The following is a 138,759-nucleotide window of genomic DNA, read 5'->3' as shown; positions in this document are numbered from 1 at the left end:
ATTCAAACCCAGCTGGGCAAACAGCCTTTCGTCTCCCTTCCACAGGCATCGTATGAGTCAGCCGGCAGCCGAGGATTGTGACGGTGATGGCAGGACACAGTGGTCAGCTCCGTGGTTCAGCTCCAGCTTGGCCGTTGCCCTTCTAGGTGATGCTGGGCAAAGCGCTTGAGCCCTGCGGTTCCAATGACCTCGTCCGTAACATGAGGAGGACAGCGGGGTGGCTGTGAGCCCTGAGTGAGCTCACGAACCCGACATGCGTAGCTTGCCTGGTCCGGTGCTGGCGGCCCTCAGTCACAGGTGCCCACGGAGCACTTGGAATGTGAGTTCTTCAAATTGAGACGTAAGTGTGGTTTCACATAGGATTTTGAAGGTTTAATACAAAACCAGGTAAAATAACTCACTGTTAATTTCTTAGAGTGATGACGTGTTGAAATGATGATATTTTGCATCTATTGGGTTATATAAAATATGCATTCCAAATGGGCACTGATTTGAGTCTCGGATGCTCTACTTCCAATCCAGATCTCATCTAAGGCCTGGGAAAGCAGTGGAAGATGGCCCAAGTCCTTGGGCCCCTGCACCCACATGGGAGACCCAGAAGAAGCTCCTGGCTCCTGGCTTCCGATTGGTGCAGCTCCAGCCATTGCAACCATTTGAGGAGTGAACCATCAGATGGAAGACCTCTCTCTCTCTCTCTCTCTCTCTCTCTCTCTCTCTCTCTGCCTCTTGTAACTTTGCCTTTCAAACAAATAAATACATCTTTAAAAAAGAGAGAGAGATAATTTCAGGGGTGGGTGTTCTGTGCAACCGTTGAGACACCACTTGGGACATCTGCACCCCAGATCGGAGCCTGGTTTGAGCCCTGGTTCTCCTTCCCATCCCAGCTGTCAGCTAACATGCACTCTGGGAGGCACAAGGCGCTGGCTCTAGTGGCTGAGTCCCTGCCGGCATGTGGGAGGTTGGATTGAGTTCCAGGCTCCTGGTTTAACCTGGCCAAGCTATGGCTGCTATGAGCAGGTAGGGAAATAAACCAGAAGGTCTTGTCTCTGCCATTGATATAAAGTGAAAATGGATAAAAATGTAAAAACATACAAGATAAAAGTTGACATGTGGGCATTTGTCCTAGTCGTTCAGGTACCACGGAGCTGCCTGCGTCCCATATTACAGCGCCTGGATTTGGGCACCAGTTCTGCTCCTGCTTCCTGCTTGTTGCTAACGCAATCCCTGGCTGTTGGCTCAATTTCTTGGGGCCCACCACCCACACGGGAAATCCAGGACGAATCCCCAGCTCCTGTCTTTGCCCTCAGCCCAGCCCCCACCATCATGGAATTAGGAGTTATAAACAAAATAAATAAATTTATAACAAGACAATGTTGGGGACCGATGTTGTGGCATAGTGGGTAAAGCTGCTGCCTGCAGTACCAGCACCCCACATGGGTACCGGTTCAAGTCCTGGCCGCTCCACTTCCGATCCAACTTCCTGCTAATGGCCTGGGAAAGCAATGGAAGAGGGCCCAAGTCCTCGGGCCCCAGAAGAAGCTTCTGTCTCCTGGCTTGGGATCGGCTCAGCTCTGGCCATTGCGGCTATTTGGAGAGTGAACCAGCGGATAGAAGACCTCTCTCTGTTTCTCTCTCTCATCTCTCTCTCTGCCTCTGCCTTTCCATCTCTGTAACTTTCAAATACGTAAATACACGTTTAAAAAAAATGAAAAAAGAAACTAGGTTCTAAAAAAAAACAAAAAAGTGTATTTTTAAAAAATGGTAACTGTTTTTGTATCAGAGAAAATTAAATTCCATATATTTTTGGTAATATTCATTTTCTGTGAATTTTGTAAAGACTTCTTGAATTATTATAGCTAATTCCCTGTAGGGTTTGTATTAGCTTTTTAAAGCACAGCTACTGGACAGCTTGAAACTCCATCTGTGGCTTGCACCCTGGGCTTATTGGACAGCGGCTGCCTGGAGCGAGGCCTGGCATGGGGCGACGGCCGAGACCGGCAGCTGCCATCGGTGTGGAGCCCCTGGCGTGCGGTGAGCCCTTGGCAAAGGGCAGCCCTGGGTCCTGAGGTCTCCTGGCCACTCCCCTCCACTCCCTACAGGCCTGGTTCACTGTACTCGCCCACGAGAGCCCTTGCTCTTGCCCTTCCCCTCCCTGTCCCCGGAGACCTCTGGCACTTCCCCACTGTACCCCGACAGATGCAGTATGGGCCCCGGCTGTCCCCTCAGCCTGGCAGGTGCTGGCGAGGAGACCCCAGCCCCAGCGGGGCGTGAGGTCCCATCCACTGCTCAGGAGTCTGCCGTGTGCACCCCAGGCTGCAAGTCGTCCATGCGTCAGGTGGTGGAGGGGGGGCAGTTTTGTCCAGGAAAACGTCTCGCCAGCTACTTGGGTAGAAGAAGGGCAGGGGCCAAGGGCCTGGGGAGGGGAGATGGTTGAACACACAGGAACTGAACAGTTTCACAGAACTGTTCAGGGCAGCCAGAACGGGAACTCGGGGACCCCCAAAGAGAGGAGAAGGCGGGAGAAGATGGTAGAGGTGAAGGCTGGGAAGACCAACGGGCAGGGCCTGAGCCTCGGTGGGGCTGGGGGCCAGGAGAAAACCCGTGGTAATGGCGGGGCCTGGGATGGCTGTTTTATTGTAATAAAACACACATGAGCCAGCGCCGCGGCTCACTAGGCTAATCCTCCGCCTTGCGGCGCCGGCACACCGGGTTCTAGTCCCGGTCAGGGCGCAGGATTCTGTCCCGGTTGCCCCTCTTCCAGGCCAGCTCTCTGCTGTGGCCAGGGAGTGCAGTGGAGGATGGCCCAGGTGCTTGGACCCTGCACCCCATGGGAGACCAGGAGAAGCACCTGGCTCCTGCCTTTGGATCAGCGCGGTGCACCGGCCGCAGCGCGCCAGCCATTGGAGGGTGAACCAACAGCAAAAGGAAGACTTTTCTCTCTGTCTCTCTCTCTCACTGTCCACTCTGCCTGTCAAAAAAAAAAAAAAAAGAAAAGAAAGAAAAAACCCACATGAAATTTACTGTCTGCATCATTTTTAAATGTTTATGTTCATCTACTTGAAAAGCAGGAAGAGAGAGAGAGAGTGTCTTCCATCCATTGGTCCACTCCCCAGAGGCCAGACATGAGCTTGAAGTCAGGAGCCTGGAGCTCCATCAGGAGCTGGATCAAAGCAGAGCCAGGACTGCACCAGGCGTCCTTAGCGGCAGCTTAACCCACACAGTCCGACGGTGTTAAGCGCAGCCGTCACCACCATCCACCCCCAGACACCATCTTCCTGGCTTCTCAAACCAAAGCTGTCCGCATCAAAGGCTGGCTCCCCCTCGCCCCCTGCCCAGCCCCTGGCCACCCCGTCCCGGCACTTCTCAGAAGTGGAAGCCTCCAGCGTTTGTCCTTCCTTGCCCGGCCTGTTTTGCTGAATCGGATGCCCGCAAGGTTTGTCCGTGTTGTAGCAGGTGTCGGGATTTCCTTCCTGTCTGAGACAAGGAGGTCTCATTGTATGTGCCGTTGTGGTTTGGCTGCTGGGCGCTGCGCTGCTAAGAGCATAGAACAAAAGCCTTTTCAGGGCCCTGCTTCTGGGTCATTTAGGTACCCCTGGAAGAGGCGTGTCTGCGTTGGAGGTAGCTCTGTTTTGGATTTTGTGAGCAGCTTCCAGATTTTTCCACGGGACCGTGTTACTTTTCCTGCCAGCAGTGCACAGGGTTCCAGTTTCTCCACATCCTTCCCAACCCTGATTTTCTGTTTATTTTGTTCTGTGGCTTAGCCAAGGTTCTCCAAAGAAACAGACTCAGTAGGCTCTCCATAGTGTGCGGGCGGTGATGGTGGTGATGGTGGTGATGGTGGTGGTGGTGGTGGTGGTGGTGGTGGAGAGAATGGGGCTTTATTATAAAGAATTATAAAAGGGAGGTGTTTGGGGGCCAGCACGGTGGCATAGTGTATAAAGCTGTTGCCTACAGTGCCACCATCCCATATGGGCACCAGTTCGAGTCCCAGCTGCTCCACTTCTGATCCAGCTCTCTTCTATGGCCTGAGAAAACAGTGGAAGATGGCTCAAGGGCTTGGGCTCTTGCACCCAAGTGGGAGACTCAGAAGAGGCTTCTGGCTCCTGGCTTCAGATTGGCCCAGCTCTGACCATTGCAGCCAACTGGGGAGTGAACCAGTGGATAGAAGACCTCTCTCTCTCTCTCATTCTGCCTCTGCCTTTCAAATAAACAAATAAATAAATCTTTGGGGCCGGCGCTGTGGCAAAGTGGCTTAACACCCGGCCTGAAGCGCTGGCATCCCATATGGGCACAGGTTCGAGACCTGGCTGCTCTGCTTCCAATCCAGCTCTCTGCTGTGGCCTGGGAAAGCAGTAGAAGATGGCCCAAGTGCTTGGGCCCCTGCACCTGTGTGGGAGACCTTCAGGAAGCTCCTGGCTCCTGGCTTTGGGTTAGCGCAGCTCTGACCATTGTAGCCAACTGGGGAATGAATCAGCAGATGGAAGACCTCTCTCTCTCTCTTGCTCTTGCTCTCTCTCTCTTTGCCTCTCCTCTCTCTGTGTAACTCTGACTTTCAAATAAATAAATAAATCTTTTAAAAATAAATCTTAAGAAAAAAATCAAGGGGAGGTGTTTGGTGCAGAAGGCTTCACCTGGGATGCCGCACCCCTATCAGCGCCCCTGGTTCTGAGTCTGGGCTCCGTTCTTATTCCCCGCTTCCTGCTGAGGTGCACCCTGGGAGGAGCAGGGCATGGCTGCAGGGGCTGGGTGCCTGCCACCCACTGGGGAGACCTGGCTGATAAGGGCATCTGGGGGAACGAACCAGTGGATAGACCATCTCTCTCACTCTCTGTCTCTCAAATTAGAAAGAAAGAAAATTTTAAAAAGATGTGAGGTATGGCACTGGCTTAACAATTATGTTACAAAGAACAGCAGCAAAGAGACCCGGAGGAAGCTCCTGGCTCCTGGCTTTGGAGTGGTGCAGCTCTGTCTGTTGCAGTCATCTGGGGAGTGAACCAGCAGATGGAGGACCCCCCCCCCCCTGCCTCTGGCTCTCTGTGCCTTTCAAATATATAAATAAATATTTTTTTAAAAAAAAAGAAGGAAAAAAGATATTTATTTATTTGTAAGGCACAGTTAGAGAGAAAGAGAGAGAGAGAGAGAGAGATCTTCCATCTGCTGATTTACTCCCCAGATGGCCACACCTACTGTGTCACAACGCCAGTCGCTCTTGTCTTCTTCTTCTTCTTCTTCTTCTTCTTCTTCTTTTTTTTTTTTTTTTTGACAGGCAGAGTGGAGAGTGAGAGAAAGAGAGAGACAGAGAGAAAGGTCTTCCTTTTCCATTGGTTCACCCCACAATGGCCGCCGCGGCCGGTGTGCTGCGGTCAGCGCATCACGCTGATCTGAAGGCAGGAACCAGGTGCTTCTCCTGGTCTCCCATGGGGTGCAGGGCCCAAGCACTTGGGCCATCCTCCACTGCACTCCTGGGCCACAGCAGAGAGCTGGCCTGGAAGAGGGGCAACCGGGACAGAATCCGGTGCCGGTGCCGCAGGCGGAGGATTTGCTCTTGTCTTCTAACATTAAAAAATATCTATTTTTAAAATTTGTGAGTGTGTGTGTATGTGTGTGTGTGTGAGAGAGAGAGAGAGAGAGAGAGAGAGAGAGAGAGAGAGAATGTTCCTACCTGTCCCCAGATGCCCACAGTGGCCGGGCTAAGCCAGGTAGAAGCAGGGAGCCAGGCACCCAGTCCAGGTCTCTCGCATGGGTGGAGCCGGGGACGGAGCCCAGCCACTCTTTGGTGAGGGATGTGGGTATCTAAAGCTGCATCTTAACTATTGGCCAAACGCCTGCCCCTGACACTTGTTTTGTCTCTATTTCTGGACTCCTTGATTTGTCAAAAGTCATCAATGAGTGGACAGAAATGAGTATTCATAAAGGAGAAATGGTTAGGGGGTCATGGATCATCATTCAGTGAACTCCCATGGGGCTGGTGCTGTGGCCTAGTGTGACACCAGGATCCCTAGTGTGACACCAGGATTCCTAGTGTGACACCAGGTACCAGTTCAAGTCCCGGCTGCTCTACTTCCGATCCAGCTCCCTGCTAGTGTGCCTGGGAAAGCAGCCGAAGATGGCCCAAGTGCTTGGGCCTCTGCACTCACATGGGGGACCCGGAAGAAGCTCCTGGCTTCAGCCTGGCCCAGCTCCGGCTGTTGTGGCCATCTGGGGAGTGAGCCAGCAGATGGAAGCTGTCTCTCTGTGTCTCTCCCTCTTTCTCTGTAATTGGCAAATCAATGAATCTTTAAAACAAGGGGAACACTCATTTAATCCCACGCAGCTTGGGCTGGGGCACGATGTTCCTGGCGTGGAGATCTGTGTGACATTTTGGGCGTGGTGTCAGGAGGGTCCCTTTTCATTCTCTCTCGAGCGGGACGCCCAGCCAGAAGGTGTGACTCCTGCCCTCTGGCTGTCTCTCAAGACCCTCCTGGTCATGCGGGATCCCTGGAGCTGCCGTGTGAATCCTGGGACAGTTTTCTTTGTGAGGAGGAGCAGGTGGGGGTGGGGGCTGCATGGGGCAGGCAGGGGGGCTCAGGAGGGCAGCAGTGGGGGTCTGGGGCCAGGGGAGGGCGGCTGGGCGGCGGGGGTGGGGGGTCTCCCTGCCGGCGGGGTGGGGGCGGGAGGAGCTTCTGTTTAGAACGCCGTGGTCATCCCCGCAGCTGGGCAGGTGGCCCAGCCTGGGCAGTTGTCACTCTCAGGCCCCGTGTCCCTGCCTGGCCTCACCCAACGGGCAGACCAGCGTGAAGACCAGGCCTGGGGGAAGGGCAGCCGGGCTCTGGCTGTGGGAGGGACGGTGTCCCAGCCTGGGGCCCTGCCTGCTGCCCCTCCCTGGGGAGACACTGCCCCCTTCTGGCTCTTTGTCAACCGACTCCTCCCACCTGCGACAGGCATTCCGGAGAAGGAAACCATGAATGGGACGAGGCTTCCTGTCCCTGCTAACATCCCTGTCTTGTATTTTTTTGTCTGTTTGTTTTCGAGAGGCAGAGAGAGAGAGAGAGAGAGAGAGCACCAGCAGGCACCCATCTGCTGGTTTTGGGGCCAGACTGAAGCCAGACTGGCCTGTTGCTTGTAGCTCAATCCAGGTCTCCAGTGTGGGTGGCAGGAATCCAGTTATTTTCGTCTCCCAGAGTCCACATTAGCAGGGAGCTGAAGCAGGGAATTGAACCCAGGTCTGATGTGGCCAAACTGCTAGGCCAAACACCTGTCCCACGAGTGGATATATTTTCATTTTTCTTTTCCTTTTTTTTTTTTTAGATTTATTTATTTATTTATTTGAGGGGTAGAATTATAGACAGAGAGAGGGAGAGACAGAGAGAGAGGTCTTCCATCTGCTGATTCACTCCCCGATGGCTGCAACAGCCAGAGATGTGCCGATCCAAAGCCAGGATCCAGGAGCTTCTTCCAGGTCTCCCGGGTGCCCAAGCACTTGGGCCATCTTCTACTGCTTTCCCCGGCCATAGCAGAGAGCTGGATTGGAAGAGGAGCAGCCGGGCTAGAACTGGCACCCATACGGGATGCCGGAGTCACAGGCGGAAGATTAACCTACTGCGCCGGCCCCTATATTTTCATTTTTCCAAAGATTTATTTATTTATTTGAAAGGCTGAGTTACACACACACACACACTCAGAGCTCCCAAGATCTTCCATCCATTGGTTCACTCCCCAAAATGGCTGCAATGGCTGGGACTGGGTCAAACCGAAGCCAGGAACCAGGAGCTTCTTTCGGGTCTCCTACATGGATGGCAGGGGCCCAAGTACTTGGGTCATCTTCTACTGCTTTCCCAGGCCATTCGCAGGGAGTTGGCTGAGAAGTGGAGCAGCCGGGACAGGAATGGGCACCCATATAGGATGTTGGCATTGCACATGGTGGCTTTACTTGCTACACCACAATGCTGGGCCACATATATTTCTTAAATGTTTATTTTTTAAAATCATTTTCATCTGGCCGGCGCCGTGGCTCACTAGGCTAATCCTCTGCCTTGCGGCGCCGGCACACTGGATTCTAGTCCCGGTCGGGGCGCCGGATTCTGTCCCGGTTGCCCCTCTTCCAGGCCAGCTCTCTGCTGTGGCCAGGCAGTGCAGTGGAGGATGGCCCAAGTACTTGGGCCCTGCACCCCATGGGAGACCAGGAGAAGCACCTGGCTCCTGCCATCGGATCAGCGCGATGCGCCAGCCACAGTGCGCTGGCCACGGCGGCCATTGGAGGGTGAACCAATGGCAAAGGAAGACCTTTCTCTCTGTCTCTCTCTCTCACTGTCCACTCTGCCTGACAAAAAATTTTTAAAGATCATTTTCATCTACTTGAAAGGCAGAACACACACACACACGTACACACTCATATGTTCCCCAAATTGCCACAGCAACAGGGTTGGGTCAGAAGCCAGGGGCCAGGAGCAAGGAATTCTATCTGGGTCTCCCATGTGGGAGGCAGGGGCCTGAGCAGGGAGCTGGATAGTAAGCGGAGCAGCCAGGACTCAGCTGGTGCTCCAGTAGCGGGGGCAGCATTACCAGGACAAGAGAACCTGCTGGGCCACATCTCCAGGGTAGCTCTTTTTTTTTTTTTTTTTTATGATTTATGTATTTGAAAGTCAGAGTTACACAGAGAGGAGAGGCAGAGAGAGAGAAAGAGAGAGAGAGCGAGTGAGAGAGAGAGGTCTTCCATCCGCTGGTTCATTCTCCAGATAGCCACAACGGCTGGAGCTGTGCCGATCCAAAGCCAGGAGCCAGGAGTTTCTTCCAGCAAGGGCTTGGGCCATCTTCCACTGCTTTCCCAGGCCACAGGAGAGAGCTGGATTGGAAGAGGGAGGAGCCGGGACTCGAACTGGTGCCCATATGGGATGCTGGCATTGTCGGTGGCGTCTTTACCCGCTACGCAACAGTGCCAGCCCCCAAGAGTAGCTCTCAAGTAGTCTCAACAACAACAGAAAAGGAGGTGTTGGATGTGATCATTAACTTGATTGTGGTAATTATGTCACAATGTATAATGCATGTATCAAACCGTCACATGGTGTAGACTTCAATAAAGCTGGAAAAAAAAAAAAAAAAACCCACCCCAGTCTTTTGCCCTCCTGCCACTGGGGTCTTCCCAGGACCATCACTGTTGTAATTCTGAGGGAGCTTTGCCGGTTGGTTCTGGGCAGGGCTCGCTGTGGGCTCCCACTCCCCCAGGACTGTCACTGTGGCTGGTGAGGGAGCATGAAGGGTTAAGCTGCCACTTGCAACACAGACACCACACACCCCTTATGGGAGCACAGGTTCGAGTCCCGGCTGCTGCGCTTCTGATCCAGCTCCCTGCTAACACACCTGGGAAAGCAGTGGAAGATGGCCCAAGTCACCCTGGCCCAGCCTCAGCCATTGTGACCATCTGGGGAGTGAACCAGCAGATGGAAGATCTCTCCGCCTCTCCCTGTCTCTCTCTCTGACTTCCAAATAAATAATGTATCTTTAAAAATAAAGTCATTTGTAAAATCAGGGAGAAAGAGAGAGAAGCTCTCATCCATTGGTTCATTCCCCAAATACCTGCAGTGGCTGGGGCTGGGCCAAGCTGCAGGCAGGAGCTGGGAACTCCATCCAGGTCTCCCACGTGGTGATTTGTTATCTCTCTCTCTCTGAACTGTGGACAGTTTCCAGCCTGGCCTCTGTGAGTCATGAGCCTGAGGGGCTGGGGTTTGGGGTGGGCAGGTGGCGTGGCTCCTTGCCTGCCCACACCCCGCCCCTATAGAAGGCCAGTGGAGCATGCTGAGTTAGTCCCGGTGGGAGCCTACAGCACCAGGCCCTCAAGCCCCAGGCAGGTTTTTGAGCTTGGGTTTGATGAGGAAGAGGTGGCGGAAAGCGAGTGCCCAGGGGGAGGTTGGCCTTAAGGCTTGGAGGGGCACCTGTGCAAGGGCTCTCTGTGTGCCCCCCACCCCCGTACGGGGCTGCATCCCTCTGAAGGGGGGGGGGGTTGTCTCAGGATCTCCCAGCAGACGAGGAAGGCTGAAAATTTCTTCCTTTTCCCTCCTCCCTCCCTCCCTTCCTTTCTTCCTAAGATTTATTTATTTATTTGAGAGTTACAGCAAGAGAGAGAGAGAGGAGAGATCTTCCATCTGCTGCTCTAACTGCCCGCAACACCTCCATCCGGCTCTCCAGGGTGGGTGCAGGGGCCCAGGCACTTGGGCCATGGCCTGCTGGTTTCCCATGCATGTTAGCAGGGAGCTGGATTAAAAGTGGAGCAGCTGTCAGCCGGCACCGCGGCTCACTAGGCTAATCCTCCGCCTTGCAGCACTGGCACACCGGGTTCTAGTCCTGGTCGGGGCACCGGATTCTGTCCCGGTTGCCCCTCTTCCAGGCCAGCTCTCTGCTGTGGCCCGGGAGTGCAGTGGAGGATGGCCCAAGTACTTGGGCCCTGCACCCCATGGGAGACCAGGAGAAGCACCTGGCTCCTGCCATCGGATTAGCGCGGTGCGCCGGCCGCGGCGGCCATTGGAGGGTGAACCAACAGCAAAGGAAGACCTTTCTCTCTGTCTCTCTCTCACTGTCCACTCTGCCTGTTTAAAAAAAAAAAAAAGTGGAGCAGCTGTGTCGCCACAAGCAGTGTCTTTATCCCCTGGGCCACAGCATCTGTTCCCTCCCCCCACCCTGCCCCCACCCCCAGCCAAGAGTTTCTTTGCCACCAGCTCTTGCACCCGGAGAGAGGGAAGGTGAGCGCAGTATTTGCAGGTGTTATGGGTGTGTGTGGGGGCAGGAGGTTCTAGCTTCCAGCACCCACGTGAGGGAAAGGCATTGCAGGGTGTGGCTGGCCTCCTGGGAGAGGAAGGGCAGGGGACGGTCACCCTGAGACTTTACTTCTGAGGCCCCTCCCTTGTCGCAGCAGCAAGCACTCGGCACGCCAGTACTGACTGGGGTACTGATTTCTGAGCCCCCAGCAGGCACCCTGGGGAGACTCAGCTGTTCAGCTCCCCTCCCCACGCGCCAGTCTGGGAGGGCACTGGCTGACCACACTGACTGGCGTCCTGCCTGAGACTCTGGGATCTGTGAGGACAGTGCTCTGCCCTTGTCTGGGGAGGCCCAGGACCCTGCAGGCTCTGCCGGGGTGGGTGGGGTTCCCGGGCGCCCCTGAGACACCGGTCACCCCGTGCTGCTGCTCACCATCCACCCCACGCTGCCCCCTTCCCTGGCTTGAGACCCCCTGATCTGTCGCTGTTCCCTTCCCAGGAAGCTCCCCTCCCACTCCACACAGCAGGCTGACTCCAACATCCGGGTCCTGGGTCCCCACCCCAGCCAACCGTGGCACACGTCTGACCTCCGGCCAGACACCTCAAAGATTACCCTGACCCAGTCGTGGGCTGGCTGAGCAGAGGGCCAGCTCCCCCTCCCACCCCAGCCGTGGCTGTCAGATGTCCTCCTGGAGGCAGGGGGCATCCTCCTGGGGTCCCTGGGGAACCCTTGAACGTGCCTCTTTCCCCTGGATTTTGACCCGGGACTTCCGAAGCTGCTCAGACCCAAGCTTAGCCGTACTGACTCAGGTTCACTTCTTTGCTCCTCTGTGGGGTCCACGTGGGGCCTGGGTGGGGCTTACCAGAGGGTCCTTCATGGGAGAACTTCTATACCCATGGAGCTGGGTGTGCTAGCACCCAGCACACACCCGGAAGTGCTCCCAACCACGTCCTAAGTGAAGCTGAGGCTATCTGCCCACGCCGCTCTCCCATCCCATCCTAAACCCACCTGCTATTCAGAGGCCACGCGGGAGCCCCCAGCCTCCCGCCAGCTCAAGTGTGTACAAGAAGGCAGTGGTCACCTTAGAGACTGCAAGCATTGAGACAGGCACAAAGACCAGATACGGATTTTGGATCTGAACCACAGCGTCAGTCCCATTCAGCCTCAGTTTTCTGGGGGATCTTGGAGGATCTTGGGGATCCCAGGGATCCTGGAGGAGGTGCCCTGAGCACTTCTCGGCTCACCACCCTCTGCACACATCTTCTCCGATCCTGGATTCCAAGCCTGGTTCAGCCCCAGGGCCTTTGCACATCTCCTGTTCTTTCTGCTCAGCACACCCTCCCCCTGGACAAGGGCTGGGGGGGTGGGTTCGGCTCCTTTGTTCTTTGGTTTGCAACTCAAAGGTCACCTCCTGGGGCCCTCATTGGTCCTCCAGCCTGGAGCAGCCTTTAGGGTCCATTCCCAGCTCGATTTTCCCCCTGGAGCCAACAGTTTGGGGTCCTCCACTTGCACAGGCCCCCATCCCGGGGCTCAGGACTGAATTCTGAAACATCCTCTCAGAAAGTGTTAGGTAGGAAGTCAGTTCTGAGCGTATGTGCGTGTGACATAAAGGCCTAAAGAGAAGACGTCTACGTCCAGCACATGCATCTGCTGACAATGTTTCAGGGGCAGCCCGGTATTCACATCCTGCCCTGCCCCCTTCTACCTGATCACCTGCCAGGTGGGGGGTCCCCGCCCCTTCTGCCTGACAAATCTTCCACAATCTCCCAGGTGCAGCCCAGTATCTGCATCTCAAACACCCTGCTCCCGATGCCCATTCTCCAGGGGGTCCTGCTCACCCTTCCTCTGAACCCAGGATGGCGCCAGCTAGGCTTCCTCCTGTCTGATACCTTCAGGGGAAAACTCAGGAGCTTCTTAATATTTACAGCCATAAAATCCTTTGTTTCAGGAGATGTGTGAAGACAGAGACCCATCTCCTTAAAAACCCCCGGCCTCAACCGGACTGCGCGCTCAGCCCTCTGCCTCTCTGCTGAGCCGCCCGCCTGGTCTGGCCAGGTGTACTCTCTCCACTCAACCATGTAACCTTGCTCCTTCCTCCCCCCACCCCCCGAGTCCGAGCAACTGCACTCTTTCCCAGGTCCTGTCTAGAGAGGTGCTCATCCATCCTGATGGATGCCCCTTCCCTAATTTTATTTTTTTATTTTTGACAGGCAGAGTGGACAGTGAGAGAGAGAGACAGAGAGAAAGATCTTCCTTTGCCGTTGGTTCACCTTCCAATGGCCGCCACGGTGCATTGCGCTGATCTGAAGGCAGGAGCCAGGTGCTTCTCCTGGTCTCCCATGTGGGTGCAGGGCCCAAGCACTTCAGCCATCCTCCACTGCACTCCTGGGCCACAGCAGAGAGCTGGCCTGGAAGAGGGGCAACCGGGACAGAATCCGGCGCCCCGACTGGGACTAGAACCCAGTGTGCCAGCACCACAAGGTGGAGGATTAGCCTAGTGAGCCACGGCGCCGGCCGTCCCTTCCCTAATAAACCTTGCTATTTTACCTCCCACTACTCTGTCTCACGCCTGAATTCTTTCTTGCACGAAGACAAGAACCCTGCAATTTCTCCGGTAACAAAAGGACGTCCCTGCCCCACACGGGCCCGCAGAATCCAAATCCACAGGGACCCAGAGCCGCGTTCGGTACACGGTGTGCCTGCCCCTGGCAGGGATACAGACCCAGCATTCTTCCCGCCAGTCCCCTGGCTGCCCCAGCTCCTGGGGTCTGGGTGCCAGGAGGCGGCCTTGCCAGGGAGTCGTGCCCACGGCTGCCGGCGCCTGGCGGGAGGGGACGCGCCACCTGCAGGAGCTCTGCTGAGTGGCTGCTCTCTGGAGCCCACCAAATGGGTACACACAAGCTCAGTGTGAATTGCTCCGCAGGGAGCCCGTAGACCTCATCCCTTTGAAGACTCCAAGGCCAAGTTTCTGTCACCAGCCTGAGCAGAGGGCACACAGGCCCTGGCTCCCCGCGGCCGCTGATCACGGAACTCGCTGCAGGTGGCGTCAGAGGCGGCAGACCAGGGGGCGCACCTGTTAGCTAAGGAGACTCCGGCCCGAACGACTGGAGAGGCAGACCTGCTTCCAGCAGAAAGGGCCGCTGCTGGCAATGAGCTCTTCGGCACAGGCTGGGTGTGGGAGCCCTGATTCCAAGGACGTGGCTTTTATTTGACCAAGCAAGGGGCGGGCTCGGGAGACTTTGTGCGACATCTCGTGACACTGGAAAAAATCACTCACCTGGAACCAGAGGTCAGGCTTGTGTTCTGGCAGAAACAAGAACTTGCTCATCCTGCACGGGGTGGGGGTGGGGGTGGGGGTGGGGGGTGGGGGTGGGTGGGAGGGGGGCAGGTGACTATGAGGCCGCAACTCTCACGAGGAAGGGAAAAAAAAAAAAATCCAGACTTGTGGTCTCACAGAGGGCCAGGGTGAGCTGTCCCCAGGGCCTGGGGGGAGGGGAGCGGAGCGCGTCACCCCCAAGGGCGAAGGAAGCAAGAGAGGAGGTGAGGAACAGGCTTGAGGGCTGGAGACACAGTGAATGCAGGGGCGGCTGACCCGGGCGCCCGACCCGGGCGCCCGCATCACTTCCCACCCCTGCTGCTTCTGCAGTTCCAGGGCTCGCTTACTGCTCCCTGCTCCACGCCCCTCTCTGCCTCCTACGCCTAAGAGAAAGCAGAGGCCTCGGGCTTGGCCTTCCTGGGAGAGACACCTGCTCTGGTGTCACCTCCCAGCCTCTCCTGCCCCGGCTGCCAGCGGCTCCCCCCGCCTAGCTCAGCCGCCTCGGCTGTCGTGGCCGCCGACTGCCTCTTGGTCCGTGGCACGTTTGGTGCTCCTTTTCTTGAACTCCTCACAGCCTCCCTGTGGTGGGCCGGCCCCTGCCAGCGTCTCCCCAGGGACATTCTGCGCCTTCTGTGCCAGCATCTTCTGTGCCAGTGGCAGAGTGGCTCCTCTGCCACTCCCTCCCCTGTGGTCCCCTCACAGCCCTCGCGCTCTCTCTCTCTCTCTCTCTCTCTCTGTCTCTCTCAGAGCCATGTATGCCGAGACCCTTTGCAGTAAGCGGCACAGTGAGGAATGCAAGACCATCGTGTCTGAGCTGAGCACACCATGTGGCGGAAGTCCCTGGGGGGCGGGACTCAGCATTGGTGTTGTGGCGTGGCTGGGCCACGGCCTCTGATGCCCGCATCTCTCTCTCTCTCTCTCTCTTTTTTTTTTTTTTTTTTTTTTTGACAGGCAGAGTGGACAGTGTGAGAGAGAGACAGAGAGAAAGGTCTTCCTTTGCCGTTGGTTCACCCTCCAATGGCCGCCGCGGCCGGCGCGCTGTGGCCAGCACACTGCGCTGGTCCGAAGGCAGGAGCCAGGTGCTTCTCCTGGTCTCCCATGGGGTGCAGGGCCCAAGCACTTGGGCCATCCTCCACTGCACTCCCTGGCCACAGCAGAGAGCTGGCCTGGAAGAGGGGCAACCGGGACAGAATCCGGCTCCCCGACCGGGACTAGAACCCGGTGTGCCAGTGTCACAAGGTGGAAGATTAACCTAGTGAGCCGCAGTGCCAGCTGCCCGCATCTCTTATGAGCTCCGATTTGAGACCCGGCTGCTCCACTTCCCATCCAGCTCCCTGCTAATGCACCTGGGAAAGCAGCAGAAGATACCTCAAGTGCTTGAGCCCCTGCCACCCACATGGGAGACCCAGATGGAGCTCCAGGTTCCCTGGCTTCCAACCAGGTCATTTAGGGAGTGAACCAGCAGATAAAAGATCTCTCTCTCTCTCTCTCTGTCCCTATCTCTCTGTAACTCCACATTTTTTTTTTCAAGATTTATTTATTTATTTTAAAGCAGAATTACACACAGAGAGAAGGAAAGGCAGAGAGAGAGAGGTCTTCCATCTGCTGGATCGCTCCTCAGTTGGCAGCAAAGGCCAGAGCTGGGCTGATTTGGAGCCAGGAGCCTCTTCCGGGTCTCCCATGCAGGTGCAGGGGCCCAAGGACTTGGGCCGTCTTCTACTGCTTTCCCAGGCCATAGCAGAGAGCTGGATCAGAAGTGGAGCAGCTGGGATTTGAACCAGCACCTATATGGGATGCCGGCATTGCAGACTTTGGCCATACCCACTATGCCACAGTGCCCCCTCTGTAACTCCACTTTTCAAATAAATAGATACATCTTAAAACAAAACAAAACAAAAAGATAAAGTACTTGGATTTCACAGACCAGGGTTTGGGGTGAGTTGGAGCCCTATCCTGTGCCCCGAGGCTCTCAGCACGGGGGGGGGGGGGGGGGGGATGGGGGGGTTGGATAAGAATAGTGCTGGCTTCACAGGCTTGTTAGGAGGATCCGGCGGGGTCATTCCAGAGCGAGCACCTGGTGCAGGCAGCTGTCAACACGGGGCCTGCCCCTGTTCTGATGTGCAGGGGAGAGATACAGTGGAATGAGATTAACCGGAGAACTGGCCTTTGGGACTCCCAAGGGCAGTGGGTGACCTGCTGGGGTCTGGTGCCAAGGGCCTTGCTAACCCAGGAGTGCAGATGGGGCGGGGCTGAGGGTCGAGAAGTCTGGATGACCTTGGGAGCACCTGACGGCCAGGCGGGCGGGCTAGCCGGCCAGCCAGTGGCCACAATGCCCTCTGTGCATGGCCCAGGCGTTCCTGAGGCAGAGGGGGAGGGGCAGAGGGATCACAGTGTTAACGAGCTTGGAGCCCGGAAGGAAAAGGTGACCTTCGGGGCTGTGCCCTGGGGGAGGGGATCCAACCGCCAGGGGAACGCACACCAGCCCTGGTTGCTATGTACCCGTAATTACAGGCTCCAGGAAACTGGTTGTGGCTGGAGCCGGGAGCCGGGAGCTGCTGTTAAGTTGTCAGGAATTTTGCAAGCCTCTGGTTAAACACAGCCATTATGAGAGGATGACTTACACGAGGGTACTTTAAAAGGTTGGGGGTGGGGGGAGTGGAATTCAAGGCTTATTTCGGTGCAGAATAATTTGACATTGGGGTCTTCCAGAACTTTGTGGCGGGATGGGTGTTTGACACAGTGGCTAATACGCTGGTGAAGATGCCCGTATCCCATGCTGGAGTAGCTGGGTTTGATACCCGTGACCAGTTCCTGGCTCCAGCAGGCCCAGGGAGGCAGCGATGATGGCCGAAGTACTCGGGTCCCTGCCTCCCATGTGGGCGACCTGGATGGAGTCCCTGGTTCCCAGCTCTGTCCCCGATCCAGCCCCATCGTGGCAGGCATCTGGGGAGTGAATTAGCAGATGAGAGCTCTCACTCTCTATCTTCTTCTCTTTTTGCCTCTCAAATAAGTAATAAAAATTTAAAAATTTTTAAAGAGAAAAATCTCATGGAAAACCTATGCACAGCCCGACGCAGCGGCTCACTAGGCTAATCCTCCGCCTGTGGTGCCAGCACACCGGGTTCTAGTCCCCGTCAGGGCACCGGATTCTGTCCCAGTTGCCCCTCTTCCAGGTCAGCTCTCTGCTGTGGCCCAGGAGTGCAGTGGAGGATGGCCCAAGTGCTTGGGTCCTGCACCCGCATGGGAGACCAGGAGAGGCACCTGGCTCCTGCCTTCGGATCAGCGCGGTGCGCCGGCCGCAGCACGGTAGCCACGGCGGCCATTGGAGGGTGAACCAACGGCAAAGGAAGACCTTTCTCTCTGTCTCTCTCTCTCTGACTGTCCACTCTGCCTGTCAAAAAAATAAAAAATACAAATAATTAAAAAAGGAAAACCTATGCACAAATTTCAAAATTTTGTTGCACCAAAATAAAATTTTTGGGTCTCCATTTTTCTGTGAACTCTCTCTCTCTCTCTCTCTCTGCCTCTGCCTCTCTATAACTCTGCCTTTCAAATAAAAACAAACAAAAAGAATCAGTTAATGCTGCAAATCAATACACAAAACACACACATGCACCCCCCCACGCACACACACACACGCACACACACACTTGCGTAGGTACAAGCGCTCGTTGTTAAATATTCAGCAGCACTTGGTTGGGTAAACTGACTCTAGCAAGCTTGTCTTTAGCCATTTCTCATGAGTTCCAGTTTCCCCCACCTGCTCCATGGCCCAGTCCAGCCTTGGGTGTCCCCAGTCCAACATCTGGGAAAGCTGCCTCGGAGGGGGGGTCCCAATGTCCCACCAGAGGTGATCATGGCTGATCACTCACCACCTGCTGAGTTCTGGTCTGAAGAAGTGCTCCTCATGCCCTCACAACGTCACCACGGGGTCCCCTGCCTGTTTGCTGATGAACAAGCGCCCTGCAGTGAAGTTGGGCAGCCCTGCCTGCTGGGACAAGGCTGGCACCCTCCCTGCACCACCAGCCCCAGGAGAGGCTGCTAATCTGATAAGGGAGTCAGATTAAGTGGCCACTGGTAGCCATCGTGCCAATGCCGCAGCTGTTGGGTTTTATTGTCTTGGTCACGTGGGCTCACAGAGCCCAACCCAGGTCTTTAGGGGCCTTTCATGGGTGTGTGAGACTGTTCTATGGAGTTAATGATCCACTGTTTCCGTTGATGTAGTGTTTTAGGTCAATCAATTATTAATTAGGAATTGAGATCCCACTATGTAACCAACTCAGCTCAGGACCTGGCCACCATCCCTGAAGACCAAAGCCGAGAGACTTTTATTTTTTTTTTTTTTAATTTTTATCTTTATTATCTGAAAGGCACACAGAGAGAAAGAGATCTTCCATCTGCTGGTTCACTCCCCAGATGTCCACAATAACTGGCGTGGGGCAGAAGCCAGGGGCCTGGAACTCCACTCGGGTCTCCCATGCCGGGGGCAGAAGGGGATTTAACTCACTGTAGGTCCTTGTCTCACACAAAAACGAACATTCTCAGGGCAGGCATTTATAAGGTACATGACCAGTGAGAGAGAAAATGGCCAAGAGAGCGAGCGAGCGCGCACACCCCAGAGAGCACCCCAGGTCTGCAGTGAAAGACAGCTCTCCTCCCCCAGCTGCTGGGGAGGTAGGAGGTGGCACCTCTGCATTACAAGTGAAGCCACCTGGTGATCTTATGACAATCCCCCACAAATTCCACGTGGAGCATAATACCCGTATTTTCAAAGCGTGTCCCCTCAGGTCCCGGATGTAGCAGGTGCACCCTGGGAAAGGGGGAGTTTTGATTGACCGAAGTAGGAGGATAGAATTACGTTTGGGGCTTTCAGAGGCCTCCAGCTCACGCAGACCCATCTAGCGACCTGGTTTCTGCAAATTCACAAGCACCTGGTGCCGCCCAGAGTGCAAATGAGGGGGAAGCTGTACCCAGGACCTGCGCCCAGGCCCTCTGCCGTTGGATGCAGGCGTTCTAAGCAGTGTCGCAAAACCACCCCAACTGCTGTACTAAGTGCTTGTCCGCATCCAGGAAGTCTAAGTTGCTTGTTGGGGCAGCCAGTGATTGGTGCAATGGTTAAGATGCCCCCCGGGACTCCTGCAGCCTGTATCGGTGTGCCTGGGGTTGAGTCTCAGCTTTGTTCCAGATTCTAGCTTCCTGCTGATGTACACCCCGGGAGACACTGGTGATGGCTTGGGTGCTTGAGTGTCTGCCACCCACACAGAAGACCCGGCTTGAACTCTAGGCTCTTGACTTCGCCATGACCCAGGCCTAGCTGTTGCACATATTTGAGGGAGTGACCCAGCGTCTGGAAAAGTTCTGTCTGTGTTTCTGCCTTTTAAATAAGTAAAAATCAGGGCAGGCATTGCGGTACAGCCGATGAAACTGCTGCTTGGGATGCCCATGTTCCGTATCAAAGTAGCCAGGATTAGGGCCCACGATTTGGTGTAGTGGGTTAGGCTGCTGCCTGCAAAGCCAGCACCCCATATGGGCACTGGTTCGAGTCCCAGCTGCTCTGCTTCTAATCCAGCTCCCTGCTAATGCATCTGAAAGGGCAGAAGAAGATAAGATGGCCCAAGTCCTTGGGCCCCTGCGCCTATGTGGGAGACCTGGAAGAAGCTCCTAGCTCCTGCCTTTGGCCTGGCCCTGCCCTGGCTGTTGTGGTCATTTGGGGAGTAAACCAGTGGATAGAAGACCTGTCTTTCTTTCTCCCTCTCCCTCTCTTCCTCCTGACCTCTGCCCTACAAATAAATAAATCTTTTTTTTTTTTTAAATATGTGGGATTGAATCTCCTATCTGCGTCCAGTCCAGCATTTTGCTGGAAAAATGAGGAAAAGTCTTGCAACAGGCAAAAGAGAATAGATAGCAAGCAAATGGAAAGGAATGCGATCCACTGGCCCCCAGGGAAATGCAATCTAAAACCACACTGGGATACCACTGTACCCACCAGCAGGACTGAAACTGAAAAGAATGACAACGTCATCTGTTACTGAAGCCATAGTGGAACTGGAAGTCTCACACAGTGCACGTAGACTTATCAATAGACAATCACGTTGGGAGACTGGAATCTTTTTTTTTTTTTTTTTTTTTTTTTGACAGGCAGACTGGACAGTGAGAGAGAGAGACAGAGAGAAAGATCTTCCTTTACCATTAGTTCACCCTCCAACGGCCGCTGCGGCTGGAGGGCTGCGGCCGGTGCACTGAGCTGATCTGAAGCCAGGAGCCGGGAGCCAGGTGCCTCTCCTGGTCTCCCATGGGGTACAGGGCCCATGGACCTGGGCCATCCTCCACTGCACTCCCGGGCCATAGCAGAGAGCTGGACTGGAAGAGGGGCAACCGGGACAGAATCCGGGCCCCCAACCGGGACTACTGTGGCGGCCATTGGAGTGTGAACCAATGGCAAAGGAAGACCTTTCTCTCTGTCTCTCTCTCTCTCACTGTCCACTCTGCCTGTAAAAGAGAGAGAGAGAGAGAGAGAGAGAGAGAGAGAGAGAGAGAAAGAGAGGCTAGGCTAGGCCCAAGCCAGGAGCCAGGAAGAGGATCTAGGTCTCCCATGCTTCCAAGTAGACATCAGAGATCCAAGTACTTGAGCCACCAACTGCCACCTCCTAGGGTCTGAATTAGCAGAATCTGGAGCTAGAGCCAGGAGTTGAATGTAGACATTTGGATGTGGGACAAGGTGTCCTAACCAACGTCTTAGCTACTGGGTCAAGGGCCCACCCCTACTCACAGATGTTTGTTGTAAGGACTGAGGGGGGGGGGGTCAGTGTTAGGGCATAGTGGAGGGTAAGTTGCCCCCTGCAGCCCTGGCATCCTATATGGCTGCTGGTTCAGGTTCTGGCTGCTGCGTTTCCCATCCAGCTCCCTGCCAATGCACCTGGGAAAGCAGTGGAGGATGACCCAAGTGCTTGGGCCCCTAGATCTATGTGGGGGATCTGGATGAAGCTCCTGGCTCCCACTTTGGCCTACCCTAGCTCTGGCTGTTGCAGTCATTTGGGTATTGAACCAGCTGATGGAAGATTCTCAGTCTCTCTCTGAAACTCTGTTTTTCAAATAAAGAAAATAATTTTAAAAAATAAAGACCTGTTCAATGGTGTCCTCCAGTTATTAATCAGAAAATTGAGCAAAAAAATTTTTAAAGATTTATTTATTTATTTTAAGGTAGTGTTATAGAGAGGGAGAGATAGAGGTAGAGGTAGAGGTAGAGATAGAGGTAGAGGTAGAGATAGAGAGAGAGAGAGAGACCTCTCATCTGCTGGTTCACTCCCTAAACGGCCACAGTGCCCATAGCTGGGCTGATCCAAAGCTAGGAGCCAGGAGCTTCCTCCAAATCTCCAATGTGGGTGCAGGGGCCCAAGGACTTGGCCCATCTTCTGCTGCTTTCCCAGGCCACAGCAGAGAGCTGGATCAGAAGTGGAGCAGCCGGAATTCGAACTGGCGCCCGTGTAAGATGCTGGCACTGCAGGCGGTGGCTTTACTTGATACCCCACAGCACCTCCCCTGCACCGTTTTATAACAGGACCTGGAGTATCCTTGGATTTGGGTATCCATGGGAAGCCCTGGGTATGACTCCCTATCTGGTCTCTAGGGATGATGGGATAGAATAAAATGCTGGAAGTAGACATGTCCATGACCACATTGGGAGACTGCACTTTTTAATTTATTTTTATTTTATTTTATTTTATTTTGACAGGCAGAGTTAGACAGTGAGAAAGAGAGAGACAGAGAGAAAGGTCTTCCTTTTCCATTGGTTCACCCTCCAAATGGATGCTATGGCTGGCGCGCTGCGCCAATCCGAAGCCAGGAGCCAGGTGCCTCCTCCTGGTCTCCCATGTGGGTGCAGGGCCCAAGCACCTGGGCCATCCTCCACTGCACTCCCAGGCCACAGCAGAGAGCTGGACTGGAAGAGGGGCAACCAGGACAGAATCCGGCGCCCCGACCGGGACTAGAACCCGGGGTGCCGGCGCCACAGGTGGAGGATGAGCCTAGTGAGCTGCGGCACCGGCCGAGACTGCACATTTTAAAAATTATTTGTTATGGGCTGGTGCCGTGGCTCACTAGGCTAATCCTCCACCTAGCAGCACCGGCACACTGGGTTCTAGTCCCGGTCGGGGTGCCGGATTCTGTCCCGGTTGCCCCTCTTCCAGGCCAGCTCTCTGCTGTGGCCAGGGAGTGCAGTGGAGGATGGTCCAAGTGCTTGGGTCCTGCACCCCATGGGAGACCAGGATAAGTACCTGGCTCCTGCCATCGGATCAGCGCGGTGCGCCAGCCACAGTGCGCCGGCCACGGCGGCCATTGGAGGGTGAACCAACGGCAAAAGGAAGACCTTTCTCTCTGTCTCTCTCTCTCTCTCTCTCTCTTTCTCACTATCCACTCTGCCTGTCAAAAAAAAAAAAAGTTATTTGTTACTTTTCATTTTATTGGAAAGACACACACAAAGAGTGATCTTCCCTCAATTTTTTCATTCCCCAGGTGCCCACAACATCCAAGGTCAGGCCAGGCCAAAGTCGAGAGCCTAGCTTTCCATCTGGGTCTCTCACATGGGTGACTGGGACCCAAGTACTTGAACCCATCACCTGCTGCCTCCCACGGTGCACGTCAGCAGGAAGCCGGATGGGACGTGGAGTAGCCAGGACTCAAGCCAGGTACTCTGAATGGGTTTCCGGCATCTCAAGTGGCGACTTAGCAACTGCACCTGAGACCCTCCGCACTTGGGGTATGGTAACAGCGCCCTCAGAACTTGAGACCAAGCCTGTGGAAGTTCATGAGAATTTATGAGCGCACGGGTTTGAAGAACTGATTGAAAAGAGGGACTCAAAGGGCGGCAGCGGAGCTCTGCAGCTTTCGCTTCGGGAGCTACCTTCTTGTTTTCCTACTTTTTGTGTATTTTGCTTTTAAAGATTTATTTTATTTGTGGAGTGACAGAGAGACAGAGAGACAGGTGGTTCACTCCCCAAATGACTGCAGCAGCAGGGGCTGGGCCATTCAGAGGCCACGAGCCCGGCACTGCATCTGGGTCTCCCACATGGCTGGCAGGAGTCTTGGGCCATCTGCTGCTGCTTGCCCAGGTGCATTAGCAGGGAGCTGGAGGGGCATGGAGCAGCCGGGACTCGGAACTGATACTCTGATAAGAGATGCCGGCGGCCCAGGCAGCAGCTTAACCTGCTACGCCAGAACACTGGGCTCTGCCCTCTTGTTTTCAGGAACACCTGGAACTTACAAGTTCGACCCCGTGTTGGACCGCAGGTGCCAAAGAAGACACATCACAGAGACCGACCAAGACTCTGCCTTGGCCTCGACTCTGGCAGGGCTACTCTGGGTCCTCGACTTCGCTATACCTGACCTTGAACTTCCCTTTCTGGCCTCACAGAGTCCCGGGTGGGTGAGAATCTTGCCGAGTCAGGTGAGTGAAACTCCCCCCGTCTCCGCGTCCTGTCTTCCGCTCAGCCGAAGCCCCTGTATCCAGGAAAGCTCTGTTCCAGGAGCTTTCTGATCGCTGCTCCTTGTTTATTTATTTATATTTTTTAAAAGATTTATTTATTTATTTAAAAGGCAGAGTTATAGAGAGGCAGAGGCAGAGAGAGGTCTTCCATCCACTGGTTCACTCCCCACATGACTGCAACTGCCAGAGCTATGCTGATCTGAAGCCAGGAGCCAGGAGCTGCTTCCAGGTCTCCCACGCAGGTGCAGGGGCCCAAGGACTCGGGCCATCTTCTACTGCTTTCCCAGGCCATAGCAGAGAGCTGGATCAGAAATGAAGCAGCGAGGACTAGAACCGGTGCCCATGTGGGATGCTGGCACTGCAGGAGGTGGCTTTCCCTGCTATGCTGCAGTGCCGGCCCCTACTCCTTATTTATTAGTTTCCGCTGGCCCTTGCTGGAATTGGAGTTCAATTCAGTCTCTCTCTCCCCAGTTGTAAGACCCCGTGAGCAGTGTCTTTATACCTATTGCCAGGAGCCACCATGATCACAACCCTCTAGGCTGGTGCTGGCTGTAGCGGGTTAAGTCACCACTTGGGATGCCAGCATCCCATACTGGCATCCATCCCAGGCTGGTTTGGTCATCTGGCAAGTGAACCAGTGAATAGGAAGATGTTTCTCTGTCATTCCTCCTTTAAATTTGTAAGTAATATTTTATTTTTATGATTTACTTATTTTATTATTTGAAAAGCAATGTTCAGAGTGAGGAGAGAGAGAGAGAGAGATGTTCCATCCACTGCTTCACTCCCCCATATGACAGGGGCCTGGAACCCCACCCAGGTCTCCCATGTGGGTGGCAGGGACACAGGTACTCAGGCCATCTTCTGCTGCTTTCCCAGGTGCATTAACAGGGAGCTGGATCTTTCCCAAGTACATTAGCATGGAACTGGATCAGAAGTGGAGCAGCAGGGACTAGAATCAGCACTTATGTGATGCCGGCGTCTGCAGGTGGCAGACTCAAACTACTGTGCCGCAAAGCCACCCCCCACCACCCTGCCTTTGCATTTTAAAAAAGGCTGCCTTCCCTTCTTCAACAAGTGCCTTGAATGATTTTTCCTCAACAAGACCTAGTGCAATACAATATAAAAGCACTATCAAAAAGGGAGTCCCTAAACCCTATATGTTTGCAATTTAAAGATATGTTCCTGGGGCCGGCGCTGTGGCATAGCAGGTAAAGCCGCTGTCTGCAGTGCCAGCATCCCATATGGAAGCTGTTCAAGTCCCGGCTTCTCCACTTCCGATCCAGCTCTCTGCTATGGCCTGGGAAAGCAGTAGAAGATGGCCCAAGTCCTTGGGCCCCTGCACTCATATGGGAGATCTGGAAGAAGCTCCTGGCTCCTAGCTTCGGATTGGCCCAGCTTTGGCTGTTTTGGTCATTTGGGGAGTGAACCAGCAGATGGAAGACTTCACTCTCTCTCTGTGTCTCCTTCTTTCTGTGTGTAACTCTGACTTTCAAATAAAAACAAAAAAAAATCTAAAAAAAATTTTAAAAATATTTATTATTTTAAAAAGAACTACAGTTTGCAAAATTAAAAAAATCATGGAAAAGTTGCATTGTTTACATTCTTAAAAAGATTTACTTATTTGAAAGTTAGAGAGAGAGAGAGAGAGAGAGAGAGAAAGTTCTCTTGCATCTGTTGGTTCACTCCCCAAATGGCTGCTATGGTTGGGGCTAGGCCAAGCTAGGAGCCTGGAGCCCCATCTGGGTCCCCTACATGGATAGCAGGGTTCCAGTTACTTGGGACATCTTCCACTGTTTTCCTAGGTGCATCAGTGAGGAGCTGGATCGGAAGTGAAACAGCCGGGACTCGAACTGGAACTCACATGGGATGCCGGCATTGGCATTGCAGGTGGTGGCTTTTAACCCACTGTGCCACAACACCAGACCTATTGTTTCCATTTCTGCAAATCTCTTACTAGCTGACAATACAAGTAGCAGGATTCTTTTTTAAGAAATATATTTATTTATTTGAAAGGTAGAGTTACAGAGAGAAGGGAGAGACAGAGAGAGATCTTCCATCTGCTGGTTCACTCCCCAAATGGCTACAACAGCCCAGATTGGGCCAGGCCAAAGCCAGGAGCCAGGAGCTTCATGTGGGTCTCCCATGTGAGCAGCAGGGACCCAAGCACTTGGGCTATCTTCTTCTGCTTTCCCAGGTGCATTAGGAGGGAGCGGGATCAGAAGTGGAGCAGCTGGGACTCGAACCAGCACCATATGGGCTACCTATGTTGTAAGCGGAGGGTTAACCTGCTATGACACAGCACCGACCCCAAGCGGGATTCTCATATCTGCTTCTGCACACAGTCTGCAGATATGAAGGTGCTTAATTCCATGGAAAATGGAATAAAAAGGTAAGTTTACTATGGCCAAAAAGTATTGAAATCCACGCATAGCTTTTGCATCACACGTTTTTGGGGGAGCTTTTTGAAGACCCCTGGTACACTCTGGGCGGGTGCTAACTTCCCCACCCCCGCCTTTGCACTGCCCGTACCAACCGTAGCCCAGCGAGAAGGGAAACGACAGCTCAGCATTGGTGCGACAGCGGCTCTGATTCCAGGATACCGAAGCTCTCACGATCCCACTCCACCAGCGGCTGAGACCCGGTGCCCTCGGTGGAAGCACCCGTCCGGACCTCCGCCCAACTTCTCTTGCTCCTGTCTTCTGTCCTCCTGAGCTGGCTGCAGCACCTGGGGGCTCCCTCTGGCCGGCAGCCCCCGCTGTTGGGAGTGACTGCTCCCGGCAGGTGCAATTCTGGGTGGCAACCACTGGGGTTTGGTGTGGGCCCCTCACCCTCCTTTCCGGTTTTTCCTTTCCTCCTCCGTGTTTCCCCCAGGGATGGAGGTGGTGTGAGAGAGGGGCCTTAAATAGGACAGGCAGGGGGTAAATTGTGCCCCTGGAGGGCTCTGAAATTTTTAATCAAATTTTACAATTTTATTTTCACTTGTATTTGAAAAGCAGAAAGACAGAGAGAGACATACACACACAGAATGACAGATGGAGGAGATCTTGCATTTGCTGGTTTACTCCCTAAATGCCTGCAACAGCTGGGGCTGGGCCAGGCTTAGAAGCCAAGGAGCTTGGCACTCCACTGGGCGGCAGTGGGCCACCATCTCCCGAGGGCCACAATCTGCTGCCTTTCCAGGCAGATTGGCAGGAAGCTGGATCCGAAGTGGACCAGCTCTGATACGGGGTGTGAGCTCCCCAAGCAGTGGCTCAAGCAGCTGTGCTAAATGCCCACCCCTTTTCTTTTCTTTTCTTTTCTTTTCTTTTCTTTTCTTTTCTTTTCTTTTCTTTTCTTTTTAAAATTTATTTAACAGAGTTAGTGAGAAAGAGAGACAGAGAGAAAGGTCTTCCTTCTGTTGGTTCACCCCCCAAATGGCCACCGATCCAAAGCCAGGAGCCAGGTGCTTCTCCTGGTCTCCCATGGGGTGCAGGGCCCAAGCACTTGGGCCATCCTCCACTGCCCTCCTGGGCCACAGCAGAGAGCTGGCCTGGAAGAGGAGCAACTGGGACTAGAACCCGGCGCCCATATGGGATGCCAGCACCGCAGGTGGAGGATTAACCAAGTGAGCCACAGTGCCGGCCCCAGCTCTTTCTTTTCTTAAAAAATTTGTTTTGGGGGGCCAGTGCTGTGGCATAGCAGGTAAAGTCACTGCCTGCAGTGCTGGCATCCATATCGGGCACTGGTTTGAGTCCTGGCTGTTCCACTTCTGATCCAGCTCTCTGCTATGGCCTGGGAAATCAGTAGAAGATGGCCCAACTCCTTGGGACCCCTGCACCCATGTGGGAGACCCAGAGGAAGCTCCTGGCTCCTGGCTCCTGGCTTTGGATTCATGCAGCTTCAGCCGTTGCAGCCAATTTGGGAGTGACCAATGGATGGAAGACCTCTCTCACTGCTTCTCCTTCTCTCTGTGTGACTTTCAAATAAATAAATCTTAACTTTTTTTTTTTCCATTTTATTTGAAGGACAGAGTGACCAAGTCAGAGGGAGACAGATGAAGAGAGCTCTTTCAACTGTTGATTCCCTTCCCCAAATGCCTACCACAGCCAGAGCTGGACCAGGCTGAAACCGGAAGCCTGGAACTCAGTCCAAATCTCGCATGTGGGTGGCAGGGACCCAAGTCCTTGAGCCATCATCTGCTCCCTTCTAGAGTGTGAAGGAGCAGGAAGCTGGATTGGAAGTGCAGGAGCTAGGACCTGAACCAGGCCCTCTGATATGGAACGTGGGTGTCCCCAGCAGGGACTAGCAGCTATGCCAAACGCCCACCCGCACAGAACACTTTCCCATATCAGTAAATATACAGAAGCTCTATCTCAATATAGCCGACAATGGATGTTTGGGTCGTTCTCAATGTTTATCTATTACAAGCAAAGCCTCAGTAAACACCTTGTACCTCTCTTTCTGCACAATTAGGTGCGTATTTCTGTGGTGTTGGTCCCTCAAAGTGAAAGGCCTGAGGCTGCCTCCAACAGTGCATGGATGCCTCAGCATCTCCCTGCAGGGACCAGACTCACCCAACTGTTCCTCAACCACACCCACTGGATTTTAGAATGACCCGATCACACCTCCAGCCCTTCCACATCCCCCATCGGATCCAGGCCCTCTCAGGAAGGGAGTGGACCCTCTTGTCCACCCCAGGACATGCCTGGTGTGTGACCGAGGCTCAGCGAGCTGGTGTGGAGTGCCAGGAATGATGCGACAATATTGCCACTGCCAGCAGCAGGGCCCCCGTGTGTGCACCAGGCTCCGTTCCAAGCATTTTATCGGCATGGGCTTAATCCTCAGAACTACCCTAGGAGTAGACACCGTTATTATCCATGCCCACTTTGCAGAGGCAGAAAGTAAGGCTCAGAGAGTGACAAGCCCAGGCCACGAGATCCTTATGCACACAATGACTTCCACAGACTGGGAGAAACCTCCGTGCCCTGGGAACCGGCTGCCAGTGCGCTCGTGTTGCACATGGTTGTTTTCATGGCTTTGCCGTTTCTCCCCGCCTTGCCTCTAGTTCCCTGGCTTTATTAGGAATTTTCAGGATTAACATAAGCTGCATGAGGAAAATTTCTTAAAAAAAAAAAAAAAGATTTATTGGGGCCAGCACTGTGGCGTAGCGGGTAAAGTTGCCGCCTGCAGTGCCGGCATCCCATATGGGGTGCCGGTTTGGGTCCCAGCTGCTTCACTTCCAATCCAGCTCTCTGCTATGGCCTGGGAAAGCGGTGAGGATGGCCCAAGTCCTTGGGTCCCTTGCACCCATGTGGGAGACCTAGAAGAAGCTCCTGGCTCTTGGCTTCAGATTGGCGCAGGGAGTGAACCAGCAGATGGAAGACCCCCCCCCCCCCGCCTTTCCTTCTCTGTGTAACTGTACTGATCCAAAGCCAGGAGCCAGGAGCTTCTTCCAGGTCTCCTACATGGGTGCAGGGCCCCAAAGACTTGGGCCATCCTCACTGCTTTCCCAGGCACATTTGCAGGGAGCTGGATCAGAAGTGGGGCAGCCAGTACTCGAACTGGCATCCTATAGGATGCTGCTACTGCCGGACAGGGCTTTAACCTGCTGAGCCACAGCGCCGGCCCCGGGGAAAATTTCATACAAATTTGCTTCTGAATCCCCTCGTTGTCAACCTGACAAGGTTAGAATCAGACTGGTATTGTGCTTTTACTGGGGGCTTAGGGGTTGAGTGCCTCACATGCTGTCTCCCCCACCCCTGCCCGGGGGAGGCTTGGGACATCAGTACTTGGACTGGCCATGGTCTTCATCAGCTTGGGATGCTTTAGCAGAAATGTCATAGACCGGGTGGTTTAAGCAACCACTCAGAAACTGCTTCCCTTACAGGGCTGGAGTCTGTGGGGTCCGAGGGCAAGGTGCCAGTGAACTTGGTTCCTGGGGAGGGCCTCGTGGTGGAGAGACAAATCGTCTCTCTCAGGTCTCTTCTTTTAAAATCTATTCATTTGTATATATTCGAAAGGCAGAGCGAGAGTGAGATATGTATCTCTCATTGACGGGTTCCCTGTCCAAATGCCTGCACCCAGGCCAAAGCCGGGAACTCCATCTGGATCTCCCACGTGGGTGGCAGGGACCCAAGTCCTGAGCCATCACCTGCTGCCTCCCAGCATTAGCAGGACGCTGGACCGGAAGTGGGGGTGGGGCTTGATCTCGTGCCCTCTGATATGGGAGGCTTAACCCACGCCTGGCGCCTCACCTCTCTTCTCATATGGGGGCCAACCCCACCTCGAGGGCTCCTCCTTCTGCCCTAAATACCGCCCACGGACCCGCCTCCAAAAACCACCAGATCAGGGGCCAGGGCTTCAACATGCGGATTTGGGGTGCACACCCATTCGGTTCAGAGCAGCCACCACCCGCGAGTGCAGTCTGGCTGTGGGGGGGGCACCTCGTGAGAGGAAGGGACAGTGGCAGGGCCTCCTCCCGGGAATGTGGGGTTCTTGGGGAGAGGAAATAGTGGAAGAGAGGGGTGGTGGGGGAGGAGAAGGCCATGGAATGTTCCTAGTAGTTCTGATTGTGTTGCCCCAGGCAGTAGGGAGCTACTACAGGTGCAGAGCGACTGCCCAGGGCACTGCCCAGGGCCTGTGTGCCCGGCGTCAGCGGGCGGGGGAGGGGAGGTGCGCGGGCTGCTGGCCGGGAAATCACTTTGGAGGTGACCATAAATAGCTCTGTTGTCATCACATCCCCCACGGCCCTCTCCTCCTCCTCTGTTCCCACTTCTAATCATGGCATTGCCGAGGGATGGGCGCCTGCGTCATCGACCCCTCCCCTCGCCCCGCCCCGTGCCCGGGCGGCTGAGCTCCTGAAGATTCCATCCCCTCCACGCCCCTCTCTGAAGTTCTGCCCCTCGGGAGGGTCCCGGGAGGCCAGCGCAGGGCCAATCCCATGCCGCGTGTCCCCACATCCCCTCTGCGCTGTCGCCTGGCTGAAGCTCCGCCTGGCAGGTCTCTCCCCTCCCAGCCTGCTGTCTGCGTGTCCCCACGGAGAACTTACTAGACTCGGCGCCGAGCAGATCGGGACTCTGGGCGGCGCTGCCTCTTGCCACGACTCTGAGACTGGGGTCCCCCATGGAGAGGAACTGGGGAGCCCACACGGGCAGCGGCAGAGCCTGCTGCAACCGCAAAACTGAATCTGCCTCTTCGAACCCGAAGGGTCCTCAGCCCCATTCTCCAAGTGTAGTGGTGTGGACCCTGAATTCCAGGGATACCTGGCTGGCCTGAGAGCCAAATGCCAGATGCTTCCACCGTCTCTGTTAGTGTTTTATCCGGCGACCCAGTGTAGGGGTCGATCTGGAACAGGCTGGCCCCCTGGAGGGTTTTGAAGGAGGCACCGGGCTTGGGGGGGGGGGGTGCTGGCACAGCTTGCCGCATCCCAGGGTTCTGCAGGGCTGGTGCTGGGGAGGGAACCGTCAACATCAATAGTTCAAGGTGGCTTTCCTGGCGCAGCTCCACCTGGCAACGCTGACCACGGAGCCGCGGAGGGGGACAGCTGGGCTCCTGGGCCCGGACGCCTGCTCGCGGTTGCAGGGAACTGGTGATTGGGAAAGTGAGAGTGGCGGAAGGGGGCAGGAGGTCAGCGATTTCCAAGGAAAACCCAGCCCTGCTCTGGTATCTCATTTCAAGAAAAATGGGCGAAGAGAGAGACTTTGTTTGTGGCAAAACCAATCCCCACGGTCCTTTGCACGCAAATAGACAAAAATGGACCCGTGGATCCGTGGCCGTGCTGCGCGCTGCCCTGTGGAATGCAGGGAACACCTGCAGTGGCCATGGGCACCGAGTGCGCCCCCGGCCCTGGATTTCCGTAATCTCCTAGCAGCCCTGTTATTGCTCCAATTCCCGTTGGTCCACTCGGTTCAGGCTCCCCGAGGTGGATTCCAGGGTGAGCCTGCCGGGAGCCTGGGTGCCGGCGCTCCGAACGCAAGGACGCAGACCCCACGCTGGGCTGCTGCGCCTCGGGTCCAGGGCCTTGCTCAGGTTTGCCACTGGGTTTGGATGGATGGGTGGGCAGCCGACGCCTGGTTGATACAGGGCATCCCGGAGCGGCTGGCCTCTCGCAGGCCGGGGCCGGCCTCACACTCTCTCGGAGGAGAGCAGGCCGCGGTGCGCTAGGAGGCACCGGCCCGGCGGCGGCGGCGGCGGCGGCGGCGGCGGCGGGGCCGGGTTCCCGCGAGGCCCTCAGTGGGGTCGGGCGCGCCAGGCTCCGCCCCTGCCCCGCCGAGGCCCAATGGGGCGGCGGGCGCCGGCAGCCCCGCCCCGGCGGTGTGCGGCGGACCGCGGCGGCAGCGGGAGGCTCGGTGCGCGCTTGGAGCTCGCCGGTTCCCACCGTGCGCTCGCCTGCTCGGGATGGCCGGCTACCTGCGGGTCGTGCGCTCGCTCTGCAGAGCCCAGGGCTCCGGGCCGACCTGGGCGCCGGCGGCCCTGGCGACCCCCACCTTGCAAGAGCAGCCACGGCGCCACTGTGAGTGCCGCGCGGGGGGTCCGGGCGGGCGCGCGCCTGGAGTCGCGACGTGGCGACTGGGCCGGAGGCGGGGGCTGGGGAGCGCGGCACGCGAGCCCGGGGGCGGCGGCGGGGCTGGGGTGAGCGGAAGCCTGGGGGGCAGCCTCGCTGAACGCGCCCCACGCCGGGCGCTTCCGGGCCGCCCCGGGAGCAGGGGGTGGCGAATTGAAGGACAGGGGCAACTGGTGGCCCGGGTGTTTGCTGGCCCAGCAGAGGCGCGGGCTCGGGGCTGCCCTGCGCCCGCGGGGATTCCGGGAGTGGGGTCTCTGGAGTGTCCCGGGCTCGCCCGGCGGGAGGCGCGCAGCCGAGGGGGCCGGAGCGCCCCGCTGGCTCCCGGGGCAAGAGGAGGGTCGCGGCGCGGCCTCGCATAGACAAAGGCGGGCGCGGGAGGCGTCGACTTCCCCTTCCTTTTCTGGCGCGCTCTGAGCCCTCCTCGCCGCCACCAGGCCCACGTCAGCTATTTTTGGAGCCCTTGCTCGACAGCTGGAGGAGAGAGCTTTGCGTTTTCCCCTTTGTTTGGCCGCCACCCCCTTTTCGCCTCGCTGGCTGCACTGGCGGCTCTATCCAGAGCTGTTGCCGCCGGCTCTAGCCCGCCCCCGCCCCCGCCCCCCGCCCCCCGCCCCGGCCCCTGCCCCGGCCCCGCCGCGGAGACCTGGCAGCCCGCGCGCCAATGCTATTTTCTCCAGTGGTTCCCACAGTCTCTGGGGGAATTTTAGGTCCCTGTTGGGCGGGAAGACGTGGTCGGGGCATCCCCAGTGGGACGTAGGCCGAGCTCCCCTTCCCAGGGCGAGTTGCCCTTCTGCGTGTGGGCATCCAGCTGCTCCTGGCCCGGGCTGCCCAATGCCAGGCACAAAAGGCGGGGGACACTGTGGGACTCTTGGCACCCGTCTGATGCCTGTTGCTGGGGAAACTCCCATTCAGACCCTGGCAGGAGTCCTTGGGGTGCGCCCTGGGGGGTGGGCAAGGGAGAGGGGGTAGGGCCCAGGCCTGGCCTGGCTCCGGTAGGGGTAATCTTTAACAACCAAGCGTGGGAGCAGCTGACCAGAGCAGTGGGTGGAGAGGAGGGGAGGGGCTTGGCCCCCAGCCCGGCGCCCCCCTCCCTCCACACCCCTGCCTGCCAAGGAGAAAGGGTGATTTCTGCTTTTGTACTCCTGGGATCTGCCTCAAAGGAAACCGGGCCTTCAAGATCCCAGCATGTTCAGCAAAGTATGAGAGAGGCTAGTTACTGCCTCCAGCTCTCCCTGTTCACAAGAGAAAAAGGAAAGCGAACAGAAAACAAGAAAGCAGAGCCCCTTTGGGGCCTGAGCTTGGATGCCCTGGAAGACAGCAGTCCCTGCGTGAGCTGGTTTATTAATGGAGAGAATGCCCGGTGTTGGAGCTGGACACGGGGCCATACAGTCGACAGCCCTGCCAGCACGTCACCCAGCAACACTGCTGGAAACAGAGTTCTTGGCATTCCCCCCATGACAAGGACAAAATACTTTTTGGCTAAAATAGCCTTGCATCTCTGCTGCCTGGTGATTCCCGCCTGCGCCTCCAACTGCAGCCCCGCAGGCCTGTAGCGACTGCTGCTGGCGGATCTGCCGAGTTGCATCCTGGAGGAGGGAGGGCGCGGGAATGGCTCCTCTAGCCTGCCTGTCTTCCACGGCCAGCCCAGCTCTGCATTTCTTTGCCAGCCTGGCCCCTTAAGTTTTCAGATCTTGGTAGCTTGCTTGTGTGCTGCGCTCTCCAAGTTCAAAGTTTTGCAGACTCACCAGGAGAAAGTTTTTATCTGTTCCCTGCTGAGTCTTGTTCAAGCCTGTCAGATAAGACACCCCCCACCCCACCCTTGCTTTCCCCAGAGCTGTTCTGGGTGCCTCTGTTTGGGTTCAGTTGGTATTGAAGGCAGATCTCTCTGGAAAGCCTGGGGCTGCTCCCCAATCTCTCTGAGGTTGAGGCCTCTTAGGCCAAGTCGGTTCAGGGCAGCAGGTGCTGCTAGCAGCTCTCTGGTGTGCCCTGAGGATTATTCTCTATAAAGCCACCTTACAAGTGCTAGCAGAGGGCCAGGGCTTTGAGGCAGCTGTTTTAGGATGCTCGCGTCCTACGTTGGAGAGCCTGGGTTCCAGTCCCAGCGCCACACTCTGATTCCAGCTTTCTGCCAGCGCACACCCTGAGAGGCAGTGGCGATGGCTCAAGGTGTTGGGTCCCTGCCCACCGTGTGGGAGACCCAGATTGAGTTCCAGGCTCCTGGCTTTAGCCTGGCCCAGCCCTGGCTGTTGTGGGTATTTGAGGGGTGAACCAGCAGATGTGAGCTCTCCGGGGCAGGTGCGTGTGGCCTGGCTGGGACGCGCCCTGTGCCTCTGGTGCAGTATGCCAGTAAGAACACACCGCCAGAGAGTGGGCCAGGAGGGCAGCCCTGACCGCAGACCCATTTGTCCTTCATACGACCTTTATCCATGCCTGAAACAAACCCTGTGCTCCTACAGTGTGCCAAACACCTTGCAGGGTGTGAGGACTGAGCTGGGGCCAGGCCAGCAAAGATTCCTGACCTTAGGGCTCTGACATCCCAGTGCAGGAGGGACAGATGATAAGCAGGAGGTGGTACTGGGCTCTGTGGGCTGGGAGCGGGAGAAGGAACCAGCAGGGAAGGGGTGTGAGTGAGTGCTGGGACAGGGCTGTCAGCCAGCCAGGGCCCCAGGGGATGAACTGTTGGGGGGCAGAGGCAAGGGAAGAGGGACCTACAGGTTTTCAAGGTGTGCACCGTGGAGAGTGACGGGAGAGGGGGTGAGCGGGTGCGGCTCCGAGGCCGTGTTTGGGCACCTGGAGCGCCTGGCCTCACCCTGAGTGGAAGGGGCAGTGCTGGGTTGTGAGATGACTGCTGGGATCCTGTCACTTGTTCCCAAGGGCACCCTGACCTCAGGGACCTGGGGAAGAGGGTGGCTCTAGCCTGGGTGGTGGCGCTCCGGGTCCTGAGCCCTGGTTGGGTTCGAAGTGTTTTGCAGCAAGAGCCAGTAGGGTTTTTTGATGGCTTGGATGTGGGTGTGGGAGAAAGGGGGGACCAAGGGTGCTGCCAAGGAGCATCCTGGAGTCGCTAACAGCACTGCTGCCCCGAGAACTGGGGGCTTCCTCGCCGGGCCGTGCTGGCCGGGCAGGCCCTCTGCGGAGAGCAGCGGGGCAGGCACGCGGCTTCTGCTTAGACCACTGCCTCCCTCTGGGAGCCGCGTGCAGATCCTGAAAGCAGGGGTGGGCTCAGAACCCTTCCTCAGAGTGGGGGCGGGGAGGCGCTGCCCGGCGGCCCTCCTGGGCTGCACTGATTCTGTCCCACCCTCTGGCCAGGAGGGCTGTGCTGGTCATCTCCGTAGACGCGTGGTGGCCGCTGCTCCCGCATCTCAGGTTGCTTGTCCCCACTTGTCTCCCTGGAGAGGGGCAGGTGGTGGCTGCCCCATACAGGAACAACGGGCAAGGCTCTCATACTCTGGGTCAGTCCAGGGGGCACACGGTGGGTGGGCGTGAAGGAGGAGGTGCCCCCAACCCCCCGGGGAGGGGGTGGTGGTTATACGGGCAGCTTCTTCTTTAAGAAGCAGTACAGCCGGAGTCTTATGTTCCTGCTTTCTTTCTTGTTTGGCTCGTTGATTTTTTTTTTTTTTTTTTTTTTGGTAACCTAAAAAGGTAACCTACAATTGACCCAGTAGTGCTAAGCACTGGTGGGCAGCCATGGCTCCCTCCCTCTCATCTTGCAGAGGGGAGCCCCTGAGGCTGTTAACCGCAGCTTCCTCCTCCCTGGGAACACCCCTCCCCCCATCGCCTTCACCTACTCTGGGCGCCCCGTGAGTAGAATCCTCTGGTGTTTGTCGGTTCATCCTCTGATGGGCACACAGGTAGCTTCCAACCTGTGGGCTGTCACGAAGCCCGCCGCCTGTGGACAGCGGGATAGATCCCCGAAGTGGCTCTGCCGGCCCGCTGGGCGTTTTCTGTATTTACTTGTTCCCACCAGCAGAGTCCCAGTTTCTCCACATCCTTGCTGGCACTTGCTGGCTTCTGATTCTTTTTCTTTTCCTTTTTTTTTTTTTTATAAACAGTGCCATTCGAAATGAGTGTGAGGACAAGGCGAGGAGGAATCTCATTTTTGCTTTTGATTTGCGTTTCCCTAATGAGGAGCAGTGTTGTGCATCTTTTCATGGCTTTCTTAGCCCTTTGGAGAGGCGTCGATTCAAGTGTTTCGCTCGTTTATTGGGTGTATTGAGGTTTTTTTTTTTTTTTTTTTTTTTAATCTAATTTTTAAACTTTGGTCATCAGTGAAGATTTTTTTTTTAAGTGACTACCTGGGCCCCACCAAATGAGCCTGCAGTTGGCTGGGCTCCCATGGCTGTGAGCTTTTCTGCTTTGGGTGCTTTGCTGGGATTGGGGGGTGGGCGCAGCACCCTGGCTTGGACCCCTGGGCTTTCCCTTCCACACTCACTCCCCCATGGTGCTTGACACCTGGCTGTTGAGTAAATAAGTAGGCCCTGTGATCTTGACCTTGAAACTCCCCAGAGAAGAGGTGTGGTGTCCCCAGTCTACAGGTGGCTGTGCCTGGCTCAAGGGACCGATGGGGTGCCCAGGTGGAGGCTGGAACCTGTGGAACCAGCCCCGGCCGGTCTCTCCTTAGGCTTCCTGATGAGGCTGATTCTGGCCTTGATTCGATTCCTAGATGCACCTGAAAAGCAGAAAGCCAGCTCCGCAGCTCAAGGTCAAGGCCAGAAAAATTTGCAATTTGGGGAAGGGTGGAGGTCCAGCAGTGTCCACCTTTTGTTCCCCAGGGGATGGGACATTTCCAGTCCGGGTCTGCTCTGACCCAGGGCTTCCCGGGGCTGCACTGGAGCCGGGGACCTGTGTGCTTCGGGTCCTGCCTCCGACATCGCCATCGCCCTGGGTCTCATTTTCCTTCCTGAGTGATCTCCACACTCCTGATGGATTAAAAAAAGAAATCTGTTTGCCTTTGTGTGGGAAGTAGTTTTGCTACACGTGATTTAATGTTTGTCTTAGCGGTCAGAGATGTCCCTGTGAGTCATGGCTTGGGGTGTCGTAGGAAGATGACATGTTTGAGATATGTTAGGCTTTGGTTGCTTTTTGTTTTTAGTGTGCCTAGGAGATCATGCCGAGTTTCTGTCTCTCGCTGTCAGGTGCTCAGTTGTCACTTCCTGTGACTGTTTTCTCTCTCTTTGTTTCCAAGATTTATTTGTTTATTTGAAAGGCAGAGTTACAGAGAAGAAGGGAAAGAGAGAGATGAGACAGAGAGGTCTTCCCTCTGCTGGTTCATTTCCCCAACCAGCCACAACGGCTGGGGCTGGGCCAGGCTGAATCAGGAGCCAGGAGCTTCTTCCTGGTCTCCCATGAGGGTGCAGGGGCCCAAGCTCGCGGGCCATCTTCCGATGCTTCCTCATCAGCAGGGAGCTGGATTGGAAGTGGAGCAGCCGGGGTGGGGGTCTTGAATAGGTGCAGGTGTTACCTGCTCCACCACAGCACCGACCCCCGACTCGGTTTTCAAGTGGGCATCTTGCCTGTCTCTGATGTGCTGCGTATTGGGGTGGGAAGACGCGTAGCCACACCTGTGAGGACCCGGCGTAGCCTGAGCGCGCAGGGGCTCTGAGAGCCAGAGGAGTGCCCTGGCCTTCCTGTCCCGGCTGCACTACCGGCTGGTGAGGGTCGCGATGGCCCAGGCTCTGTTTTATTTCCTACCTTCCGTGCTGCTGTGTCTCAGGTTTGGGTACTCGGGGTCCACCTGCTGCAGGCCAGGGTCCAGCAACCTTGTCCCACGCAACCTGCACACTGATTAACTAGACCTTGAGCTTTCTTTGGAGTTCACGTCCCAGAACCTTGGTTTTCCCCATGCACTGAGACTTTTCCCTAAAGAACTCCCTCTTCCGTTTCCCATCACTGTCTCCCTGGACCCTGGTTAGCCACTGGTCCAGTCCTCTGATGCTTCTTCGGGGTGGGAGGGCTGACCTTCCCGAGCCAGTGTGGCCTGGGGACTCCGACCCCCCACCCACAGGGGCCGTCTCCTGGCCTTCATGGCTGAGGTCCGGGTCAACCTGGCTCTGCTGATTTCAAGGGGGGGGGGGGTAAAACCGAGCCTCAGTTTTCCTACCTTTAAAATGGGGATGATGATCCCTCCCTTGGGGGTAGTTCTGGGAATTCAGTGGAATCGCAGGTGATGGGTGCTCAGGCACATAGCGGGCCCTCGCTCTGGTTGGGGCTCTCGGGTTGCAAGCAACAAAGTTTGTGACTGGAGGACCTTGGAAGGATTTTGTTGGAAAGGCAAAAGGTCACTCAGAGTCCCGGGGGACACGAGAGAGTTGAGTCTGGGACAGCTGGCTGGCAGGAGCCCGTGGGCAAGGCGGCCCCAGCTGCTGTCACTCATCTCTGTGCTGCTCTTTGCCTTCAGATTCCAGGCGAGAGGATCAGATGGGTGAGGCTGGCCTCAGCCCCCTGGCCAGGGGTGGGATGTGCCTCCTCCTGGCTGGGCCTACCTGGCCATACCCACAGGGCCCCGGGCAGGCAGGACACCGCTTCTGTGGAAGGCAGAGGGGACGCCGAGCAGCCGGAGCCCTGGCTGTCCTCCACTCCCTCCCTGGTGAGCGGTGGGGCTGGCCGGGAGGCTGATGGCGCTGGCTGTGCCTGGTTCTAGATGCCGACAAGAGGATCAAGGTGTCGAAGCCGGTGGTGGAGATGGACGGGGATGAGATGACGCGGATCATCTGGCAGTTCATCAAGGAGAAGGTAGAGCCCCCTCCCGTGGCAGCTGGCGCTCAGCCCCACAGGGTCCCAGGGTCACCTGTCACCCTGGCACGCCTGTCTCTCCTCTTCCGTCCAACCTTGGTTCACGCCTGCACTGGTAGGGGTGAAGTCCTCGGGCCAGAGCCTGCTCGCTTTCCTGGACGTGGGCAGTTGCAAAGCTCAGCCTGAGTCACAACATCTCGCTCCCTCTGCATCTGCTGTGTTTCCTCGAGAACACACGAAAGGGACTGGGGCTGGTGTGCAGAGAGGTCCCCCGGGGTGGCTGCGTGGCCTTTCCCGAGTAGCCGTGGCGTGGGTGTGCCCAAGGGAGTGTGCTGTCCACGTGAAGCCACCGCCCTGCGTTGTGTGTGCCTCCAGCAGGGAAAGGTTGGGATTGGCCACTTCCACCTGTGAAGGTCTCAGCACAGTTGGAGGACAAAGCGGGAGCCCATTGTATAGAGAAATCTGGGTGGTCTTGGAGTTGCTGGGCCGCGGCCTGCTCTGCCTACCCCTCCCCAGAGCCCCGGCCTCCTGTGGGCCTTGGCCAGGTCGCACTGACGAAGGACTGACCCTAACCCTGCGGGGCGCCCCCTCCGCCGGCTTCCCTGCCCCTGCCCCGGCTGCCGAGCCCTGCCATGGTCTAGAGACTTCTGCTCAGTCACCGCCTTCTGGGCCGGCTGGCGCCTCACTCTGGCTCCGTCCCCAGCTCATCCTGCCCCACGTGGACGTCCAGCTCAAGTATTTTGACCTCGGGCTCCCGAACCGTGACAAGACGGATGACCAGGTCACCATTGACTCCGCCTTGGCCACCCAGAAGTACAGCGTGGCTGTCAAGTGTGCCACCATCACCCCCGACGAGGCCCGCGTGGAAGGTGCGAGGTGTGGGGGCAGCACTGGGGAGGCGTACGGGCACTGCCGGCTCCCCACGTCGGGGTGGGAGGCGGTTTGGTTGTCCTGTGGCTCATCTTGGGACCGAGAGGTAGGGAGTGCTTGGAGCTGGGGCTTTCCTGGGGCTGGCAGCACGTGGGGCTGGGGTGGTGGGGACAGGCAGGGGACCCCCGTCTCCCCGGGAGGGCCTGAAGGTCAGTGGGACTCTGAGGTTTCTGGAGGAGAGACTGGCAGAGGCGTGGTAAGGGGTTGGCCTTCGGGTTCGTGTCTGGAAGCAGCCGAGCTCCACGTGCCCTGGCTCTGGGCCACTGCTCCGTGGCTGTGGCAGGTGTTACACGGAGGGACGGCGAGGACAGTGCTGGCCGATACTTGAGGCTGTTTTGCAGGCAGTTTCCGGAGAGAGCTGGGAGTCAGGAGCCCCCAGGAATCTGGGGACTTGCAGGGGCCCTCCCATCAGACTCACACTTGGGTGTCCCCGCCCCGTGCTCCCCCCCCAGCCTGACTGCCTGTCCTTGCCTCTCAAGGGTGCCAAGAAATGGCCTCAGTGATAGTTCAAGAAAGGGTGGTGTAGGGTGGGCACTGTGGCTCGGTGGGCATATCCCAGGGACTGGCGTTGTGGTGTAGCAGCTGACATCCCATATGGGTGTGGGTTCGAGTCCCGGCTGCTCCACTTCCAATCCAGCTCCCTACTAATGTGCCTGGGAAAGCAGTGAGAAGATGGCCCAAGTGCTTGGGCCCCCGTAGCCCAGCCCCATGGGAGACCCAGAAGAAGCTCCTGGCTCCTGGCTTTGGCTTGGCCTAGTCCTGGCCATTTGGGAGAGTGAACCAGTGGATGGAAGATCTCTCTCTCTCTCTGTAACTCTGCCTTTCAAATAAACAAATAAATATTTAAAAAAAATACACATATCCCATATCAAAGTGCCATGTGAGTCCTGGCTGTTCCGCTTCTGGTCCAGCTCCCTGCTGATGCATCCTGGGAGGCAGCAGATGAGGGCCCAAGTGCCCAGGCCCCTTCTACCCAAGGGGAACCCAGATGGAGTTCCTAGCTCCTGGCTTTGGCCTTTCCCAAGCAGCTGGGGAGTAAACCTGTGGATGGAAGATCTCTCGTTCTGTTTCTGTCTCTCTTGCTCTACATTTCAAGTAAATGGGGAAAAAAATAGAAATAAAGGGTGGTTTCGGAGCTTCCGGGTTCTCTCTCCCTGTCCCTGCAGCTGGGCTGGCTGGAAGGATGCAAGCTCTCTAGGGCCCTGGTTCGACCTGGCCATGCAGGATTGTGGTCGTGTGGCACTGGGCTCTTTTGGGGGTGTTTGAGTCCTCTTGAACTCTGGAAACTTATGGATCCCCACCATAAGGGCAGTGGTCATGTGATCACCCCTGAGCCAATCACTGAGAGCAGGGTGGGGTGAGGGCTCTGATTGGCTAAACTGGGATACACACAGCCAATCACAGTGACTTGGGCAGTGGCAGTGCCGATGGCCGCGCTGGGGCTCTGGCGGGAGGCAGTGTGCAGTCGGGGTTTAGAGACAAGCCTTACTTCCACATAGTACACAGGAATGAAAATGGCCTTGGGCGCGCACCACGGGCCAGGTACAGAAATCATTTAGCCCTCACGATGAGCCAGGAGGCTGGGTGTTATCCACCCTTTGACTTCACAGCTCAGGCCGAGCCTCTTGTATAAGCCTCACCGACTGGGCAGCGGGTTGAGCCACTGAGCTTGCTGGCAGCCCGCGTCAGAGCAGTGGTTCAATCCCGGCTGCTCTGCTTCTGACCCAGCTCCCTGCATGTGCACCTGAAAGGCGTGGGTGAGGGACCAAGTGCTTGGGGTCCCTGCCGCTTGCTTGAGACAGCCCCAGATGGAGTCTGCACTCCTGCTTTGTAGCTGTTTGGGGAGTGGCCCAGCGGATGGAAGCTCTCTCTGTCTCTGTCTCGCCAGTAAATAGATAAATCTTAAAAAAAAAAAAAAAAAAAAAATAGTGATCGGCGGAGTCCAGAGCCCACGCATTTGCACTCCGGGTGCTGCTGTACCCCCCACACCCCGATGACTTTCAGGGCCCCTGCCTGGCCGCGTGTTCGCCTGAGCATTCTGGTTGGCAGCTGGGGGCTGGAGAGAGCCCACTTCCTCTCCGTCCTCACAGAGTTCAAGCTGAAGAAGATGTGGAAGAGTCCCAATGGGACCATCCGGAACATCCTCGGGGGCACCGTCTTCCGCGAGCCCATCATCTGCAAAAACATCCCCCGCCTCGTCCCCGGCTGGACCAAGCCCATCACCATTGGCAGGCACGCCCACGGCGACCAGGTAGGGCGGGCCTGGAGACGGAGCCTGCCACCTGGGTGCCCCCCTGCCCGCTGCCACCAGAGCCCCGGGCCTGAGCCACCTCCTGTCCCTGCAGTACAAAGCCACAGACTTCGTGGTGGACCGGGCGGGCACCTTCAAGTTGGTCTTCAGCCCGAAGGATGGCAGCAGCGCCAAGGAGTGGGAGGTGTACAACTTCCCTGGAGGCGGCGTGGGCATGGGCATGTACAACACCGACGAGGTGCGTCCCGTTCGGGGTTCTGGGCTCCCACTCCAGCCTCCAGTCTCAGGCCGGGAAGCGGCAGGAATGGCTGCTGGCGGCTCCAGGCTCCGCCCTGCCAGCCTTGCGGGTCACATGATCACCTCTGAGCCAATCACTGAGAGCAGGGTGGGGGTGGGGGCCTCTGATTGGCTAAACCGGGATACACACAGCCAATCCTAGAAGAAGGAAGAATTAGCCCCACCCAGCCGCTTGGTCTAGGAATTGGGGATGGGGCAGTGGCTTTGCAAAGCGACATTGGGTGGGAGGTGCAGTCCCGGAAATGGCAGCTGCTCTCGTCGTGTCGCTAGGGCTAGTAGTGTGGTGGAGGCCGGGATGCTGTTCCTGGAGGTCTGGGCCTGCTGGCCCGGGAGCCACGGCCGAGCTGGCAGTCCCCAGGCCGGGGACCCAGCCAGGCCTTCTCTCCCCTGCAGTCCATCTCAGGTTTCGCGCACAGCTGCTTCCAGTACGCCATCCAGAAGAAGTGGCCGCTGTACATGAGCACCAAGAACACCATCCTGAAGGCCTACGACGGGCGCTTCAAGGACATCTTCCAGGAGATCTTTGACAAGTAACAGCCTCCCGGGGACCCCGCTGCCTTCTGTGTTGCCTTAATATGGAGGCGGGGGTGGGGGAGTGTGGTCCCAGGACCTCTGGCTCAGCCCTGGCGCTCAGGGAGAGGCACCCAGGCCTGCCAGCCTCCCGCCTTGCCCCCGCAACGCACCCTTGCTCTCCCAGGCACTATAAAACTGACTTCGACAAGAACAAGATCTGGTACGAACACCGGCTCATTGACGACATGGTGGCTCAGGTCCTCAAGTCTTCCGGCGGATTCGTGTGGGCCTGCAAGAACTACGATGGCGATGTGCAGTCGGACATCCTGGCGCAGGGTGCGCTGGCCGGGCCCTGCTCCCTGACGGGGGACGGGGCGGCACGGGCTGGGTGGGTGGGCTCTGCAGTCCCCTTAGGTAGAACGGAGAGACTGTAGTGGCGTGGGACTCGCTGCAGCCCCCCTGTGGACAGCAGGGCCAGGTGCTCCCTTGGCATCCACGGGAGAGAGGATCACAAACGAGGCTTGTACTGGTGCATCGCCAAGGCTGCCCTTACAGGGAGTCACGTCCCAAAGACCTGGGGTCCTTCCTGTCTGTGGTGGGCGGGGCCAGGGGACCCAGGCGGGACGGGATCAGGCAGGACCGCCTTCCTCTTCCCATCACGGGGAGGACTTTTTGTACAGCAAACATTAGCAAACTCCCCATATTCAGCTGCGCACCCCCATCAGAGTGCCTGGGCTCCACCCCAGCTTTGCCCCTGGCCCCCAGCCATTATGGGCATTTGGGGACTGAACCAATAGATGGGAATGCTCTCTTCCTCTCAAGTAGAGAATAAGAGTGTAAAAAAAAGGGGGGGGGGCAAGAGCAGGGAAGATGGTGAGAGGGGCCCCCGTGCAAGGCCCGGACAGGGAGGAGCAGCTGGGAGTGGGGAGGTGGGCGAGGCTTAGCCTGTGCAGAGGAGGCAGGGGGCTCAGCGCGTTGTGACGCGTCGGGCTTTGCTGGGCAAAGTTCGCCAGAGCAGTGCCCCTGGGCCGTGCAGGGACCAGTGAGGCTGGAGTTGGCCTCGAGTCCGTGGGCAGTGGTGAGGGTAAAGGCCCCCCGCTCCGGAGGGGCACTGCCCCAGCGGAAGTGGAGCAGCCGCTTCCCTTTGGAGCCGTCACCACTCTTGCCTTGGCAGAGGTGGGGGGTGCATCTGAAGCCCCCCCCCGAGTCCTTGACGCCAGAACAGGTCACCCAGGTGGACCTCGGCCTTTGGGAACATTTGGAAGTAGATCTGAAAGCTTGAAAGGCGCTGAAAAAGCCCAGCAGAGAGAGCGGTGATTGGGAAAGCACTCACAGTGGGGTTCTCTGCTTGGATGAGCGTTCTGGCCCTGAGCCAGGCGGGGTGGGCAGCCTCGGGGGACGCGGCCTGGAGGCAGGATGCTGATGGGTGTTGACATGCTCACGAGTGGCCCCTGGAGACCCACAAGGGGTGAGGGGCTGGGCTGTCCGCACAGTTACAGCCAGGGAGGGCGGGTGGAGACAGCTGCAGACTGCCCAGGGGGCAGGGCTGAGGCGCTGACACTGAGTGGAGGGTCTTTCTGCCCTCCAGGCTTTGGCTCTCTGGGCCTGATGACCTCTGTGCTGGTCTGCCCGGATGGGAAGACCATCGAGGCCGAGGCTGCCCACGGCACGGTCACCCGTCACTACCGGGAGCACCAGAAGGTGAGTTAGGGCCAGGTGTATGTGTGCTGCCCGTCTCCGCCAGGGGCCCACACCTGCTGATGGCTCCAAGGGCCGGGGCGAGGGGAGGAGGGCTGAGCCTCGCTTCCTCATCGCCTGCGACCCCTGCGCACAGGGCCGGCCTACCAGTACCAACCCTATCGCCAGCATCTTTGCCTGGACTCGGGGCCTGGAGCACCGGGGGAAGCTGGATGGTAACCAGGACCTCATCAGGTGTGTGCAGAGGGCGGGGCCTCAGCTGCTCCCCCCCACCCCCCGCTAATTCGCCTCCGGGTGGGCTCTGGATCTTGGCCGGGGGTGGGGGCCCAGCCAGGGCCTCATTCTGCCTGTGCCCTGCAGGTTTGCCCAGACCCTGGAGAAGGTGTGCGTGGAGACGGTAGAGAGCGGTGCCATGACGAAGGACCTGGCCGGCTGCATCCACGGCCTTAGCAAGTAGGAGATGGGGTTGGGGGTGGATGGGGGCCAGTGGGTGGCAATGGAGGGGCCCCCTGCAGCTCCCCTGTGGGCTGGCTGGGGCGGGTCCGCAGCCATGAGGGGCGGCTCCTGCCCAGCCCCTGTCCCGGCCCCGCCCGCCCCACCTGCCCCGGTCTCCCCGCGCCGGCCTGGAGCGCCTGTGCCCAGCTCCCTGTGCCTTGGAGCCGCGCAGGCCTGACGAGGGCGCTGTTCTCTCGGCAGCGTGAAGCTGAACGAGCACTTCCTGAACACCACGGATTTTCTGGACACCATCAAGAGCAACCTGGACAGAGCCCTGGGCAAGCAGTAGGGGCGCCCCCGGGGGGACGCTCTTCTAACGGGCGTGCGTGTGCGTCTCCCTCACGGCCACGTGCGCGGGAGCAGCGTGTCTTACCTCAGCCAGCCGTCTTTGGCACACTGTAATTTATATCACCCTGGGGACACTTGGTGCCACATTTAGCTACTAAAGCGCTCTTCGTAAAGCCGTCTGCGTGTGTGTCCCTGCTGGTGGCGGTGGCCCTCCTCCCGGCACCGGGGGCGGGGCGGCGATCTGACCTGTGCCATTCCCTGGCACCACCGTGGCGTTCCTCTGCCCGTTGTCGGGGTCAGGGTCTGCTGTTTTTCTGGGTCACTTGTGTTTTGGTTTTACCCTAAACAGCTCCAGGCCTTTCTTTGCTTTCTCTCTACCAAGCACGGGGTTTAGAAGGGGTGTGTGTGTGTGTGTGAGTGGGGCTCCCTCGTGGTCTTGCTCGGTGGTTCCCACACTTGGGCCCGTTTCGGCCACATGAAGGCAAAACTGAAAAGTCAGGTTGTAGAGCGTTGCTCTAACACTACTTCTGCGTCCAACGCCATCCTCTACGCAGCGACTGAATTTCTACTCCGAATCTAAATGACCTGGGGGAGCGTTGTGTAACCCTTAGAAAACGGTTCATTTTCTCATTTACTTTATTTGAAAAGCAGAGGCAGACAATGCCCAGCTGCTGGGTCAGTGCCCAAATGTGCAACAGCCAGGGCTGGGCCAGGCCAAAGCCAGGGGCCTAGGACTCAGTCCAGGTCTCCCACGTGCGCCGCAGAGCCATCGCCACCGCCTCCCTGGTGCACGTCAGCAGAGTGCTGGATCACAAGCAGAAGCTGCGGCTCCAGCCCGGGCCCCGTGATACGGCACACGGGCGTCCTGAGTGGCGTCTTAAGCGGTGGGCCGAACACCTGCCGCATCCGTCTCTGATAAACGAGGTCGGCCCTCTGGGTCTGCAAGCTTTGCCTCCGTGGACTCCACCAGCTGCAGACTGCGACTGACTGCAGCCCAGCCAGGGCAGGCATGTGAAGACAGCACGTGGGACAGCTGCATCCCACATCAAAGGGCTCCGCTTCCTGCTGCTGCGCGGTCTGGAAGGTGGCAGGTGCCGGCTCACACACTTGGGCCCCTGCCACCCACGTGGGAGACCCACATGGAGTTGTTGGCTCCTGGCTTTGACCCGGCCTCGTCCAGGCTGCTGTGGGCATTTGAGGAATGAACCAGAAGATGGAAAGTTTGTCTCTACCTTTCAAATAAAAGAACCGCCCGCCCCCAACTGTGTATGCACTTAACATGGACAGACTTTTTCCTGTCTTTCTTCCCTAAATAATATAACTGCTTGTTAGCACTCACACTGTGCGAGGTGTTACTGAGGTTTGTAGGTGATTCGATGCACACGAGAAGATGTGTGTAGGTGATGCAGGGACACTGCCGGAACGCTGGAGGGAAGAGAGCTCAAAGGTGAGTTTGTTCTGGTGCAAAAAAATTTTAAATCCACGCAGAAAGTTCATGGAAAAAAACTGCATGTGGATTTCAAATATTTTATATTTTTTATACCAAAACAAACTTACCTTTCAGTTCCATTTATCCATGAACTTTTTTAAAAAAGAAAGATGTATTTATTTGAAAGGCAGAGTCACAGAGGAAGGGAGAGACCGAGAGGTCCTCCGTCTGCTGGTTCGCTACCCAGATGCACTGCAGTGGCTGGGGCCGGGGCGGGGCCAGGCTGAAACCAGAGCCAGGAGCCGCCTCCAGGTCTCCCACATGGGTGCAGGGGCCCAAACACTTGGGCCGTCCTCTGCTGCTTTCCCAGGTACATTAGCAATGAGCTGGATCAGAAGTAGAACAGGGGCCGGCACTGTGGCATAGCAGGTAAAGCCAACACCTGCAGTGCTGGCATCCCATATAGGCACTGGTTCAAGTCCCAGCTGCTCCACTTCCGATCCAGCTCTCTGCTGTGGCCTGAGAAAGCAGCAGAAGATGGCTCAAGTCCTTGGGCCCCTGCACTCACATGGGAGACCCAGAAGGAGCTCCTGGCTCCTGGCTTCGGATCAGCCCAGCTCTGACCATTGAGGCCATTTAGGGAGTGAACCAGTGAATGGAAGACCTCTCTCTCTGCCTCTCTGTAACTCTACCTTTCAAATAAATTAATAAATCTTTAACCAAAACAAACAAAAAAAAAAAAGTAGAACAGCCAGGACTTGAACTGGTACCCTCATGGGATGCTGGTGCTGCAGGCGGTAGCTTAAGCCAGCACGCCCTGCCGCCGGCCCCTATCCATGACCTTCCTGAAGTGCCCTCCTCTGAAAATGACAGCACCACTGAGCATCCGCGGACTTTGGGATCCAGGGTACGACTGTACCAGCGTCTTCAGTACGAGGGGCTTCAAACAGTCCGTGGAAAAATGTGTGTCAGGACAACAGCGTTGTCCAATTTCCAAATGTTTCTGCAGCAAAATGAGCTTCCCTTTTAATTCTGCTTTTCCCATGACCTAGTTGAAGCGCCCTCATTTCCATGGGGCTCTTAATTGGTTGGCTCCTGAACCCCAGTGGCTGGGAACCACTGCCATCCACGCTCTGTGGCTTGGAGGTGGGCCGGCCCCGCCCCGCCCCCGCCCTCCCTGCCCCCACCACGGGCAAGGGCCCTGGCTCCTGGTGGAGAGCAGCCCAGCTCCTGCAAGGAAGCCCGAGGCTGCAGGCCTCTGCTTTTCCTTTTTAAAGATTTATTCTATTTACTTGAAAGGCAGAGTTAGAGAGCGAGCACGCACTTCCATTTGCTGGCTCACTCCCCAAGGGCTAGGCGGGCCAGAGCTAGGAGCCCAGAACCACAACCAGTTGGGCCAGGTGGGCGGCAGGGGTCAAGTACCTGGGTCAGGCCAAAACAGTCCCTGAGGCCCAGGCTGGTGTCCGCCGTGGGGTCCCTCTGCACGTGGTGGGGCCATGGCCCACACCCCTCCCCCCGGGCTTGGAGCTGGAGGTCCTAGCCCAGAGGACGGCCCCCTCCCCACCAGTGCCAGTGCAAGGGCCCTGCTGGGGGCCCCTCCCAGGGGAGTGGGGCGTGGCTGGTGAGGGGGGCAGGTTCCCAAGAGCTGTGGAAAGAACTCTGCAGTCGCCTTGCTAAAGAATATCCATTTATTTATAATTATTGCTAAGTAAACTCTCTGAAACAGGAACATAGAAACACAGTAGGGCTCTGCACACGTGAGTGTCTAAACGGTTGGTTTGTACACACGGCAAAATAAGTTAGAGTGGGTTCGCCAGGAGCTGCCCGGTCACCCGAGTCGTCCGGAGGGGGCTGGGAAGGGGTGGGGGGAGTGTTGCCGAGGCCGCCGCGGTGGGTGCGCGGGGGTCGTGCGCATCCTCCTCCTAGTTTTTCCCGGGGAAGGGGCGTTCAAGTATCCCATCTTGCAGAGGGCGGTGCCGCTGGGGGCGGGGCGGGGGCGGGGGAGGAGACCCCGGCCTGGGGCGAGTCCAAGACCAAGGCCACTGCGCTGGCAGCAGGAGGAGGAGGAAGAGGAGGAGGAGGTACAGGGTTCTTTTTTGGTACCAGGGGGAAAGATGTGGGAAGAGGTAGTTTGCAGGGGATGGTGCCTTCTGCCCAGCAGGAGAAGTGTCTTCTGCAGCGACAGGCTCACTGCCACCTGACGGTCCGCATGGCGGGCACCTGGGAGGCCACCCTTGGGCCACCTTGTCCACCCCTCCGTCCTGATCGCGGTCGCCCTGAGGCCCGGCCGTGGGGGTCGCTGCCTTGCAGACGGGTTCCCCCCACGCCGGCTGCTTTCCCCTCCTGGTTTCTGGCTGAAGCTGCCGGCTCCACCTGTGCCTGCCGGGGCCGGCCCTGCCCGTCTCTCCCCACCAAGGCCTCAGGAGGTGAGAGGTGGAGGCCGTGGGCCCGGGCGTTCCTGAATGTGCTAGCTCAGTGCCCCGAGCCACAGGCCCGGGGCTGGGGCCAGGAACCGTGGGCTGAGCTGGGCGAGGGGCTGGGCGGGAGGGCAGGCCCCGCTGAGCGCGAGCCCTGTCCAGCCAGGCTGCCGCAGGGTCGGGGGGCGCACAGCACGCGCGGCACACGAGAAAGCTCACGTCTGGAAAAGGAACGGCGTCTCCATCCGACAAGGTAACAGGCGACACGGAGTTGGAAAGAAAAAATAATAAATTACCTTCAAAACACCCCCGTGTGCGCGCCAAGATTTGTTTGCCCGTGCAGTCTTCATCTTCGGTTTCACTCTGGTGCTCGGTGGGGAGCCCGCGCCTCCCGTCCTGCAGCGCGTCCTTGCTCAGCAGAACGATTCCAGCCCCCCCCACCCTGCCCTGGTGCCGGGGCCGCCATCTCCAGGTGTCCTGCCTGGGTCATGCTGGGGGCAGGACGGGTGGGGGACCCTGGGGAGCCCATGTTGGGGGCTGGGGGCCGGGGGCCTTCCGGGGGCGGGCCCTGGTTGTGCTCCCGCTTCTGGGCACTCCTGGCTGCAGCACCAGGGAGCCCCAGGAGGTAGAAGGCAGGGGGCCCTGCCTGGCTGGCGGCGACTCTCGGGCCTGGTGGGCTGGGGGTGGGCTGTGCAGAGCAGCAGGCGCTCAGCGGTCCCTGGAGGCAGCGGCTGGTCAGAGGGGACCAAGGCCTGCAGGGTCAGGAGCCCTGAAGAGCAATGCCGGGCCTGGGGAGGCCGCTGGGCCCGGGCCTTGTGCTTCCTCGGCCTTCCTGCACTCCTCCCACGGCAGCAGGCCGACGAGACCCAGGCCTGGGCCTCCTGCGCTACGCTTCCCTGGCCACAACGCCAGGGGCCGGCGCCTGGCTCTGACCAGGCCAGTAGTACTGAATCCATTTGGTCTACAGGTCCCTAGTGGTGCAAACGCCTGGGGCGGGGGGTGGGGTGGGGCCGGTGGGGCAGTAGTTTGCTTCTCAGCTGCGGGGTGGGGTGGGGGGGCGGCCGCAGCCCCGCCCCTCCTCGCTATAGCACGTTGTAGTAGGCCATCTCTTTCATGGCCTGCTCCGTGAGCACGCTGGCCTCGGCGCCGCCGTCCACGCCCGCGTAGGGGTAAGCATTGTCCTCGAAGTCCTCCAGCTCCTGCTGGCCGTCCAGCTCCGAGGGCTCGGGGCCTGTCAGCTCCATCATGGGGTCTGCAAGAGAGGGGCGTGTCTGTCACCGGGCCGGCCTTGCCCGCTCGCTGCCGGGAGCATCCCCCAGTTAGGATAACCAAAGATGTCTGCGGGGGCCGGTGCTCTGGCACAGTGGGTTAGGCCACGCCTGCGTCCCATGTGGGCTCCGGTTCAGGTCCCCGCTGCCGCACCTCTGAGCCCAGCCTGATGCGCCTGGGAAAGCAGCAGTGATGGCTCGAGTAGTTGGGCCCCTGCACCCCTGTGCGAGGCCCACATGGAGTTCCTGGCTCCAGGCTTTGGCCTGGCCCAGCCATGGTGGTTGTAGGTATTTGGGGAGTGAACCAGCGGATGGAAGATTCCCTCTGTCTCTGTCTCCCTATCTATTGCTCTGCCTTCCAAATAAGTAAATCCTAGAAATAAAGTGAAATCTTTGTCATTAAAAAACACATATCTGTAGACATGTCCAGATGTCCGCTGACAGCAGACCCCCCCCCCGCCCCGCCCCGCTGACACCGCTTGGGTAGGGGTAATCCCATTCCTTGCCAACAGGGGTTCAGAAACATGACCCTCCCACGAGATGTGAATAAGGAAGCATAGTGCCTGGCTGGGCACCGGCAGCCATCTTGTGGCCAGGAGGAGAATCCCAGCCGATGCTGTGGCAGGGGCACAGGGAACCTGACCCCGGTGTCATCAACAAGGAGCTGAATCAGCCAGCTCTGAAGGCCACCTGGACTTTAAGTCAGCTCTTTAACCCGCTCCCTTCTTATTGAAGCCAGGCTGAGTGGGCGTGTTACACCCCACACACTGCTCCCAATCCTGGAGCCACAGCCTTGCATGGTACGGCTGGCCGTAGGAACAGGCTAAAAACAGCACCCTGGGAAATCGGCACCTCCACGCCCCAGACGTCCCCACATTACCAAACCGCTGCCCTGTCCAGCGGGCCCCCAGGAACAGTCTGTGCTTCTAGTTACGGGGATGTGCGCCCACCTCCCCAGATCCTGGCCCCTCAGGTTTCTGGGTAGATTCACCCAGGATGCATGGGAGCCATGGCAGGTGCACAGCAGCCCCGGGCCTCTGGGGCCAGGCTCGGCCGCCATCTGTCACCCACCGGAGTCGGGAGGAAGTTCGGACGCCCCTGGATCCCAACCCCACAGGGAAGGCGCCCGCCCCCGCACTGTGCCTGGGTCGGGGTCTGCAGGCCCCTCTGATGGCCCCAGTTACTTCCCAGAGGCCTGGTCAGCCAGCCACAGGGCAGGGCTCTGGAGTGGCAGCCCTGAAAGCAGTTCGCACGGAACCACCCGGCCACTTCCCGGGTCAATGACATTTGAGCTGCTGCTGTCCCTGGAAAAAACAGGCTCAGGTGACTCCCGCAGCTGCCCTGAGAACACGGCCCCGGCGGGGCTGGACGGAAGGTTCTCAGTGAGGTCCTGAGCCCCAGCTGGCTGGGGAGGGCCAATCCCCTGACTGCCCCCACCCCCGACCTGCTGAACCCCAGGCTCTGGGGGAGGGTCCTGTGGTTTAACAAGCCCCTCCCCACCCAGGTGATCCCCCGGACCTGCCCTGGGGATCTGTGAATGGCAGATTCCGGCCTGCAGGGCAGGGCTGTGGGCTGAGAGCCTGTGTCCGGCAAGGTGCAGGTGCCGCCCAGGCCGCTGGCCTCATTTGGCTGGCACAAGGCCCCAGGGCTCTCCTGGCCGCAGCCGGCACCTGCGGAAGCTGCTGTGACAGACAACTGAGAGTCAACAGCCCAAGCGAGACACCAGGTCGGGCACTGGGCGGCGGCTCGCAGGGCCCCCTCTGCAGACTCGCGCCCGCCACGGCTGTCCCGCAGCGCCCGGCCGGCTTCCAGGGAATCATCACACGCAGCCATCTCACCGGGAGAGCGCAGAGACCCAGGCCCGGTTAGTTTGCCCTGGGAGGACTGGAAGAAGCTCCGAGCTGTGTCGGGAGCCTTCCTGAAGTGCCCGGCTCCCTCTCCCCTGCTCAAAGACCCTCTCTGTGTGGGACTGGAAAGCCTGGCAACCCTGCTGGGGCCCAGAAGTGCTGTCACTCAGGAGCAGCTAGTGCTGAGAGTAGGGGATGATTTCTAGCCAGTGGCCTTTGAAAGTCTAACTCAATCCAGATTGGTGTGGGATCCTCTCTGGAAATTTCTCCCGGATCCTAACGGTGGGACCATGTGGCCCTCTCCTGAGTGTGTGGGTTGCAGTCTCTTGGGCAGCCCCTGTGAAGAGTGACCGGTTGGGTTTCACTCTTTGCGTTGGCTGCCAGGAAGCTCATCGCTCTCCTCTGCATATCCACAGGCTCTCCCCCAGTGTACCTAGAGTTGTGACCCGCCCTGGCTCTTCCTTATCTTTCCAGCTGCCATTTCTCCTCGTTACTTAATTCCCCATGCACTTATGCTAACGGCTGTCTCGTGGTGATGAGATCAACTGTCCGTCACCTCCTAAGCGTTGTGATCCTGTGTGCAGTGCCAGTGTCTCTGCCCTCCAGTGGCTGCGTCTGTGTGGAATGGGGATGGTCTCCCAGCCAACCTCGCTGTGCGGATCTCGGGAGATAATAAAGGCCTGGCACACGGCACTCAGCGAAGGTCACTCATTGCCTTTATTAGCGTTTACGTGAGCGCATTTAAGTCCTTTGAAGGAGACATAAGTGCCCATCACCACGGCCACGATGACTCTCCAGGGTTCCCCCTCTGCAGACCTGAGCCCTCTCCAGGGGCGTCACGGCCTTGGCCAGTGCCCCCGCCGCCCTCACGGAAGCTCCTGTGTGCGCCACGCCGGCATCGCTCCCGCTCTGTCTGCTGCGCACAGCCCACCCACCTTGGCTGTCCAGGCCGATGTCCATGACGCCGTGCTTGACCTTCATGTGCCGGCTCAGGTTGCCCTTGAGGTTGAACTTGCTGGAGCAGTAGGGGCACTTGAAGGGCTTGCTGCCCGCGTGCAGGTGCATGTGGCCCAGCAGGTTGTACATGCGGTTGAAGGACTTCCCGCACACCTAGGACACACCCATGCGCCCCGTCAGCCGGGGGAGCCCGCTGCACAGCGCCAGCCTGCTCCCACCTCCACGGCTGGGCCAGAACTCCCGCCCCGTGCCCCCGGAGGCCGAGAAGCAAGCCAGAGCTTCCGGTCACTTCCAGGGGCTCTGCCGCGCCCTCCCCCCCCCGACTGAGCTGGCACCCTCAAGGCACCCAGTACCGAGCCTGGGCCTTTCTCGTGGCCACACCTTGACCTGCGTGCGGCTCACAAGAAACACGACTGCCCAGCTCCTAGGCTCCGGGCCGCACCTGCCCGTCTCAACCCTGAGCCCCAGCAAGGCCTCGGGCAGCCAGGCCGCGACCCCCCCGCCCCGCCCCGCGCCCCAGGCGGTACCTTGCACTTGAATGGCTTCACGGGCGAGTGTACAATCATGTGGGTCTTGAGGGTCTGCTTCTGCACGAAGGTCTTGAAGCAGATGTGGCACTGGTAGGGCCGGACGCTGGTGTGGATCAGCATGTGTCGCTTCATGTTCGCCTGCAGGGTGAACTCCCGGCCACACACCTCGCACTTGAACTCCTTCACGCCCTGGGGTGGGGGAAGGGCAGCGGTCAGGGCCACACAACGTCCGGGCACAGCGTCCGGGCGGAACCCAGTGGGGCAGGTGTCAGAGCTGTGGCATCACACAGGCCCCGCCTCTGGGGGTATCCAACCAGGTACCGCCTCTTACTCCAGGAAGTCCTCCAGTGATGGCAGAAATCATGTCTTCCTGTTGCTATCCGGTGTGCACTGAGGCCAATGTGTGTGCATTCATTCAATCAGTCATTCATTCCTTCACTCAGCAACACTTCCCAGGCACCCGCTACAGGCCAGTACCACGCTGGGTCTGTGATCAGGATCCGAGGTCGGGGGCCCGTCCTTCTCCTCGGTGCTAACTCTTGGGGTCTCCGTGAATATGATCATGGCTGTGGCCCCCCGAGGAAAATGGCTGACGCTCACCAGCCCTGTGAGAGGGTGTTTTCCAAGAGCCGCCTGCACTTGTTGGACCACACGCGGTTTCTCAGTGGGGCCCAGGAGGGACCCTGGGACACGGATTCCCCCCAGGCCTCCCTGGCAGCTCTTGTCTCAGCCCCGGGAGACAGGTCGGGGGCGCCCTGGTCGTCTCCGGTCTGGAGCTGACTTCTGGAGTGGTTCAGGGTGCTGGGTGCACAGGGGGTCCCAGGTGTTGCCCGTGGAGGCAACTCAGGCTACCAGGTTTGTAAATCACTTAGGAGGGACCCGGATGGACAGCCGCGTGCTGGGCTGGTGCAAAGTTTCCTCTTGGAATTCCCCACTTCCCTGTGTGTGTCACGGCTGACGCGTGGGGCGGAGCCTGCAGAGGTGCAGCCCAGGGACGCGCCGCAGGGGCGTGTGGCCAGCAGGGGGCCCTGCTTATAAACCCATTCATGCCACATTCTAGAACCCTTTGCACTCTCTACAGCAAATACTCTTCCTTCCATTTCCTTCCCGTTTACAACTAAATACACTCAGCCTCTGCCTACAGGGAGGTCGCCCACTTGGATCCACCGCCTCCGCGGCCCTGGCCTCTGTCCAAAAAGCAGGAGGCCAGACTCCCTCGGCAGTGCTCAAATTCGGTCTTGTGGGGCCCTGCAGGGTTCGAGTCCCAGCTGCTCCACTTCCCATCCAGCTCTCTGCTATGGCCTGGGAAAGCAGCAGAGGACAACCCAAGTCCTTGGGCCCCTGCACCCGCATGGGAGACCCAGAGAAAGCTCCTGGCTTTGGATTGGCACAGCTCCAGCCGCTGCGGCCATTTGGGGAGTGAACCAGCAGGTAAAAGACCTGTCTCTCTCTCTTTGTAATTCTGCCCTTCAAATAAATAAATATTTTTTTAAAGTTTCATTCCATTTAAATAAGAAAGGTTTTCTGGTGAAGAATATGAATTGCAACTCTATTTCTTCCTAGATCTCGTCCAAAACAAATACACAAGTATAAAGGTAAGAGGGGTGTCTGTCTGTCCAGCCCCTGCATGACGTCATCCAGGGGTGGGGGGGCGGGAAGTGAGGAGGACAAGGGCTCCGGGGCGGGGGCCAGGGGGCGGGGCCATGGGCTGGGGGCGGGGCCGGGGCCATGGGCCGGGGGCGGGGCCATGGGCCGGGGGCGGGGCGGGGCGGCCTTACCTTGTGGGTGAGCGAGTGCTGCTTCAGGTGGTGGATCTGGCTGAACTCCATGCCGCACTCGGTGCACACGAAGGGCCGCACGTTCTGGTGCTTGAGCATGTGGTTCTGCAGCTGGCTGCGGTAGTGGAAGGACTTGTCGCACTCCAGGCACTGGTAGAGGGTGGGGCCCTGGTGGGAGGCCAGGTGGCGCTTGAGCTGCGTCAGGGTGGAGAAGTCCAGGCCGCACTCGACGCACACGTGGCAGCGGCCGCTCTCGTGCTTCACCTCGTGGGCCTTGAGCTCGCTGGGGTAGGCGAAGCCGCGGCCGCAGAAGTGGCAGCTGTAGGGCTTGACCTCCGAGTGCAGCAGCATGTGGCGCTTCAGGTGGCTGGTCTGCGTGAAGGCCTTGTGGCACACCTGGCACTTGTGGGGCCGCGTGCCCTGGTGCGTGAGCAGGTGCGTCTGCAGGTGGCTGGGCTGCTTGAAGAGCTTGCTGCAGTGCGGGCACGAGTGCGGCTTGATGCCGTTGTGGCCCAGGATGTGCGTCACCAGGTTGTACTTGGACGTGTAGGACTTCTCGCACATGCGGCACTGCCAGCGCTTCTGCCGGTCACCCGCCTCCACCAGGTACGAGTCGTCGATCTGCACGTTGATGTCCAGCCGGTCCAGCTGCGCCTTCTTGTGCCGCTCCGCCGTGGAGCCGGCCGCGTCCGCCTCGAACTCGCCCGCCTCCTGCCACACAAAGCCCTGCTCCGGCTTCACGGGCTCCGGTGACGCCAGGGCGGGCGGCTCGGGGTCACTCAGGGGGGCCAGGTGTGCCGGTGGCTCGAAGCCACACTCGGCGGGCAAGGCCTCCGGCCCGGGCAGCGCCAGGCTGGGCTCGGGGAAGCCGTCCCGGGCCGGCTCCGGGAAGTGAGGCTCGTAGGGGGCCACGTCCAGCTCGGGCCTGGGGGTCCGCGGCAGGTGCCGGAGCGTCCGGGGCTTGCGGCTGAAGGCGCTGAGGTCGATCATCTTGACGGCACTGCTCTGCACCAGGGTCTCGCAGCCGCCACCTGCTGCCTCGGCAGGGGCCTCGGCCGGGCCTGCATCCTTGTCCCCAGGCACAGAGACCTCGTACACCTCCTGCTCCTCCTCCTCCTCCACCTTCTCGAACTTGACCTTGGGCACCAGCCGCACCGGGGGCCGCGTCTTCCGCCGGGTGTGCTTCTCGCAGGCCGCCTCCACCTCCAGCACCTCCTCCTCGGCTGGTTCCTCCAGGGCCCGCCCGTTGCAGGCCAGCTGGTAGACCTCGGGGCCCGGCGGCCCCGGCTCGCCCAGGGCCGTCCCCGGCAGCTCAGGGCCCAGGTCCTGGTAGAAGGCCTGGGCGCTTATGGTGGCTCCGAAGAGCTCATTTTCCGAGACCAGGCCCAGCACGGCGGCCTGTGCCAAGGACAGCACCACCACAGCGTCCGTCTGTGTCCCTGAGTCCATGAAGCCCTCCATCCCGCGGCGGCCGGCTAGGCGGGCATGGCTGTGGAAGGGAGAGAAACGTGAGTGTCCGCGGCTCAGGGCAGCACAGACACAGCTCAGGGCCGCAGCTACCGCTGGGTGTGTCTGGCCCTGACGTCTGTCTCCTGCTTTGGAGACAGCACACACTAGTAATTAATTATGGAGTGCAATGATACCCTCTGTGTATCAATCCATCTCCTCCATCTCCCTGTGGCACCCTGGGTGAGCCCTGCCCGCCCCCGGCCGGCCTCAGTCTTCCCATCTGTAAAACGGGGTGGTTGGATTTTCTCAAACCGTGCCCTGCAGGTCCTTGCATACTTCCTCAAAAATCTGACTGGAACTGAAGACTATTCTCAGAACGGACTTTCCAAATTCCCCTTCTCCAATGCAGTGCGTGCTGCACGCCCACACACTGCACGCCCCGCTGGCTTGGCTGCCAGGGTGATTAATTGTGCACAGACTCTGAGACTGCCTGGTGGGTGCGGTGCCAGACAGCTCTTTCTCTCTCTCTCTCTCTTTTTCTTTTTTTTTATTGGGCTGGTGCTGTGGTGCAGCCGCCTGCAGTGCTGGCATCCCATGTGGGCACTGGTTCCTGTCCTGGCTGCTCCACTTCCGATCCAGCTCCCTGCTAAGGCACCTTCGAAAGCAGTGGAAGATGGCCCTCCATCCATACGAGAGACCTGGATAAAGTTCCTTGCTCCTGGCTTCTGCCTGTCCCAGCCCTGGCCATTGTAGTCATTTGGGGAGCGAATCAGGGGATGGAAGATCTCTCTCTCTGTCTCTCATTCTCTCTGTAACTCTGCCTTTAAAATAAATAAGTAAATTTTTAAAAATGTATTTATTTATTTGAAAGGCAGAGGGAGAGACAGAGACATATGTTGGTTCACTCCCCCAAATGGCCACCATGGCCAGGGCTAAAGCCAGGAACTTCTTCCGGCTCCTCTTGTGGGTGCAGGGACCCAAGCACTTGAGCCATCTTCTGCGGCTTTCCCAGATACGTTAGCAGGGAGCTGGGCCGGGAAGCGGAGCAGAACAGCTGGAACATGAACCAGTGCCATAAGGGATGCCGGCACCGTGGCTGGTGGCCAGCTGTCACCATTTGTAATGGCGTGGCTGTAGGAATGAAGGAACTTTAAAGAGGTTGTGCAAAGTGGAATTAAAAGCTAAGTTTGTTTATCTTGGTGTTAGAAACAAAAATCTATAGGGGGCTGGCACTGTGGTGAGTAGATTAAGCCTTTGCCTGCAGCGCCGGCATCCCATATGGGTGTAATTCTGCCTCTCAAATAAATCAATCTTTTAAAAAAAAATAAATCTAGGTGAGGTTTTTCACAATATGCATTTTCCATGAACTTTCTGAAGGCCCCCATAGACAAGGCACCGGCAGCCTGGACACCCAGCGCCTCCGACATCACTACGACCCCCTGCGTCCCTTGATTCTAAAGGTTCCATACATAAATACGTGAATGGATACGGGTACAAGTATGGCTTTTATCTGGCTTCCACGCTGGGGTTCCCCGGCAGACCTGGTGTGAGACAAGGGCACCCTGACCGCCTCCCACGACGGCGCCCATGGTTGGCCCTGAACGCCAAAACCAGCTGCGGGGCTCGAGGTCAAGGTTTCGGTTTTAATATGTTCTTCTGTTGGACCCCTGGGCGCCCACATGCCCAGGTGCCCATGGCTGCAGTGCTTCCTCCCTCCCCAGGGGCCCTGCCCCCTCCTCTGGACAACCAGGAGGTCCTCAAGGTCCCCCTCCCCCGGCCCAGACTCTCCAGGCTCCCCCAGGACTGTGCAGCGCCCAGCTGCGCCCGTGGGGGCCTGGCGCTGCCTCTGGGCCTCGGAAGCTCCTGCCTGTCCCCCTGGCCCTGGCTCAGTGCCCAGCCCGTCAGAGGAAGGGGCTGGCATTCCTGGGGCGACTCCTGCCTGTCCCTCGGGCTCTCCTCCCAGGCCAGGGCCAGGGCCTGCTGGACGTTCCTCAGGAAATGGCCTGGCCTGGTTCCGCCCTCCCCCAGCGCCCAGTGGAGCTTCCCTTTCCTGAGGCTAAAAATACCCCAGACAGGAATTCGGCCTCCTTGAAGCGGACAGTACAGATTAAATTATTAAGCCGGGAGTGAGCTCTCGTGGATGGGAGCAATAGGAGGAAACCTGCGGTGGGGGCTGGGGACTCAGCGTGCCCCTGGGAAGCCTGGGGGTGGGGGCTGTTTCAGAACCTGCCCCCTCCCCACACACAAGCATCAGTCACTGCCACGTCATTCAGATGCACCCAGGAGCCTGGCCCCTGGCCTGGAGCCTTGGCTTGATCACTGAGAAGGGATTAAGTCAAGTCACGTCACAGTCCCATGTGCCCCCTAAAGGGACGATGGGTGAGAGACAAACCCCACAGGCCCAGGAGGCCTCAGGCCAGGGTGCAGCCGACTCCTGCAGGGTGCACAGCTGGGAGATTTCCCCAACCTCGGGCCCCACTTCGTGCGACGCTTCTGCGAGTCTAAGGCTGGCCGCCTGGGACTGATAACTCATCCGTTCACCTGTGCAGCCAAGATTTGCCAAATGCGGGGGCTGGAGGCACCAGGTGAGGGGTGAGGCCCGGTCCCAACCTTCTGGGCCTGGCCCAGCCACGCTGGGAGCCTCCCCTCCCCCGCCTCCCCCAAGCTGGCCCCCGCCGCCTCCTGCTTCGGCAGCCCCCATGTCTGCGGGCTGGCAGTGGGCTGATCCACTCAGCGGTTTTTCCCCCGGACTTTCCCAAGGCAGGGCCCGCGGGAGCAAGTGCTGACAAGCAGGGGTACAGCGAGGGCACGGCCCACGCCTCCGTGTCCTCTTCTTGCGTGGGGATGAGGTGCCCATCCCAGGCCCCGCCTCCTCTCGGAACAGGTGCAGAGATGCAAACAGGCCAAGCAACACCTGCCCGGGGAGCAGGTGCATGGGTCCGTGGGCCCTGACTGTCCACTCATGGTCACCAGCTACAGACCACACCTGCCAGGCGTGGGCGGGTGGTTTGATGTGAGAGTCCCAAAGCCCTGGGCTCCTGTGGCCACAGAGGGGTGCAAACAACGAAACACAAATACGGAGGCGGAGCCATGGCTCTCGTGTGGGACAGGTCCCAGGTGAGCCGGATCATCCCCAGATCAACCCCATGGGGTGTGTGTATGTTGTGAGTGCGCGACAGTCTGTTCCCCCATTTCTCAGCCTTGCTCGGCGTGGGGGAGGGGGCGTGAGCTGGGTCTGCACCCAGGCCTCTTGGGCCTCACCTGGGCCCAGGGCCAGCTCTGAGGGTGACCAGAGCCCCTCCTGGGGTATCCACTTCTGCCAGAAGCCTTCTCCCGCCCACTGGGTGGGACTTGCCTGGACAGAACGAAGGCCACCGGGCAGGGCCGATCAGTGGGGCTCCTGGGGCTCCTGGGGCAGGCTGTGTGGGTACGAAGAGGCTCACTGGCCCGCTGCCTGCTCGTCATCTGAGTCGGGGCCGGGGACTCTGACCCTGTCCACTCCCCTCCACCCCACCCTTGGCTTTCTGATTCACTTCTCCCAGGCCTGGGCCTGCTCCTTCCCACAGGCCACGCCCTCTGCTTTATGCCCTGCAGGCCAGGTGCATGGCACCTGTCTGCCAGGGTCCCCTCCCCACCCCACCGTAGAGCCCTCTGTCCCTGTTGGGGTGAGGGGGCACCCCCATTCTCAGGCTTCTCCCCTCCACTCGTGCAGAGGACTTAACAAAAGCTCTGGGCTCTCGCAGGGCCTGGCTCAGGAGACTAGGGGTGGCCAGAGGGGCTGCAGTGTGGCCTCCTCCCAGGGCACCCCCGGTCCCCAGAGCGGGCAGAAGGCAAGGACGAGAGAAACGGAGCAGCTGCCAGACTGTAGTTGTGCTGGGAGTGGGGGAGGGGAGGCAGGGAGGGAGAGAAAGAGAGAGAGAGGGAGGAATGGAGACACAAGGAAGAGGAGGAGCCTGGGGGAGGGTGAGAAAGAGGCTGTGCAGGCCTAGACACAAAGCAGGGGAGGAGGAGGGGCAGGGACCCTGCCCTGTTTCCCAGGGTGCAGCGCTTCCCCACCACCTCCCAGCCTGAGGGCCAGGCCAGGCCAGGCCAGCTCCTAAGCAGGGCGGGAATGAAGTCTCATCCCCAGGCCAGGCCAGCAGGAGTCCTTCCCCACCCAAGCAGGGACCCAGGCCCCCAGGCCCCCAGCGTCTCTCACTGCTGCTCCGTCTACTGCCAGGCGACTGGGCCAGTCACCAGGTCCTTCAGGGTCTCTGCTCATCTCTAAGATGGGCACGGCGGCGGGGGAGGCTGTCTACAGTGCGGGTTCGAGTCCCGGGTGCTCCACTTCCGATCCAGCTCCCTGCTGATGCGCCTGGGAAAGCAAGTGCTTGGGCCCCTGCACCCACATGGGAGACCCGGAAGAAGCTCCTGGCTTCAGTCCTGGCTGCTGCAGCCATTAGGGGAGCAACAAGCAGATGGAAGATCTCCCTCTCTCTCTGCATCTTCCCTCCTCTCTGTAACTCTGCCTTGCAATAACTAACTAAATACATATATATTTTTTAAAGACGGGCACTGGGTAGACAGGGAACCCCGAGGGCAGGTTCATCCTTGGTCTACCTGTCTGTCACACAGGGTCCCCTCCCCAAGATGTGATGGCATGTCCTGTCAAATCCACACTGCTCTCAGATCTTTTCCTCTCGGGACAGCCCCTTCCCACACCCCTCCTCTGAGGGCAGGGGAGATGTGGGCGGGATCAGGGTGGCCAGTGACCCCTGGGGCAGAGCACAGAGGAGGAAGGCACCCAAGGCCTGGTTTTGCTTAAGCCACAGGACCTGCTGACCATCTGAGTCCCATCTCCACACTCTGCGGCTCCTGCCAGCCCAGGCGTGCACATCACCTGTGACCAACTCGATGGCCATTCCTGAGGGCCTAGTAGGTCCTCACTCCCCGGTACAACCTCAGCAAGGACCAGTGCTTATGCTGTGAGCACAGCTCTGCCCCTTGGTCTCCAATGGCCACTGAATCACTGACCCAACACCCACGCACTGAGTGCCTAGCAGGTGTCAGCTGCTGTCCTTGGTGGCGGGGACACAGCAGGGAGCTGCCCCAGCAGTTGAAGCGCCGAGATCTTGGGAGAGAGCAGGTGCCGTGCCAGGGTCCACTGGAGGGGAGAGTCTTGCTCCCCCTTTCTCAGCACCTGCCCCTCACTGGGCCCTCTGCCCCAGGGGAGGGGAGGGGCAAGGAAGTGGCAGGCAGGTATGCAGCTACAGACAGCCTCCTGGGACTTCACCTCCTGGCGAAACAGCCCTGTTCGCATCCCCTTCCTTCCTCCTGCTCTGCACACAGCCCCAGGAAGGAAGAGGAAGTGAAAGCCGGGGCTTGTGCAAGGCTCAGGGATCCCGGCTGCAGTCTCACTTCTGCCCAGCCCACAAGGCCTTGACTCAGCAGCGAGCGGCCAGCAGGTGCTGGGGCGGCTGGGGGGCGGGGAGAGCATGGGGAAGTGTGCGCCCCTTCCTTCTGGGATCCTCTCTCTGCCTCAGCTTCCCCTTTCCTCTGCGGACAGACGGGCAGAGCCCTGCGTCTAGGGTCAGAGCAGCGGGGTCACTGACCCAGAGACCACCAAGGCTAGGACATGAGTCTCCAGCCCAGAAGCCGGCCCTTGGCCACGTGGCCTGCGGCCTCAGTGTGTGTCCCCAGTCAGGCTCTACCACGCTGATGTGTCTACCCCAGGGTCTTTGCACAGGCTGTCTCCTCTGCACTGGCTGAAGTTCCCCTCAGCCTTTAGGATTCAGGGCGGGCACTGGCCCTGGGGAAGGGTTCTGGGGGCAGGACAAGGGCCTGAGAACGTCACTTTGCCGTGTCACCGTGGCTAAACCTGGTTGGGAGGTCAGACGCGAGGGCAGACGCTGCCATCCAAGTATCCTGCAGGTGTGATGAGTGTTCGCAAGTGGTCGGCTGAGAGCCAGCACGGAGCTTCCCGAGGACACGCAGGCCTCAGGTCTCCGAGCCCACCTCTCTTTGGAAGAAATCTGCTCAGATGCAACCACGCTGACTCAGAACTGGGTCTGTCCCCGGTCATCTTCCCCAGCAAATGGCCCAGCCCCAGGGGACAATGGCAGCGGGGGCACAGAGAGAGCCTGGGAAGGGAGTGTCCTGCAAGACCACAGCGGAGGGAAAGAAGTCAACAGTCAGGCCCAAGAACGAAAGAATGAACGGGACCTGCGGCTACGTTCTGGGTGGCCGTGCTGCCTCCAAGCTGAAGTCCCCGGGCCCTGGAGCTGGCCTGACAGCCCCACACCTGCTGGGCAGGCACATTCCTACAGCAGAGGAGGGCCGCCAGGTGCTCCCACGTCTCTGGTTGTCCCCCTTGTCCCCCCATGCCTTGGCCACCTCGGCTGTGCAACCTCAAGGCAGGTCTTGGAATCTTCACCGGCAAGGCTGGAAGAAACTAAGGGACACTCCAGGCAAGCCAGGCCCTACCCCACCATGGAGACTAGACTGACACAGCGCCCCTCCCCGACAGGGGACCTCTGCCTGGGCCCCTGCCTTCCAAGGTCTGGGGGCATGGTGGGAGCAAGCATTTCCCCCATTCCACCCCGCTGCAGGAGTGTCTTTAGCTCTCACGAGTTCTGCCACGTGGCTGGCTCTGGCCCTCAAAGGCTCCAACAGTCGGTCAAGGGACAGAGAACCGAAACAAGCCTCGTGCTGGTACCCGTCAGCCACCACAGCCCGCCCGCCACAGAACCCCAGTCACTTCCCGACGTCTCGCAACCCAGGCCAAACCCCACCGAGGACCCATGAAACTGGCCTGTCTGGTTCCTGCCTTGTGCTTGAAAGTCACAGTTTCTATCTCTCTCTCTCTCTCTCTCTCTCTCTCTCACACACACACACACACACAGATCTTCCATCCTCTGGTTCACTCTCCAGATGGCTGCAACAACCAGGGCTGGGCCAGACCGAAGCCAGGAGCCAGGAACTCCATCCGGGCCTCCCACGCAGGTGGCAGGGACCCAAAGACCTGAGCCGCCTCCCACGGCTCTCCCAGGGGCATTAGCAGGGAACTGGATCGGAAGTGGAGCAGCTGGGACTCGAACCAGCGCTCTGACACTGCTGCATCCTGAAGTCTGCCCCCATTCATTTTCCCGTCAGAGACCTTGTCTGCACTCTGCCTCCTCATGTATGCTGTTCCCAGTGCCTGGAATGTGCTTCCTCACTCCTCATCCTCCCCTGACCCCCAAACCAGGCTGGGTCCCCGTGTCCTCAGCAGCTCCTTGGTGGACTTGAGCATCATTGTTAAGCTGTGTTAACAACTCAATCACTTACAAGTAGCTGGCATCTCAGCTCCATTCCAGACCCCTTCCCACCCCGAGGGCTGAGCCCTGGCTGCCCCCTCTGCACCCCTAGCCCGGGACACACACAGGATGCAGCTGCCCTTCTGAGACCACCATGTTCAAGTGACAAACAAGCCGACTTTGAAACCAAGCCGCGTGCTGAGCCCAGCTCTGGATGGGAACCCGGGTGTGTGTGGGGGTCTGGACTGCCTGTGCCTGGCTGGGCTTCTGGTCCAGTGCCTGACCGCCCTCCAATTCCAGAAGAAAACAGCACCTCCGCCTCCTCCAACAGGCACACTCTGCTGGACCCGAACACGGCCGGCTTGAGGCAACGGGGGAAAACACTCCCAGAACCGTGGCTCCCAGGTTCAAGGCACAAAGACAAGAGTCGTGTGAGCGCCATTTTTGTCACACGGAGGCGGAAACTGAGGCAGGCTCGGGCAGGCAGGGAGGAGCAGGCGCCCGCTCTCCCCGCCCGTGGGGCGCTCGGCAGGGCTGGGCTTCCTGCGCCAAGTCTTCCTCTCTGGCCAGCCTCGGTGTCCTCACACACAGCCTGATCCAGACCTGGGGGCCCCAGTGGGCCCCCTCCCCCCTCCTCAGCCGGCTCTGCGCCTTCTCCATTCCCTCTTCCTCTCCCTCCGTTCCTCCTCTCTTCCGTTTCCGTGGCAACCCCACCCTGCGCTCCGCCACTTGGTCCTGCGTTCCCATCTCATCTCTCTCTTTCCTTTCATCCCCCGCTCATGGCGGCGCTGGGGCCACATCCCCTCTGTCCTTAGCGTCTGGTCTCTCGCTCCCTTTTACTCTCCTTTTATCTCCCTCAGTGTTCTTGGAGTCATCTCAGGGCGGCATTTATTTATCTCTTGCTCAAAAATAAAGAAAAAAGGAAGGAGAGAGAGAGAGAGTGAGCAGTGGTCCCGGCGGCTCTCTGAGGGCTGCGCTCTCTCCCCGCCTCACCTGTGGAGGGAAGGTGGGCAGCAGGCGAGGCCCCAGGGGAGGAGAAGCCCAGGGAGCCGGGCCTGCTGCGGACCAAGCAGGGTCAGCACCTGGAACCTGGGGCGACCCAGGCCCAGAACCCCTCGACGAGGGCGCTGCCCAGGGACCTCCACCCCCGCCCGCGGTCTCCCCTCCCCCCAGGCCGAGGCACCAAGCAGATGCTCAATGCACGCGGCTGCCCTGCATCCCAAACAGGGCGGGGCTTCCGGACCCGCTCATGCCTGCGCTCCTGCCGCCTCTTAGAGGCCGCAGGCAGGGACTCGTCCACCCCCACACACCCCACTTCCTGGGCGTCAGGGAGAACCCACTGCGGTCCACGCACACCGCGGTCCTCTCAGCAGCCCTGTCCTGAGCTCCCACGAGGGCAGGTCAACAAGTCCGTGGAAAGCGGAACCACAAGACGCTTCTTCGGGTGCGCGACATTCGGAGATACGCGCAGTTCCGGTGTAACACAGGAAGTCCCGCGCGGAACCGCCGGGACACGCGGGCCAGGCTGTCCGGGGAGAAGGCTGTTTAACAGTCACCGAGGCTCAGGGAAGGCGCCGTGCCCTGCCTACAAGGCACAGCAGACCGCGTCTCTCCTCCTGTGCTCCCAGGAAGGGCCGGGTCTCCGCCATCCCGGCTTCTCCGCGGCAGTGGTGCGCGTGGAGTGATGGGAAATGAGGGGGCCAGCCAAAGTTCCGGAAGAGAGATCGGCCCCAGAAGAAAAGAGCAAGCCGATTACAGCGTGGCCCCTGCGTCTCGAAGGCACAGAGAGAGCAAGGCCCCAGGTCTCCAGGAGGCCCCAGGCGGCTCCAGGCTACGTGAGCCTCTGGTCCTGGGCTCCACAGGCCCAGCGAGAGTGGCTGCCCGGCCTGTGCCCATGGCAAGGCCCTGCCGCGGGATGCAGCAAGTCCTGGGGTCTGTGACCCACAGAGGTGACAATGACGGGTCAGCGGCGCTCATCCCCTCCCAGGCTGGCCCCAGGAGGAAGTGAGGGCAAGCGGAAGGAGCCCAGGAAGTCGGCCTTCCCTCTGCAGACGGCGGAAGGCAGCCCAGCCCTGTGTCCCACCCCCAGCTCTGCACACTTGGACAAGTTCCTTAGCCTCCTTGGGACTTGGGCTCCTTGTCTATAACGGGGACAGTGACGACAGAGAGCCCTTCCGGCAGGCCAGGCCTTGTTGCCTGGTATGATCATGTGACAAGACCCATTTCACAGAGGAGGAGAGCAAGGCTCAGAAGAGCTGAGAGACAGCCAAGGTCACCGGTCTCATCAGAGGTGGAGATTAGGCCCACCTTCAGTGCCTGTGCTTTGAGAACCAGAGATAAGGGAAATAAATGTCTGGGAACCAGGCCAGTGCGTGTCGGGACTCAGTGGGAGCCACAGCTACTGGCCTCGGGGGCCTCAGAGTTTGGTGAGAGACGAGACAGGTGCAAAACAGACAGGAGACGGGCACTTCTGTGTTGTCCCTCCACAGCCCCCAACTTAAGGAATCAGGAATGTTTTCCATGGAAACTGGCACTCTGGGAGCTGTCAGCCCCTGGCTGGGCCGAGGGGTCTGGGGAGGTCTCGAGGTGGCGGAGCCAATCAGGCAGGCGGATCCGGCGAGCGATGCCGAGGGGCTTGCCCAGACGGTGGGCATGGGGGAGGAGCACGAGAACAGAAGAGCAGGGGGCAGGGGAGTTGCACACCTGTAGGGGGCAGGCGAGCGAGGTCTGGCCCCGAGCCCTTTCCTCCCTCCCAGCCAGCCAGCCACGTGGCTCCTCTGTGGCCTTCGGCCCGGCAGAGCCCCTGGCAGTGCTGCCTCCGAAGCTGGCGGCGCAGTCCCCGTTTATTTTGCAGTCACCCACGCACCCGACTCGAGCCCGGACTCGTGCCAGGAGAGGAGTGGAGAATGGCGCTCTCATTCACGTAATGCCTCTCTGGCTCTCCGAGGGGAGGGACGGCTGGCGGAACATTTTGGCTGGCAGTGCACGAGTGCGCGCGCACACACACACACACACACACAGGCGGCCGTGCACACAGGATGTCACCATCGCCTGGCAAGGAGGACCTACACGCAGTGAGCGCAGGGGCAGGACCTGCAGACGGGGTGGAAACTGCGCATCCACACACGACTCTCGGTGTAGCTGGGAAGGGCAGATGCGTGCCTGAGATACGAGGTTCGGACAAGGCAGGAGCCGCAGACAGGGGCAGCCCAGCCAGGCGCCTGGGGTCTGTTATCAGGGACCTGCAAAGGAGGAGGGGGGGTGGGCATTTGAGGAGAGGCAGATCCCTGGACGGCAGAGGGGAGGGCACCCAAGGTGGCTGCGGCTGTATCCTCTTCAATCTGGGTCCCAAGGGCCGGCGGGTAGGGGGCCTTCATGCAACCCAAGGGTTAAAAGGTGACCCTCGCACAGCAAGCCAGTGCCGGGGGCTTCTCCCTGTGGTGGGTCCCTGGAGGCAGCGGGTTGCTTCCTGACTGCCCAGGTGACTTCTCAGAGCCTCAGTTTTTCACCTGTAACGTAGGGACATCAGCCCCCTCTGCCCCGGAACGCTGGAGAAGATGAAAGACGGCAACGAGACGGACACCCCTGGCACGCGGGCTGGCGGGTGGTAAATGGCCATGGCCAGCCTTCACCGTGGCAGCCCACGTGTGTCTTCTGTGTTGGGCACGTTCTGATGGCTACTAAACATCTCTGAACCCCGAGAAGGAGCCGGGAGAGGATGCGCCCGTGAAAAAGGCACCAAATGAGGCCCAGGGAGGGAGTGAGATGCTAATAGCCTCCACTTCCAGTTTTTTTGCCCGTGGGACTGGCAGGGTCCCTTGTGCCCCAGGAGCCAGAGGGGACCCTAGTGAGCCGGAACCCCTTATCATAGACGCCGACTCTTTTTCCAAATCCCCCAACTCAACGAGGCAGAGCAAAGGATCCACTGCTGCCTGAATTTCCAAGCCCACTTCCCCTCCTCTCCCGTCTGCGTCTGAGCCCTGCTGTGCTGTGGGGCGGGATCGCCCAGATCCCCTGGGCCAAGGAAACGCAAGCTCTTCCGTGACTCAGAGCGAGCGTCGGCCTCTGGCCGGGCGCAGCACTTCTCACGCATGACATCACCGAGCCTCCTGCCAGGCTCCGTGTGGGTTCTTCTCCCAGGGCAAAATCCGTGTCAGCGGGCTGGCCGGCAACCCTGCGTTATGGTGCCAACCTGGGCCACCTCTGAGCTCCTTATCTCACTCCTGTGGCTGGCACAAGTCCTATCACCCCGTTTTACAACTATGGAAACTGAGGTACAGAAACCTCGCGAACTGCATCAGAGCATTGGTCTTCAAAGCCAGAGAGTTGAGGGGGCCTCCGGCTGCCTGCATAGTGGGGAAGGCATTTGGTGCAATGGGTAAAGCCACCGCTTGGCATTCCCGTATCCCAGTTTGGAGGGCCTGGTTTGAGTCCTGGCTCCTCTGCCCTATTTAAAAAAAAAAAAAAAGATTTATTTATTTGAAAAGCAGCATTATAGAGAAGGAGAGACAGAAAGAGAGAGAATCTCATCTGCTGCCTCACTCCCCAGTTGGCTACACTGGTAGGCTAGGCCAGGCTGAAGCCAGGAGTTAGGAGCTTCCTCTGAGTCTCCCACGTGGGTGGCAGGGGCCCAAGCACTTGGACCATCTTCTGCTGCCTTCCCAGGCGCATCAGCAGGGAGCTGGATCAGAAGTGGAGCAGCCGGGACTTGGACCAGCGCCCATATGGGATGCCGGTGCTGCAGGCAGCTGCTTTACCCACTATCCACAGCACCGGCCCCTCCTCTGCTTCTGACCGGGCTTCCTGCTAACGCACACCCTGGGCGGCAGGCGGCGATTGGATCGCTGCCGTCCATCGGGGAGGCCTGGCCCAGCCGCGCTCTTGTTAGCATCTGGGGCAGGGAACCAGGGATAGATCTCTGCCTCAGATGAATGATGAGTAAGGGAAGGCTGCTTAGCCACCGGGCAGTGCTGAGACATCAGGTGGACTGACCAGGCTGGGGGTGCTGAGCCATCGCCGAGGTGCGCTGTGCAGGCAGGCCTGTGATGGCCGGCTCACACATCTGCCGAGGTTCTGGGCACGCCCCATGCCCTTTCTACAGGAGCCCTGGAACCAACAGCCCAGGCCATGCCTCGCCTCTGCTGCTTCTCAGAGGTGTGTGATGGCTTCTCCTGGCTTACCAGGCAAAGCCTGCACAGCGGACAGCAGAGCCTGGCCGCTCCCGTGACTGCACTCCAATTGCCTGGGCGCGCACAGCCAGTTCCTGGAGGAGCCCACCCCGCAATGCCAGTCCTGGGACCCCGGAAACACATCTGTCTCTAAAGCCGGCTCCCAGACACAGACTTGCGGCCCTTCCCCCACTCCTATCCCCAGCCAGGGCAGAGAGAGACAGAAGGGTGTGCCTTCATGGGGTGGAAGGCGCTGTCCTCGCCCAAACTGGAAAAACCTGCTGGCCAGCCAGGGCAGTGAAGGCCCTGCCCACGGGGGCTGCGGCTGCTATGGGTGGGGGCTGCCCCAGCCTTCCCCACCCCTTTCCTGGAGCACCCCTACCCACCGCTCACTGCCACGGGGTGGGGGGTGGGGGGGCGGGGCTCAGGCATCTTCCTAGCCCTCTTGGGCCCCAGGCTCCCCTCCTGGGAAGTCTCCGTCACCCAGCACACCTGCACTTGCCACGGCCAGGGCTCCAAGGGAGTCTCCTGACAGCCCACCCTCCCCGGGGTTCAGCATCCCACCGTCCCTGGTGGCCCCAGAGAGACCTGTGCACGTGTCCCCCTCCTCCAGCTAGGGGTCTGGCCTTGGTCATTTCCTGCTCTTGTGTGCTTTCACAGCTGGCCCTGACTTGGGGGCGAGGTGGGGAGTGACAGCCCACCAGCTTGGATGTCTTGCAGGAGGCTTAATGATTGCACAGTGCTGGGCTGTATCCATTCTGATTTCCACAAACACTGATGGGGGCTGGCACCGTGGCACAGCAGGTTCAAGTCCCGGCTGCTCCACTTCCCATCCAGCTCCCTGCTACTGTGCCTACGAAAGCAGCAGATGGCTCAAGTGGCCACACCCCTTCTTCCAGGAACTCAGTATGGTCCCTGCCCTCAAGGAGCCTCGGGGAAGAGAGGGTGAGACCTTAGAGAGCTGGTGGCTGGCACACCATCAAGTCTAGGAAGACGTGTTTGACTCGGGGTTGGAAATGTTCAAAGGGGCGCCTGAGCAGGGTTCTGTAGTATGTGCAGGAGTTCGGTGGGCTCCAAGGCAGGGAGCAGGAAACCACGGCTGTGTGAGGCAGTGTGAGGGTTTGAGCAGAAGCCCACACAGGCACCGACACACCTGGAGGCATTCGGGGCAACTCCGGTCCCCAGTGGGGGTGGCCCTGCCCGCTGCCCCCACCACACAAGACAGGAGCCGCCATGCACGAGAAACAGCAGGGGCTAGGCAGGCAGGTGCACGCGCTGGTGGACAGGCCGTCAGCCCCCAGAGGAAGCTCCCCTCCTGGGCTTTAAAGAACCAAGAGGCTTCCTGAGAAAGAGCCGAACTGTTCTGATGGATAATTCTGGAGAACCTAAGCGGGCGCGCCCGGCCGCTCCCAGGCGAGCACTGCAGATCTGAGGTTCAGGGCCCCTCCACGAAGGAGGAGAGTATGCGGCCCGAGCCCTGCCCAGGGAGACCCTGCAGGGCTCCTCTTCCTGGGCTCCAGGCTGAGCTGAGGCCGGGCCCACACCGGACAGGCGGCGGCTTCACACTGCACCAGGGGAGGGGCTTGGAGGAGCCATAGCCACCTCTGACCTCTGACCTTTACCCTCCCATCGAGCCCCACCCCGGGCCAGGCCGACTTGGTGTGTGATCCCACACCCACCGGCCAGCTCCAGGCCTGCAGTCACCTCCCGTCCTCCCCTCCCCCCAGGCGCTCCCACGGAAACAGAAGCACTATTGACAAGGAGGAAGAAAAACGGAATGAAAAAGAGGGAGAGGCAAAAGGCAAGGGACTGAATAGAAGAAAAGGGGAAAGAGAGAGAGAGGGAGAGGGAGGAGAGCGTCCCCAAGGAGGCAAGCTGGGAATGAAAGGGAGAGGGGAGGGGGGAGGGGAGAGAGGCACAAAGCGGGGGGCCAGGAGCCATCAGAGAACCTCCCGGGTTCCTCTGCACAGGGGCCAATCACGCGACAGCTTGGGCCCTTTCTTGCCTCCTTTAGGGGGTAGGGGGGAGGCTGGGAAGGGCACCCCCAAGAGAAGAGCTTCCACCCAGGGCGCCGCCCCAGGCCAGAAGCCATGGCCTTTATTTTGGGGTCAGCAGCCAACTCCAAGTGGCTGCCTCCCACATGGCCCTGGGTGAGGCTCCCCTGCCCCTGGCCGTGATGCCTTCTGGGTGGGCCCCCAGGGCTGCTGCAGGAGCCCAGGGTCCCCGGGCACGAGGGCCTTCGGGGCCACTGTCCTGGCTTGGAGGCGCGCCCAGGGCTCCCGCCGTGTCCATGTGTGGGATGAGTGCCCAGCTCCAAGGCAGCCCGGCCACCCAGGCTCAGGAGGGCGTGGCGGCTCCTGCGCAGCATCCTCTGAGGACGGCGCTTCCCGTGTGGTCAAGACCCAAAGGCTACAGGAAATGGAACTGCACCAGCCTGGCCTTGGGCTGCCAGTCCTCCGCTTCTACCGGCCCCCACACACCACGCCGTCCAGGCCAGGGCCAGGTCGGAGCTCAGCCTCACTCGGCCTCCCAGAAGGTCCCTCGGATCCCAGGTGAACGGCCAGGTCCCCCTTTCCCGCCTTGCCTTCGTGGGGTTCCTGAGTGTGGATAAGGGGCGCGCCACGGCAAAGCCGACACGGGGGTCACCTTTCCACACAGGCTTCCTTCTGCCTCTGCTCAGCTGCCAGCTGGGGAGTGAAACGCCCGGGAGGCCGCGTGGAGGAAGACGGATGGGTTTATTGATTGATGGATTGTGCGAGTCTCAGCCTCACTCCCCGACCGCCAGTGAGTCTTGCACTGAGCTCGGCGGTGTGGGCAGGGACCTGGGGAGTGACAGGGACAAATCGGGGGCTCGAATGTGCTCCAGGCTGATCGAGTGCGTGTGTGCATGTGTGGTGTGAGCACTGCGTGTGTGTGTGTGTGTAGTGTGTGGGTAGTATGTATGGTGTGTGGTGTGTGCGCGCTCAGGGCACAGTGGATTGGGGGAGAAAGCCCTGCCTTTGTTATCTGCATCTGGGAGACTGTGATTAAGTCAGAACAGGCCCCATACGGGCCTCCAGGTCCAACCAGCAGGCTCAAGACAAGGCCCCAGAGAATACAGGGGAGCAGGCGTACCCCCGAGCCGCTTAAGAAACGCAAATCATCGCAAATCCTACTATGCGCCAGGCAGCTCCTGCGGCCGCCCAGGGAGACAGCAAGCAGTGAGCACGACCCAGCCCCTGGCCCTGTCCCTGCAATGCAGTAGGAGCCACAAGCGAGGAACCCGGCAATTAAAGGGCAGCGTGAGGAGGGCTGGGGGGGGGGTCCCCCGGGCGGGGCAGCCTGCAGGGCGTGGGGCTGCGGGCTTTCACAGAGGAGCAGCGTTGCGTTATAGTAAATTCTAAGAGAGAGAGCCAGCCTTGTGGCGCAGTGGGTTAATCCCCCTCTTGTCGGCACCCCACATTAGAGCACGGGTTACAGTGCCAGCCGCTGCTCTGTTTCTGATCCAGCTCCCTGCTAATGAGCCCTGGGGAAGCAGCAGAGGGCGGCCCCAGTGCTCGGGCCCCTGCACCCACGTGGGAATCCCCAGCGGAGCTCCTGGCTCCTGGCTTTGGCCTGGTCCAGCCTGGCTGTTGTGGCCAGTTGGGGAGTGAATCAGTGAATGCCAAATTGCTCGCTCTCTCTCTCCTCCTCTGTCATTCTGCCTTTCAAATAAAATAAATACATAAATAATTTGGAAACAGAATGAAATATAAAGGTGAACTAAATTTTCATTCATTTTGAAAGCTTTGGAGAATGTTGATAGTCCAGTGTCTAGCAAAAAAAAAAAAATGGAATTGATTGATGCATACATAGATAAGCCACGACCTCCTGTTGGTGCGCAGGGAGGGGTCAGAAATAGGCTCAAAGCGACCCCGGCGTGACTACAGACAACTGTTAGCTCTTTAAAAATAAGTGATTGTAGCTCAGTGCCGGGCTCAACAGGGAACATCAGTTATATTCGTGGACCTCACCCAAAATGGCGATTTAATATTAATAAGGGCAACGACAGGGCGGTGGAGTGAGAAACTCCCGCCTGCAGGACACGGAGGGACGGATGTGTCCAGAGTGGGTAAATCAAGAACACAGCGGCGAGAAGCAGATTCTCTCGAAACAGGCAGGTAGCAGAAAGGCAGGCAGAGCTGGGGCTGGCACTGGGGGAGAGGGGCGGGCTCGAAAGATGCATGTGTATTATTGTCATTAAAAAAAAAAAAAAAAAAAACTGACGCTGAGCAAACAAGCAAAACAGGCTTGGTGAGAGTCTGTGCTGAAGCTAAAGGGATCACCGTGAACTCCTTGGGGCACCACGCCAGGAAGACAGAAGGGGTGGCACGCTTAGAATTTATGAGTAGAAATTCCCTCAAGAAGGAAGAGAAGGCAGGGAGCTCCTACCCCAGGGAACGTGACGACAGACTGGAAACGAGCACCCTGGGGCAAAGTGCACGGGCCAGGCCCAGGGCTTCACCCACAAGACCCGGGCACAGGGAGCCCAGGGAGGCCCCTCAGGTAGGGGCCTGTGCAATGTCGGGGAAGGGGTTACTTATGAACCCAGCTGCCCTCCTTGGCCGTGACAGCAGCACTGCACGCAGGGGAGGCCCCCTAGTCACAGGAAGCTCTGGGTTGCTCCCTCCCAAGCCCCAGCCACGCTGTGTGGTCACTCAGCTGTGCGGTCGCCACGCCCCGTGTCTCCATGCTCTGGCACTCCCATGCACGCGTGCATGCGCACGCACACACACACATTCTCTCTTCACCTACATCCTGCATCTCTGGCAACCTCAAACCCCACATAGAGCAGAGCCGGCAGAGCACCCTGCCCCCAGGGCTCAGGAAGCCGTAATTTCATCCGATGTGGTCGACTTGCCAAATGTGGGTCCCAAGCACTTTTCCCTTCAGGGGACGGAGCCCTTCCCTGGGGCCTGCAGACTGTCCCAACAAGTGTGGACGCTGGCTTCTCACCCACCTGCAGAGGGGGAGCTGCCAATGAGAGGGGGGCAGGGAGGCAGATGGGTGCCACTCACTCCCAGGGTGAAAGGCAGCCAGGGGCAGGGTGGGACGGTGGCGCTGTAACACCAGGGGACCTCAGCGCTGTAACTAAAGCCTGGAACCAGGATGCGTGGTCAGCAGGGCGGTCGCACAACACCCAAACTCTCGGCACCGAGGTCGGGGAGGTGTGCACTGTGGGACCATCACGTGACTGACCCCATCCTGGGGCGATTCTGCCCCAGCAGCGTCCTGCCATGGGCCCCAGGGCCGGGCTCTTCCAGCCAGCCAGCCAGCAGGTTCTCTAAATAAATATCCACCAGTGTCACTGGGGCCACTTCCTGTCCACCTTCGAGGCCAATGTCACACCACCCCCCCACACACTCAGGGGACTGTCCCAGTCTACAGAAACCCAACAACCACACGTAATGCACTCAGCTTTCTGGACCAGGAAGCAAGCCACGGGAAGGGTCTCCGGAGGACAATAGGGGAACCCTGGTTAGGGCCGAAGAGGGGAGACTGCCACTGATCGGTGGCCTCGTGGCTGCACGGGGGACGTCCTTGCTCCTCAAGGCACCTGCTGACGCACTGAGGGGCGGAGCATCCGCGGCTCACTTTCAGATGACGCAGCAAAGATGCCTCAGAGAGCAAGAGGAAGCAAAGGTGGCCGAGTGGTAACCATGGGGGAGTGCGGGCGAGGGGGCTCACCTCTTTAGATTTGGACACTTCATAAAAAAAGTCACAAGGAACCAAGGCACGCAGGCTGGGGGCTGGGCCAGGCCCGCTGCCGGGTGCATGTGGGCAGGGCGCACGGGGAGCCCAGCACGTGGACTGCACCCAGGGTAAACAGCCCAGGGCTACATCGCACTGGCCGTGGGCAGCAGCTGCCCCAGGGCAGGGAACTCACCATCTGGGCCCAGCATGGTGCCTGGTGCTCAGCGGGGTGCCCTGCGCTTGGTCCATCGGGCCAGCAGGAAGGTCAGGCCAGCGGGGGCAGACACCACACCCTCTCTCACCTCTGCATCTTCCTGGAGCCTTGCGATGGGGGAGAGGGGTCCTCTCCTCCCTCAAGCCTGTCTCCTATAGCCCAGAAGCACAGGGCCCACGTTTTGTTATTTTTATTTATTTGAAAAACAAAGCAAGATAGATAGATAGATAGATAGATAGATAACCTTCCATCTACTGCTTTACTGTCAACAGCCAGGGCTAGGCCAGGCACCATCGGGGTCCCCCATGGGTGGCAGCAGCCCACCCTCTCCTGTCTTCCCTGGCGCATCTGATATGGAATGTGGGTTTCCCAAGCAGGTGCTGTGCCATGCACCTGCCCCAGGGTCCACACCCGCCCTCCCCCGCCCCCCTCCGGAGGCCCTGACTTCTCCGAGGGCAGTCTCCAGTCACCCCACTCGCCTGCAGTGCGGAGCCATCCCCCCCGCAGCGCCCAGCTCAGCGGTTCTTTGGTCCCAGCTGGGTGATGAAGGCTGAACAGGGGGTGCCCAGGCCTCAGGGTCCCCTCCTGACCAGGTCCCCTCTAGCTGACTGTGCAGGAGCCCACCTCTGCTGAGTGCTTCCTGGGTTCCTTCTGCCCAGGGGCCCGGGACCGACTGAGCAAGGCAGGCGCCCTTCAAGCAGAGAGAAACCCCAGGGCACCCGGGCTGTGGGCAGACCAGCAGTTCCCGCAGGACTCCAGGCACTGTGGGCCCCCAAGGGCAAACACTGTAAGGCCGGGTCCACCCTCAGGGACTCTGAAAGCCTTTTAGGTGGTTTGAAAGTGCACCAGAGGGGCCGGTGTCACAGCTCAGTGAGTTAAGCCTGTGACACCAGCTCCAGTCTCAGGGGCTCCACTTCCAATCCAGCTCCCTGTTAATGCGTCTGGCAAGGCAGCAGGGGATGGCCCAAGTGCTTGGGGTCCCTGCCACCCATATGGGAGACCCACATGGAGCTCCAGGCTCCTGGCTTTGGCCTGACCCACCCTTGGCCATTGCAGCCATCTGGGGAGTGAACCAGAGGGTGGAAGATCTGTTCTCTCTCTCTCTCTCTCTAACTCTGCCTTTCGAATAAATAAATCTTAAAAAAAAGAAAAGAAAAAAGAAAGTGTATCAGACTCCAGAGCCCCCACGCAAGGGGCCAGGTCCTTTTGGCTGAGGAGGCTTTGACTTGGCCCCGCTCCTGCCCCTGCCCCTCGAGCCCCCTTCCTCCCAGGGGGCCCCTCCACCTCTCCGCCTTCCCAGAGCTGCCGGGTGTGGCTTGAGTGTCTCATGGGCAGCTGGGCCCCTCCAGGGGGGTAGATGGGGGGACCAGTTCAGAGAGAGCAGGGGGCTCTGGGCAAGGCAGTGCCGAGGGTCTCCCTGGACTGGCCATGTCCAGGATGCGGGACAGCCTCAGTGAGCTCGGGGTGGGGGCAGGGGGCTCGTGTTTCCCGTGGAGGAGGACCTGCAAGATGATCCTTGAAGATCCTCCTGCACCGAGCAGAGAGGAAGACACGGAGGCCAGGACCCTCCTGGGCTGCTCTCTTCACCCTTTCACACGCCCTGCCCCCCTTCCTCCCCTAGCTCAAGGCAGCAAGGGCCAGGTCTGTCACCAGGGCTCGGGGTGGGCGGGCAGTGATGACAGCTGGCAATGAGAGTGATTCCAGGCTCCCAGTGGGCAGAGACCATCTGGACAGAGCCGGAGCCGCTAAAGGGCCGTCCCTGTCCCCTCCTCCCCTCCCCCACAGTGGGGAGGACGTGGCTCCTCTGGAAGCCTATGGTGCACAGGCCTTGTGGGAAACACTGTGGGGCAAATCAGCAAAGGGTTTGCACCCAGGTCAAAGCAAGGGAGCAAGGGAGGGAGAAAGGGGAGGGGGTGGCTGGGTGGGGGAGGGGAGAGGGAGGGAGTTCCCAGGCAAAGAAAGGGAAAACCAGGTAGAGGGAAGCGGAAGCTAATTTTTGCTTCCACGTGGAGGTCTCTCCAGCCACGCGGAAGCCTAGAGTTGCCGCCTTGGCAGCATCATCAAGTTGGGAAACACGGACCTCCGGGCTGCTCCGGGGACCCCCGGGGGACTCAGAAGGGCGGTTCTCGGCTTCAGGCCGTCTTGAAATTCTTACTAATTTTCTAATGCGGGGCCTATGCTTTTATTGTGCACCTGTCCCTACAAATTACACGGCTGGGCCTGGCTGACCTTTGCAGAGGACATTTGTGCTAGGGAGGCGGGAGCAGGGCGGCAGGGGGCCGGCTCCGGCGGCTGCTCCGTGTTTGCTATCTAAACACACGTCTTCCCCGCCGTGTTGACTCAGCCTCGGTGCTGGGAGGTACAGGGCTTCCCACCCCAGCTGGAGGGCTCGGCCTGATGATGCCGAGCTGGGTGCACACTGGGAAGCACCAGCGGCGAGCGGCTGCCGGCCACAAGGCACAAAGGGGTCCGGACCCGGTCCCCAGCTCAGCAAGAGGCATGAGTGACGTCGAGGACCCAAAACCACAGCCCAGGAGCCGGCCTGACACGGTGATGGTGAGCTCGCCGCAGAGGCAGAAGCAAGCATGGAGCCAGCCCACATCTGGGAGCCCACGGGAGGGAGAGGTCACTTCTCGGGGCAGCGATGCCAAGCCACGCAGGAAGCCACGAGCCGGTGCACTCGACCACAGCCTCGTGTCTCAGCCCCTACACCCCCCCACCAGGCCTCACGTGGGGTCACCGAGTCCCCACGTGTCCCACTGGTCTCCTCGGCCACAGGCCAGCCTCTCCCACTTCCCCTTCACAGTTCTCTGTCTGCTCCTTCACTCAAGGGCCAAGAGGCAGGCCAGGGACCCAGAAACCCAGTACCGGCCTCTTCCCCCTGCCAGACCTTCCCTCCTAGGAGAGGAGTGCCCCGATCACCAGCAGGGAAAGCCAAAGCCGGCACCCTGCCACCAGGCCTCCTTCTCCGGCAGCCAGGGGCCCTGCCAGCATCGCTTTCAAGGGCTTGCAATTCAAACGATCCGGCTCGCTCAGGCCCAACCAGGGCTGACTTGGCAGAGGCCTGTCCTGCCACAGGTGCCAGGTGTGCACTGGAGACGCACCTGCAGGCAAAACCCGAGGGAGCTAGAAGCTGGGGGGCCCCACCCGGGCGCCAGAACAAAGCCAGTTCAGAAGCTGTGAGGGCGTCCGGGAGGGCAGGCGGGCCTCTTAAAAGGACAAGCAGGGGTGAGGCCCGGCCAGGCCTTGGGCTTCCCTCACTGCCAGGGACAGCCCTCCTGGGGCCCAGCTAATCAGCAGGAAACCAGTGGCTGTTTCCCGACAAATGCTGCTGCCGCCACCATGGGCACACACACGGACGAGCACACCCAGGGAGCTTGGAACAGGGACGGCAGCTGGGCACCTCCTGGGGCCCCACAATGCAATCCATGTTTTCAAATGCAGATGAACACCCAGCACCCTCCTGTCCTGAGCATGGCTGGCCACTCACGGGCCCCGCATGTGTCACCTCACCCTTGTGCAGGGACTCCTCCAGGAGGAACCGCCATTCCTGGTTTCTAGACCCCAGGGCACAGATAAGCAAAGTCGGTGGCCCAAGGTCACACAGCTGGTAGTGGCTGTGTTGTCACACCAGGCCTGGCAGGGCTGGAACATGACTCTCTCTCCCAGCCTCTGTGACGAGGGTTCAAACCCATCCTATGAGATGGGAGAGGGGGGCTCCACCCGGGGGTCGGCCAACCCCCCTTCCGTATGTACTGCACCGTGTGGCTTGAAGGGTTGGGAAGTCCCCTGCCTGGCCCAACTCTTCTCCGCTTCTTAAAAAAACTACGGCATTTATAGTCTATTGGAAAGGCAGACAGACAGACAGACAGCACAGATCTCCCATGCCCTCAACAACCAGGTCTGGGCCAGGTTGAAGCCAGGGGCCAGACACCCCATCCGGGTCTCCCATGTGGGTGGTAGGTACCAAGCATTTAGGCCATCCCCATCACCTCCCAGAGTGTGCATTAGCAGGAAGCTCAAATCAAAAGTGGAGCCAGGACTTGCACTCACACACCGTGGTCCGGGACGGGGGTCTCACTCACTGTGGCAAATGCCCACTCCTCACTTCCCAGTACGCATGCTTAAAAGAACCTTTCCCACTGCCAACAGCCTCACTGCTTCTCAAATGCTCTCCAGCACACACCAGCTGTCTTGGTCCCTCACCAACGATGCCAGCAGGCCAGCTGGCCTGGTACCGAGACCTGGGGACCACGGATCCCCACACCGGCTCCTCCCAGTTAACGATGTGGCCGCTGCTCGCCCACTTGGATGTCACTGAGGCAGTGGCAAGCTATAAACGGTTCCAAACATCATCCTCGCCTCTGTGCGTTCTTCCTCTTGGTTGGGTCACTGCACAGAACAGCCCTGGCCCACGGCCTGCACTAGGGAACTTCTGAAAATTCTTTTCGAAGATTTGTCACATGCATGGATTTCCAAAAAAAAATTTTTTTGCACCCAAACAAACTTATCTTTTAATTCCATTTCGATGAACTTTTTGAGGTCCCCTCGCACTTGTGTGGCACTGGCCTAAGAATGTGTGACCGCAGAAAACAGAAAAGCATACGGGTAAGTTTCTTAAGTGTCTGGAATTTCCATTCAACTCCATGAGGCCTGCTAGCCCCACGGAGCTGGGGCTGAAGAGAACGCTCCGTCCACGAGAAATGCACCAGTGTTCAGAACACGGCTCGCAATCTGCAGGCCCGAGCCACGCTCACAGCTCTGCTGGGTCCTCCGAAGAAAACGGGCTTTGGTTGACACCAGCTCAGACCCGGCAGATTTACTGGCAGAAGCAGTCCCTGGATGCTCCTGGTTGGTCCAAGCTGGCCACGACTCCAGCACCCGGAGCCACGGCAGGAGGGTATTTTAAGATGCAGACGCTTGGGTTTGGGGCTGGGCCCAGGCAGCTGCATTTGAGCAGCTCCTGGATGGGAAATGCTCAATGTCACGGCCACGGCAGGAGGGACGGGGGGACAGACGCCTCCAGTGCCTGGGAAGATTCGGTCTTTTTTTTTTTTTTTTTTTGACAGGCAGAGTGGACAGTGAGAGAGAGAGAGAGACAGACAGAGAAAGGTCTTCCTTTGCCGTTGGTTCACCCTCCAATGGCTGCTGCGGCCGGCGCACTGCGCTGATCCGAAGCCAGGAGCCAGGTGCTTCTCCTGGTCTCCCATGTGGGTGCAGGGCCCAAGCACTTGGGCCATCTCCACTGCCTTCCCAGGCCAAGCGGGTGAGGAAAGAGTCCTGGTGTCGAGAAACCACGTCTGACTTTCTAGAACTGTCTGCACCCTTGGGTGTGAATCACTTAACCTCTTTGATCTGATTTCCTCAAAGCAGGTAGGATGGAGAAATCACCCTGGAATCTTGTTAAAGTGCAGATTCTGGCCCAGCACGTCTGGGGCTGCACTTTTTTTGCCTTTTTTTTTTTTAAAGATTTATTTTATTTATTTGAAAGACACAGTTACAGAGAGAGGTAGAGACACAGAGAGAGGTCTTCCATCCACTGGTTCACTCCCCAGATGGCCGCAACGTCTGGAACTGCGCCAATCCAAAGGCAGGAGCCAGGAGCTTCCGCCTGGTCTCCCATGGGGTGCAGGGCCCAAGCACTTGGGCCATCCTCCACTGTACTCCCGGACCACAGCAGAGAGCTGGACTGGAAGAGGGGCAACCAGGACAGAATCCGGCGCCCCAACCGGAACTAGAACCCGGAGTGCCGGTGCTGCAGGCGGAGGATTAGCCCAGTGAGCCGCGGCGCCGGCCCCCCTCAAGCAATTTTTAAGATTCTGGCACACAGCCCCCTCCGCAGCCCCTAGCCCTGTAAGGGATACTCCCCTCCCCTGCCGGCCACGTGGGCTCATTCCCTGGGAAGGTGGCTTCACCTTCGGCCCTCTTGGGACCTGCGTGGGGCCCCCCACCCCCTCATGCTCTGGGAATTTGTGTTCAGAGTCTGCAGCCAGAGCCCAGCACATAGCAAGCGCTCAACTAACATCCGCTGTCATTGGTCATGGACGAGGAATTGATCTGCTCCAAGCCAAGTTCTCGGCAGGACCAAGGTCTGCCTTGGAACCCAGCCTCTGCTCTGTGCCGCAGAGTCCTCGTGGCTCTTGTGGCTGTGAGAACAGAATGAGGGGGCGCCTGGAGAGGCACCCAGCCTGTGGTCTGATCAACACAGAGCTGCTCCCACGGTCACGACTGCCAAGTCTGAAGATCCGAGAGTGACATCAAACCCAGCCCCGTCTGTGCTGCAGACTCTCTGTTCCCCACGGGTGATGCCGGATGGCCAGGGTGGGCCTTACTGGACCAGGGGTGCTGACTACCCTGCAAACATGCCGCCCCGTGACACCCCAGGCCTGCACTTGCCAGTATGTCAGGCAGGGGGCTGTGTGCCGGGAAATAAGGGGCCGTCGGTGAGCAGAGCTCACTCCACTGGAAAGTGCGTATAACTACGAGGGGACTTCAGAAAGCCTGGGGAAAATGGGATGAAAAGGTGAGTTTACTTTAAAAAAATTCTGACTTTCACGCATATGTTCATGGAAAAAAATGCATGGATTTCGCAAGGTTTCTTTGCACCAAGATAAACTTATCTTTTAATTCCATTTTTCTACACACTTCATGGCTTTTTAATGTTTAAAATTTCTTTAAAAAGATTTATTTATTTATTTGAAACAGTCACAGAGAGAAAGGGAGAGACGGAGAGCTAGAGTGAGAGAGTGGGAGAGAGAGATCTTCCATCTGCTGGTTCACTCCCCAGATGGCTACAGCAGCCTGGGCTGGGTCGGCTGGGCCAGGTTGAAGGGAGGAGCGAGGAGCATGGAATTCCATCCAGGTCTCCCAGGTGGGTGCAGGGACCCGAGTACTGGGACCTCTTCTGCTGCTTCCCCAGGCGCACTATCAAGGAGCTGGATGGGAAATGGAGCAGCAGAGACCAGAACTGGCGCCCATATGGGATGCTGCTGTCACAGGGGTGGCTTAGCCTGCTGTACCACAGCCATGGCTCCCATAATTTTAAAATTAAAGATTTTGGGGCCGGTGCTGTGGCGCAGTGGTGTTAAAGTCCCAGCCTGCAGTGCCGGCATCCCATATGGGCCCCAGTTCGAGACCCGGCTGCTCCACTTCCTGTCCAGCTCTCTGCTATGGCCCGGGATAGAAGTAAAGATGGTCCAATCCTTGGGCCTATGCACCCATGTGGGAGACCCGGAAGAAGCTCCTGGCTCCTAGCTACAGATCGGCCCAGCCCTGGCCGTTGCGGCCATCTGGGGTGTGAACCAGCGTATGGAAGATCTCTCTCTCTCTCTCTCTTCCTCTCTGTAACTCTGCCTTTTAAATTAAAAAAAGATGTCACTTGGGATGCCCACCTTCCTGGGTTTGAGTCCTGGCTGTAGCTTTCTTTTTTCTTTTTTTTTTTTTTAATAAAGATTTATTTATTTATTTGAAAGTCACAGTTACACAGACAGAGGAGAGGCAAAGAGAGGTCTTCCATCCACTGGTTCACTCCCCAGGTGGCCGCAACGGCCGGAGCTGTGCCGATCCGAAGCCAGGAGCCAGGAGCTTCTTCCGGGTCTCCCACATGGGTGCAGGGGCCCAAGGACTTGGACCATCTTTACTGCTATCCCAGGCCATAGCAGAGAGCTGGACAAGAAGTGGAGCAGCCAGGTCTTGAACTGGCACCCATATGGGATGCCGGCGCTTCAGGCCAGGGCATTAACCCATTGCGCCACAGCGCCTGGCTGTAGCTTCGATCCCAGCTTCCTGGCAACATGCGCCCTGGAAAAGCAGCAGGTGGCGGCTCAGGCAGTTGGGTCCCTGCCACTCACAGGAAAGCCCTGGACTGAGTTCTCAGTTGCCGGCCCCAGTACTTGCCACTGCAGGCACGTGGGGAGTGGACCAGTGAGTGGAAGATCTCTCTCTCTCTCTGCGTGTCTGCCATTCAAATCAATGACAGAAACCAACAACAACAGTAAAAGGTTCAGGGAAAAACATACGCACGTACAGGGAAGTAACGGCGGCAAACAGCTGCACCTGCTGCACCCGGCCCCAGGCCTGCGGATACTTAGACCAATATGATTTCAACTTTTCTATATCTTAAAGCTTTTTCATACTAAGACCTTGAAAAAAAAAAACTTGCTAATTTAAAAGGTAAAAATGGTATCACACTTTAAAAATTATCTATTAATGCAATTATGTATCATTCCACTATTATTTAATCTAATTATTAGTTTATCAATTATTAATAATTCATTAACTCTGTCCACACGGCATCTGGCATGGCCCTGGCCTCAGGCAGCGGACCACGAGCATTTTGTGTTGGTTTCGGGCATTGACTGTCTGGTTATGTTATCTTCAAGTTTAAATCTTGATTTTTTTAAAAACATAAAACCATATAGGATATTGATAGAATTAAAATATTATCCCTTTATGTATTTTATGATAAAATCTACCTTTTTCTTCCCAGGCTCTCAAATTGTTTTATAGCCTACATACGGGATTCATAGTTTTTCATATAGTCAAATCTGTTGAATTTTAGGGGATGACTTTCTCTATTAGAGCTAAACTCCGAAATCAGCCCCTCGCCCAAGACTAGATTGTATGAAAGTCTTCCAAAGGCTCACAGGAAATGCATATTATGAAAAAAAAAACTGTGCATGGATGGATTTCAATTTTTTGGACACCAAAATAAACTCAACTTTTAATTCTACATTTCCACAAACTTTGTGAAGGAATAAAATATAACAGTAAGTAATATCTACATATTTCTGTCCCAGTATTACCGGGTTGACCAAAATTCAAAATCAATGTGACACAGTGTGGGAGCAGGCCTCCTTGTTTTGTCTCTGATTTCAACAGGAATGCCTCGTTTTATTGGTTATTTATGACATTGGCTATTGATTTAAAACGGATATTCTTGATCATGCTAAGAAGGCGGCCTTTTGTTCCTTTTTCTGGCGTATCGATCAGGCAGAAATCGCTGCTTGATGTAATCAATTTCTCCCTGCATATATTGGGCGTGATGCAGTTTTATTTCTTCAGCTCATTACCATGATGCGGTTACTATATTAAGCTTTCCTAATATTGACTGGTCTTCCCTCGCTGCCCCACTGGCTACGGGGCGGATGGCTTGTTTAATATATTATTGAATTCTATTTCCTACCTAGCATTTTCATCCTTTAATACGGTCTCTCTGCCATGTTTAATGTCAGGCTATTTTGCTTTGTAGAAAGGACTGGCGAGCTGGCTCTCTCTCTCTCTCTCTAAGCCGGGAAGGCTCAATGTTATCAGCATTATCAGATTGGAAATTAACTACCAAGGACACTTGGGACCAGTGTCATCTTTGGGCCCAGGGGGCACTGCTTTGATAAAAATTGCCAATTTTTCCTCAATTAGCTATGTATACATCTCCCTGGGATTTTCAGATTCAAGCTTATTGTTGTGCCTACATTTCCTCCGATTTTAAAATCTCTCTAAGTATTGCAAGCTCTCCTTTCTCATTCTTTTATTTTTTCCTTTTCTTTCATTTCTACCATAGGTTTGCTGGAGGTTACTCTACTTTATTGTTTGTTTAAAAACAGAATCAGCTCTTGGGTATATTTGCTAATTTCGCCGTGTTTCCATTCCCTAATTCATGTATTTCCGCCTTTATCTTTACTATTTTTTTCTCTCCCCTTTTCTGTAGGGGCTGGTTTCATTTTACTTTCTAAGCTCTCCGGCTGAAGGTCTGGTTTATTCTTTCTCTCTTTCTCTTTTTAATAATAAAAGTATTTAACAGCACCAGCTGTCTCCCTTAGGTCTAGCCAGTGAGACTGGTTTTCACTGTTTCCTAAAGGCTGATTTATTAATTTGAAAGGCAGAGGACAGAGAGAAGGAGGGACAGAGAACTGTTCCATCCGCGGGTTCACTCTCCAAACGGCCGCAATACCCAGGGCCTGGCGAGGCTGAAGCCAGGAGCCCAGAACCCCACCCGGGTCTCCACAAGCGTAGCAGAGGCCCAAGCACTTGGGCCATCTTCTGCTTTCCCAGGCGCATTAGCATTAGCAGGGAGCGGGACTGCAAGTGGTGCGGCCAGGACGCACACCGGCACCGGGAAGGGTGCTGGTGTCACAATCCACGGTCTGACCCACTGACCCTTGCCTCTGCATCGGTTACATCTTCCTGACCCAGCTGCAACTTCAGTGACTGCCTTCCATGTTTTTAAGTGGTTGGGTTTTAGTTGTAGTTTGTATACATTTGCAACGGTTCTGCTACGTTTACTCCCCCAACCGGCACAATTGCTGTTTGGTGACTGGGAGCAGACAGAAATGCGTGGCAGGGCCCTCTCACTTGCAAAGCCCACGTGGTTTGTCAAAGCTCCTGCTCGCCACATGTTATGTCCAAAGGACTCGAAGGTTACGGTGCTTGTGACCACATTATTTCTTTGTTCCCTTTTAAAAAAATTACTCTGAAAGGGGCCAGTGCTGTGGCATAGCGGATAAAGCTGCCGCCTGCAGTGCCAGCATCCCACATGGGTGCCGGTTTGAGACCCGGATGCTCCACTTCCCATCCAGCTCTCTGCTGTGGCCTGGGAAAGCAGTAGAAGATGGCCCAAGTCCTTGGGTCCCTGCACTCACGTGGGACACCTGGAAGAAGCTCTTGGCTCCTGACTTCAGATCAGCCCAGCTCCAGCCATTTCAGCCATTTGGGGAGTGAACCAGGGGATGGAAGACCTCTCTCTCTTTCTCTCTCTCTCTAACTATGCCTTTCAAATCAATCAATCAAAAATTACTTGAAAGACAGAGAGACAGATATAAAGAAAGCTCTCTCATCTGCCGGTTCACTCCCCAAATGCTCACAACAGCTAGGACTGGGCCACGCTGAAGCCAGGATCCCGGAACTCCATCCAGGTCTCCCACGTGGGTGGCAGGAGCCCAGGGACTTGAGCCATCACCACTGCCCACCACCAGGGCGCACATCAGCAGGAAGCTGGATTGTTCATAAGCAGGACCTGAGCCCAGGCATTCTGATACAGCAGGCAGGCGTCTCAACTACTGCAGCAAATGCCCGCCCCATGACCATATTTAAAATACAGTCCATTGCATACATGCACTGAAAAAGAAACGCGTTAGAGGATCCGATGGTGGTGGGGCTCTCGAGTCTGTGAGACTATGAAGAACTCTTCCCTTCTTGAAGGATTCTCTGTATTTATCAAATTTTCTGTATGCTCACTTCATAACGAGATTCCCTGACACGCTGATTTGCCTAAGCCGGTGAAAACAGGGTTTCTCCAAAGGCTCCCCCAGCCAGCAGGCTGTCAAGAAAGCACCAAGAATAAGCAGATTTGGACCCCAAAGTCCATTGCCATCTGAAGTCGGGGGTCCCGTGAGGAACCCCTCAGGCCCCCAGGAGAGCTCCCCGAAGCCCTGCACACTCCCCACTCTCCAGGACTGGCTGAGCTACCCAGAGGAACGGCAATTACCACCAGGGACCACGCAGCCTCCGTCTTTCCTTCCTCCTGCTGGTGACCTTGACGGCCCGCTCAAGACACTGCACTTGCAGCCCACAGTCAGCTGCCAGACTGCAAGTGGACTCCGAGGACCTCCACCAGCAGCCAGGTCTGGGCCCTGCAACAGCAAAGGTGGCCAAAATCTCCAGGGCGATCCCTGGGCGGGGGGTGGGGGGGTCCTGGCACTTCCCATGCATGTGGCCAGCAAGGGCACCGCCTGGCGGGTGCCACAGCCCCTCTTCTCTGCTCTCTGCCCTGCATCCTTTTAGCAGACAGGGGCAGAGGCATACCCAGGAGGAAGGGGCTCGGGTGGGCTACCATGAGCCTCTGCCCAGTCTAGTGAGGCGTCCGGGTCCATCGGGGTCAGAGGTCAGGAAGACACTCCTAGAACATCAAGGGAGCAGAACCCTGGCCCAGGTGCCCTTTTCTGCCTATATTAAGACAGTCAGGGGCCGGCGCTGTGGCATAGCGGGTAATGCTGCCGCCTGCAGTGCCGGCATCCCACATGGATGCCGGTTCAAGTCCCGGCTGCTCCACTTTCCATTCAGCTTTCTGCTATGGCCTGGGAAAGAAAGCATTGGAAGTTGGCCCAAGTCCTTGGGCCCCTGTACCTGCATGGGAGACTGGAAGAAGCTCCTGGCTTTGGATGGGCCCAGCTCTGGCCATTGGGGCCATCTGGGGAGTGAACCAGCAGATAGAAGACTCCTTGCCCTCTGCCTCTGCCTCTGTAACTCTGCCTTTCAAATAAATAAATACATCTTTAAAAAAATACAGTCAACGAAATATGGCTAAGGCCAGACAGAAGCACTGGGACAAGCAGGCGTACAGCAGCGGGCCCAGTGCCCTGGGGGTTGCTCAGTGTCTGAGTGGGATTTAGGTGGGGGGCATGACAGGAGAAAGAGCTCCAGGCAGCTTTTTCTTTCTGAACATTTATTTATTTATTTGAAAGGCAGAGTGGCAGATAAAGTGAGAGATAGACAGAGAGAAGGAGAGATGGACCTTTCATCCCCTGGCCCACTCCCCAAACACCTGCAACAGCCAGGGTTGGGCCGATTGAAACCAGGAGCCAGGAACTCCATCTGGGTCTGCCATGCAGGTGGCAGGGACCAAGCACCTGAGCCGTCATTTGCTGCCTCCCAGGCACGTTAGCAGGAAACTGTTTAGGAAGCGGAGCAGCCGGGACTCCAGCAACCAGAGCTCCCATGTGGGATGGGGGTGTCCCAAGTGGCGGCTTCCCCCGCTGTGCCATGTCGTCCGAATCGGTGAGTTTTAAGAAACGCAGCCAAGCACAGAAAATGCGCTTCTGTGAAAGACGGACCTGCACACCACGGATACGGAGCAGAAATGCTAGGAGGAATGGGAAGAGTTCAAGCAAATGGCGCCTCGGAGCGCCTTCTTCACTCTCCGGCAACATCTCCAAGGGGGCTCCCCGCACGGGTTTAACACAAGTCTCCGGTTCATGCCGGAATGACCCACAGGGCTCCTTCTCTGCTCAGACCCCACTGCCGGCTCCCAGGCCTCGAGGAAGCAAAGCCTTGGCCACATCCTCAGCCGGGCCCTGCCCTTCTCCGCTCGCCCTCCGAGCCACACCAACCCACTGTCTCCCCGGATGTGTCCCTCTGCCTGCAGGGACTCCGCTGAACACCACCTCCACCAAGCAGCCCTCCCTACACCCCGCCGGCCCCAGCACCCCTGCAGATCTGACTTCCTGTGCAGTATCTGGCCTGGGAACTTCCTTTCTATCCCACAGCATGGCAGGTTCTTGGCAAACGTTTGCTGATTGAATGAAAGGAGATGACGAAGGTGGGTTTTACAAGGACAGAGGATTCAGGCCTCTCTCCCAGCTGTGCAGCCCTGTGGTCCACAGGTAACAGTGACAACCACGCAGACACGAGCACGGGCCACGAACCCGAGGCTCCGAAGGCTGTGGTGTGTCGGGGCTGGTGGACCATGAGGCAGCTCTTCCGATCCTGAGGCCCTGCCTTGAAGAAGCGGGGCGGGGGTCTCCCCTCGCCTTTGTGGGGGTCCTTCAGATTTGGCCCTGGCACACACGTAACCCAGGCAGCCCACTGACACAGCCCACCGTGGAGGGACATGCGTCATTGTCTCTTGGCCTCTCCCAGGACGCCACAGCTGCCACTCTTCCTGCCCCTGGTGGGTCACACTGACCCCTGCCTTCCCAGGACCTCCACTGGTTGGAGAAAGTGACACGGGTCACCAGCTCCCAGATTGCGGTTGGGGTCCCCACGGTGTCACAGATGGTGGCCGGGGAGCAGGAGGCCGGCCTTGGAGAGTGAGGAAGAGCCTATTAAAATTTCAACAAAGCCCACCCCCAGGGAGCCCACGGCCTCCCTCTCCCATCCTGCACCACTCACTCCCAGCACAAGAGCAGTCAGGAGCCCTCATCTCCAGGGGCCGGGGCTTGCGTTTCTGTTTTCTGTAACCCATCCAGGCAGCAGGTGGCACGCTGCATCCCCTGGGGGAGGCAGCCTGGACCCCCGCGAGCCCCTGCGGCCCACCTGGCCAGCCTGGGAGGGGAGCTCGGGAGGGCGCAGGCGTGGGCACAGCGGTGACCAGCACGGTTGCGGCCAGTAGTGGAGGGCAGCAAGGGACGAAAGAAGCTGGCAGTTAGGGGAGGCCCCGCCGAGGAGGAAGAGGGCGGACAAGGAGGAAGAGCCGGCGGCGACGGGAACAGGAAGGCCCAATTTAGCCAGCGCGGATGTGACTTCCTCAGCAGTTCTGTCCCGTCCAGGGCTCGGCTGCGGGAGGGCTGGGCAGAGGCGGGCTCCCCGGCAGTGGCGGCCAGCACAGGAAATCCTCGGCTCCCCCAACCGCCCGGGGGTCCCCCGAGACACGGCAGGATGTTTGCCTCACCAAGGACCGCCTGGTTCCCTGACAGACGGTGGTGTCCGCAGGCCAGCCCTGCGCCAGCACCCTAAGCGAGGGCGCCTGGAGAGGAGACCCCTCCTGGGGAGCCACGGGTGGGCGAGGATGGGTCAGTGCCTCTCATAGCTGCACCCTGGACTCTCGGGCCTCCTGCCGGCACTGGCTCTCAACCCACATGTGTGGCACAGGCCAACAGCTCCCTGCTAACGCACCTGGGACAGCAGCAGAAGGTGGCTGAAGTGCTTGGGCACCTGCCACCTACGTGAGAGACCCAGATGAAGCTCCTGGCTTCAGCCTGGCTCAGCCCTGGCTGTTGCAGCCATTTGGGGAGTGACCCAGCCCATGGAACATCTCTCTCTCTGTAACTCTTTCAGATAAATAAATCTTGGAAAAAAACAAAAATTCACAACTATGTTTTGAAAGCAGAAGTCTTAGTGTGGGTGTTTGGCACTGTGACTGCTGTGTCAGCTGGGATACCAGCATCCCTATCGGAGGCCCTGGTTCAATCCCTGGCTCTGGCTCCCTGCTAACGTGCACCCTGGGAGGCAGCAGACAGGGCATAAGTGACTGGGTCCCCGCCACCCACATGGGAGACCCGGATGGAGTTCCTGGCTCCTGGCTTCAGCCTGGCCCAGCCCTGGCTATTGCAAGCATTTGGGGAGTTCACATATCTCTTGTCTATAAATAAATCTTAAAAAAAAAAAAAAGAAGAAGAAGAAGAAGAAAGTAGGGCTTGGCGTTCGGTTAAAAGGAATCAGCATACTAAGGTACTTGAAAAAGTTCCCAGAAAGTGGAATTAAAAGATAAGTTGGGGTGGGCATTGTGGCACAGTGGATACCCACATCCCATAGTGACATTTCTATTTCCTGCTGGATGTCTCTCTCACCCTGCCTTTTGAATAAGTAAAGAAATCTTTCCCCCAAAATGATGTTTATTTGGTTATAAAAAGAACAAATTCATGCGGTTTCTTCATAATATGCATCTTCCAGAACTTTCTGAAGACCCCACGTGTGCATGGGTCTCAAAGCTTTTGCACCAGTAAAGGCATCTTTTAATTCCAGTCATTCTTTTTTTATTAAGATTTATTTATTTTATTTGAAAGGCAGAGTTACAGAGAGGCAGAGGCAGAGAGAGAGAGAGAGAGAGAGAGAGAGAGAGAGGTCTTCCATCCGCTGGTTCCCTCCCCAGATGGCTGCAATGTTCAGAACTGTGCTGATCTGAAGCCAGGAGCCAGGAGCTTCTTCTGGGTCTCCCACGTGGGTGCAAGGGCCCAAGGACTTGGGCCATCTTCTACTGCTTTCCCAGGCCATAGCAGAGAGCTGGGTCGGAAGTGGAGCATCCGGGTCTCAAACCAGTGCCCATATGGGATGCCGGCACTGCAGGCAGCAGCTTTACTTGCTACACTATAGCACCGGCCCTCTATCATCCTTTATTTACTTATCTGAAAGTCAGTGACAGAGAGGAGACACACACACACAAGAGAGAGAGAGAGAGAGAGAGAGAGAGAGAAGGAAAGAGAGGTCTTCCATTCACTGGTTCACTCCCCAAAATGCCCACAACCTCCGGGGCTGAAGCCAGGAGTCAGGAGCTTCATCTGGGTCTCTGGCGTGGCTGGCAGGGCCACCTTCCATTCTTCCCAGGAGCACTGGCAGGGAGCTGGGTTGGAAGTGGAGCAGCCAGTACTCCACTTTGCACAGACTTTTTGAAGTCGTATTACCCATTTCTGGAGGGCAGCTTAACGTCTAAATCAAGAGGCTTTAGAAGCTGTCCTTGGCCAAAGGATTGCCTTCTAGAAACTGATCCCAAGGAAGAGACCAAGGCTGCAGGCAAAAATACCCAAAGCTGTTCACCCCAGCACCAGCATGCTTTGTAAGAGAAAAGGAGGAAGGCCAGCGCCACGGCTCACTAGGCTAATCCTCCACCTGCGGCGCCAGCACCCCAGGCTCTAGTCCTGGTCGGGGTGCTGGATTCTGTCCCGGTTGCTCCTCTTCCAGTTCAGCTCTCTGCTGTGGCCCAGGAGTGCAGTGGAGGATGGCCCAAGTGCTTGGGCCCTGCACCCCATGGGAGACCAGGATAAGTACCTGGTTCCTGGCTTCAGATCAGCGCGGTGCGCCGGCCGCAGCGCGCCACCACCGGATCCAGGAGACTGCCTAACGAGACCATTTGGATCTGATCACACAACTCTTACAGTGAACTGGAGGATTAACGCTGGAAATTTTGATAATGTCTGAAGTAAAGGCAACAAGAAAAAATACTAAGGTGGTAGATAGATCTACAAAATACTAAATATTCAGAACTGTTAGTGGCTTTGGTTTATTTAGTAATTTATTGCTAAATTCTCTGCGATGACCAGAAATCTCATTGGAAGAGGACAGAAAAATGCATCAACATCAGCCTTCGAGGGATTAAAAAACAGACACAGGCAGTGATGTCCAAAAATCCCATGAGCACCTGGGGTCTGCAGTAAGAGGAGCTGGAAGGCCCCAGAACCCTGGTGGGTGCTGAAGTGTGGGCACCCCCAGCAGGAAGCCTGGCTCTTCAGAACCGCCAGGCAATTCCCACGGCCCAACGGCCCCGTGGCTCGAGGTTCCGCTGCTCCGCTTCTGATCCAGCTCCCTGCTATTGCACCTGGGAAAGTGGTAGAACACGGCCCGAGTGCTTGGCGCCCTGCTATCCATGTGGGAGACCCAGACCCAGACCCAGACCTGGGGAGGGAGCCAGCGGATGGAAGACCTCTCTGTGTCTCCCTCTTTCTCTCTCTCTCTCTCTCTTTTTTTTTTTTTTTTTTTTTTGACAGGTAGAGTTAGACAATGAGAGAGAGAGACAGAGAGAAAGGTCTTCCTTCTGATGGTTCACCCCCTAAATGGCCGCTACGGCCAGCGTGCTGCACCGATCTGAAGCCAGGAGCCAGGTGCTTCCTCCTGGTCTCCCATGGGGTGCAGGGCCCAACCACTTGTGCCATCCTCTATTGCCCTCCCAGGCCACAGCAGAGAGCTAGACTGGAAGAGGAGCAACCGGGACAGAACCGGCGTCCCAAACGGGACTAGAACTCGGTGTGCTGGCGCTGCAGGCGGAGGATTAGCCTAGTGAGCCGCGGCACCAGCCCCCCTCTTAGTCTCTCTCTGTGTCACTCTGCCTTTCAAATAAGTAAATGTTTTCCTTACATACACACACACACACACCCAAAAGCTTTAAAATCCTTCTTAGTGCACCCATCTGGGAAATGATTCCTGGGTACCTACTCTCCATTCACACACAGCCCTGCTGGGCAGGAACGTGACAATCCAGGCACTGCCACCTCCACCACCCAAGCAAACAAAACAGGGTGAGCTGGGTGGTGGTCTGTGTCCCCTGGAACGAGGCCTCGCGGCACAGTGGCAGCGTGTTGGACACGCCGGCTCGGGCCCTCAGATCCACCGCTGTACACCTTGCCCAGCCCGAAGGGACCTGGTCTCCCTCAGGATCGATGCCTCCGACTTAGAAAATAAATACAACCCGGCCAGGAGGGCCGCTGGCGCGGGATGACCCTGTAACTCTTGAAGACGCTCACTCTTCCCCCGGGGCGAGCTGTAGCCTATAAATTACAGCCTCCCATTACTACAGCGGCATCTTTAGCTTTGTTCTCCACATAGCATTTCTACGCCAAGGGGGAGCAGCCGCGGCTCTACTTTGAAAAGCAGTGCAGGTGTTTTGGAGACAAATTAAGCAACGCGCCTCTCCTCCCGCCAATTAATGAGACGCCAGCCAGTTGCACCTTAGGAGAGCATAATCTTTTACGAAGTTATTCTGCCCGAATATTCCAAGTACCAAGTGGCCATTGCCCTGAAAACCTCCGTGCTGTAGAACAGTGACGGCACCAGCGTAGGGCACCGGGAAGCGCTCCTTCGACACCTGGCAGCAGCTGGTACCCACCTGAGGCCAGTTCACAGACAGTAATAAAAGCTCCCTTGAAATAACACGAAGGTTCAGACACTCTGATAAAAGCCAACAACTTCAAAGGCAGGGCTGCAGAGCCCATTCCTAACCCTCCTCATTGTCTCATGCCAGGGCTGGCTTCTGGGCTTCCCCTCCCCACCTTCTCTGCCCTGGCTTTGCCCATAGGCCTCAACCAGCCAGGAGGAGGGAGTCCAATGTCACACTCATTCACTCCCTTGGGAGGAAGGGGCCTAGGTCACCGTGTATGGACCTGGTGTGATGCCACCAGCCCTGGACCAATGAGAAGGCAGTTCTGACACAGAGGAGAGAGCATCTGGTCTTGCAGGTAGGATGCCCAAGTCTCACATCAGAGTACATGGGTTCAATTCCCGGCTCCGGCTTCCAACTTCCTGATAATGCACACCCTGGGAGACAGCAGATGATGGCTCAAGTACTTGGGTTCCTGCCACCCATAAGGGAGACCTGGATGCAGATCTGGGCTCCTGGCTTTTAGCCTGGCCCTGCCCTGGCTGTGGGGAGCAATCCGGACTAGACTAAGTTACTCGAATTAGGACTTATTCTATGCATCTGCTCTCCCACAATATGGCGCTGGGAGAGAAGTAAACAGCTTCCGCACAGCTGCCTCCAGTTCAACCAATTAACTGTAGGACTTGCTCCTGATTGGAGAGCAGCGTACTCAGCCGAGTTGGGATTGGCGGAGGAGGACTATAAAGGAGGAGAGAGACGGCATGCACCAGGAACATCTATGGGGAACATCTAAGGGAACCCGTGCAGCCCCCGAGAGAGCCGGCCGGCGGTGTGCCGCTCCCCTGCGGAAGTGGGGAATGCGGCCAGGGGGAACTGCCCTTCCACGGAGGTGGAAGGGATAGTAGCCAACCCGGGAAGAACCAGCAGCAAACCCGGGGAGGGCCGAGCAGACAGAAAGAACAGCGCAGGGTTCAGTGTTGCTCCTCCACGAAGAGGGGGAGCGACATAATGGTGCCGTGACTCGGATAGGAAACCTGACTCGGATAGGAAACCTAGCTCGGATAGGAAACCTAGGACGGAGATGAAACTTAGGAGGGAAGAAACGGGAAGAACTGGGAAATTACCGGAGAAAGAGACTAGTAAACAGCCTAGGGAAAAGCCGGACGAAAAAGGAGCCGGAAGAAGCTATTGAAAGCCTAGGCATAGACTCGAAACAGCCTAGGGAAAAGCCGGACGAAAAGGGTGCCGGAAGAAGCTATTGAAAGCCTAGGCATAGACTCGGATACGGACTACGGGGGGAAGCTGGGAGGAATCTCTAAGGTCGAAAGCGAAAGTGAAAGCTAGAACAAACAGACTCGGACGCGGACTGTGGGGAGAGGCCAGGAGAAATGAGGGAGGAATGTCGTTGGAGGAAAGCTTGGGGAAACATACCGGGTAGAGAAAAATGCTAGGGAAATTGAAGCCGCGGGGGGCAGGCCGAGGCGGAAACGAAAGCCACTTTGGGGTTCTCAAGTTAGCCCGGGAATAGGGGGCGAAAAGTTAAAACCAGAAGCTGAGACGCAAGCCAGATTGGGATCCGTCTGATTAGCCCGGGGAGCAAAGGACGGGAAGCCAAATCGTGGGGCGGAGACGTACGCTGGGTTGAATTCGCCAGGCTAGCCCGGGGAACTTAGATTGAATCCTAGTGGCGGAGACGCAAGCTACGCTGTGTTACTCGCGGAAGCCGCCGCGTGTAGAGAGAGCACGGGGCGTGAATAGATAGGGAACGCTGGCGTAGGCCGTGGTTCAGACGCGAAAGGGTTAAGCGTGGAGACCGCGGACCGCGCAAAGCCGGGAAGCTGCGCAGATGAGAGAGGCGCGCGGGCTGAAGCGGCGCAGAGCCGGGAACCCGCCGGCGGGGCGAGGTGCCGGGAAGCTGCGGGGATAAGAGAAACAGAAGTTTGGAAGTGAAGTAAAAGAGAAATGGGAATGCTGGAAGATAGAAGTGAAATGGGAGAGGTAGGAATGCCCGGAGATAGAGAAATAGAGAAAAATAAGGCCTCCCCTCAACATGCCAATTAGAAGGCTTGGATTCGGTCTGCCTAATCAAGTGAGGCGATGAGCACATGCGGGCAGCTAGCAGCTTATGCGCCGCAGGTCACCGAAGACAGGCACGAATTAACATCAGTAAGGCTTCCCCACAATACAACAATATTAAGCTTGGATTCGGTCTGCCTGATTTAAGGCGGTAAGCGCCAGCAAAGCTCGACCAGAGTATGAGCTGCAGGTCACCGAAGATAGGCACGAACCAACACTAATAAGTCTCCCCCACAATAAGGCAATGAGAAGGCTTGGATTCGGTTTGCCTGATAGGTTTTGTAAGCCCCTGCGGGCAGAGCAGAGCATGCGCTGCAGGGCACCGAACACAGGCATGCATCAGCGCCTAAAAACCTCCTCACAATGGCGAAGAGAGGACCCGGATTCGGTTTTCCTGATTGATAGGACTTGTAAGAGCCTGTGGCAACTCTAGCAAGTAGAGCAGAGTGTGTTCCGCGGGACACCGAAGACAGGCGCGTATCAACGCTAAAAAATAAAAAGAAAGGGGGATCTGTGGGGAGCAATCCGGACTAGACTAAGTTACTCGAATTAGGACTTATTCTATGCATCTGCTCTCCCACAATATGGCGCTGGGAGAGAAGTAAACAGCTTCCGCACAGCTGCCTCCAGTTCAACCAATTAACTGTAGGACTTGCTCCTGATTGGAGAGCAGCGTACTCAGCCGAGTTGGGATTGGCGGAGGAGGACTATAAAGGAGGAGAGAGACGGCATGCACCAGGAACATCTATGGGGAACATCTAAGGGAACCCGTGCAGCCCCCGAGAGAGCCGGCCGGCGGTGTGCCGCTCCCCTGCGGAAGTGGGGAATGCGGCCAGGGGGAACTGCCCTTCCACGGAGGTGGAAGGGATAGTAGCCAACCCGGGAAGAACCAGCAGCAAACCCGGGGAGGGCCGAGCAGACAGAAAGAACAGCGCAGGGTTCAGTGTTGCTCCTCCACGAAGAGGGGGAGCGACACTGGCTACTGTGGACATCTGGGGAATGAACCATTGGATGGGAGGTTCTCTGTCTCTCAAACAAAAAATATTTCAAGAAAAAAAAAGTAGTAATTAAAAAAAATGCAGAGTGAAAGGTCTCCCATTCACAGGTTCACCCCAAATGACTGCAATGGCCGGAGCTGGGCCTTTCTGAAGCCAGGAGCCAGGAGGTTCCTCCCGGTCTCCCACATGGGTGCAGGGGCCCAAGGACTTGGGCCATCTTCTACTGCTTTCCCAGGCCACAGCAGAGAGCTGGATGGGAAGAGGAGCAGCTGGGACTCAAACCGGTGCCTATATGAGATGCCGGCATTGCACGTGGCGGATTAACCTACTGGACTACAGCTCTGGCCCCACTTCTGAAAAGTCAGCCAAGCACAGGAAGCCACTGTTTCCAGTGTCCCCTTACTTGCTCACTTAGAACAGACTGTAGGGCCGGTGCCGCGGCGGCCATTGGACGGTGAACCAACGGCAAAGGAAGACCTTTCTCTCTGTCAATCTCTCTCTCACTGCTGTCCACTCTGCCTGTATCTTAGCCAGATGGAGCGCGTATGGACATGTGGGCCCATATTTTGTTTTGTTTTGTTTTTTAATATCTATTTGGAAGGCAGAGTTAGAGACAGAGATGGAGAAAGATCTTCCATCAGCTGGTTCACTCCCCAAATGGCTGGAATGGCTGGAGCTCCTCAGCCAGGAGCCTGGAACTCCATCTGAGTTTCCCACGTGGGTGCAGGAGCCCAAGCACTTGAGCCATCTTCTGCTGCTTTCCCAGGTGCATTAGCAGGGAATTGGATTGGAGGTGGACCAGCCTGGACACGAATCGGTGCCTTTATGGGATGCAGGCGCCGCAGGCAGTGGGGCCCTAACTGGCTGTGTCACAACACCGGCCCCCCTCCTGTGCTTTCTTACAGATAAAGCTGCAATGAATGGTGGTGGACAATCTATTTACCAACTCTCTACTCGTGGACATTTTGGTTTTGTTCTTTTTTTGCTGCAAGCAATGATGCAATGAACTATCTAAAAAAAAAAATGCATCATTGCACATGTAGGCACATATCTGTATAAGAAATTCCCAGACGTGGAACTGCTTGTGCACTTTTAATTTTAATAAATATAGTCAGGATCTTCCCTGATTTACACTTCCATCAACAATGATGAGAGCATTGTTCCTAGCTGTCACATCTCCAGAGTAAATTTGCATTTCTCTCTTTGCCAGTGGGCTGAACACCTTCTCATATCGTTTGGATTTCCTTTTCTGTGTATGGTCCATCTGTTTAGCCCTCCTTTACAAATTGTGTTGATTGTCTTTTTCTTTTACTTTTTAAAAAAGATGTATTTATTTGAAAGGCAGGGTGAGACAGAGGGAGAGAGAGATCTTCCATCCACTGATTCATTCCCCAAATGGCTGCAACAGCTGGGGCTGGGCCGGGCCAAAGGTAGAAACCAGGAACTCTATATGGGTCTACCACATGAGTGGCAGGCGCCCAAGTCCTTGGGGCTTTCCAAGCGCATTAGCAGGAGGCTAGATCAGAATTGGAGCAGCCAGAACTCTGACATAGGGCGCCAGCTTCACTAGCAGTGGCCTCATGCACTGTGTCACAATGCCAGCCACGATGACCTTTTTCTCATTGATTTACAGCAGCTTTTTAGATGGTAAGGGAACGAGTTCAATCTGAAATATGTTGCAAAAAATGTCTTTCTAGCTGTAAGAACTGGAGACCTTTTTGGCTTTGTTAGTGACAATTTTGCCACACAGAAATTCTGTACTTGTGTAGGGCCAAATTTATTACATTTTTCATGGCTTCTGGGTTTGAAGTCATATTTAGAAAGTATTTCTCCAAGTGTACTTTTGAACAAAATAATTATCGTCTTTAATCATCTGCAATTAACTTTTTCATAATTTATTCATTTTTGAAGATAGCTGTCTAATTGTCTCAAGACACAAAAAGCCATCTTTAGTTTATCTCCTCTCTGCCAGCTCAGGCCTGGTTATCTCAGAACCAAACTCTTTTTTTTTTTTTTTTTTTTTTTTTTTGACAGGCAGAGTGGACAGTGAGAGAGACAGAGAGAAAGGTCTTCCTTTGCCGTTGGGTCACACTCCAATGGCCGCCGCGGCCAGCGCGCTGCGGTCGGCGCACCACGCTGATCCGATGGCAGGAGCCACGTGCTTCTCCTGGTCTCCCATGGGGTGCAGGGCCCAAGCACTTGGGCCATCCTCCACTGCACTCCCTGGCCACAGCAGAGAGCTGGCCTGGAAGAGGGGCAACCGGAAAAGAATCCGGCGCTCCGACCGAGACTAGAACCCTATGTGCCGGCACCGCTAGGCGGAGGATTAGCCTAGTGAGCCGCGGCACCGGCCAGAACCAAACTCTTTCTCTCCACTGCCCTCCCACTTGTGAGCCAAGAGTTGCTCCCTAGTACCAAGCTTGACAGTCACACAAGCTGTACTGCACCTCAGTAACAGTGCAGAGACCTCTCACATCACAGCTAAGGACGCTGGGATCCCAGACTTGCTATGACCACGGACAGAGCAGCTTAGCGTTTAGAATTTCTTTTTATTACTATTCAAGGAGAAGCATCGATTTTGCCAGAAATTCTGTTCAATCAATGGATACTTATTAAACAGGCACTCTGCCCAATAGCAAGGCAGGCTCTCCAGAAGTAAATGACACAGCTGAGTTGTCAGCAAGCTCAACAGAGTAAGCAAGAGGAGGCAAGAGGCGCCTGGGCTTGTGCAAAGCCTGGTTCATCCTGCAGGGCGTGGTGTGTGCAGGGATCAGAGATGCCTGGTTTGCAGCTGGGCCTCACACCAGCGCTACTTGGACCAAAAATCAAGTGCGAGCGTTCAGCAGTGAGGCAACGATGGGACGAGGCAGCGTGTCTGGCAGAAAGGAAGTGAAGTGACTCAGTGCTGGCTGTGGGCAGAGTTTTAAAAGAAGCAGGCTTCTCTGAAAATCTGTGGTCACTGGCAGGCCTTCATGTGGGTTTGGGTTCTGGGCCCCAAACGGCGAGCTGAGAATTACGAGGAAGAAGATCCACCCGTAGGACCTTCGGGTATCCGGCAGAATGAAGGAAGAAACACAAGTCCGTCCTGGGAGAAGGTGCCCTCATCCCGTCCCTCAAAGGATTCTCACAGATGGAAGTCTAACGCACAGTCGAAAATCAGAAATACCCGCGAACTGCTTATCTTCTTAGAACTGTATCTGTGAAATCTGTTCTCTTCATTTTAATAAAAAAAAATTTTTTAAAAAGACACACGTAATTTTTTTTGTACTAAAATACTCTTACCTTTTCATTCTCATGTGAGAGTCAACAGAGACACCCAACAGAACCACACCTGCAAACACTTCACATCTTGGAATTATTGGGAAGAGAATACAAAATAAATGCTCAGTACAATTAAATATAGAATCTCTATTAAACTCACTGGATGAGCATAAAAAATAACTACAATGGATTAAAATGCGTCAAATATATTAAATCTGTGAGTTAATATTGGTACTGAAACACTTCACTGGAAGGGCTAACCAGAAGACAAGAGGTAGCTAGAGGGAGAATTAGTGAACTGGAAGACATTACCATGAAAACATCCAAAGTTAAGAAAAAGATGAGAAGTGAAAAAGAAGAGACAAAAAGGACAGCATGGAACTGCACACACACTGAATGGAAGGTCCCAAGACAGAGACTGTAGAGAGAAACCAGTGTGGTGTCAGGAATCCCAGATAGGATACAATTTGCTCCTCACGATACTAAATGGCAAAGCTCGACACATGAACACACACACACACACACACACACACACACCAAGCTGAAGAATTTACTCAAGAGGACAGTAACTGGGCTACTGGCTTCTCACTATCGAAAATGAAAGCCAGAACACGGTGGCATTCCGCTTGCCAGTACTGGACAGAGCCAACGTCTCATACCTGGTGAGACCATCTCGCGAGAAAAAGGATGAAATAAATGCAAGTTCAGCTAAGCAGAAACTGAAAGCTTAGTACTCTAAGACCTTCCCACATGATGTTCTGAGATGAAAAGTGAGTAAACCAAATGGAAATGTGTAGAAAATCAAGGCAAAAATGAGCCACTCACAAAGATAAAACAGCGCCCAATTTGTGGGATTTACGAGAGAAACAAGATAAAGCTAACCCACTGTATGACAACTGAATGTGAGCAGGGACAGAGGTGACTTTATGACCAGCTTTGTTTGAAAAAAAAAATAGAGAGAGAGAGAGAGAGAGACACCGGTGAACTTTAAATCTTATGCAGGCTGCATGCATCAAAAGAATGAAATCAAGTATACAAGTTCCAAAGTAGTAAAGAGAACGGAATGACCAAAAGAAAAAATTCAATCAATTTAAAAGAACAAACAGAAGAATCAGAAAAAGAACACACAGAAAGCACAAAACAGGATGGCAGGGCAGGTGCTATGGCACAGTAGGTTAATCCTCTGCCTGCAGTACCAGTATCCCATATGGGCACCAGTTCTAGTCCCGGTGCTCCACTTCTGATCCAGCTCTCTGTTATGGTCTGGGAAAGCAGTAGAAGATGGCCCAAGTCTTTGGGCCCCTGCACCCGCGTGGGAGACTGGGAGGAAGCTCCTGGCTCCTAGCTTGGGATCGGCACAGTTCTGACTGTTGTGGCCATTTGGAGAGTGAAGCAGAGGATGGAAGATCTCTCTCTGTCTCTCCTTCTCACTGCCTGTAACTCTACCACTCAAATAAATAAAATCTTAAAAAAAAAAAAAAAAAGGTAGGAAGAAATGTGTATGTATACAAAACTACAACAAATGTAAATGGCCTAAGCTCTCCAGTTAAATCACATAGATGTCAGACTAGATTTAAAAACAAAAGGAAACTCAGCTCTAGTCTATCTATAGGGGACAGGAGGACAGGGACATAGGCTAAGAGACCTCACCAGGCAGGCAAAAGCAAGTGGTAGAGAACCATAGCCAAGGCACCGGAGTATGGCAAGGAGAGGAGGGACCCAGAGAGATGGCCAGCTCCAAAGGGGACAAGACTATCCATGACAATAGCTACTGCAGAGTACTTAGGGAAAGTCACAAAATGGATGTGACTGGGAGGTGGCTCTCTCCTCTGGGAGAGCCCGGAGTGGGTGTGCATGGGGAAAATACTCTCCACTATTGTTGAGGAGGAGATGGGGAGAAAGAGAAAGGGTGGACTCTCCTGAAGTCCTTGGAGGAGAAGGGATGAAGGAGACAAGTCTACAGCTGTCATGGGGAACTGGGGTGCGGGGAGAGGTGGGACAGGACAGGACCTGGAAGAACAAGGGTGGGACTGGCAGTGGGCATTGGAGAATGGCCCAGGACCAGCACAGGTTTTGCAGCTCAAGGTCGGGGTGGGCAGGGCTGTTTCAAGGACAGTGGCTAAGCTGTTTCTGAGTAATGGTTGTCTCCTAGTGGCCAGTGCTCTACAGCTGGAGGAGGCCCTGAGGGGAGGTGAGCCCAGGATCCCAGCATCAGCACCAGCAGCCACCAGGGGGTACCTGGTCCTTCCCGAGGGGATGGCTTGCACACACGGCTCCTGTGTGACATGTGCAGGACGGCCACCCCAATCTGCAAGCCCAAGAGGTGGGGTCCACAGCGGCGTCTGGCACCACCCAAAAACCAAACCACACACCCCCAGGAGTCGCCACCAAAGCGGTGTGGAGCTTGGAGGGTGGCTTCCTGCTTTCTGTAGCAATTATTCTCACTGACTCCACACGTAGGAAGGGTTTTCAAAAGGTTCCCAGAAAATGCATATTATGAAAGAACTATGCAGGATTCCTCCTTTTTTTTGCACCAAAATACTCTTACCTTTTCATTCCATTTCCCACAAATATTCAAAGTACTCTTGTTCCCACATATGTAAGAGGTAGGGAAGAAGAAAAATTGGGCCACTGTGTGATCCCTTATCCTCAGCTTCTGACTGCACTGCAAACCCTCCCGTGTCCATCAGTTCTGAGTACCTCCAGAAGTACACACAATAGAATCCACGTCCAATACCAGAGACCCCTGGGACAGTGGTGGCTGTCAAAGACCCAGGCAAAACCAACACATTTCTAATAGGCTTCTACTGTGTTTACAAATAAGTATATTCATATGCAGTCAAAATAATGCATAGTCAGGGGCCCGCACTGTGGTGTAACAGATAAAGCCACCAGCTGCAGTGCCAGCATCCCATATGGGCACCGGTTTGAGTTACAGCTGCTCCACTTCCAATCCAGCTCTCTGCTATGGCCTGGGAAAGCAGTGGAAGATGGCCCAAGTCCTGCACCCATGTGGGAGACCCGGAAGAAGCTCCTGGCTCCTGGCTTCGGATTGGCACAGCTCTGGCTGTTGCAGCCATGTGGGGAGTGAACCAGCGGAAGGAAGACCTCTCTCTCTCTGACTCTCCTTCTCTCTCTGTGTAACTCTTTCAAATAAATAAATAAATAAATCTTAAAAACAAAACAAAACAAAAAGCATGGTCAGAGAAACCCAATAGCACAGAAATGAATGAAGGAAAGACCTCTGTACCTGGGGTAAGGCATTAGGGATAGGGGAAAGGGAAGGTCTCAGAGCCACGCATGTTAATTAGCAGGCCGTTTGAAGCTGCTGCTTTTACATAGACTTGGCACTGCCTTGGTTCTAACACCCTTTAATCCCTCCCTTTCAGAACTACCCCGGCTTCCTGTTATCCTCACACTTCCCCCTAATTGAAGGATGCGGCTCTTCAAGTGCCTTCTTCCCGATTCTAGAACCTTTAACTTAGCCTTTGGTGTGGCAGCAACCTTGTTTTCGACTTCTTTGCGTTGCAAATGTGCATGAGCCGGGTCCAACTGTGATAGACGCTTTCCTGGGCTGGCCTGGCAACCTGGCACTTGGCAACAGGTTTCTTTGGGAAAATCCTTCCTGGTTTACACATGGGCAACTGGAGACAGCTGCAAAAGAGCCCACAGCTTGCCCCTAGTCCTGCCCACCCTGCTACTAAGGTAGGGACCTGGCTGCCTGGGATTCCAATCCGGGCTCTGACACTTGCTAGGTGTGTGACCTCAGGAAAGGTATTCAAGCTAAATCAGATAAAGTGAGACACCTTTAACAGGTTCCTGGGGAGGGGTGGGGGAGGGGAACAGGTGTTTGGCAAATTGGTTAAAATGCTCACATCGCGTATCAGGAGGGCCTGATCCCAGCTCCAATCCAGTTTCTTGCTAATGCACACCCTGGGAGGTGATGGCTCAAGTATTTGGGTCCCTGCCACCCACATGGGTAACCTGCATTGAGTTCTGGCCTGGCTTCAGCCTGGCTCAGCTCTGGCTGTTACAGGTATTTGGGGAGTAGATGAATGATCTCTACGTCTCTGCCTTTCAAATCAAATGAAAATCAATAAACAATAAATAATTTCCTGGAGGGGCTGGCATTTGGCTTAGCAGTTACTGGTGTAGAGGCCTGTGTCATCCATGGGCGTGCCTGGCTCTGGTACCTGCCTCTGGTCTCTGACTCCAGCTTCCTCCCTCCAAAACAAACAATTACATTTTAAGAGTTCATGGAGCCGGCGCTGCGGCTCACTAGGCTAATCCTCTGCCTTGCGGCACCGGCACACCGGGTTCTAGTCCCGGTCAGGGCACCGGATTCTGTCCCGGTTGCCCCTCTTCCAGGCCAGCTCTCTGCTGTGGCCAGGGAGTGCAGTGGAGGATGGCCCAGGTGCTTGGGCCCTGCACCCCATGGGAGACCAGGAAAAGCACCTGGCTCCTGGCTCCTGCCATCGGATCAGCGCGGTGCGCCGGCCACAGCGCGCCGGCGGCCGCGGCAGACATTGGAGGGTGAACCAACGGCAAAGGAAGACCTTTCGCTCTGTCTCTCTCTCTCACTGTCCACTCTGCCTGTCAAAAAATAAAAATAAAAAAATAAGAAATAAAAAAAAAGAGTTCATGGAAAAATGAAATTAAAAGATAATTTTATTTTGGTACAGTGGTTTAGATGCTGCTTGAGATCCACAATCCTTCCCAGAGTGCCTGGGTCTGAGTCCTGGCTCTGGCCTTGAACTCCAGCTTCCTGCCACTGCAGACCCTGGGAGGCAGGGGTGACGGCTCAGGCAGCTGGCTTCTTGCCACCCACGTGAGAGATGTAGACTGAGTTCTTAGCTCTGGCTTGGGCCGCAGCCCAACCCTAGTCACCGTAGGTGTTTGGAGAGTGAACCAGTGGAGAGGAGATCTAGCTTTCTCTTCCTGAGTGCCTCTCAAATACATAAATGAAACACAGGACTTTCAGAACGGCTCAGTGGCGCAGTGGGTGAAGCCGCCACCTGCAATGCTGGCACCCCCTGGGAGTCCCTGCTGCTCCTCTTCCAATCCAGCTCCCTGCTAATGCACCCGGGAGGGGAGCAGACAATGGTCCAAGTACTTGGGTCTCTGCACCCACATGGGAGCCCCAGATGGAGTTTCTGGCTCCTGGCTTTGGCCCAGCCCAGCCCAGGCCATTGAGGCCATCCAGCAGGTGGAAGATCTCTCTCGCTCTCTCTCTGCCTTTCACATAAATAAAATAAATCTTTTTTTAAAAAAGTTTGCAGCAAAACAAATGCATGTTTGAATTCCATTTTCCCAGGAACTTTCGCAGCACCCTGGTTTATTTACACTAGAATCCTGCCTGGCTGCTTAACCAAAGAGCTGGGCAACTCTAGGCTTTAAGGGCCCAGACCCCTTTGAAGCTGACAAGCCCCCCCAAGAGTGCACACACAGAACCCGGGCACTGTTCTGTGCCCTGGAGCCCAGCACCCCCACACACACCGCCTCTCCTCAGGGATCTGAGGCTCTCAGGGACGGGGCCCGGGACAGCTCTCTGCCCTGGCTCTGGTTTTTTTTTTTTTTTTTTTTGGCAGAAAAATTACCGTTCTTCCCCAAAGCCTCTGACCCTTCCCGGTTTTCTCTTACTGAACCCTCCCAGGGGCAGAACTCCACATGCGTTTTGGGAATGACCCGATTCTCTGGAGAAGCTCCGGGGCCCGGCTCCTCTTCGTTGCTGCCTGAAGTGGGACCCCAGTCTGGATGAGAGCTGCCGGGCCCCTGCCCCTAAGTCAAGGCTGTGCAGGCCCCGGTCCTCACCCTAACAAGCACCACCCACGAAAAGTCAGGAGGCATCTGTGGGATGACTCCAGCTGGCTGAGCAAGGCCTTGCCCGAGGTCACCCCACAGGCTGCACTTCCGGGTTCACGTCACCTTGCACAGGGTTCTTGCGAAAATGCACATTCAGCAAGTCTGGGGGTGGGGGTGAGGTTCTGCATTGGTAACAAGGGCCAAAGACTGCTGATGCTGCCAGCCAGGGACCACCCGCAGACAGCGGGTTTACGGCTGTACCCCCCTGGCTAGGGCGACTTCCCCCCACCGTTCAGGTCACTGTTTGTCCCTCACCCTGCCCTGACCATGCCTCTGTACTTCTTCCTTTGAAGCCTGGGTAACAACATAATTAAAGAGTGCTTGTGTAATTATTAGTTCCCTGCCTGCCTCCCAGGGAGGCTGCCCGCCCCAGGAGGGCTGGACCTGCAAGGTATCTAGTGTATCACACTGCAGTCCACAGGTGAGGGTCTGCACACCTGGGGAGCATCTTCCGGAGGCACAAGGCCAACAGGAAGGCTTCTTAGCATTAAAATGTCCCCAAGTTCCAACTACAAGGGCACTTCGAAAAGTTCACGGGAAACAGAACTAAAAGATAAGCTTATTTTGGTACAAAAATCTTTGACATCCACGCATACATACATGCCAACCAACACTGAAGACCTTTTGCAATCAAAAGGTCTCCTAAACCTTTATCAAGTACAAAATCAGGTTCTAGCCGCTCTGCCAGGGGAACAGTTAGGCACCCCCAAAATAAGCATTCCCTTGTACACCCACTGCATCTGCCAGCCCCCGGCACCAGGAGTATATTGGCAAAGGAGGCCGGACGTCTGTCCCTGGCCTGCCTCCCTCTGCTACAGACCAACCACTGTTGTCTAGTTTTTCTTTTCTTTTTATTGTTTGAAAGACAGAGTGACAAGGGCTGGTGCTGTGGTGTAGTAGGTTAAGCCTCTGCTCGCCAACACCAGCATCCCATAAAGGTGCCAGTTCAAGTCCCGGCTGCTCCACTTCTGACCCAGCTCCCTGCTTATGGCCTGGGAAAGCAGCGGAAGATGGTTCAAGTGCTTGGGTCCCTGCACTCACTTGGGAGACCCGGAAGAGGCTCCTGACCTCGGATTCACCCAACACTGGCTGTTGTGGTGCTCGGATACACGATGCTGGCACCCCGGCCCCCACCTTTCTGGAACCCCAAAGCTCCCTGGCATGCGCAGAGAGACACCGTCTGCCATCAGCCCATCTGGGTGTCAGAGACCAGCTCTGTGGCCCTGGACAAGTTACTTAACTCTTCTGTGCTGCTTCCCAGTCTGCCAGATGAGAACAGCAGGACCACAGGGGATGACGGGCAGGAAGCCCTTCGCATAATCGTGGCCCAGAATGTCATCGTTAGTGTCATCCTCCTCCTCGTTCCTGAGTCCAGCTCAAAACCTCTCCTTTGTCGCCTGCAAGGCTCCACCCCAGGCAGGCTCCACTCCTCCCAGCCCCCTCCTGCCTCACCTGCCTGGAGCCGGTTTGAGGCAGTGACTCACAGCACAGCTCTGCAGCTCCCATCAATCACCTGCAGGTCCCCGCCTCTGTGTGTGTCATTCATGGGTTTCTTCAATTCTCACGTCCAGGGCCCACTAGGCACCAGCCCTACAGGGCGCGTGGGCCCGGGTCTTGCCGGCACTGAGCAAGGCAAAGCCCACGGAAAGAGATGGGTTCAGGTCTCCGACCCTCCTGGGTGTCCTCACCTTTCCTCCTGACCTATCTGAGACAAACCACATCCAAGTACACAGGAAGTCCTTGGGGATTCTGGAACACCCTGACAACAACTCAGCTGCACTTTGGAACAGCTGGACTTCGAAGAAGTCAGCGCCTGAACAGGCAGAAGCAGCCAGGTCCCTCTGGTAGTCCCACTGGCCACAGAATCCTCCAGAGCAGTGAGTGTACCGCACCTGGAAACAGCACCTTCACCCCGCCCAGGCACGCAGCGCACGGCACGGCACGAGCCCAGGTTTCACGCTCTCATAGCCGAGCCGCCCTGGGGATGCCCCGTGGCTGCAGCGGCACGGGGGAAACTGACCCCGGAAGCTCAGGTTTCAGTGGCCACGCTGCCACTGACTGTGTGGTCCCAGGCGTGGGACCTGCCTCTTCCAGTTTCTTTCAGACCCGTCTCTAGGGTCCTCTCTGCCAGCTTTGATGTCTTAGGGCTGGCCCAGCCCCCTGCACGTGAGACTCAGCAGGTGGATTCCTGAATCCCACAGACGGAGCCCCTGCTCTGGCCAGGCCCTGGCTAGGCTGAGGCGTCCGGGGGTGAACAGTGCCCGGTGAGGACCTGCCCCCAGCTTCAACACTGGGCACAGGGTCTCCTCTGCAATGCACCAGACTCTTCCTTGTACTCACTCCCTCCCTCTAGAAACAAGTGGTGCTTCCTGACAACCCCACAACCTTGCTGGGGATATCCCGGGCCACCTGGCAAGCCGAGGCACAATCTCCGGTGGTCCCGCTAATCGTCCTTCTTCCAACTCCAGCACCATTCCAGACCCTGGCCGTCTCCTCGCCTCTACACAGAGAGCCTAAAAGAAGTTTCTCTGTGGCTGGACTGGAAGTGACCCTCTCCTCCCCCCAGCAAGAAGAATGGTCTGCTGGCCACTTATCATGGGATGGGGGCTCCCGCAGGAACCAGCCTGGAGACCAGCAAAAGGCGCTAGGGGCTCCCCACTCCAGGCACCCTGAGTATGACCCAAATGTCCAACGCCCCTTACCCAAAACAAACAGCTCTATCCCACTGCCCAACACACAGGAAAGCCAAGAGCACCAGCCAGGCGGGAGCTGTAGGTGATGAATGACAGGTACTCCTTCCCCGCCACCCCATGGAACCACCAGGAAAGTTCTAGAAAATACTTGCTTTGGCCATAGTAGGTCTCAGAAACCAAACCAGACAGGCCCATCAGTTTCGACGGCAACCAGGAATACATGTCCTAACACTTAATGATGGCCAAGGACCCTTCCTCCCCTGTCCCCAGGGGGCCCCACTGGGTCTGTGAGAAGCCCCTGGTGAGGACGCCATGGAGAGGCAGGGCCCCCGGCCCCACATTCGGCAGAAAAGAACTTTGGCTGTTTCTACTTACACTTGTACAACCGCCGGCCCGCGAGAGCAGCTTCAGAGCTGGCTGGGTAACCCCCCAGGAGCCAAAGTCCTTCTCGGCACACACCTGTGGGGGAGTTTTGTGAATTTCCCAAGTGCCCAGGGGGACTGGTTCCGACCCCTCCAGATGGCCGACTGGCAGGGAGGCTCCATCACCGAACTGAAGACGCTCAAGGGTGGGCCCCCAGGGCGCCGGGAGGGGCCGGCCCCGGGCTGTGGCCGCGTTGGCCCACTCGGCGCTGGCCAAGCAACACACAGGCACCTCCCTGGCCTCTTCAATCTTCCCAAACTACAGTTCAGACCGGAGGCAAACAGCTGCAGCGACCATAAAAGTCATCTTAAAAGGCAAGTTGAAAACACACACACACACACACACACACACACACACCCAATACGCACTAGTTAGCAAGTCCGCGGTTTAGGGGGGCGGTGGCACCAGGGCCAGACCCGACGGATCTGCGCGCCCCGGGTGGGAACAGCGGAGCTGCCCGGTCGGTTCCCAGCCTCTGGGTCCACCCGGCAGCCGGGAGGGGGCCCAGATCTGACGCCGCCGATCACGCCCCGCAGCTCCGTCCAATTAGGAAAATGACCGCAAGGAGACGGGGAGAGGGCGTCCAGGAGAGGAGATGAACCCTGGGAGGCTGAAGAGCTGCCGCGGGGACACCCCCCCCCGAGCCCCCCACCCCCCGGAGCCGGCGAGCCGGAGCCTTCAACAGGTCTGGGCCGGGGGCGCCCCGCCGCGGCCGGGTTTGGGGAGGGGGTCGGGGGGGTCCCCGCGGTGCCCAGAGCGCAGCGGCGTCCGCGGTCCTCCCGGGCGCCCCGACCCCCGCAGCGGCCGGCGGGGGAACGCGCAGCCACCCCACCCGGCTGCAGAATAAAGTTTGCGGGCGGCCGCAGGGGCGGGGCGGCGAGGGGGTGAAACTTCGCGTCCCGGGCCCGGCGCGGGGGGAGCGCAGCCAGCGCGGGACACCCACGTGCGGCCCCGGCGTCGCCGCCGCCGCCGCCACCCCGGCCTCCCGCGCCGCGGCCGCCGCCGCCGCCGCCACCGCCGCGGCGCTCTCCTTTCATTTTTGCTTCTCTCTCTCCCTCTCCCTCGCTCCTTCGCGCGCTCTCCCCGCTCGCGCCCTCCCCCCTTCCCTTCCCCCTCTCCCTCTCCCCCTCCCCCCCGCTCAGACGCCATCTCTCGCTCTTTCCCCGGCTCTCCCGCTCTCCCTCCAGCTCGCCGGCATGAGGGAATGTGGAAGTGAAAGGAAAAGACGACATGTTTGCAGCGCGGCGCGGGCCTGCGCGCCGCCGTCCCCGGGGAGAGGCGGGGGGCGGGCCGGCCGCGACCCACCCCCGCGCCCCCCGCGCCCCCCGCCGGCGCGCAGCCCCGGGGGCTGCGGGGCCGCGCGGGACACTCACCCCGGTCCGGGCGCGGCTCCTGCGCTGGGGCCCGCGGCGGGCCGGGCCGGGCGGGCCGGGCCGGGGGGCTCCTGGCTGCCCACGGCCGGGGCTGCTGCTGCGCGCCCGCCTCCACGCGCGCCCGCCGCCGCTCCGCCGCCCTCCCTCCGGCTCCTCTTTCTCTCTCTCTCTCTCTCTCTGCCCCCCCTCCTCTCTCTCTCTCTCTCTCTCCTCTATCCTCGCTCTCTCGCTCGCGCTCTCCCTCCCTGGAAGAAGGGAGCGAGGCAGGGCTGACGTGAAGGGATGCAAAAGAGCTCCTCCTAAGCCAGTTCGCAGAGGAAGAGAGACAGAAAAGCAGCCCTTTTATCTCTCTTTTGTTTTCTCACTTCCTTCCACCCCCAGCACCCCCGCCTGTCAGCCCAAGTTTTCTCTTTCCACCGCAGCGAGGATTTTTTCTGCCTTTTCTTTCTCTCCCTTTCGGCTCAACTCTGCCACTCGAACCGAAAGCCTGCAGGGCTCGCTCGCTCTCTCAGCCCCCTTCCCCTCTTTTCTTCCTCCTTCCTCCTTTCTTATTTCTCTAAAAGGGTTTTGTTTGCTGTGGGAGTTTCGTTTGAAAATCAAGTCACGCCTTTTTTCCTTCTTTTCTTTCTTTCTCTTTCTGTTTTTTTTTTTCCTTCTCTCAGCAGAAAAGGGGAACAAAGATTAACTGAAGCGGGGGAGAGAGAGCGAGCGTCGGAAGCTTGCCTGGAAGCTGGGGGCCCTGCACAAAGGGGGCCGGGGCCCCGCCCCCCTGGAGGCCCTGGGGCGCCCTCCCCGGAGGCCCGTCCGGGGCTGGGGCGTGGGTGCCGGCCTCCTTGGCGAGCGCGGGCTGGGGGGCGCCGCGGCCGCCCCCTCCCAGAGGTGCGTTGTTGACTTAGAGGTTTTTGAAAGTAGGCAGATGGGCTTGCAAACAAACGTCCCCGCAGAGCCTCGAGCGGCCAGCCTGCAACAGCTGTCGGCCGGGCCCTGGACGGCCAGACTCGAGGGAGCGGCGCGGGCCCGGGCGCGGTCGGGGCCCCTCGCCGGCTCCCCGGGCCCAGAGGCTGGGCCCGGGCGCGCGGGCGCACCGCTGGGGGGGCGCCGAGGCGTGGCCGCGGCCTCGCCTCCTCCCGGCTCCCGGGGCAGCCCGGGCACCCGCCGCTCCGAGCCGCTGCTGGCCTCGGCCGTGGGGCGGGCCGGCGCGCAGAGCCGCCCACGGAAGGGTCAATTATTCATGGGGCGCCTGGGCGTGCTCCCAAGACCTGCTCTGTCCTCGGCTTCTCTGGAGGAGTGGAGCGAAGACTGGGTGGTAGAGGGGAGGGAAGGGGGAGGGGGGGACGAAAAAGTTCCCAGAGCAAAGTTGGTCGCATTTCTCGTTTTTTCCCAAGTCAGCATTGAGCACCTGCTGGATGCCTGGCCCTCGCACTGGCGCTGCAGCCAGGGAAGAAAACGTGGGGCTTTGGGTGGCCCCCGAGAGTTTCCGCAGGAAACAATGGGGGGAGGGGGTTGCAGCAGCGCAGGACCGGGTCACGGAGGAGAAGGAACGCCTGGATCCCCTCCCCGCCCTGTCTTCCTTCCCCTTCCTCCCTTCCTTCCTCCCTCCCTCCCTCCCGGCTGCATCTCCCGGCTCCGCCCCTTCTCTTCATCAATTCCTCCCACACTTCCCTGCTCTCCCTGGCTGTTCGCTGGAGGGTCCCTTCTCCCAGCGAGAAGCAGATGCCGAGCCCCATTGTCTGTCCCCCAGTGGCTGCAGCCTTCTGGGGACGGGACCTGCCTGTCCTCACCCCTCCCCCAGCGCGGAGCCCCAAGGCCTCGGCCCCCCACCCCACCCTCCACCAGCTCCCTGTGCTGTGAGCCATGATGACTCCAGTCACTCAGAACATGATTTGTTTCTGGCTGGAGGTAAGAGAGCAGTAGGCTGACAGTTGGTTCAGAAGGAGGCACACCGTGGCACGAAGCCCCCAGTGGAAGCCCCTGGTTGCTCAACACACTTGAGCTGTGATCTCCAGCAAGGAAAAATGCAGCATCAAGTATTCATTCAGCACATACTGGCTACCTACTCGGCGCCGGCTAAGGATCCAGCCGTCATCACAGCACGGCCTTTGCGAGATGAGCCAGGCCACCATGGTGCTGCGTGCCCAGGGTGGAGGGTGCTTTGCATTTCAAGTGTTCAAGGGTGACTCCCTGGAGGAGCAGGCCGGTGCCAGCCCAGGGCATGGGAGGGAACAGCCTGTCCAAGGGCCCCAGGCCAAGAAAACACATTCCCAGAGGTTCTTGGAAGTGTCTGTCAAGAGTTCAAGTGCTTGCAAGTGGAGAGTGAGGGTGGCGGCGGGGCCAAGGTGAGCGGGGTCAGGTGTGAGGTTCCGTGTCCAAGCACCAGTTCGTGGGAGGTTTTAGTGGCTGTGCCCGTCTGTGAGGGAGTGACAGGGAGGTGCCCCTGTAACCTGAAAATGAGATGATGGGTTGAAACCAAGAGTGACTCACCCAGAAACCCAGTGAGCTGGTGCCTGCGTCCCAGGGAGTGGATGGCCTGGGGAACACCCATGTCTGGTCCTCATGGCTGGGGTGTCCTCTCACCAGCACGGCCGGACATAGCAGCTGTGGCTGAAGAAGATACCCATCAGAGGAGGGTGGCCCTTGGGAGCGGGCTCAGGGGAGACCAGAGGCCCAGAAGTCCACACAGGGCAGTGCCGGTGGGGGGGTGTCACACGCTCCTCCACGGCTCCATGGGCATCAGCAGCGTGCCTCCGGATCCAGGCAAATGCCAGTGTTCCCATCCCTGCCTTGTAAACAATTCACACCACTATTATGTTTATTTAAGATTTATTTAGGGGAAAGCGCTGTGGCGCAGCAGGTTAACGCCCTGGCCTGAAACCGCGGCATCCCATATGGGCACTGGTTCGAGACCCAGCTGCTCCACCTCCGATCCAGCTCTCTGTTGTGGCCTGGGAAAGCAGTAGAAGATGGCCCAATTCTGTGGGCCCCTGCACCTGGGTCTCCCATGCAGGTGAGACCCATCTCCTGGCTTCGGATCGGCACAGCTCCGACCATTGCAGCCAATTGTGGAGTGAACCATTGACGGAAGACACTCACTCTCTCTCTCTCTCTCTCTCTCTCTCCTCTCTCTGTGTAACTCTTACTTTCAAGTAAATAAATAAATCTTAAAAAAAAAAAAAGAGAGAGAGAGAGATTTATGTATTTGAGTGGCAGAATTACAGAGAGAGAGAGGTCTTCCATTCACTGATTCACTCCCCAGATAGCCACAATGGCTGGAGCTATGCCAATCCAAAGCTAGGAGCCAGAAGCTTCCTCTGGGTCTCCCACAAGGGTACAGGGCCCCAAAGTTTTGGGCCATCTTTTACTGCTTTCCCAGGCCACAGCGGAGAGCTGGATCAGAAGTGGACCAGCCAAGACTTGAACTGGTGCCCACATGGGATTCTGGCACTGCAGCCGGCAGCTTTACCCGCTATACCACAGTGCTAGCCCCTATTATTTTTTCTATTATGTTACCGGAGAAATTGCAGGGTTCTTGGCTTCACACAAGAAAGAATTCAGGCATGAGACAGAGTAGCGGGAGGTAAAAGTAGCAAAGTTTATTAAGGAAGGGACATCCGTAAGGGCGGATGGGCACCTCTCTAGACAGGACCTGAGAGAGAGTGCCATCGCTCGGAAGGGGGGGGGGGACAAGGTTACAGGCGGGCGGCTCAGCAGAGAGTCAGAGGGCTGATCGCACAGTCCGGTTGAGGCCTGAGGTTTTTAAGGAGCTGGGTCTTGCTTCCCCACCTCTGCTCCTCTTGGAACAAAGGGCTTTTTGGATGTCAATAGAAAAACTTCTCTCTTGAAGGTCTGAAACAAAAGACTTTATGGATGCAAATGTTATCAGACTGGAGGAAAGGAGCAGGGTGTTTGAGATGCAGATATTGGGATTCGTCAGGCAGAAGGGGTGGGGACCCCTACCTGGCAGGTGATCAGGTGGCAGGGGGCAGGGCAGGGCAGGATGTGAATACCGGGCTGCCCCTGAAACACCATCTGGATGGCCTTGAGATGCAGCATATGCTGGACATAGATGTCTTCTCTTTAGGCCTTTATGTCACACACACATAAGCTCATAACTGACTTCCTAACTAACAATTATACTGCTTTTTGCTAAAGAATTTGAAAATCAACCAAGCAAACCTGAAAAAGAACCCCACTCAAGTGCCTCTATGTTTTGGTGTATGATCTTGGATGTTTTATAGCCTCTACATCTGTGTGCACAAAACAATGCAAATAAATATTGTTGAGCAACTGACTTTACATGTAGATATGTTATATGTTCAAAATTAAAAATTAACAAAAATAGTATAACACCATAGCCACCCAGTTGCAACCACTTTCCCCCAATAATATGTCCAAAACATCTTTTCCTATATATAAATATCCCCATTTTCTTTTTTTTTTTTTTTTGAAAAGTGGAGGGACAGAGACCTTGCATTCACCGGTTCACTGCCCAGATGGTCGCAACAGCTGGGGCTGGGGCTGGGCCAGGCCAAAGCCAGGAGTCTGGAACACTATGCTGCCTCCTACACGGGCAGCGGGGACTTGGGCCATCCTCTGCTGCTTTCCCAGGTTCCTTAGCAGGGAGCTGGATCAGAAGCTGAGCAGCTGGGACTGAACTGGGGCTCCCAAGGGACGTCGGCGTCACAAGTAGAAGTTTAACCCATTGTGTCACGGGGCAGCCACCCCGACTTCATTCTAAATGGATGTTATTCCGCAGCACGTGTGTTTAAATGGTTGGCATTTGTGGGTTTTTTTTTGTTTGTTTGTTTTTTTGTTTTGTTTTTGGTTTTTTTTTTTTTGCTTTTATAGATGTGATTGTGAGGACCAGGCTTGGGCTAGCACTTCCAGTAAGGGAGATGTCCTGTTCTGATGGTCATTTGGTGGCTGAGGAGACAGGCACAGAAAAACCTGAAAATTCCCTGGAGCCACAAGTCACAGCAGGGCTTCTGGGTGGGAGCTGTTTTACAGCGTATTTCCCCATATTTCCCCTTTTGTGTCCAGAGCCTTTGCCCCAGGCGCCTCTGGGTTGTCTGTAACACATTGTTTCTCTCTGACGACCTGTCTGGGCAGTGGTTCACTTCCTTCTCCCAACACCTTAAATATTTTTGAAGATCTTTCCTCTGCTGGTTCACCCGGTAGATGGCTGCAACAGCCAGGGCTGGGCCAGGCTGAAGCCGGGAGTCCAGGACTCTTCCTGGTCTCCTGCATGGATGGGAGGGGCTCAGGCGCTTGAGCCTTTCTCTGCCACCTCCTGGGTGTGCATTAGCAGGAAGCTGGATCGGAAGCAGAGGAGGGACTGTCACGCACACCCCGATACAGGATGCTGGCTGTGGCTGCCACGCAACGCGCACCCCTCCCTCACCTCTTTAACCTCTGTGCGGCCGCCTCCTGGGGTTGCCGGGAGGCTGGGAAGGAGGTAACCTACAACACGGAGTACAATACAGATGCACACTGGACCGAGAGAAATCAGCTGGTTCTGATGGGAGGCAGCAAATGCAGGCCTCCTCCCCTGGGCATTCGGGGCCCGGCAGTTACCCCGCTTAGAACTGGGATATGAAGCTGGTTTGTGACAAGGTCGGTTAATCCTCAAGATCTCCCTGAGAGAGGATGCATTCATGCCAGACCTTCCAGAATGTTCCTAGACATCTCTGAGAATCTGAGGAATCTCGTAACCTGAGGAAGGGCCTGGAACACAGCCCTCCAGTGTGTGAGCTCACCTGTTCCCGGCAGGTGAGGCCGAACATCTGCTTCTTTCTTTGGCACAGCAAGCACGCCTTTTAAGAGGGAGTGGTGGCTTTGCAATAGCTAACAGTTGATTTCTCATGTAAGTGTCCCAATTGGAATAATCCAGCCTGCGACAGGGCTGAATTAGGTGCTGCAGGTGGATCGGGGACCCCTGAAGGGACCAGCTTGTCCGAGACCCGCAGGGGCAGCTGGGGACTGTAGGGAGTCACTGAGGATTAAGGTCGTGACCATTGCGGCAAGACGTGTTGGGCAGCAAAATCCAGAATCGTCCGAAGTTTTCTAACAGTGCACTTAGAGTTTTCAGGGAAAACTTCCAAGAGAGCAAAAAGTCTGCATGGATAGATGGAGCTTGCAAATTATTTTCCCAGAAGTAACATGGGATGCACCAAAATGCCCGCCTCCTCTGACGGCGTCCAGGGTGCGTATTTACGTAGCTTCATTCCCATCCTGGCTTGAACTGATACGTTAACTGGGCTTACGCACCTGAACGTAAGAACAAAACCATGCCCCAAGATATATGGGCCACTGACCAATAATAGGAAGCTGGGATTTGCCAGCTTCCCCAAATATTAAAACTGTACACACCACAGTGGTGACACTTTTGACCATGGAAGGAAAAATTGGTTCAAAGCTTGGAAAGTAATTTGACACTGTAGATCGAGTGCAAAAGTTTCTTTTGACATTTTTTTTTAAAGATATATTTGAAATACAGAATTGCAGAGAGAAAGAAGGAGAGAGAGAGAGAGAGAGAGATCCTCCATCCACTGGTTCACTTCCCAAAATGACTGCAATGGCCAGGGCTGGGCCAAGCAGAACCCAGGAGCCAGGAGCTTCATCCAGGTCTCCCACATGGGTGCAAGGACTGAAGCACTTGGGCCATCTTCTGCTGCTTTCCCCGGCACATTAGCAAGGAGCTGGATCAGAAGTGGAGCAGCCGGGGCTTGAACCTGTGTCCATGTGGGATGCCAGCATTTCAGGCAGCAGCTTAATACTCTGTACCACAATGCTGGCTCTGTTTTTTCCTTTTTTTAATAAATTATTTTCATTTTATCTGAGAGAGAGTGAGACAGAGACAGAAGACGGACCTCCCATCTGCTGGTCCACTCTCTTAAACACCTGCAACAGCCAGGGCCGGGCCAGGTCAAAGCCAGAAGCCAGGAACTCGGGTCTCCCGCGTGGGTGGCGGGGACCCACATACTAGGGCCATCATCTGCCACCTCCCAGGGTGCAGAGAGGCAGAAAGTTGGATTGGAAGCAGAGCTAGGACTTGAGTCCATGTGCTCTGATTTGGGGTGAAGGCGCCCCAAGTAGCACTTTAACTGCCCCACCAAATGCCCGCCAAAAGAACTCAAAATGTTTCTGGCCTTTGATCCATCGCCTTTGGTTCTAGACGTCTGTCGGAGAGAAATCACCAGCAGTGTGAACAAAGATGTGTGTGCGGGGTGCTTATCACCAGGTCATTTATATCAGTACAGTGAAACACAGCGAACACGAGGGCTAGAGGGAGATCACCGGAGCAGCCAGCGGCAAGGACATCCTGAGACATCACGGCCTGCCCGCCTGTGGAGCGCTGTGGAGCTTATAGAAGCTGCTCAGGTGATGTGTTTGACAAATGTTCTGTGATTTGGGAAATAACTGTAATATGCTGAGTGAAATATGAAGTTGCATGTGCATCAGAATTCTATTTTTCTAAAATGTGTGTGTGTGTGTGTGTATATATATATATACACATACATATATACATTCTGTATGTATTTGGACAGAAAAAGATTTATAAAATACCTGGAAGTAATACAGTAAGTTAAAAAGTTTTTTGTCTGTTTGTTTGTTGGAATTCTAGGTGATTTTTTAAAATCACTTCATTTATTTTTGCAGATATTCTGAAGACAACAATATCAAAGCACACAGTATGAGGATTATCTTGAGTTGTTTGGGTTTTTGTAACACAATGAAGTCTTAGTCTTAAGTTTTTTTTTTTTTTTTTAAGATTTATTTTATTTATTTGAAAAGCAGAGTTACAGAGAGGCAGAGGCAGAGAGAGAGGTCTTCCATCTGCTGGTTCACTGCCCAGATGGCTGCAAGTGCCGATCCAAAGCCAAGAGCCAGGTGATTCCTCCAGTCTCCCATGTGGGTGCAGGGGCCCAAGGACTTGGGCCATCTTCCACTGCTTCCCCAGGCCATAGCAGAGAGCTGGATCATTTGCTGGTTCACTCCCCAAATGGCTGCAACAGCCAGATATGGGCCAGCAGAAGCCAGGAGCTTCTTCCAGGTCTCCCACTGGATGCAGGGGCCCAAATACTTGGGCCGTGTTCCTCTGCCTCCCAGACGCACATCAGCAGGGGCAGTTGTATCAGCAGCGGAGCAGCCTGGACTTGAACGGGCTCTCTGATACAGGATGCTGGTATCGCAAGCAGTGGTTTAATCTACTGCACCACAATGCCCACTTCAAGCTGTATTCTTAAAAAATATTTATTTATTTTTACTTATTTTGAAAATAAAGTGCAGAGAGAGAGTGAGAGAGAGATCTTCCGTTGGTTCACTTCCCAAATGCCTGCAACAACTGGGGCCAGGCGTGGCCAAAGCAGGAGCCCACAGCTGGGTCTGGGTGTCCCATGTGGGGACCTGAGCCCTTGAGCCATCATCTTCTGCCTCCCAGGATGTGCGTTAGCCTGGAGCTGGGTCAGGAGCAGAGTAGCTGGGACTCGAACTGTCACTCTGTTAAGAGTGTGTGGCATCCCAAGCCGCAGCTTAACCCCCCGCACCATAACACCCACCCAGAGAAAGCCATGTTTATTGTTTCATTTCCAGCTTTATTAAGGTATAATTGATATACAAAAAGTTGCACATTAGGCCCAGCGCTGTGGTGTAGGGGGTTAAGCTGCTGCCTGCCGTGCTGGCATCTCATGTGGGCGCTGGTTCGTGACCCAGCTGCTCCACTTCCAATCCAGCTCTCTGCTGTGGCCTGGGAAAGCAGTAGAAGATAGCCCAAGTGCTTGGGTCCCTGCACCCATGTGGGAAGACTTGAAAGAAGCTCCTGGCTCCTGGCTTCAGATTGGCACAGCTCGGGCTGTTGTGGTCATGTGGGGGAGTGAACCAGAGGATGGAAGACCTCTCTCTCTCTCTCTCTCTGGCTCTGCCTTTCTATAACTCTGCCTTTCAGATAAATAAATAAATCTTTAAAAAAAAAACAAAAAACTTCACATAATTCAAGGCCAGTGTTGTGGCACACCGAGTTAAGCCATTGCCTCTCCAGCATCCCATATGAGCACTGGTTCAAGTCCTGGCTGCTCCACTTCAATCCAGCTCTCTGTTAATGTGCCTGGGAAAGCAGCAGAAGATGGCCCAAGTGCTGGGCCCCTGCCTCCATGTGGGATCCCCACTCTGGCAGCTGCAGCTATTTTAGGTGTGTACCAATGGATGGAATCTCTTCTCTCTCTCACACTCTCTCTATAACTCTTTCAAATAAATAAATAAATATTTAAAAATTGCACACAATTTGGTGAATTTGAACCTACAAGTGCACACGTTTCAACCTCCACGGTCAAGGTGCCCACAATATCCGTGAACTCCTTTAGTGCTTTGTTTTGTGTGCAAAGAATGGTTGTGTTATTTCTACACACTAACGTACATTTAGAGAGCAAGGTCTCCGCTTCTCCCGCATCCCACAGTCCATGGGGAGCAGACCCAGGCCAAGGAGGGGTGGGGGGCTTCCTTCCGGTCTCACCCTCGCTGCAGACGGCGGTTACTTCCTGCCCCTTGGACGGGCTGGGAGCCCTGGAGGAAAGAGGAACCGGCGCTTTGGCTGCTGCTGATTTGGGCGCTGGGTCGAAAAGGCCATCTATTGTGAAAGTGCATTGTGCAAACAGAGAATAGCGCTTTTTGTGAAGGGAGAGAAAGGGAGTGTGGGGTGGGAACGGGGAGGAGGAGGCTGGGCGGGAAGCTCCTGTCCCGTGGATGGGCTGAGGCTCCTCCCCAGCCTACACCTGGGTCTCCGTGTCCCGGCTTGGCGCTGCACTCACACAGGCCTCCGCAAACACTGTCCATCCAAATCGACAAATCAATGGGCAGGTGGCATCAGGGCTCACTCTCAGGCCTTTCCTCTAAGGCACGAGCTAAGCAGCCTGAAAAAGACTTTATTGTGAGGCTGGGGCGATGGGAAGGCAGGAGGGACAATTTACAGTCTCCCCCAGGCAGCAGGTGCAGGTGGGTGGTGTGTCCGCATCAGAGTCAGGAGAGACCTGGCCTCAAGTTCGCATACGGCCGTGATGGAGTTGGCCTCGGTGACCTTGGCCAAACTCGGGCTCTGAATGTGTTCACCGCTGGTGAAATGGGCTAGGACATGGAAGGAGCCGTTAACATCAGTGGTATCCTGGCAAAGGAGCCGTTGATGTCAGTGCTAATCCGGCAGGCAAGCCGCACCTTCTCCGTGGGAGGCCGGCCCAGGTGTATCACTCTCAGGAGGGCTTGGCTGTGATCCCTGCTCTTTCTAGCCTCCCCCCTTTGCCTGATTTGTTTTTCTTAAAAAGGGGCTGGTGCTGTGGTGCAGCAGGTTAATACCCTGGCCTGAAGCGCCGGCATCCCATATGGGCACCGGTTTGAGACCCGGCTGCTCCACTTCCAGTCCAGCTCTCTGCTGTGGCCTGAGAAAGCAGTAGAAGAGGCCCAAGTCCTTGGGCCCCTGCACCCACGTGGGAGACCTGGGAGAAGCTCCTGGCTCCTGGCTTCAGATCTGCGCAGCTCCAGCTGTTGTGCCCAAATGGGAGTGAACCAGCGGATGGAAGACCTCTCTCTCACTCTCTCCCAACCTTTCCTCTCTCTATGTAACTCTGACTTTCAAATAAATAAATAAATCTAAAAAAAAAAAAAGTTGTGTTCGAAAGGCAGAGCCACACACACACACACACACACACACACAGATCTTCTATCTGCTCGTTCACTCCCCAAATGCCCACAACAGCTGGGGCTGGGCCAGGCTGAAGGCAGGAGCCAGACACTCCATCTGCAGGGGCTAAAGTAGCCAGGCCATCCTCCTCTACCTTCCAGGCGCATTGGCAAGAAGCCGGATGGGAAGCAGAGGTGGAATTCAATTCCAGACCCTCCAAGCCAGGTCGTGGGCGTCCCAAGTGGTTGCTCTGCCTTAATGCCCACTTTTTTTTTTTTTAATTGAGCACCCACAGCATGTGTGTCACCTTCAGGGGTCTCCCAGGCAACCCAGGATGATGGCCAGAAAGAAAACAGCTGACTCTGGGAGAGCAGAAAAGGCAACCCAGCTCTTCTCATGGGAAGCCTACTTGTAGGAGGTGATGATTCAACTGCGTCTTGGACGAGTGACTTCCCAGCACAGCAAGGGGGGACACAAGGGGCCGACCTCAGACTGGCATGGCTGAGCCTGTTTCCTGCTTGGAGAATCAGCCCTGCTTACGGAAGCCCGGGAAAAAAATCCCATTCTTTGCCATGGAAATCATTTCCTCTTTGAAACTTATTTCCTGGTCACATTTCCTTCTCTCCCCTGGAGATCTGGACATGGGGTTGAGCCCTTAAAGTTATGCAGAGAGTTTTCCAGAATCTGCAAAAATAATGTTAAGCCCGGGTCCTATTTTCCATCACAAGGAAAATCCCAATAAATGTGAACGCAGAGATGTCATCTGGACCATGTTCCCTGCTTGCAGAATGCTAAAACTAGACGTTGATGCTATGAATCAGCTACTTAAAATTCTCCACCAGGGCTTTCCGATGAAGGAGGGAAATAAAGTGTTAATTTAGGAAGAACCGCACCTATGGAAACTGACAGAACACACGCAAAAATGTCAATTTTGAAAGGAGTTTATTCTTGAACTCAGAAAAAGCCGAACAGAAGAATCATTCCTGAAATCATTTGAAAATTAAAAAAAAAAAAAACAAATAAAGGCGAGGAAGGAAAAAATAAGAGAAAAGCATAAATTAGAATAAATTAGAGAAAAGAAAAACAGTAGAAGGAACACATATGTCTTGATTTGGTTCTTTTCTGTAAAAACGTCTAAACAGCACAACACATAAATATAAGGAAGAAAAAACCCACCAGAAACAAACACAGGATCGGCTGAAATGGTGGAGATGACAACAGAAATAGAGGGCTATTAAAATATAAAAGGATATGGGGTGAAATTGTTGACAAATTTGAAAGCTTCAACGAAATAGATAATTTTCTGGAAAAGATAATAGAGAAGTTTCTACATTTGACAGAACTGGAACTGAAATATCTACACCATCCCCTTCAGTTTCTGCTCAGATGTTTGAGTACAGGCTCGTGGAAAATGGAAATAAAAGAGAAGTTTAAAACATTTGAAATCCGTGCAAAGGAGTCTGGGAAGCCCAAGGGAGGGGTGGGTGTTGTGACACAGCAGGGGGTTAAACGCCTGCTTGGGCACCAGCATCCCATCCGCAGTGTGTGGGATAGCGTGCTGCCTCCACTTCTGACCCGGCTTCCTGCCAATGCCCCTGGGAGACAGCAAGCGCTGGCCCAAGTACTCGGCGTTTCTGCTGCTCGCATTGGAGACCTTGGTGGACTTCCTGCTTCTGGCTTCGGCCTGGTGCAGTCCTGTCTGTTGTGAGCATTTGGGGAGTGAACCAGCAGATAGAAGAGCTCTCTGTGTCTCTCATTCTGCCTTTATGATAAAATCTTAAAAAAAAAAAAAAAGTAGTTCATTGGAAATGTGCATTAAGAAAAAAACTAGGCATGGGTTTCAAAGGGGTTTTTTTTTTTTTTTGCATCAAAATCAGCTTCTTGAAGTTGGGTTGCACCCTGGACACAGGCCTCCCACCCACCTCGTACTACAGCTCCTCTGCCCCCCCCTTTCTTTTCTGCCCTTCTGGGGGTGGGGGGCCTGTGCTTAATTTGTTCGCTTTCCTTTTTCTTGCCAGCTCCCTGAAAAGAGACAACTCCATTTTGAAGCAAACTTTTCTTTTGAAAGGAAATGCTGTATCTCGAGGTAATTGTTGAGAAAACTGCTTTTGCTGGGGGCTGTACCCCTCCCTACTGCACTAATCTAATGAATAAATACATTGAGGAAGAATTTAAGACAGTCCCATGGGTTCCCCAAGCTCTGAGCCCACATAGGTTTTTCTGGGGCTGGGGGACATCTTTTTAAGTTTTGAAGCCGGGGTAACCTCATCTTATATAAATTACCCCAGGACAGAGTGAGACAGGGTGGACTCCCTCAGCCCAGCCCTCCTCACCTGACCTGTTTGCCTCTCCCACTCCATGTCCATCTTCCAGCTCCAAATCAATCAGGAGCAAGGATCCTGCAGACCCTAACCACAAAAGACTACCTGTGGTCTAACCCAGATAGCACCTTCCTGGGGGTAGGGTGTACAAAAAAACAAAAACAAAAACAAAAACAAAAACAAAAACAGTGCCTGCGCAGAACACCAAGAGAGCTGGGTGCAAACCGCAGCTGTGTGCCCAGGGGGATGAGCTGGGACTTCAGGCCTGGTGCAGATGGAAGTGCCTGGCTGAGAGGGAACCACCACTCCTTCCCAACCCCCATAAAATCACCCGTTCTACTCCTGGTGGGGAGCCAGGCAGGGAGCCTCTTCCCGCCGTGCTGCCCCCCTGAGTTCCAGCAGGAGCCCTGATAAACTGTGGGTTGCACGTTGGCCTCTTGTCGATTTCCATTCGCAGTTGATCTGCAGGATCTGGGACCCTTGTGGCATAGCAGGTTAAGCTGCTGCCTGTGACACTGGATCTCATCTGAACGATGATTCCAGTCCCGGCTGCTCCACTCCAGATCCAGCTCCCTGCTAACGCGCCTGGGAAAGCAGCAGAAGATGGCCCAAGTCTTTGGGTCCCTGCCAGCCACATGGGAGATCCAGAAGGGAGTTCCAGGTTCTGGGCCTTGTCCTGGCCCAGCCCTGGCCCTGGAATCCCATATGGGTGCTGGTTGTAGTCCCAGTTGCTCCACTTCCGATCCAGCTCTCGGCTATGGCCTGGGAAAGTGGCAGATGGCCCAAGTGCTTGGGCCCCTGCACCTGTGTGGGAGACATGGAGGAAGCTCTTGGCTCCTGGCTTTGGACTGGTGAAGCTCCGGCCATCTTGGCCAATGGGGGAGTGGACCAATGGATGGAAGACCTCTCTCTGTCTCTCCTTTTCTCTCTCTGTAACTCTGACTTTCAAATAAATAAATAAATCTTGGGAAAAAAAAAAGAAGACCTGAAGATGGAGAAGCATATTCTGTACCAGATACAAAAGCTACAAAATGGGAGCCAGCGCTGTAGAGTAGCTGTAGAGTAGCCTCCTGCAGTGCCAGCATCCCATATAGGCGCCGGTTCAAGCCCCGGCTGCTCCACTTCCAATCCAGCTCTCTGCTGTGGCCTGAGAAAGCAGTAGAAGGTGGCCCAAGTTCATAGGCCCCTGCACCTGCGTGGGAGACCCAGAAGAAGCTCCTGGCTCCTGGCTTCGTATCGGTGCAGCTCTGGCCATTGTGGTCACTTGGGGAGTGAACCAGCGAATGGAAGACCTCTCTCTCTCTGCCTCTCCTCTCTGTGTAACTCTAACTTTCAAGTAAATAAATAAACCTTTTAAAAAAACCCCAAAAACTACATAATGGAAAGAGCAAATAATTTACAGGCTTACTATAAATCTATGTGACTTTATGTCAAGCTTTTGCAAAATGGTTTAAAATTCACTTAGAATAAACAGGCAGAATTTCAAAGAGAATTTTGTGAAATAGAAGGTGGAGGGAACGGACCTTCTAGATCTGAAGCATAAAGCTGTAGTAGTTAAGAATGTGCGGTATTAGGGCAACAAAGCATAGTTTTGTTTTGTTTAAGGGTTTATTTATTTACTGCTGGTTCACACCCCAAATGTGTGAAACACCCAAGGCTGAGCCCGACTGAAGCCAATAGTCAGGAACTTCATTCTGGTTTCCATCTGGGTGGCTGGGCCGGAGCACATGGGCCGTCTTGTGTTGCCTTCCCTGGAGCATTGACAGGAAGCTGGATTGGACATGGAATCGCGGGACTGGAACAGGAGGGCTCCAATAGTGGGATGCTGGCATTGCAAGTAGTGGCTTAACGCGCTGGGCCACAGTGCTAGCCCCAGGCGTCATCGCTTCAATAGATTAAAATCAGTAGTTCAGAATGACTCATTGACACAGCTCCCAGCGGAACAGGTGATGGAGGGAGCTTGACAGGAGAAGGAAGTGTGATTTTAACATCAGTTTGGCCTCACCACCTGGAAATTTAGAGGGAAAAAAAATTGTACTCACCCCTCATATAATACAGCAAATAAATTCTATCTGGACTAAATCACTTTCTAACCCAGCTCCCTGCTAATGGCCTGGGAAAGCAGCAGGAGATGGCCTGAGTACTTGAGACCCTGCCACCCACCTGGGAGACACAGGAGAAGCTCCTGGCTCCTGGTTTCATCCTGGCCTAGCTCTGGCCATTGCAGCCATCTGGGGGAGTGAACCAGTGGATGGAAGATCTCTCTGTCTCTGCCTCTGTAACTCTGTCTTTCAAATAAATAAATCTTTAAAAAAGAGAGAGAGAGAAAGAGAGAAAGATAGAGAATCAATGGATGAAGTTAAAGGAAGAAAAAACATTTCTGCTTCCATAAATAAGCCAAGCTTTACTATGATAAGAAAACAAAAATAATCTCCTAGGTATAGCATTAAAATGAAGAGAGGACGGTCCAATACTGTGGCGTAGTGGGTGAAGCTGCCGCCTGCAGTGCTGGCATCCCATATGGTCGCCGGTTCTAGTCCTGGCCGCTCCACCTCTGATCCAGCTCTCTGCTATGGCCTGGGAAAACAGTGGAAAATGGTCCAAGTCCTTGGGCCCTGCAACCGCATGGAAGACTGGGAAGAAGCACCTGGCTCCTGGCTTTGGATCAGCACAGCTCCAGCCGTTGTGGCCATCTGGGGAGTGAATCAAGGGAAGGAAGACCTCTCTCTCTGTCACTGTCTGTGACTCTACCTCTTAAATAAATAAATAAAATCTTTTTTTTTTTTTTTTTTGACAGGCAGAGTTAGACAATGAGAGAGAGACAGAGAGAAAGGTCTTGCTTCCGTTGGTTCACCCCCAAAATGACTGCCACGGCTGGCGCACTGCGCCGATCCGAACCAGGAGCCAGGTGCTTCTCCTGGTCTCCCACGTGGGTGCAGGGCCAAAGCACTTGGGCCATCCTCCACTGCCTTCCCGGGCCACAGCAGAGAGCTGGCCTGGAAGAGGGGCAACCGGGACAGAATCCGGCGCCCCGACCGGGACTAGAACCTGGTGTGCCGGCGCCGCTAGGCGGAGGATTAGCCTAGTGAGCCGCGGCGCCGGCCCACACCGGGTTCTAGTCCCGGTTGGGGCACTGGATTCTGTCCCGGTTGCCCCTCTTCCAGGCCAGCTCTCTGCTGTGGCCCGGGAGTGCAGTGGAAGATGGCCCAAATACTTGGGCCCTGCACCCCATGGGAGACCAGGATAAGTACCTGGCTCCTGCCATCAGATCAGCGCTGTGCGCTGGCGGCAGCGGCCATTGGAGGGTGAACCAACGGCAAAGGAAGACCTTTCTCTCTGTCTCTCTCTCTCACTGTCCACTCTGCCTGTCAAAAAAAAAAAAAAAAAAAAAGTGCACGAATCTTTTTGTAACAATTATCTATTCATGTATTACTTGGGCAATTTGTTCTTTTTTTTTTCCTCCAGATTCATTTATTTATTTGAAAGGCAGAGGTACAGAGAGGCAGAGGCAGAGAGAAAGAGACAAGTCTTCCATCCACTGGTTCACTCCCCAGATGGCTGATCCAAAGCCAGGAGCCAGGAGCTTCTTCCAGCTCTCCCACATGTGTGCAGGGGCCCAAGGACTTGGGCCATTTTCCACTGCTTTCCCAGCCCACAGCAGAGAGCTGGATCAGAAGTGGAGCAGCTGGGACTAGAACCGGTGCCCAAATGGGATGCCGGCACTGCAAGCAGTGACTTTACCCGCTATGCCACAGCGCCGGCCCCCAAGTGGCATTTTAACTGCTGTGTCAAATGCCTGCCTCACACTGGTATAATTTGAAAAGAAAAAGTGATGACAACAAAACCGCAAAGGCAGACCGCTTTAATTATTTCAGAAGTCATTTGTTTTATTATATAAGCAGCTGTATACGTGGTTTTTAAACTGCAATGGTCCAAAGAACCATGAATCAGGTTACTTAAGAGAAAATACGGGGACCAGGAACCAAACTCCAAGAAGGTGCTCACACACGCAGCCATCGGCACAGCTCCCAGGGGCGCTGTGTGAAGAGTAAGGGCCGTTGCTTTAACTTCTTCTCCTGTCCCCCTTCCTTTCTGGGCCCAAACTTGGAAATGGGGAACTTAGGGGAACCCTCGGCAGCGGGTAGGGGCAGGGGCTGATGGTCCTGCGCCGCCTACTTGGCTTCCCAGCCCTTTCTGCAGGGAGGCCACCACCTACCATACGGGATCCCATACGAGTGCCAGTTCCAGTCCCGGCTGCTCCACTTCTGATCCAGCTCCCTGCTAATGCACCTGGGAAAGCAGCAGAACATGACCCAAGTGCTTGGCCCCTGCACCCACATGGGAGACCTGCAGGAGGCTCCTGGCTCTGGCCTGGCCCAGCTCTGGCTGTTGCAGCCATTTGGGGAGTGAACCAGTGGAAGGAAGATTCTTGAGCTCTCTCTACCTCTGCCTCTGTAACTCTGCCTTTCAAGTGAATAAATAAATCTTAAAAAAAAAAAAAAAAAAAAAAACAGTTGGGCAGCTACCATGTGCCAGCTGTGCCCCCCCGCTCTGCCTGCTACATGGCAGTTGGGGTCTGCACATGTTTCAGTTAACGAGAGACCGTCACCCTCGCTGCATTGACCGCAGTAGTCCCAGAAGATTCTACAAGGGTGCTTCCGGAAGTTCCTGGAAAGATGGAATTAAAAGATAAGGTGGTTTTGGTGCAAAAAAAAAAAAAAGTTGAAATCCATGCACAGATTATTTTTTCCCAAACTATGGATTTCCCAGTTCTTTGAAAACCCTCGCATGCATAGATTTCAAAAATATTGGCCTGCCTGGTGGCGTAGCGGTAAAGCTACATATGGGCGCTAGGTCAAGACCCGGCTGTTCCACTTCCAATCCAGCTCTCTGCTATGGCCTGGGAAAGCAGTAGAAGATGGCTCAAGTCCTTGGGCCCCTGCACCTGCGTGGGAGACCTGGAAGAAGCTCCCGGCTCCTGGCTTCTGATCAGTACAGCTCTGACCATTGCGGCCAATTGGGCAGTGAACCAGTGATGGAAGATGTCTCTCTCTCTCTCTCTCTCTCTCTCTCTCTCTCTCTGCCTCTCCTTCTCTCTGTGTAACTCTGACTTTCAAGTAAAATAAAAAAAAATCTTTAAATAAATTAATATATGTATATATGTATATTTGCACCAGAATTGGTTTATCGTTTGATTCCATGTACTTTTGGAAGCGCAGTGACATCAGAGCTGTCATGGTGTGTGTCAGGTCACCCTGTGACACTGGTACACTGACAATGTTCCCCACCCCCGTCCCCAGGGACACTTTTCTCACGATACCTCATCTCCTAGGCTCCCTGTGAGGAGTAGGGACACCCCCGCCACGGAGTTACGAGCTCATTCACTTTTGCCAGGACTTGGGAAAAGTGCTGTGTTTTGCAGAGAGGCAAACAGCCACAGAGCGAGGCTAAGAACCAGTCCCCAGGCCCACCCAGGTCTGCTGACCCCGATCTTCTTCTAGGAGACTGGGGACTGTGCCTGTTACTCCCACCTCTTCCCAAGTCACTCAGCCTGGCTGCTTGCTCACTGCCCGCCAGCCTCGCGGCTCCCAAATGCACCCCAGCCTGCACCTCTGGTTTTCGCTAGGCTGTCCCCCTCTCCAGGAAGCCCTCCTGAGCCCCTGAGCAGGTTACGTCTCTGGGAAGTCCCAGCCATGGTGTCCCACTTTGTGCACCTAGAATTGTTTACAAGACTGAGTTTCTCGCCTCCTTGGCTCACGGGCACGAGGGGCCGCTGGGGCCACGTGGCAGGGATGTGTTCAAGCACGGCCAGCGGCCAGTTCATCTTGCTCAAGCCGCAAGGCGAGTGCCTGCCACTTAGTAAGTGCTCAGGAAACCCTGGACAGGAAAGCGAGTGAAACAATCACTTGAATGGGGCTCCTGGGACAGGCGGCTTTTCTTGTTGCAAACCGGAAGGAAGGAGGAAGGAAAGGCAGCCGCCCACCCCGCCTTGGCAGGGATGTTTGCTGAGTCCGTCCAAGACGGCAGGTGGTCGGGAACTTGCTCCAGACACTCCTCCGGCAAAGGTTAATTTGTAAGTTAGGCGCGGTAACTACTAATAAAACAGGACCGGTGCAATATCCTGCCATGCCTGCTATTTTAAACTCAAGAGTGGTTTGATTCTGGAATTTTCCATGGAAGATTTTCAGCGCACAGGAGAGGAAGCCGTAGGTAAGTGTGGATGACTACGAAGGAAAATGCGGAGACATCCTTTGATTAGAGCACGTGTGTGGCACAATTGTCCAAGAATGGAATGGCGTGGAGGGTTTCTTAAACGGATTTGGCCCAAACCTGGGGGCGCTAAGGAACGTATTGGAAGCACTGCTCGGAGCGGGCGCTGTGGCACAACTTGTGATGCTGCTGCTTGGGTTGTTCTGGGTTCGAGTCCTGGCTGCTCCGTTTCCCATTCAGCTTCCTGCTGGTGCATCCTGGGAGGCAGCAGCAGGTGACTCAAGCATTTGGGCCCCTGCCACCCATGTGGGAGCGCTGGAGGGAGCTCCAGGCTCCTGGCTTTGACTTGGACCAGCTCCGGCTGTTGTAGTCATTTGGTGAGTGAACCAGTGGATGGATGATCTCTCTCTTTCTCTCCTTTTCAGATAAATAAAAATAAACGAGCATTTTACTGCTACAGGCACTGGGCCACCCCAGGAAGCTTGGAGCAGGTGCACATGATGGACTCAGATAAGAGACAGCAGTGGCCCCGCGTGGGGCAGGGAGACGGAGGCGGGTCCCCCACAGCCCGCCTGCTTCAGGGCCCTGGAAGGCACACACGCATGCGTCTGAGCATTGTGGGAAGCCCAGCCGACAACATGGGGTAGGGCCCTGGGCCGAGACACAGCTGGGTGCTGTCCCCATCCGCCTGCGTGGTGTAGGAGAGGAACCGCTGAGCATCGGTGAGACGCAGACTGGCACACGTGTCGAGGTGGCGATCAACAAGGGCCCCGGTGGTCCTCGTGCACCTGCCACAGAATAACGCAAGAGGAGTGTGCTCCCGGGGGGCACCTCCAGCAGGAACCAGGCGGACCCCAACTCGGGCAGGGAGGGTCCACGTGGGAGAGAGCCGGGGAGCTGCTCAGAGTCCCTCGGATCCCCACCGGGGCCTCCATCTGCTGCTTGGTTCCCATTAATTAAACTCGCGTCTCCTCAAGCGTCAGCACTCGCAGCAAACGAAGATGAGGCTTCAGATCCCAAATCTTTCTGATTTATCATCCACGGCTGTAAGTTCTGCTTTCCGTGTTCCCTTGTGGCTGCCCAGCATGTCCACCCCCCTACTACCGGTTACATTAAACAAAAATGCTTAGGACTAGCCTGGGAACCTTGCGATGCAAGATTGCCCCTCCTTTCTCCCCACGCAGGTAAAAATGGGCTCTGAGTGCTGAGCTGACTTACAAACGAACTTCTGGAGCATCTTGAGCCCGTCTGCTAGTGAGACATTTCTGTGTGACCCCAACTCGTGGATCTGTCTCTAGTGGATCTGTTCCCTGCAGTGGGATTGCTGTCCCTTCCTTCCTTGTTCCTCCCCTGACCTCCGATTTTCTCTCTCTCTCTCTGACACATCCTCCATCCACTCCTCCATCCATTCTGCTTCTTATAATGCAGCTGGTTTCTAAGACGCTGTTATATACTTGTTTATAATAATGTTGGTTTCCTACCCTCCCTCCTCCAAGTCTACACGTTGGGTAGTGCTGTGCCTGAGCCAATCAACAGCATCAGCATTGGGCCAGCCCAGGCCAGCTAGAGCCAGTGAAACTCGGGGAGAACTTTCACTTCTTAGACCTCAGTTTGTCCCCCGTGCCTGCGAGAGCCAGGGCTGGGGCTGGGGCCATCGTCTTGCAACAACAGGTGAGGAAAGGGACAGGGGGCGCACAGCTCAGAAGCCGGGACTTGGAGTCAGCCTTTGGTCCCTTGATCCAGCTGCACCTGATGACCAGCCTACCCCTGGATTTTGTGCTCTATCAGCTGATCAGTCTACTTTCTGCTCTAACGGGTTGGATTGGGTTTTCTGTCGCTTACAATCCAAAGAGCCCTCGCTGGCTCGCTTTCTCCTTGTCTCCACACCCGTCTTGCTGAGAGAAAAGGAATTGTTTTTAAACAGTGTGAGCTCCTGTCTCCTCTGAAACTCCAAATAGACGTGGCCCATATGTTCCCAGGGCTCCAGCACACGCGCTAGCTGTCAGCTGGCTCCCAGCCTGAGACCAGAGCGTTCCTCCCGCGGGGATAGGGAGCTGGCCCGAGTCAGCGCCAAGCCGGCAGCAAACGCAGCGGTCCTGGGCGTCCCGGTGGCCACACTGGCCAGCCCAGCGTCTCCTGGCCCATTTCCAAGGCAGAGATGTCCACATCATGTTTAGAACGGGAAACCTGGCAGGCCAGGGCAGAAGGGCTAAAGGCAAGGGCTTGCTTATCAGTTGGAGCTGGGCGCAAATCCTCATCTTGGCACCCACAAGCTGTCCCCACTTTTCTCAGCGGGATTCACCTCCCGAAGCGTGAATTTGCGGGGCCGGAATGACAGGACGAGGCAGTGACAGGACCTGGAGCGAGCCCTCAACTTACGAGACCAGCAACGCTATGGGCAGCACTCCTGCCGCTAGCCTCGAGTATTCACGCCTGGCCTCGCTCACAGGCATGCTCCAGTGCCCTGTTGGCTGGAAGGTTCTGGAACCGAGAGGGCCAGAGCCAGCCACAGTTTGGCAACCTCTCAGTGGGAACCACGGGGTGCAGTGCCCGGGCTTAGCTGCAGGTGCAGCTTAGGAACTGTGCGACTTGAAACCGTGAGCAGCCACGCCAAGCCTTTATTGTCTCACCTCTAAACTGGGCACATGGAAACCTTGGACATGTGTGGGTGCACACAGCGTGCGCCTGTGAGCTCACTGTGAAAATCCCAGTCTGTGGTGTGTGTGGGGGCCGCAGCACAATGTTTTCCTGAGACGAGGAATGCAGAGGGAAGAGGAAGAGGAAGATAAAAGAGGAAGGATGATGATAAAACAGCATGTGCCACTGAGGTGCACGCTGGGTCGGGGGGAGGGGTGACGCTGTCTCAAGGGCTTTTTTTTTTTTAAAGAAGATTTATTCTATTTATGTTGAAGGGCAGAGTGAAGGTGAGAGAGAGAGAGAGAGAGAGAGAGAGAGAGAGAGAGAGATGTTCCATCCTCTGGTTCACCCCAAATGTCCGCAACAGCCAGGGCTGGGCCAGGCTGAAGCCAGGAGCCAGGAGCTTCTTCTGGGTCTCCCATGCAGGTGCAGGGGCCCAAGCACTTGGTCCATCTTCTGTTGCTTTCCCAGGCACATTAGCAGGGAGCTGGATGGGAAGTGGAGCAGCCAGGACTCAAACTGGTGCTCATGTGGGGTGCCGGTGTTGCAGGTGGGAGCTTTTTCCACTGCCTGCCCCTCGAGATCTTACCCACAGGCTGTTTGCTGCCCTCTGGGGACTGCTGGGGAGACCACGGCAGAGCCCTTGCGCTGCTGTCTGAGCAGCCGAGGTCGCCAGCTTTCCTGGGTCCCCCAGGAACTCACTTCCTTTAGGTTCTGGAGGAGCCGCGGGACCTTGGACTGCTCGCCGCTTCTCTGAGCCTGGAGTTGCCAACCGCCCTGCAGCGCGGAGAGGGAGGCCACAGCATCGGGGAGACAGCAGCACGGGCTGGGCTGGGCTCCCTGATCCAGGGGGTTCTCTGGGTGAGACTGCTAGAGGAACAGAGGCCGGGGTGGGGGTGGGGGGGTGGAGAGCAGGCGGCCAGCCTCAGGGGCACCAGACCCGCACCCGGATCCCGGCCTCCAGCTGTCAGGTCCGGGGCGGCATCGCTCTGTTCCCGGAGTGTCACACGGCTGCGACGGCTTAGAAGAGATGTCGGCCGGAAGGTCCCAGTGGGCAGGGCTGCCTGGACTTGAAAACCTCGCACCTCCTTGTTCCTGGCAGGAGCCGTGGGCCCTACTGGGAGCGATCCTGTGACCAGCCGCCTCGCCTCGCCGCCTTTGTTTTTGGAACACGGACCCCCTGCCCTGCGAAGGCCACCTGTGGCCAGCTTCCGGGTCTGGTTTCTCGAAGTCTCCATTCTTTGGAAGCCGCTTCCGGCATAGAAGCCAGTCCTCTAGGGTGGGTGGAGTCTCAGGGGCCAGGGCGCTGTCCTGCCTGGAACCGCAGGTTGCTATACAGCCAGCTGTAATGAATATATCGTCGCTGACATCCTATCAGCCTGCTAAAAAATGCAAGCCGTCCTGGCGGGGAGCCCAGCACCTGCAGCCGGGGCAGACCGGGGGCCTCCAGCAGAGGGCGCTCGCGGCGGCTGGAGGTGTCCCCCGCGCCAGCCTACACCCCCAGTGCTGGGGGGAAGCGGGGGTGGGGGGAAGCAGGGATAGGGGTGGGGGTGGGGGGGAGGGCAGCCCTGCTCCCCGCGGTGCTGTGCAGCCAGAGCAGAGCAGGTACCCGGAGACCTGCTGCCGAGACTCGGGAGTGTTGGGTGGGTCGGTGGCTGTGGAGGCGGGGGGAGGGGCACCTGCTTGCTCCCCGTTCATCAGTGATCAGTGACGGGTCTACCCAGATGCAGAGCCCTTGGTTTAGGCCGGCTTCCCTGCACAGCTGCTCGGTCCACCTCCTGAAGGCACCACGGGCATGCGACTCTCCACCGGACCTGCTGCGGTGAGGGCTAACCACAGAGCAGGTGCACCCGGCAGGCGCTTCTGAAACAGGTTCACCAGGTCTCCCCCCGCTGAAATCCTCTGTCCCTTGCCGCGGCCTCCAGGGAGCCATCCAGGATCGCTGCGGATCACTGCTTTCCAAACCTGAAGCACCTCTGACTCCTCTGAGGCTTTTTCTTTCTTTCTTTTGTCTTTTACGTTGTTTCCCTGCATGATTAAATGTGTGATAAAAAACAATACCATAAAATGTATCATCTTAAACATTTTTTGACAGGCAGAGTTAGACAGTGAGAGACAAAGAGAAAGGTCTTCCTTCCGTTGGTTCACCCCCAAAATGATCGATACGGCCGGCTGCTGTGCCAATCCGAAGCCAGGAGCCAGGTGCTTCTCCTGGTCTCCCATGGGGTGCAGGGCCCAAGCACTTGGGCCATCCTCCACTGCACTCCCTGGCCACAGCAGAGAGCTGGCCTGGAAGAAGAGCAATCGGGACAGAATCCAGCGCCCCAACCAGGACTAGAACCCAGGGTACCGGCACCGCAGGCGGAGGATTTGCCTAGTGAGCCACGGCGCCGGCCTCATCTTAATCATTTTTAAAATATTAATTTATTTATTGAAAGTCAGAGTTACACATGGAGAGACACAGAGTGAGGTCTCCTATCTGCTGGTTCACTACCCAATTGGCCACAACGGCCGGAGCTGCGCTGATCCAAAGCCAGGAGCCAGGACTTCCTCAGGGTCTTCCTCATGGGTGCAGGGGCCCAAGGACTTGGGCCATCCTCCACTGCTTTCCCAGGCCACAGCAGAGAGCCAGATGGGAAGTGGAGCAGCCGAGTCTTGAACCGGCTCCCATATAGGAGGCAGGCACTGCAAGTGGAGGCCTCACCCACTACGCCACAGTGCTGGCCCCCTTAAACATACTTTAAAAAGTTTATTTATTTGGTCTGCGCCACGGCTCACTAGGCTAATCCTCCGCCTTGCAGCGCCGGCACACCGGGTTCTAGTCCCAGTCGGGGCGCCGGATTCTGTCCCAGTTGCCCCTCTTCCAGCTCTCTGCTGTGGCCAGGGAGTGCAGTGGAGGATGGCCCAGGTGCTTGGGCCCTGCACCCCATGGGAGACCAGGAGAAGCACCTGGCTCCTGTCATCAGATCAGCGCAGTGCGCCGGCCGCAGCGTGCCAGCTGCGGCGGCCATTGGAGGGTGACCCAACGGCAAAGGAAGACCTTTCTCTCTGTCTCTCTCACTGTCCACTCTGCCTGTCAAAAAAAAAAAAGTTTATTTATTTATTTGAAAGAGAGAGAGAGACTCCATTCAGGGCTCCCAGGGTAGGTGGAAGGGACTCAAACAGCCAAGCTATCATTCGCTGCCTCCTAGGCGCATTAGCAGGGAGTTGAATTGGAAGTGGAGCAGCCAGGACCACACGGGCACTCTGATATGGGCTGCGAGCATTGCAGATGGTGGTTGAGCTGGCTGCATCGCAATGCCAGCCCAATAGTCCTTATGCTAATGGGGGTCAGGTGATTTGTGATTTGCATTTGCATTTTCCAGCAATTAGTAACTTCTCCAAGGATTTTTATGTTTCTCCATCATCTGTGAAGAATTGTGTGTTCAAGCCCTTTGTCAATGTTTATTTATTTTCATTTATTTGAAAGAGAGAGGAGAGAGAGACAGAAAAAATAAAAACTTTCATTGTTGGTTCACTCCCCCAGTGCCTGCCACGTTGAGCGCTGGGTGACACTGGAGGCAGGAGCCTGGAACAGAGCTAAGAACTCATTACCAAATCCAGTGTCATAAAACCAAATCCAGTGTCGTAAAGCCTTTCCCCTTCTCCTCCTCCTCCTTCTAAAGATTTTTATTTCTTATTTATTTGAAAGTCAGGGCTACACAGGGAGAGTAGAGAGAGAGAGAGAGAGAGAGTGAGAGAGAGAGAGAGGGAGGTCTTCCATCCGCTGGTTCACTCCCCAATTGGCCGCAACGGCTGGAGCTGCGCCGATCTGAAGCCAGGAGCCAGGAGCCTTCTCCAGGTCTCCCACGCGGGTGCAGGGACCCAAGGACCTGGGCCATCCTCCACTGCTTTCCCAGGCCATAGCAGAGAGCTGGGTCGGAGGTGGAGCATCCGGGACTTGAATGGGGCTTCCCACAGGGGACGTGGGCATTGCAGACAGTGGCTTCACCTGCTGTGCCACCACGCTGCCCCCCTCATGTTCTTCTAAGGGTTTCGTAGCTTGAGGCCTTACATTTGGGTCTTGGATTAATTTTTGTCTCTGATGTCAGAGTCCAGCTTCATTCTTTCGCTCGTGCGCATCCGGGTCCTCACCCTCATTTACTGCAGAAGAGAGTGCCCTTTGCCCACCCAGTGGCCTCGGCACCCTGGTGGAGACCACCTGAGCACACTTGCAGCTTCTCTGCTGCTCCGTTGGCCCGGCCGGTTCCGCGCGGTTTTGTCCCTGTGTCTTTCCGGTTAGTTTTGCAATCGGGGGTGTGAGTGCCCCAACTATGTTCTTTTTCAAGGTCTTTTTGGCTATCTGGGGGCCCTTGAAGGTTTTCTTATTTCTGTAAAAAAAATCGCGTTTGAATTTTTGATAGGGATTCCACTGAATCTGTACGTGACTCTGAGTAAGACTGACTTTTTTTTTTTAAAGATTTATTTATTTACTTGAAAGAATTACACAGGGAGAGAAGGAGAGAGAGAGAGAGAGAGAGAGAGAGAGAGAGAGAGAGAGAGGTCTTCCATCCGCTGGTTCATTCCCCAGATGGCTGCAATGGCTGGAGCTGTGCCCATCTGAAGCCAGGAGCCAGGAGCTTCTTCTGGGTCTCCCATGCGTGTGCAGGGGCCCAAGGACTTGGGCCATCTTCTACTATTTTCCCAGGCTATAGCAGAGAGCTGGATCGAAAGTGGAGCAGCTGGGACTCGAACCAGTGCCTATATGGGATGCCGGCACTGCAGGCGGCGGCTTTACCCGCTGAGCCACAGCTCCGGCCCCAAGACTGACATCTTAGCAGCATTGGGTCCTCCAATCCTTGGATGTGAGCTGTCTACTCATTTGTACCATCTTTAATTTCTTTCAGCAACATTTTGTAGTCTTTAGTTTATAAGTTTTTCACCTCTGTAGTTCAGTTTATTCTTGTGTATTTCTTGATGCTATTACCAATGGAATTGTCTTTTTAACTACGTTTTTTGACTGTCAGTATGTAGAAACACAACTAATTTAGTGTGTTGATTTTGTGTCTTGCAACGTTGCTGAATCTATTAGTTCTAAAAGCTTACTTTGTGGAATTCGTCATAGTTTCTGCATATAAGATCATGTCATCAGTAAGCAAGGATAATTGTATTTCTTTATTTTTAAAGATTCATTTTATGTATTGGAAAAGCAGAGTTACAGAGAGAGAGGGAGAGACAGAAACTCTCCCATCCACTGGTTCACTCCCAATTGGCTGCTAATGGCCAGGACAGAGCCAGGAGCCTGGAGCTTCTTCCGGGTCCCCTAGGTGGGTGCAGTTGGGCCATTGTCCACTGCCTTCCCAGGCCATTAGCAGGGAGCGGGATCAGAAGTGGAACAGGGGCCGGCGCTGTGGCGTTGCAGGTAAAGCCTCCGCCTGCCGTGCTGGCATCCCTTATGGGCACCGGTTCGAGTCCCTCACATGGGAAACACAAATGGAGTTCTTGGTGCCTAGCTTTGGTGGCCCAGCCTCTGCTGTCGTGGGCGTCTGGGAGTAAATAAGCAGATGGGAGCTTACCCTCTGCGTTTGTCTGTCTCTGTCTCTCTGCCTTTCAAATAGAGAAAAATTTAAAAGGCTGCAGAAGTTAGACACCTGCCTTCACCTCCATCTTTAAGAAAAGGAGAGGAAAAGCTTGGTTTTCGCCCTTGAGTGTGATGTTAGCTAGGGCTTGTCGTAGCTGGCCTTTATCTTGTTGAGGTGGCTTCCTTCTACTCCTGATTGTTGAGTGTTTCTATCATGAAAAAAATGCTGTTTTTGTCAAATGTTTTTTCTGCATCAATGTAGATGCAGTGTGTTTTTTTTTAATATTTATTTATTTATTTATTTGAAAGTCAGGGTAACAGAGAGGGAGGGAGAGAATCGGGGGTGGGGGAGAGAGAGAGAGAGAGAGAGAGAGAGAGAGAGAATGTCTTCCATCCACTGGTTTACAAATGGTCATGAGGACTGGGGCTGGGCCCAGCCGAGTCAAGGAACCAAGAACTGCATCTGGGTCTCCCCTGCGGGTGGTGGTGACCCAAGTTCTTGGGCCATCTTCCACTGCTTTTCCAGGCACGGATTGGAAGTGGAGCAGCCGGGACTCTCACCCCTCCCTCTCAGGGACGGCTTAGCTGCTCGACAGCAATGCTGGCCCCACCATGTGCCTTTTGTCCTTTGTTCTGCTAATGTGGTATAGGACACCGGCTTCGTATGCTGAACCATCCTTGCATTGCAGGACTAAATCCCACCTGGTCATGCTGTATAATCCGTTCAGTGACTAGTGAGTTCGGTTTGTAGCATTTTGTTGAAGGTGTTGGCATCAATATTCCTCACGGATACTGGACTTCAGCTGTCTTTTCTTTAAGTCTTTGGGTTTGTTGTTAGGGTAATGCCGGGCTCATAAACTGAGTTTGGGAGAGTACGTACTCTCCCCTTCAGTTTTCTGGAAGTGGTTGAGGGGAGAAGGTATTAATTCGTTCACTGTTTGATAGACTTCAGTGTAGACAGCTGGCCCTGCACTCTCCTTCGTTGGAAAGGTTTTGGTTACTGGTCCAATCTTCTTCCTGGTTAGCGCTCTGCTAAGATTTTCTGTTTCTTTTTTTTTTTTTTTTTTTTTTTGACA

At 56.4% G+C, this 138,759-nt stretch overlaps 2 protein-coding genes and 2 long non-coding RNA genes across 9 annotated transcripts in view; 3 read left to right on the top strand and 1 right to left on the bottom strand.

Annotated features, from left to right (window-relative positions):
• LOC149123189 (uncharacterized) overlaps positions 1-1,756 on the top strand; it is an 8,880-nt gene extending 7,124 nt beyond the window's left edge. The window contains exons 2-3 of one of the 2 annotated variants that reach the window (XR_016218342.1): positions 46-319; positions 523-1,756. This is a non-coding gene — a long non-coding RNA (uncharacterized LOC149123189). Of the gene's footprint in view, positions 1-45; positions 341-522 lie in introns of both variants that reach the window. The other variant, XR_016218341.1, reaches the window with a different exon arrangement.
• An 11,775-nt stretch (positions 1,757-13,531) lies between these two features.
• Positions 13,532-26,847, top strand: LOC149123188 (uncharacterized). 2 transcript variants are annotated; one of them, XR_016218339.1, is made up of 3 exons: positions 13,532-14,017; positions 23,287-23,486; positions 25,720-26,847. It is a non-coding gene; the product is annotated as an uncharacterized LOC149123188 (long non-coding RNA). The 2 variants fall into 2 exon arrangements; XR_016218340.1 differs by having other exon boundaries at positions 13,816-14,017; positions 22,556-23,486.
• A 4,961-nt stretch (positions 26,848-31,808) lies between these two features.
• Positions 31,809-45,438, top strand: IDH2 (isocitrate dehydrogenase (NADP(+)) 2). The gene is made up of 11 exons (XM_002721491.6): positions 31,809-32,016; positions 38,702-38,793; positions 39,497-39,662; positions 41,814-41,974; positions 42,069-42,212; positions 42,665-42,801; positions 42,969-43,120; positions 44,373-44,485; positions 44,619-44,716; positions 44,843-44,935; positions 45,179-45,438. Exons 1-11 carry the CDS (start codon positions 31,902-31,904, stop codon positions 45,264-45,266), a joined length of 1,359 nt encoding a protein of 452 aa, XP_002721537.1. The 5' UTR covers positions 31,809-31,901; the 3' UTR covers positions 45,267-45,438.
• A 4,608-nt stretch (positions 45,439-50,046) lies between these two features.
• ZNF710 (zinc finger protein 710) lies at positions 50,047-110,430 on the bottom strand. Of its 4 annotated transcripts, none has more exons than XM_051834308.3 (6): positions 110,293-110,430; positions 108,872-108,955; positions 55,492-56,980; positions 53,711-53,902; positions 53,162-53,336; positions 50,047-50,363 (listed from the first exon to the last, which is right to left on the bottom strand). In XM_051834308.3, exons 3-6 carry the CDS (start codon positions 56,950-56,952, stop codon positions 50,194-50,196), a joined length of 1,998 nt encoding a protein of 665 aa, XP_051690268.1. In that variant the 5' UTR covers positions 56,953-56,980; positions 108,872-108,955; positions 110,293-110,430; the 3' UTR covers positions 50,047-50,193. The 4 variants fall into 4 exon arrangements, with proteins under 4 accessions (XP_051690268.1, XP_051690269.1, XP_051690267.1 ...); XM_051834309.3 differs by lacking the exon at positions 110,293-110,430 and adding an exon at positions 109,288-109,406; XM_051834307.3 differs by lacking the exon at positions 108,872-108,955 and having other exon boundaries at positions 110,293-110,427.
• Positions 110,431-138,759: the final 28,329 nt, after the last annotated feature.

The sequence above is a fragment of the Oryctolagus cuniculus genome, chromosome 12 (assembly GCF_051225735.1).
Source record: "Oryctolagus cuniculus isolate XC-2025 breed Fujian yellow rabbit chromosome 12, ASM5122573v1, whole genome shotgun sequence".
Lineage (NCBI taxonomy): Eukaryota > Metazoa > Chordata > Mammalia > Lagomorpha > Leporidae > Oryctolagus > Oryctolagus cuniculus.
This window is presented reverse-complemented; position numbering and strand designations above follow the sequence as displayed.

Coding starts and splice junctions, on each gene's coding strand:
- IDH2 (XM_002721491.6), top strand. CDS start 31,902: ATGGCCGGCTACCTGCGGGTCGTGCGCTCGCTCTGCAGAGCCCAGGGC. Junction 32,017..38,701: donor AGAGCAGCCACGGCGCCACT/GTGAGTGCCGCG, acceptor GCCTGGTTCTAG/ATGCCGACAAGAGGATCAAG. Junction 43,121..44,372: donor GTCGGACATCCTGGCGCAGG/GTGCGCTGGCCG, acceptor TCTGCCCTCCAG/GCTTTGGCTCTCTGGGCCTG.
- ZNF710 (XM_051834308.3), bottom strand. CDS start 56,952: ATGGAGGGCTTCATGGACTCAGGGACACAGACGGACGCTGTGGTGGTG. Junction 53,903..55,491: donor AGCACTCGCTCACCCACAAG/GTAAGGCCGCCC, acceptor CCCCCACCCCAG/GGCGTGAAGGAGTTCAAGTG. Junction 53,337..53,710: donor TGAAGCCATTCAAGTGCAAG/GTACCGCCTGGG, acceptor GGTGTGTCCTAG/GTGTGCGGGAAGTCCTTCAA.